Below are 116525 nucleotides of genomic sequence, written 5' to 3'. Positions count from 1 at the left end.
GGTGTATTTTTGTCGTCATTTCTGTATCTTCATTTAGTGTATCTTTGCTTTTGTTGTTGTTTGATGCCATTTTATGTCATTTTGTTGTCAATTTGTGTATTCATGTTCTATATTTGTGTATTTTTCTTCCATTTTGTGTATTTTTGCCAAGATTTTGTGTTTTCAGGGACGTATACTGTTGCTTTGGGGGCCACATGTGTCAGATGTAGACAGAGAACCTGCAAACTCAAAGCTAAACATCCTTATTCCTGACCTTTACACTGTGAGGTAAAAGCACTTTTGCAGTGTGTGAGGAATGAAACAATTAGATGTCTGGCTTTTTTTCAAAAATGACTGTCAATGCTTAAAACGTCAGCTCGTAAAGTCGCCTCCATAACTCTGCGTTACGCTAACTTTTATTGTCTATAACTGACAAAAGCATTGCACCGTCCTCTGGGGAGGGACGCGAGCCGAGGACAAATATTGGCATGGAGGAAAAATGTGTAGTTTTCCCGAATGAAGGGACATAATGATATTCCGAAGGAGACCCCCTGATGGGAGGCAAGACAAACTGTTCCTAAGCAACAAACTGGGTTTTCTCTGAGAGCTCAGAAGGAGATTGTAGACCTGGTTTGGGGTGGGGTGGGGTGGTTGGTGCTGTCTGTGTGTGTGTGTCTTTTTTTTACATGTGACAATGCATTTGTGTACATCACCCGTGTGTGTGTGTGCGAGTGTGTGTGCGTTTGTGTGTGTGTGACATCAATTCATGGATTAAGCATGTGTTAGGGAACAGTGACCAGCATTACTGAGAGTGGATTCAGCCCTGATGCCATACCCCACACTCAGAAATACATGGATTACAGTGGCTGAATGTGTTACATCCCCCACCTAAACGTCTAAAACAAGCAGTCGGCCATTTTATTACGACCAATCCACAACAATCCATAGCCAAGAAGGAGTACTCAGAGTCTTAAGTTGTGCCAATCACTACAGACGACTGGTGTGATTGAAAGTGAGCAGTCTCTGATGTAAATAAATAAGTAAATAAACACCTCTGCAAAGAGTTTTAAACATGTTGAAACATAATTAAGAAAATACATGAACTCGAAAAGGAGCGGGAGGAAGTAAACTTGTAAATTCCCACCCCTGTAATTGTCAAAATTAATATCAGTGGTTGCTTCCTTTCACAAAACAGTTAACAGAACAGATTACCTTCTCACTCATCATCAGGGTTAATATTATTAATAATAACAGAAAAACACAAGTCTGCACCATGGGCAAAGCAAAATGACTTGCACATCTACAAAATGAAAGCAGGTTTCAGCTATGTGTGGAGATAAAAAAAAAATTAAAAAAAATGTAATTTGTAATTATACATAAATAATAGACGCCAGTTAAAATATAATAAAAATCTGATGATGTTTTTGCTAAAGGAAAATATCTTAAAAAGTATTTCTCTCAATAATCGTATGATGTCTTAAAACAAGGCTGACAAATAACAAACGCATTCCCTGTGCTATGACTGACACCTAGTGGTTATTAGTGTTCCTACACACAGAAGGTCAGGCTTTATGCACACATTGTAGCAGATTTTAGTTCATTACACAAATAAACACATGTTTTTCACATGTGAACTAACCATTTCGATAAAATGAAGCTTGTAGTTGATAACCATTTTTATTTTCTATTCAAGAAATGTGAAGTAAACAGAATGGAAAATGCCGTTATGAAAGTTAACTTAATTGCAAAGTTTATTGTAAATTGAACTACTTTTTCTCATGCCTATTGTGTTATTATATCATTAATAACAACAATAGTTTGCTTTAACGACTGTTGTGTTACGAGGCTATAGTTTCTATAGTTTTCCTGGTTTACTTCACATGGTTTTTACTTGGTGGAGATTTTTGAGATTTGGTCTTTTCCTCCGTACAAGAAAAGGACTCCTTTTAACACAGTGGGGCCACAAAAAAGTGATTGTCTGATCCAAGGGCCACGTTATCATCATGACGGCATTTAGATTAATGATCAATCTGGGCATTAAAACAGGAAAGAACAAAAGGTTTGGTTTGTTTGTTTTTGGAGTTATTAATACTTTTTGTTTTGTATGTTTTTTAAATCATTTTCTGTATTTTTCTGTCATTTTGTGTGATTTTTAGACATTTTATGTATTTTTGTTGCATTGTTTATTTTTGTTGTCCTTTGTGATTTTGCTGTCCTTTTGTATGTCTTTATTGTCATTTTGCGTGTTCCTATTGTCCTTTTGTGTGTTTTGGAGGTCAACCTTGTGTTGTCTTGTTGTTGTAGTCATTCTGTGTATTTTTTATTTATTTATTTATTGTCTATTTTTATTGTCCTTCTGTGTTCTTCAGTTATTTTGTGTATTTTTGGAGTCAATATGGGCCTGTACTACAAAGCTGGATAAGTACATCCAGGATATCTCTCCGTTAGCGGGCTTCACCTGACCCAACATTCTCTGTCAAAGATCCCCTGTCCTACAAAGTGGGATATAAACACGTTTAATTAAGACAGGTGATTTCAGCCAGAATAGTACGTGCTCCTGTGACAGACAACCTGTGTCACTGTAGTGCATGTATGAATAAATGAGTTGATCCGTCCGCGCATAAGGAGAGTGCCCGACTCCGGCTTCATCAGCTGACTGTACATCAGTCCATCAGATGTAAATCTATACCTTTCCTAAAATATGTCATTGGTAAATGAAAGATTTGATTTTATTCATTAATATTTATTATTTCCTAAATGCAGCTGTCAGATCTGCACCAACCAGGATCTTCTAACAATGAGCAGGTCATTTTCCAAGAGAACTGATTAGTCAGGAGGCGGGACTTTTGTACTCGCTGAGATCTTATCCAGAACAAAACCTACTCCTGCACCCCCCAATTTTTTAATTTTTAATTTTATTTTTTTTTTATATAACTTAAAAAGGTATAATAAACGTGAAACAAACCCTTTACAATAACTGTGCATTTTTTCTCTTAATTGAATATTTAAAAATCTGTAACCTGCTAATCTATTGTATTTTAATTCTCGTTCTATTCAATATAATTCTATTGTGTTGTTTGCACATTGTTTTCTTTTTTATTTTAAGATTTGTGTTATTGACTATTGAAACCAAAGAGGAAAGCAGAAATGTCCTCGTACTGAAACTTTTATATTTTATTTTTAACTTTTGAATTGCACTGTTTTGCATTGATTTTGGATTTTGCACCATTTTTGTTGTTGTTTCCTTGAGACATTTGCACTGTACCTGAAGGCGTTACATTATATTATAGTGCATTATTCTAAATTTCAAAATAGGTTGTATTTTTATTTATTTTTTTCCAACGCTTTGTTGTGTCGCAGAATTGTATTGTTTTGTCTTGTTATTTAAAATAAATAACAATGTGCGCACACTGTGAATTGACTTGAAAAAAAAAATGTATCTATTTTTATTCATTCATGGGGGGCGGAGCGGCAGGGGGGGGTCAAAGTCCACTATTGCCTAGAGCACTGAAATACCTAAAGCCGGCCCTGGTGTTTAGCCTAAGTTACCATGGTGATTTATCCCGGTACAAGGTTAGCCAGCGTCATAGTACAGGACACACCGAATAGATCCCGGAAGTTAGCGCAAAAAGACGAAATCCACCTTCGTAGTACAGGCCCTTAAAGAGGATGTGACTGTTTATTTTGTTTGCATTTTTTGATCATTGTTTTTGGTTTAATTCTACCACACTCACGTGAGGGGTTTAGCGTTGATGTTATTCCCTTAAGTTGCATGTAGAGGCAATAGACAAACACGAGATGTTTTAACCTGACACTTAAAAGCAGGACTGAGATCAGGTTGTATTTTCCCTCTCTCGTTGTAAATAATATTTTTCCACTGTAAATACTGAGCATCTGCATTTTTCGGGGACAACAAAGAAAAGTCGACTTGCCACCTGGATCATCTTGGTTGTTCTCGTGAACTAAAAGTTGAGCCCCGTCACAATCACTATCGTTTCTGATATTCTGAATGTATCGTATCCGGTTTTTGCAGAGGCTATCGATGCACATCGTGAATTCTGGTCTTTATTTATCCCCGTAAAGCGTGACTTAAACAAGAGAAAGGCAGCATGGCGATGCAGCCGGAGGACATTTGTAGGTGAGGACTGTCTCGTTTGTTCACGGGACTCGCAGATGGTGCATCAAATCATCTTGCAGCAGCTTGCCTCACAATATTTCCCAAACAAACGCAGCTAATTTCCCCATGTGGTGATTAAGTATATACAATGAAATAATCTGGTGTTCTGTTCGCCACCAATTATGTGCACTTTGGAGTCGTGAGCTGTTGCACAGGAGAGAGTAAATTAGCTGCCATTTATAACATTTATCCTTGCTGGTAATCGGAAGCCAAATCAAAGCAATTTCATTTGGAGCGCGTCTACTTTTGAGTTTACAAAGATCATCAAATTAACTTCATAATTAGCTTTTGGCTTCCATCACCCTTTGGAGTGCTTTTTTGGGACACTGTTTAATACTGGGCAACGCAAAGGAGTCAGAAGAAATAAACTAAAAATCAACAGCGGGACCAGAACAGACACTTAGTCAACACGGACTGAGGAACATTAAAGCAAGATGTCACGCTTCCATGACAAGCTTCAATAGAGGCTTTGCTTTAATATCAAGACTGTAGAAGAATTATTATCACTTCTGTGTCATATTTGCTTTATTAACAGTCAGTTAATCAGGTTCGGAACTTAACATCAGTCTGATCTTATAAGCCTTTTTGGTTGGTTTAACTGCACTGTTGAGAAAACTTAGGAGGATACTCGACCAAAATGAACGACATATAGACTAATATAACTTATATACACAAACAAGAGGTGATTTAGAAGCTACTACTACAATAAAAAGCACTTGTGGACTTGTCGACATGTTTGACAAACTGTGACATAGTGATTACTCAAGGAAGTGCTCCAGTCACGTCACTTTTTTTGAGGTTAAACTCATCCAATCTTTGGTCAATGTTAGTGTAGACGTCTCTGTTTTAGGGTGTCTTCCTTGTTCAGCTGGAAAGCACGCATAGATCAGTACTAAGACGGACGATTTTAGCTGTGGTTCCAATACCGTTGGAAATGCGCAAATTCTAGATTGCTCAATAAAAACTGGTAGTGGAAACACCTGAATTTAAAAAAAAAAACACTAAATATCAATAAAAGGTTTTTACGCTTTCACGAGGATGAATTTCAGACGTTTCTATATTGAAATGTGTCGCAAAAGCGCGATGGAAACGCTTTTTCCCCACCTGGTCACACGACCACTTCTGTCGTTAAAAACGTGTAAACAGAAGAGTTGACCAGGAGGACATTTCCTAGCATTATAATTTCAATTATTGCTGCCTAGGGATGTAACGATTAATCGAGGGCGCTACCCAGAAGTGTTGGCGGCGAGCGAAATCTGCTAATACTTTCTTTCTGGCCGCCTTCTACTCTTAACAATATTCATAAATGATTACTTACCCCTTTAGCACCGAAAGAATATCTGTAATATTACGTGAATATCTGTAAAAGTCACGTTTTTCTATTAGCTCTGTCTGCTAGCATAGCATCTCTTCTTCACTGCAAAATATCTGCATGCCAACCGACCACTGGGTTACCAGCGCCCTCTGCTGGTCTAAACAAATATCTGACCTAAATACAGTAAAATTACAGTTTTTTTTTTTGTTTTGTTTTTAAAGTCCAATTGTTAAGGCACAAAATACATATTCAGTTGCACTTTTAAAAAGAAAAATAACTATTATGCAGTTTTGTATTGTTTACTATAGAACCAGAATTTAAATAATAAGCTTCTTCTTTATTTCTATTATTCCTTTATTTATTTCATTCAAGATTTATTTTTAGTTAAATTGCATTGTTTTGAATAGTTTATCAAGGGATTCTTTTGTCAATGAAAAATAGTACAGTATTTTCCCCAAAAAAATAAAGGAATATTTTTCAGTCATTTATATACCGTCCCATTTTGTAAAATAAATCGCGAGAGAATCGTATCGTGAACCCAGTATCGTGAATCGAATCGTATCGGGAGTTGAGTGAATCGTTACATCCCTATTGCTGCCACATTAGACGTGAAACAACAAAGGAATACAGAGTTTTAGGAGGATGTTCTGAGCGTTCGTCTTGCAGGATTAGTTGCGAGGCTCCTGCCCAAAACAACCTTCAATGGAAACATGTTCAAAGCGCAATTATACTTTGTCGACGTTTAGAAATGTCGCTTTTATTTTGCAAAAATATGTAATGGAAACCCGGTCCCAGTTTTTCTTTTCTGCAATGTCAAAATCCATCCGCACTAATGTTCCCGGTCTTCTTTGGAATAATATCGCAAAGTCCAGGGAACTGAATGACATGTAACTAAGCACTTAAACGTCAGATTGAAATGCTATATAAAACTCTATGGAAGTGGAACAGAGAAAATGTTATTATCATCTAAAGTGCATGGATTACATATCGTTTTAAAACAACTGTATTACATAAAAATGGTTTTCAACCTGTTGTTTAACATCAAATTAACAACCTGGACACCTGAGAGAGAGAAACCTAACCTTTTTTTTTTTTTTTTTTTTTTGAGCGTAGTTAATTTCAAGCCTCATTTTCTGTCGGTTCCTAACTGCACCCAAGTCAAATCTGTCACCAATAGTTTGAAATGCCATCATCTGATAAACTAATCAGCAACAGCTTCATACCTCCCCAAGGATGAATAGTCATATATTGATCATCGTCATTTTCTTCCTGTCTGTGCTGATGTGCAAAAATGCCTGCGGATCTCATAAAACATTCAGTTAGAAACTGGGAACTATTAGCATAGCATTGATCCTATGAGGGGCTCCTTTGCAATAATACCTGCAAATATAATATTTCATAATTTCACAGTCGTGTTTGCCAATGATGAGGAGGAGCTAAAAGTAACTTGGGGTATTAGTTAGATTTGAAATGAAGCAGAAAGACAAAGAGTCATTTTAAAGTGAACCCAGAGTGCTCGCACGTTCATGTTACTGCCATAAAAAACCTTCCTCAACTTAGTGAGAAATTTAGCAGCAATCTAAAACATAATCACATAGAACAGTGATTCTCAACTGGTGGGTCGGGACCCAAAAGTGGGTCGTGGACCTGTACCGGGTGGGTCGCGGACAGCTGGTCAAAAATAAATTAATTTCCTAATATCTCTCATGTTGCACTTGTCTTTTATTTTGAAATAAACTTTTCTTTTGACAGTCATGCTGTTAAATGCATGTTACACAGGAAAATATATAGATTTATGTTTTTAAAAAGATTATCTATGTGTGTTTTCAACAGCTATTTCAGAAAAAATGTATTTGGTTGGTTGAATTCTAAAAAAAAAACTGGGTCACGATTTAATGATAGTAGTAGTAAAATGTGGGTCCCAGGGTGAGACCAGTTGAGAACCCCTGACATAGAAGGACTGAACCGAAAGCTCCATTTACAAGCCTGAGACACGCGCTCGTTGTTGTTCAACCTTCGAAGAGTCTTTCTTTGGAACCTTAGGTAATGACAAACCATGCAAACTCAAGCTGGTAATAAAAGAGCATCGTGGAACCGGTTAGTCCATCCAAAAACTGCAGGTTTGCATGCGTGTGTCCAAAGGGTCGAAAAGTGCTTTGTGCAGCAGCGCCCATCTGTTTAAACTGATGGCATGTGAGCTCAAAGCTTTTCAAGTCTGTCATTTAGGAGGTTTGTGGTGTAAAGACTTTGGAACAACATACAGTATGTACAACACTCTGAGAACACATAGCAAACCCACCTAATGACCTACAATCACTTTAAACACCCTCTGGGCCACTTTGAGTGTAATTTAGGGTTTTATGGCTTCAGCTGAGGTTTAGAGTCCTGTGTAAATGCTTTTGAAGGAAAAACATGGCAGCATGTATTAAAACCAAGTTAAACTTCTCTTTTAATCACAACATGTCGGTTTCTAATACAAAGCTCCTTACAAAGACAGGGTCTTGCTCGAAAGTGTCAGTGTGTGGTGCATTTAATGTAGGCTCATTAGTCCAAATGTCTATAGTTCCGTCACTGCCGGACCCGTGTCCTTCTAGCTATAGTTACGTCAGTTTTATTTTAGCCCTATCCCTAACCCTAACCCAGGAAATAATGTTTCTTTTTTTTTTAGTATATGTATTTTTAAAGGTGGAATATGTTAAAATGAAAAAAAAAAACCTAACCCTAACCCAGGAAATACCCTAAAGTGTTTCTTTTTTTTTAGTATATGTATTTTTAAAGGTGGAATATGTTAAAATGAAAAAAAAAACCTAACCCTAACCCAGGAAATACCCTAAAGTGTTTCTTTTTTTTTTAGTATATGTATTTTTAAAGGTGGAATATGTTAAAATGAAGAAAAAAAAACTAACCCTAACCCAGGAAATACCCTAAAGTGTTTCTTTTTTTTTTAGTATATGTATTTTTGAAGGTGGAATATGTTAAAATGAAAAAAAAAAACCTAACCCTAACCCAGGAAATACCCTAAAGTGTTTCTTTTTTTTTTAGTATATGTATTTTTAAAGGTGGAATATGTTAAAATGAAGAAAAAAAACCTAACCCTAACCCAGGAAATACCCTGAAATATTTATTTTAACTTTTTTTTGTACTTGTGTTATTGTAGGTGGAATTTGACGTGTTAAATTTGTTAAAATGAAAAAAATAAATAAATTAGTCAGAAGTGGGATTCGAGTCCACATCAGCGAAAAGGAAAAATCCACAGGTCGCGCGCCTTTGACCACTCGTCCATCCTAACACAGTAGAAACACAGGCACATTGCGCTTATAAAAGGTTCGGCAGTGATGGAATTACGTATGCACACAGGAAGTGCCGGAACTATAGTCAGGTTTGTCTGAGGTCCGGGTCCGGAACTATAGACACTTTGTGTTTTATCTTCTTTTCATGCTGATTAACCCAACCACCCTCTTTTCCAACATTTAAACAAGAAGTTCTCAATTGGTTTTGCTTTGCGAACCACCATCACTCATTAAAGCAGTAGTTATCAAACTTTTTTAGCTCAACTACCCCATTTCTCTTATTTCTAAATCCAAGTACCCCCTTTGTCCGAATACAACATTTTGCTCAGAATACTGTGAGAAAACAAATACAGACCATAGTGATGGAATGACTGAGTGATAACACACACTTCAAATAATATCATGTAAATAAGTGGAATGAAACAGTATTTAGTGGCTGCTGAACAGATTTATTGATATAGTTTTTTATAAATTCGGTCATCTCCCGCCTTGTGTGGGACCAAGACTGACCGTTGTATTTTTAGTTCATGTTCGAATCAAGATCACTTCCATCATCATTATTACGATTATAATTTCTAACAAAATAATAAACATCATGAAACCCTATATTTTCAATGCTTTCATTTGTTAATTTTGCAATCACTCAAGTACCTCCTATAGTGTCATCCCGTATCCTTAGGGGTACACGTACTCCCATTTGAGAAACACTGACTTAAAAGGATCTGGCTTCTTGTTTGGTCTGATTAACAGTGTTTTAGCTCAAATTATTCAGCGTGATCTGGAGAAACTTGTGAATTGACTGAGAAACAGAACTTCCCTGTTTGTCAGGTTACCGTCCGGTGCTGGTCTTTGGATGTACAGGCACTCTATCATCCCGTCAATAAACACCATTTCCAGGGAAGATTTGTAGAGAATAGACCCCCCCGGCCTTCATGCTGAGTTCCGTCATGAGAACAGAAATGGAGATTTACTATTGTACTCATTGCGGACCACTTGGAAGGTGGCATTACATCAACACCAAATATTCATGGATATGTCATCTGCGTTCTTCTTGCACCTCTTGTTGCATTTTTCTTCTTTGAATCACTAGAATACCTATAGATTGGTGTGCATAGATCGATTTACACAGATTTTTGCATCAAAACAAGTCATGTTTATCTGCAGCAGATAACACAGAATTGACAACTTCATGTCACATCGGGCCAAAAATGGCTGCTTCCCATCAGTTCTGTTCTAGTTATTTTTTAATAAATGTGCATGTGGAGCACTCAGATGGACTATCCTTCTATGCTATTCTATTTGCCCTTCTGTCCACTAACCTCAACCAGTCGAAGCAGATGGCTGCCACCTCTGAACCTGGTTCCACTGGAGATTTCTTCATATAAAAAAGAGAGAATGTTTTTTTCCTCCCACTGTCGCTGAATGCTTGTTCATGTGGATCTTGTTGGGTTCTTTTTTTACTATGGATTCTATTATTTGTTAAGCATTTTGAGATGACTTTGTTGTCATTTGTGCTATATAAATAAAGTTGAATTGAATTGAATTGAATAAAAAAGTGGGAGGTTAAGTTGCCTTTTCATGGATGGCCAAATGAGGTTGTGTTTGAAGGTGGGACGTCAGGGACATGTGTAGAGATAACTAACGTGTTTTTATATATTTAAATGAATAAATTGGGAAAAGTAACACACCAGCATGAAGTTACGCCTGGAGAAACACTTTGAGGTGTTCATATTTACATTGGAGCTTGAATTCCTCTTTAATTCAGAAGAAAAGATCAATCCTTTTTAAACTGACCTTGTAAACACTTAATTCCTAATGCAAATTTAATTCTGAATTGAACACACACACAATTTTTTATTATTATTATTATTACTCACCTTAGTTACAAAAGTTGCTCATTGAGAACACCTGCTGGTCAATATTTACCCCAAAAAATGCATCTTAGGAACACAAATTAAGCAACAGTTTTATTTCTTAAACATATTACAAACCAAAAATTCAAATAAGAAGTTCAATTAAACAAAAAGTTACTCAACAATTTACAATTTTTTTGGAAATACAGCCAAACAAATCGGTTAGTAAATTATTGCCACTTGGTGTGAAAGGCTGAATACATGTAAAAGGAAATAAGTCCCATTTTTAATTAAAAAATAAATAGATAAATAAAAAATAGTATTAATGCTTGGGACAAAAACACTTATTTGCCCGCCCCAAAAGTTTAAAACCTATGCTTGAGGTAGAAAGTGGTCTCTTGAGACCTTCCTAATATAAAGCTGGGCACTAACCAGTTCATAGACAGAATAGTATATACCAGCATCATGTGGTGGTAAGGAAACCGTGGTGGTTGCATGTCTTCATTGATCCAGGCCACCTCAGAGTTCTTTTTTAAGGATTATAAAACATGAAACTCATGCACCAAGTGTGTCAGCAGAAGAAATGGTAAACCGCTGTGTAACCTCAGTTTAACATAACTACATTTAAAAAAGCCTGTTACAGTTTGTAAGCCACAATATGGCGACTCTCTCCGTTATGATCAGTGGTGTGATGTTTAATTACAAACAGATTTTTTGGACACTTCTCTGATATTTTAGTTCTAACCTTAGCAAGTGCAACAAAACCAGAACCATTTTGTTTTAAAATAGCGCTCATTTTTTTTATTTATTTTTTTCAAAGCATTCTGCTGAATATAAATGGACATTGTGTATGTATGTTTGCTTTAATTACAGCCAAGGGCAGCGTTTAACTTTTTATCACAATCAGAAATGACATGCAAATAGAAGCAGTTACGTGTATGAATGCATGTATGCGTTTTGAGTTTTTTGCACTTTGGGAAATAAACCCATTTGACCTGGCTGTCAAATGAGTCAACCTGTCAAACCAAGTAAATATGTCTCTTGAACTATTTTTTTAATCCTGGTGTTATTTCTGAAAAGATGTTTTAGGATGATTCAGTGTTGATTGGTTTTTTTTTTTTCTTAAAATGTGCTCAACTGGGGAAATGCTCCTTGTCAGGTAAGGGTTAAAAAAAAAAAAAAAAAAAAAAGCACACAGATGGGTTTCCAGGTTTTATTGCTCAGTAACAGTTAACAGTTCATTCAGTTAGCTTAGCTCTGTGTAGCTCCTCTGAAGGAGTGGAGACAATCAGATAGCACGTCTAGCTCATGCAAAACAGGTGTGATTAATCACATGCACCACACCTGGGATTGATTACCCACTGAGTCCATCCAAGGGGGGTCATCCAATGGTTTTATCTTAGGTGCATTTCCAAACAAAAAGCAGATTCATCTTGATACAAAAGGACTACCAATTCTATTTTTAGCTTCTCTACAATGCTAAACTACGGTGGCTGGGAAGTGTCAGGTGAATGCATTTACAGAAACGAACACAAATGCAAAAAGGTCACAACACGAATGCAAACCGGCCACAACGGAAGTGTTTCCGACGGACCGGTATTACAGTCGGACGGGTATTATGATGTGATGGCCTGATATGAAAAATATAAGAGTATCCTAATCAACTTTCACTTACTTTCATACGCGTTTCGATGTCTTCTTCTTGTTCTTAACTGTTCTGGTGGGTTAAAAACATCCGCCAGAAACGTGTCCGTCTGTAATACCGGTCCGTCAGAAACACTTCCGTTGCGGAAACCCGGTGGCCGGGAAGTGTCAGGTGAATGCATTTAAAGAAATGAACACAAATGCAAAAAGGTCACAACACAAAATGGCCACAACGGAAGTGTTTCCGACGGACCGGTATTACAGACGGACACGTTTCTGGCAGATGTTTACGCGTATGAAAGTAAGTGAAAGTTGATTAGGATACTCTTATATTTTTCATATCAGGCTATCATATCATAATACCCGTCCGACTGTAATACCGGTCCGTCGGAAACACTTCCGTTGTGCCCGGTTTGCATTCGTGTTGTGACCTGTTTGCATTCGTGTTCGTTTCTGTAAATGCATTCACCTGACACTTCCCAGCCACCGTACTAAACAGTGTCAAATCCATTATCATGTAAAAGAAGTGTATTTTGGCCCCCTGTGATCAAGATGTCCATGACCAAAAATTTGTTGTTGGGGGTGGATAGAAAACGCAAAGTTCTAGCATTTTTAATGACATGAAGGTGTCCAAAATATTTATTGTTTTTCTTTCTCAGGTGATTCCTTTCCAACTCCACACAGAGCAACTGAGCCGGTAGCAGAGTCTTTAAAAGTGGACCAACACAGGAACAGTAAACTAACAGGAAGCAGTTTTACAGATTGGAGCTATGAGCACCAACATAGCGTCAACAAAACAAGCACATAGACACTTTGGTGACTGGTACAATTAATACAGTAAATTATTTTATTGATAAATGGAACCTACAGTTGTGGATGTGGGTCAGTGCCATGTTGATGAAGCCGTTAAAGAGTGTCCTATATATACATAACCATAACTATAGATAAAACTGATCATTTCAAAGTGCTTTTGTGTCTCTGGCTGGTTTAGGTGTTACTCTCCTTCTTGTTGATTTGCTGCCTCTTATATTTAAGTTTATCTTTGTATTATTTAGAGGTTTTTGCCAAGCAGCCCCTTTGATCTTTGATCTGCTTTTATTCTGTGCAACTTGGTTTGGAGGCGTCTTCCTCTTTGTGTGGATTTTGTTGTCTTTCAGGCTGTTCGAGACCTTTACAGTATTTACATTGTTCGTCACAGCTTTTGTTTTCTTGTTGGCAGATTTCACTGCAGGGTTTGTCTTCTTTGGTTGTTCTTTAGCTCCTTGCTTTGACATAATCTTCTTCGTTTGGGCATTAGCTTTTTGCCTGGTCAGCAGTTTCTCTTTCGTCCATGGCTTAAGCTTGATTTTATTCCTCGCTCCGCTGTCTGACGTTTTCCATTTGTTCCCTGTGGTTGTCTTCGTGGTCTTAGTAGCAAGATTGGGCTTGACCTGGACGTTCGTCACCTTCGGTTTAGCAGTGACTTTAATTTTTCTCGGTGGTGGTCTCGTTGGCTTTTCATTCATGTCCAACACAGTCACTGAAATGACACGGGTGTCTTTAAGTACGCATTTTTATGAAATCCATTGTTATGACTAAATAAGTTTGATGTAACCTTGGAATCTGCTTGCATGGTGTTATGCAAGATCCAACTTTTATACAATTTGGCATATGTGAAATGTAAAACTAGCTTTCTAAAGAGTGGCACTTTCAGTATATGGCTCATCAGAAAAAACTGCCCTTAATGCCATCGGAACAATAACCCCAAACGTACGATTTCAGTGCCAAGTTAGATAAAATGTCCCTTTCAAACAATGTTTCATTCAGTCTGGTATGTGTAGGCGATAAGAGATTACTTACACTCCTTAGGAACAAATGAAAATGTTTTCCCTTTAACTTTTACAGGGAGCGGCTTCTGCTTGCATTTTCCTGGGGGAGCTCTTCTGCAAAAGGTGAAAATGAATTTTCATTAACTTGGTGATACATGCAAAAAAGCAAACTCGAGCAGCAGTTGCAGTTGTTGAGTTATTTCATTTTCTGTTCTAGAAGAACTTCATCCTCTAGAGTATTTCATAATGCTGATTTTTAAAAAATGTATTAAAACACTTTGAAATCAACACATATCTGTTCATATAAAATGCTAAATGTCCAAAGACTACATATAAGAGTTATCCCGATAAGTGATAACTTCAAATTCTGAAGAAAACAATGGATTTTAGTGTTTTTACTCCAGACATCGTAACTTTTACTTCCAGACTTAGCTTTGCAATCACAGTACGTGCTTTTTCTGCAGGTTTCTGACAGTTCACAAAAATGGGGGCATCATTGAGATAACTCTGCATTCCTAAAGAAACACAGTGGTTACAGACACTTGATGGCTGTCTGGCAATAATGTACCATCATGTAGGAATGTAAGTCAAGATTGCCTTATGGTCCATGATTGGACGTGTGGTGCAGCAGAAATGTTAGAGATTGGCTTCAGGGCCTGAATTGACAGAGAATTGAAGGATTATGAGTCTATTATAATTTACTTGATTTAGGTGCCAGTGTTATACAGTGTTGTGGTGACTATAAAATCATCCTTCTCGTCTGAATGTGGACACCAAAGAATCTAGATTAAACCCATGCAAACTCCCTTGAACCCATGTTTAATGCAACGTAAGGCAGTTGCTCTACCTGTTTTTTATTTTTTATTTTATTCATATCAAGGTTTCCATTATAATTTCAGTTTAATCTACACCTTGCAACATGGCACAGAGAGCCTACCCTATGCTCTGACACTCCCGGTACGCAGACGCTGTCCTTTTGCATTATTCACCTTCGACGAGGACACCTGAACTCGTGTTTTTTTTTTTATCCTCATATTTAACCTTAAAGCTGATTTCCGGAGTTTCTGAAACATCTATGTTTATGTATGATTAATTTGAAATGCGAAAAAATACCTAACTAGTCTTTTACTATGATCTACTGCCGGTGGTCATTTATATACATTAATGTATATATATAAGTCCCTCCTTCGTCCTATAGACCCCTATACAAATGAAAACAATCGCTGAGTGCGCCCAGCCAATAGGCTTCGACTTCCTGTTTTTGAGACTGTCAATCAAAGTGAATGTGGAACTGTGCACGAAAACAAAGACGTGTGTCACAATAGCAAACAGGTAAATATGATTTTGGCTCTTACCTGACCCATAGACCTAAATCAATGCGACTTTGTTATGTTCCGTGATGCGCGTGCAGAAAAGAAGAGGTGTGGCTTCAGGTAGATTGGCAGAGGCAGTGGGAGGAAGTGAAGCGGTTTAGGGCGGGACATCAAGACATTTCTCAGAAACACTGGATAACAGCTTTAACATAATATGTTTTGGTCTAATAGTAATCCTGTAAGTCATGAGTTCCTGAGTATTGTTTTCTTATAACCCATTTAAAGACATGGATGCAATTGGAAAGAGCTGGGTTTTTTCTGCACATTAACAACACGTGTTTGGCTGTGACTCTGCGGTGAGTTGAGGTCGACGGCTGCGCATGGTGAACAGAGATACAGCTCATGTTTTACTGAGAAGTTAAGCTGTCATTTAACGTATTCCCATCCTATTAATATGGAACATGGAATAACTGCATTTCTCAGTGGTTAAATGTTGTTTTGGAGAAAGGTAACTCTAAAACACTATAACATGAACATCTTTTTTTATCTCTGTAACAGTGGGGTTGTTGCAAACACCACCCACCAGCACTCCTATAAATAAAATACATATGAACACCTTGAAGGATCCATGAATTTGAACACGGTGCCATAAGGTGACAGGCTGCTTGGATTCGCTGTGGCAAGAAAATACAGCTCCCCTGCAAAAACAGAAACAGCTTGTCAGTGTATTTGCCCAAAGCAATGCTAAACGCTGAGAGAGATGAGGCTAATATCACCTGCTTCGTCCTCAGCGAAGGAGATGATGAACTTGTGGTAATGGTTGATAAGTCCAGGAAAAGAACAAGTCTTCTTGGTGCCCATGCACACACTCCTCTCTTTCCAGTTCCCAGTTGTCCTGTCTTCCTCTAATGCCATGATTCGACTACAATGTAAAGAGGCGTACAACATAGCGTAACAGTCGATATCGATCTGCATACATACAGGTACGGTACATAGGAATTCTTGTAGTATTAGTCACTCTGCGAAAGGGGACATGAGGTAAGCTTACACAAGGGCGTTTTACCTACTGATGATGTGTAGCTGCAGCAGTAATCATTCAAATATACATATATATAGATATTGCAAAATAAACCAAAAGATGTAGAAGTTTGCATCTACACTGTTGTTACATTATGTTAACTATAGGTGGTCATGAAGCACAAACACAAGACCCCCAAGTACCTTATTTGTGGTGTATGAAGACAGAGTCAATAGTAATCTTGACTAGGGAACTTAATTACCAGAACAAGTATTCAGATTTGTGTTCTAATTCATTAGTAATCAAATAAACCCCAATTTTGTCCATCTTGTTCTCTTATTACAAACAAAAACATTTTCATTTGTATGTGTAGCGCAACTTAGAAATGTTTCTCTAACTAACCTTAAAGTATTTAAGGATCACAACAATCTGATCACTAGAGCGAACATGGGCTTGTCCGTAAACAGTGGAATTTTCTGGTTCAGGAAGAAATTCAAATTCTGATGCAGCTGGTTATGATCCGCATAAACAGGACTGAACCATAACATAACCTAACCACTAGAGCAGACATGGGCTCGTCTGTGAACGGTTGCATTTACACACCTTGGAGACGCTGTTAGCTTAAGTATTGACTAGGCTACTGGGAGTGAGGTCCAAGGCCAAGGCAGGCTGACTTGATAATACTGTATCATGTTTTTCCGCAGTCAGTGCCTTCTCCTCGCCTTTCTCTGTCGTCTCTATTTCAGGTGTTGTGAAGATGATGGCAGTTCCTGATCTGTGGTTCACGGCTCAACTAGTCTGGGACACTCTGATGTTCTATCTCTCTATCCTGTTCTGTTGGTCCTTCTGTCCACTAACCCCAACCAGTCGCCGCAGGTGGCTGCCACCTCTGAACCTGGTTCTGCTGGAGATTTCTTCCTGTTAAAAGGGAGTTGTTTCTTCCCACTGTCGCTAAAGGCTTGTTCATGTGGATCTTGTTGGGTTTACTCTTTCTTATTATGAATTTTATATTTTGATAAGCGCATTGAGATGACTTTGTTGTAAATTGCACTATACAAAAAAGTTTAATTGAATTGAATTGAATTTCCACACAACTGACATTGTTTCTTCCAATCAAACTGCCGAAAACAATCTACTTGAATTTCTTAAAATGACCTCCATAGTAGCAGAGCATGTTTAACGAGTATGAGTGGTGTAGTCGTTTTAGGTTAGTTTGTCTGTCCAATTCTGAAATATCTCCCTTTGTGAACTCTAGCTATGAACAAAAACCTAAACATTTTAAAGGATTCATTTGGTATTTCCAGATGCAACTAATCTAAGTTTTAAATATGTAATAGTTTGATAGATAAATGTTCATTTCTGTCCGTTTTCCCTTGATATATATGTTTTTATTCCTTCTCACAAAGCTGCTGTGCTGTAGTAATTCCAAATAGAGGTCTCGGCCATAAATATAAACCTTTTATTCAGAGTAGATGTAGGAAGCAATACTATAATGTATCAATGTTGCTAAAAGAATTTCCTCCGAACCTTAATTGTAGACTACCCACACTTTTAAAACAGGAGGTTAAAAAAAAGAAGCATAAAATCTAACTAAACCTGTGGAAAACCGTCTGCCTTTGCCCTGCTGCTAAAAACAGCTGAGATTAATTTAAGTTTTATTCGATCCCTGTTGGCTCAATTCAAAACAAGCTTACCCACTCATAAAGTCTCCAAAAATGTAGAGGCCGTTTAGATTGGGAGATTCACATCCTCTGTACACATAACCTCCTGTCACAGACTTCCCAACATGATGGCTGTATGCAAATATAGGAAGGATGTCATCTGTTCATGCAAAGAAAGATTTCTTAAGTTCAAATAAAATCAATTAACAAAAAGCATCAAAAAATTGTATTTAAACAAATCTCCGAATACTGACTCAGGGATGAGTTATGGCACAGCTTCATGTCATAGCACTCGAAGCCTTCTTTGGCCCTCCAACCGTAGTTTCCTCCCTTTTCGATAATGTCTATTTCTTCAAAGCGGTTTTGACCGACGTCCCCACAAAATATCCGCCCCTTGCCGTGGCGGTGCACTGGGTCTCCTCGGTCCACAGAGCACCGCCACATGTTTCGGACGCCATACGCAAACACCTCTGGTCGAGCGTGTGCATCTGTGGTGAAGGGATTATCGGGTGGAATGCTGTATGGTTCTAAACTGGTGTTGCTTCCATCCACATCGATACGGAGTACTTTTCCAAGGAGAGCACTCCTGAAAAACAGCCAAACAGATAAGAACACATACATTAATTCCTTTGACATGAACACAACACGCCTTTAGGTCAGCCCTAAATCTTGGTTTTTAGAGCAATAATAAGTTTCAATGGTGGTAAGGGTTCCAAAAAACCGCAAACACTGACTAAATTACTTGTGGTAAAACTGTTACTTTACCATTTGAATCAACCAAAACTTTTCTCCTGCTCTACTTTGGCCAGCTTGACTAAGAATCCATGGACTCTGCCCTGCATTGGTTGTTTAAATGCTAATTTTAACAAACAGGTAAAGTGCGAGCTGGTCTCTTCAGAGATCCCCTACAGGCTGTAGACTCTTACTTGTTTTGTGCATTGCCATGTTTTCCAAACGGATCTCCGGCTTTTCCACCATCTCCGGTGAAGATGTATAAATAACCATCCAGACCGAACAGCAGTTGGCCTCCGTTGTGGTTTGCAGCAGGTTCCTCAATCTCCAAAATGACTCTGTGTACAAAAAAAAAATCACCTCATCAGAACAAACTACCAAACTACTAAACACACTGGTGGAAAATAAAAACAATTGTACTCCATTCCCTTTTAGGTATAACAGGCTCAGGTGGTTAATTGAAGGGTCATCTACTGAGGTTGGAGGTCTAATCCCAAGGTTATACCTGTCTGTGTGTTGAAATGTTCATCGGCAGGACTCCTAACCCTAAATTGCTCCCAAAAGTTGATTAACGCCTTGCATGATACCTCTATCACCACTAGTGTGTGAATGGGTAAATGTGTCTGATGGGACTCGATGAAACCCCCCGAACAGTCCTCGGACCATTCAGTTTGGAATAGGGAATCAAGGGCAAGGCACGGGCCAACGCACGTCGATCAGGTTTCACCACACCGTGCACATTCTTGATCAAGAGAGTTTGTGACTGTAGGGTGCAAAACAATGTGATCGTCACATCTGGGGGCCATGTCATCAACATTGACGTCAGAATTTTAGAATAAGGACCAATCTGAGCATTAATACAAAAAAGATCCAAGGTTTTTTGTTTGTTTGTTTGTTTTTTGAGAAATTGTGTGTATTATTGTTGTCATTTTGTGTTTTTAGATTCATTTCTGTGTGTCTTTGTTGTGGTTTGGTAATATAAAGCTAGACATTTCAACACAGCTGAAATATATTCACATAAACAATCCAAGCTGTGAACGCTGAACTCCAAAAGTTATGATCAATAGCATAAGACATGATTATCAATGACAGGCAGGGAAGAAAAACACAACTAAAGGGGAAGTGAAACAATTTGTCAAATGGATGTATTTTGATTAAATGGTGATAAAGCATTATTGTTTATTAGTTTTGTCGGATTTTTGTTAATGAGGGCAATGCAAGTTTAATCTTTACGACAAACAAACCAACTGCGTAGCTAAACTAGCAGGGGTGAATAGCTGATCCCTTAACAGCTGATAACCATAAACAAACCGGCCTTTTTTGAGCTGCTAGTCCAGAATGCAGAAAAGGAGAAGTACACACAGCCAGTAAAGTGAAACTGTGAATGGCTCATTAAATCATTCAAGACCAGTGTCTATGCACTGAACGGTGTCTGTCAATCCTGTGATGTCACAAAATTAAACATTAATGCTTTATTGCCATTTATTTAAAAATGTAAATCCATTAGTTAAAATGTTTCACTTCCCCTTTAATTGATTTCCATTCATCCAGATACTTGAAATACGCCCCAGAGGTCGAGTTGCATACACAGATCTGTCCTCAAGCACTATGATGCAGATCTGCATACCTGACCTCAGTCACCTCGTGCCATCTTTCACTGCACACTTTATGGCTTTGTGTTTATTTTTATTGCTGCAAATTGATTCCCGAGAAAAGCCTGTCTGAACTCTTACATGATAAGAACTATTAAAGGAGACATATCATGCTTTTAAATCCTTCCTTTTTACATATAAATCATACAGTTGTGGTCAATATAAAGCGGAACTGCAATGCTTGGGTCTGAATTCCTCATTATTATAGCTCCACAGACCCCTTTTCTCCCCCTTTTCTGATGTGCTTCTGAGAGCAACTCGTTTTGGTGCGGTCTCTTTAAATGCAAATGAGACACTCCATACCCCGCCCCCTCTCCAGGTTGCAGAGGTGACACTCGGTACAACTCCACCCTGTTTGGCCATTTTTGTAGTTTGATAGAAGAGATACGATTATCTAGCGGCGCAGAAAAAGTTTATTCACACGTTATTTACAAAATGTCAACAACAGAAGACTTGTCCATCCAGCATTACATGTTCGAGCCAGAGTCGGACCCGGCGAAGCAAGATGAAAATGTAGATGATGAACCTCCAGAACCCTAATAAGTGAGCTAACACAAGCACCGAGCTAACGCTTGCACCAAGCTAACGTCACGAAATGCATTTTAATACAGTCTTTTCGGAGACAAAAATGGCAAAATGAAATGACTAATGAAAACTTTAGACTTAAATTAAATCACGTAGGCCATATCATCAAGGATCTAAAACGAGCACACAGCGCTAACATATGAAGACGGTGCAACTGCTAATGCTAACAAAACAATGACAGGGACGTCTTATCATCACACTTTTTAGCGTTATTTACAGCTTACCGAAGTGCTCTGTTCGTCGTCTCCAAAGATAGAAGGAATTGAACCCTCAATCAGACAAAGTCTTGCGGCAAATCCTTCTTTATACTGGTGGAGGTTGCAGAAGCAGTCATCCTTGAAGTGCTTCGCGCACACAAAAATGACCTTACCCACAGATGTGGGTACATTTCCATAAAAAATAAAACTCAACCAGGCACTTCGAAAAGGTTCTGATGTTGGTAGACGGTGTAATGAAGCGTGTGGGTTACTACGTCCAACAACCAAACATTTTGACTAATCCTCTCGTAACGTCGGCATCCTTGGGCCCAAATAACACTTTTACGATGTTTAAAGCACAGAAAAGTGAATTTAGCGCAACATGGGCCCTTTAACTAGCTACTCATTACCTTCTATACCTCTCTATTAAGGATACACATCGTTAACTGGTTTCGTTTGGGAACCGGTTCTTAGTCAAACGATTCTTTGGAATCGCTAACAAAAAACCCTTTACGATTCCACTGTCAATTGTTCCCGGGCTGCGCCGCAACTGTAAACAAAAGTGCCCCACTTGCAAATTTGCGGTGATGTCACACACACAAGCCGCTGCAGAGCAGAGGTGAGCTTCTTACTGCATTTCACAAAGAAGGACGACACCTCGGGGATCGTCACCTATAATTCCCGCAGGAGGGATCTGTGCGTCACACAACCAATATGTCCAAACAATTGGCCACACAACACTTAGCAGCACCAGTGCTAGCACTAGCACAGCAGGTAGAATTAAACAACTGGCTAACGTTGTGTGATAATGATTGAAAATTAGGTTAACCTATTATTCTAAACCAATAGCCACTTGACTTGTGGACTCATTTTACTCATTTGAGTAGTGTTTATTCTCAGCGGTGAATAATTAAGATTAATTATCAATAAACTTGATATTCATTTTTAATAAACCAGATTGTATTCTTTTCTGTACTCATGTACTACTTGTTTTTCAGCCTATTTGGGAATTGATAAGAGAATCGACAAAAAAAAAAACAAAAAAAAAACGGATCGATAAGCAGGACTCGATAAAGCATCGGTATCGCTAAATCCTTATCAATATACATCCCTACTCTCTATTCACTCTTCTTTCATCACAGATTGTAGAGCCCACATGTGCTAGTTTTTATAAAAGGGGCGGGGCTAACAGTGCTTCGTTGTGATGCAAGATCGTCCCAAAATGTCACATGATCTTGTTCTCAGCCAATAGCAAAAATCAATTGTAATAGCCTGGTTTCAACCCATAGAGGGCAGTCACTCTGACATTTGACAACAAAATATGCCAAATTGAAATACTTTGACTAAAATGTTGAGAGTTGGACCAGGAACAATCAACAGCATTACTTCATACCCAAATACATTTGTATTCAGCAGAAAAAAAAAGTGGTTTTGGGGTATCATTACATTACAGCTGTAACATTCGCTCTGTTCACCTTTCTGTGTGATGATCAGCCATGTTCATGTCAGACTCAGACACCCTTATCTCACTGATTCTGATTTTCTCCGCTTTATAATTGAACTGAATGGAGTAGTAGATGAAGAAGCGTCCATTGTTCCTGTAGTTTGGGTGGAAGGCCATACCAAGGAAACCCCTCTCGTCGCCCAGCCAGGGAGTGGTCATCACCTCCCCGCTAATATCCAGGAAAGGCTGCTCCAACCGGCTGCCGTCGTGCAGGTAGACCCAAACAAAGCCCACCTGCTCTGCTATGAACATGCGGTGTGTGTCGTCATTGCTGTGCAGCATCAACACAGGGTTCCTGAGATTGTTGGCCACCTCAGTCAGGCACAGCTGGAGACACCCCTTGGGGTCCTCCACCACTTGTCCCAGGTTACCGTTGAGGTCGGTGCTCTTCAAGACGTTGGGATAGCAGTAATCTTGATCGGGAAGGTCGACCGTGGTGCAGAAGGTGGTTGAGTCTCGCTCTGACGCCTGCAGCAGCACTTTGTTCTCCGTCAGGTATTTCAGCACATGGAGACATTTGCTGTGGAACTTGGAGCAGTAGCCAAAGCACAAGCCGGGGAGCTCTCGGACTGGTGTGTAGGGATCCTCAGCATCGTAGAGGTGGGCAGCGTATGGAGAGCACTCCTGGATAGGACATGTGTGAATATTTTCAAGAAGTTTCAAGGAAATGAGACAACAGAAGAAAAGAAATGTACTATTTTTAGCCAAAATTATGATTATAATGGTGACAGGGAACAACTGATCAGCTGTAGTACCTAATAATTTGGGTTTGTACTTTGGAACAACTGCAAGAATTGTCAAAAGAAATAGTTGCATCATCTGCTTTTATAGATTGTTTGGAGCACAGGCTCCAACTGGTTTTCTTTAACATTCCGATGAGCTCATTAATATATATTACCATCACCAGTGAAACCAATGAGTGTACTGCACATGTCTCACGTGTTTGTTTTTTAGCCTCAATGTAAATTTGTAGCCTCCAAAAATAGTGACTTTATGGTCTGGTAGTTATCTATGTTGGGGGTACTTTAGACCAGCGATTCTCAACTAGTGGATCGGGACCTGTAGTGGGTGGGTCGCGGACAGCTGGTCAAAAATACATAAATACCTAATGTCTCTCATGGTGGACTTGTCTCTTATTTTGAATTAAACTTTTCTTTTGACAGTCATGCTGTGAAATGCATGTTGCACAGGAAAATATATAGATTTATGTTTTAAAAAAGATTATAAATGTGTGTTTTCAACAGCTATTTTTGAGACCCCTGCTTTAGACTAGATTGTAACTTAAGAACAAAAATAGACTTACAACAGCTCGAGAGGAAGTCTGTCATTATTTCACACACACTTCACTTTCGCTGACACATCAAATCGCAGCTAAGACTTAAGTTACTAGAGTGGCCCTACTGATGTCTGCTGGGTACATTCTGGCCCTTGGTCAAATGTAATTGATGACCTGCAATGCACGAGGTTGCAACCATTGGAAACAACTAAAGAATGGGCATGACACCTGCAAGATTTGACTATTACCGCCATTTTACCAGGGTCTACCTGCACAAAGCAACTGCCTTCTGTCCATGTAAATTATCAGGACAACAGTTAGATCCGTCATAATAAAGAAGACATTTCTAATATTTAAAATTTGTAAATATGAAACAAAATACAAATAAATATTATAATATCTTAAAATTATATATATATATATATATATATAGAATACAAAAAATAGTAGACATTGTATTTACTAACAAAAACTGAGATGTTAAAGAACAATGTGAGGTAAATCAGCAATTTATGGCTGGCTTATGTGAAATGGAAATGAAATAGATTGATAAACTTAGCATGTATATGTGCAGTAAGTTGTTTTGTATTAAGCAATTACAATTCGGTGCAAAAGTAGGTTAAAACTTTTGAAAATATCTATTGTTTAAATTATGATTTTCAACTGTGTGATTTTTCTTTTTTTTTTTAGATAATAAATAAATAAATAAATAGTTTACTTGGCATAGGATGTCCTTCAGCATATCTTCACAGAGCTCCTGACCCGCAGAATCCAGCTGATCCACGATGTCCCAGAATCTCTCTGCGATCACGTTATCGGTCTCCTGGTCACAGCATCCAAACTCCTCGTACTGCCTGCAGAACTCCAGGTGCCAATGCGGTTTGAAAGGTGGCTCGAAGTCCAGACACTGTGGATGAGCCGCTGCGAAATGGAGCGACAGCAGCGGCATCACTGACGCGAAGAGGATGAGCTTCTTCGGGGCGGCCGTGCGTAAAAGCGCGCAGACGGTTACGCATCGACGGAGCGCACGAGTTTCCAGCCACCTCGTCATTTTTGTCGTCTTTCACAAAAGACCTCCGCGTTTTGCCCTCCTTTAAGTAGCGTGAGTGGTCGTGCACGATGACGCACCTGCACGGTTTCGTGCGTGTACGGTCATGCACGTGTGTCGATGAAAGTAAGATTGAACTTCCACAAAATCCCCATTAGATAAAAACAAAAAATATATATGCTGACTATAGCAATTAAACTACCTACAATTCTAAACAATGAGCCAAGAAGGGAGTACAATAGATCAATTCATAAACCAATACAAAACTCTCATTCCACACATCTTGAAAATAAATGGCACTTTATATATATATATATATATATATATATATTGATGAAGTGCATTTTTTTTTTTTTTTTTGTGAAAATCTAATAGTCAAGGCATTGCAAATAAATGCATATGTATCGTGCATTTTATACACAAGGAAATTAATTGTGCTTTAATATGCAGCCTTTAAAAGTGAAACCCATGTTAAAATGGCCAAATTATTAGGAAAGCAAGGCTGAAATTGTTAAATGTCTTGTTACTGTTGCTTGTAGGCTATAGTACTTCGGAAAACACTTTATTTTCTTTGAGACATTCTCACTTGATGATCCAAATTGCTGGTTGGATAAATGTTAAATTCTATGTACAAATTGTGAAAAACCCAAATCATAAAAAAATTTGATAACTTGTTCATTTACCATCTTTTGAATATTTAGAAAATATCAACATGTTTTGAAATGGATGAATTGTATGAACACTCCTGTTCAGTCATTGGTAGACTTTCCTTTTATCACTGAAGACGTCGCTGTCTCTCCAGCTGCTTAAATAGTGTGTAAAAACAACATATCTCTCCCACGCTCATCTAATTCAAACAAAAGACACAGAGTAGATTTATTGTTGTCAAACTTTGGCAAAGCATGGCGAATGTGGAACTAAAAGTCTGCATTTCCTCAAGCATTATGACATAATGCACTTATTCAGTCATCTTCCACTTCATCCTGACCTGTAGGGTCTGCTGGTGCCTGTATCCCAGCTCACGTCAGTCACAGGGCAGGATACACCCTGGACAACACACCAGGACATCGGCTAACATGTCTTTGGTCTGTGTGAAGGAAGCTGTAGCACCAAGGAACAAGCAGGTCAAAGAGAACATGCATCCTCAATACAGAAAGGTCACTCCAGGAGTCAAACCCTTTCAGAATTGTAGAGCAGCATGCTGGCTCATTATGTAACACTTTGTAATGGTATAACTTACCGTAGCAACACGAGGTCTGTCTGTGAAGTGCTGCAAAAACTGTAATGTAGCTATCAAAAAATAATAATAATAACTTAGCTAATTTAAATATTTAGTCAATCTGACTTTATTTCCACTAAGTGACTGATCTTTAGTTACCACAGTGAATTTCCTCTGTTGTCGACGTGAGAAAGAAACCAAAAGCGGTTTCAGAATGGAGTTTGAATTGACCTAAAGCTTATATCTAACCACTTCAGTTGGCTCTTCTTTACCCAGAGGAGCACAAGCTCTACTCTGACGTTCTCCATATTTAAAGGACTGTACGCGGTCGCCCAGTGGAGAAAATAAACCTTAGCTGCTTGTGCTCCTTATCTCCTTTTGTTGGTCATTACCAAATCGGTTGATTACTAACACTAAGAGGATAACATCCTCTGCAAAGAGCAATATAATGCACTACAAACATTTCAATTATTTTAGGCGGAGAATTTAAATCTACTGCACTCATGTCTTAGCAGTTAAAAAACATCCCAAAATCACAGTGAACCTACCCGGTCTGATATACCATAAGGACAGTAAAGCAAAAACACACCAAACGCACATTCAGGGGGCCGTGTCAAGGCACGCAAACATAAAGGCAACTGCAAAACAAACTGTAATTGTAACTGTAAAAAGTGTCTGCAAGCAACGTCCTGTTTGTGCAACATCCTACTTTTCCCAGAACATCGGCTCTCCTTTCATTGTATAGTCAGAAGCTTCTGCCAACATGTTGTGTTGGTGCAAGCACAGAAAGCAATAACTGATGGAGGTTTTTTATGGTCATGGCATACAAAACGTGTAATTAAATCCAAATGTAGCTCAGCAGCTGGTCGCACTTTATTGTTTTGAACTAATTCTAAGGTTCATGTTCCATAACAATAAATACTTTACATATTATCTGCTTTATTTTGCAATAGAAATAAAAGCCTTTTCTAATAATTATCCAACTTTTTCCTTTGAGCATAGCTTGGTAATGGGATGTTTTTACATTTTTGCCTCATAGGACAGAAATCATGGAGTTAATCTATGCACTGTGGTTAACTCTAACAGTCTTCTCATTACTCACAGAGGCTAACAGGAAGACTGCCATCTGTTTGAAGAATTTGTCGTCATTTTTGCTCAAGGGATTCTAATCATTGCTAATATAGTTGGAACTCAAACCACTCTACCATGTAATCCATTATCACTTCTTATAAGGTAAACTGTATGTGTACTCGTCAGGTTTGTCGATGAACATAAGACTGCACGTTCATTTAAAAACACCTTAAAAGTACTTTTCTGAACAATTTTCCTCCTTAAATACAACAAATGGAGCATCCCTGTTTGACGTGACATTGCAGTTATTTCTGTAGCAGTGGTTTACATTATTTATTACTATAGACAAAACAAGGATGTGTGTTGGAGCGACTTTTTGTCAGGGTCTGTTTGATTTGGTTCTGTTAAGCCCTTATGGTCCTCCTTTAGTTGTCCTCCTTGGTTCATGTTTTGTTAACGCTCTCTCTCTCTCTCTGTGCTCCCAGGTATTACTATATATATTTATATTTATCATTATTATTATTATTTTTGCTGGGTTGTTTCTTTGTTCTTTGTTTTCTTTTTTTTTTTGACTACCAAGTCAAATTCCTTGTACTGTCCTAAAAAACTGTACTGAATTAAAACATTTCTGATTCTGTGTCTCCACCTCCCAGTGACGTCAGTGTATTTGGGTTGTGAGTGATTATGCTGCATTCAATTGCACTCGGAACCCGGGAAGATCCGGGTCATCAATTTCAACCTCCGCGTTAAATGTGTTTTTCGGAAAACATGGCTGTCACAGCAAGCTGATGTTTGTTTTTATTTTTTCCAGGAGCAAAAATGCCTGCTGGGAAAATATATTAGCTCCTTGGGTAAGAGAGAGAGTGTGAAAGAAACGACATACAGTTTAAGTAGTCATAGTCAATTAATTACACCGTCATACACTCACACTACTGTGGGAACAGAATTGTTCACTCCCTTCCCCGCTTACGCCCGCCTTTTCCCCAGCCTCCCAGCCAATCAACACTCAGAACACATGTAAACAAAGAGAAAGCTGCACGTAACCATGATGCCTTCTAGGCCATGGAAAATCTCAGCATCAGTTAACCACTGAATACACACAAGTGGAACATAACCAGAACATAGAACCCAGTCTGTTACAGCATTGCAGACCAGACCGGGCGGCCCGTGCGTGGAGCGCAGACCCGACTGAAGCCCGCAATCATATCCCTGCGCTCCAGCAGCAACACAACGCCATCAGTATCCCGTCCCACTACGAGCAGAAATCACTTTAGAAATGATACCACAACAAAAGTGTTTTTGTGTTTATCAAAAAATAATGTAATAGAGATTTTTTTTTTTTTTTTTTAAAAAAAAAAGGGAAAAATGAAGCCCAAGCCCGGCCCGGCCCAACAGCTGAGCAGGAAAACTCGGGTCAGGCCAAGAATCTAAACTCTAATCACAATAGCTGCTTAAACAGTCATGTGTTTTACTGTAATGTGCAATTGTGGGGCTGAAAAAAATAACAAGGGTGTGGATAGCAAAAGAAAATCGCTAGTGATCAGCTGTTAAGTGAAGTTAGTGTCTATAGACACGCCTACTCATGAATATGCATAAGTAGGCCCCAAAACAGCCCATTTTTAGAACTGCTCAGAAAGTCACTTTTCAGATTCTAAAACTCTGGAAAACTGGTGAGTTTGGGAAAATAAACCTCAAATACTATGTTGTTGGGGTTCTTAGAACAAATGGAGATGGTGAAAAACAGCATGATACTGGACCTTTAAAGTAACAAAAAAAAAACTCATAAAGGGAGCATGAAACAACATGTCACAGCACACAAGGAGGGTAACAGTCACAATGAACCAGCAGTCATTCTATGTCCGAGCAGTCAGCTAAATAATGAGGGAGGAGTGATTGGGAATGGACCACACCTGGGGGCCAAACATGAGGCAGCTAATCACTCACAACCCAAACACATGTGACATCACTGGGAGGAGGAGACATGAGCAGGAAGACCTGGGAACACAAAGACAAAAGTTAAAACATGAAACTAGAATTGAAAACAGAATAAACAAAGACAAAAAGAGGACCACAAGGGCTAAAGACAATTAAAATCAAACAAAACCTGACTGACTCTGGTATTATAAGTCTTTTGATCAAGCTTGTAATTAAAGTTGTCTTTACCGATGTATTTTTTTTTTTCTTTTTAAACTTTTTTTACTTTTTTGTTGCAATTTTTTGAATACCAAAACATTTTTTTTGTTGATTTCTTTTTATTTACTGTAATTAATTAGTAATTCTATATTTAAAACTACTAAGGTGTTTCTTGTAAATTACATTTTTAATTTTTTCTGGGATAAATAAAGCAACCTAGTTTATAAATTATCTTCAGAACCTTCATGGCCCACGGGGGCTGCAACCCACACTTTGGGAATCACTGATTAAAGAGATTTTGTTGAGCGATATGATCTTATCCAAGTAATAAGATCTAGTTGTTGCCTTACTGTTACAATTGTTCCTTATTTACCGTAGTTCTGCTATAATTGAACTTCCAAAATAAGAGCATGCTCTAATTCATACCACACTAAATGCTTGAATGTGTCTCTATCAAGCAACACAAGGTCCAGGCACCGTCTGTTAGACATTTTTGAAAAGTATTTATTTGGACTTTGTTCTTTTCAGATATTTACTTCAAACAGCTCTTGTCGGCTGGTTTTCAATGCTCTTACAAGATCGCTGCAATTTTCCATGTTTGTTTTTGCAGTGTAAGGATGTATTTTATGAATAAAAGATGTTTGTTTTTTTTGTTGTTTTTTTTTACAATTTATTTGTGCTGTTGGTGATCTCCTGAATCTTCCCTCCTTGTCATAATTTCCTTGTTCATAATCAATATGTTGCCATGAGCTTTCAAGTGTTTTTGTTTCTTCCTCTTTGTTCTTTTCTGTTAGGTTTCCTTGTCATATGTCTGTGAGTCACCTCTAATAATTGACCATTTCAACCCCTAGTGCAACTACTTGGAAATTACAGCTTTCAGGATTGTTTTAGACCAATAATAACAATGAAAGCAATACTGTAGTTTTTATTTGCATGTTTTAAATATACATTATTATGACAGATGTATACTCACACGTACACTTTTTACATTAAATACATAAATAATGTATTTTAAACCATTTCTTACTACATTTACCCATCAGTATGTAACTCTTACAGTCAACAGGTGGCAGCAAACAAAGATTCGCTACAAGGAAGCAGAATTACGTCATTTCTTTTTTTTTTTTTCTTCTTTTTTTGCATTTGTTTTGGTGGAACGAGACAATAACAAGTCAGCAAATATATTAGCAGCAGCACTTCCGTTTAGACTCTTCAAAATAAAAAGGGAACAAATGTAATGTGTTCATAAAGTAAGGGAGGGAGGGAGGGAAAGTTTAATGAAACAACTTAGTAAACATAATAAAGTGTGTGGAGAAAATATATTTCATTTTATATTACATTGCTGACAAAACTACATAGACAAATGTATGCATCCGGGGACCACCGTGTGCAAAGGAGTGCAGTGATTTAATATAACGTGAATTTAAAAAATAAAGAAAACAATCTTGGTAGATAAAAACCAGAATCGTGGTTTAAGATCACTTGTCCAAATTGTGTGAATGTTTAAAACGCAAAGATGATTACAATGTATTATTCTTTTAATTGTAATAATGCATTTTTATTTCTTTAAGAGCTATGGATGTATTTTCCCTGGTGGAATCTAAAAGGTTAAATTATGTTTAAAAAGAGGAAAATCTTAATGATATTGCAAAATTTGTGCAATGATTACGTAGTAGTTTAAAATATTGTTTTACCTTGAAGTCCAGTCGGTTTATTTCCGGTCAGGACTCGTTGTTTTCCGTTCAATTGACCGGTGGTGTGACGGCGCTCACTAAACCTGGCAACCTGCAGAAATGTTTTGTCCACCGTAATCGATGCGGCTGAAGCTCCGAGCCACGGCACCGTAAGGGCCGGGGCAAGACTCGGATTCCTGCATGGAAGGAAAACGAATCGGGTCTACTTTACAGCCGGACGGCTCGGTGGAGGCCGGTAAACCCACAATGAGCTCGTCGCAGCAAAGCGACAGCGAGGACGCAGACGAGTCCCGGGACAGGCCCCGGGATGACATCGCCCCGGTGGATCCACCAGCGTCCCCGAAACGAGCGGTGTCTCCGGGAAAGCCGAGCCCACAGCAGGCCCCGACGACGAGCGGCAGCGTGTTTTCCTGGCTACGGAGCAGGACTACCGGACGAGGGTTGTTTGTAGACCCGGCTCGGGATAACTACCGGACAATGACCAGTCTGTACCGCTCCATGAACCCGGTGGTGGAGTCGGTAAACCTGAGCACTCAGACTCACGGAGCCGTGTTCAACCTGGAGTACTCACCGGACGGGTAAGAATGTTACACACAAGCTTTATTTTATATTTCTAAATGTCTATTCAAACATTCAGCATTTATTATTATTAGTTGTTGCTTTGTTTATGTTTTTTGGGTCTCATTTTAAACTTCAATGAATGAAAATGGGATGAATTTCCATTGTACAGAAGTTTTCCAGAAGTGTTATTTAGCGGGAAAACTACTATTAAACAATAATTGTGCAAAAAATGTCATATTAAGGAGAATGTTTTGAAAGTAGAGCTATTTTTTTTATATCTTGTGTTTAAACAATGTAAATGAAACTAAAGCAATGTTCAGATAGATTGTTTTCAACAGCCCCGCTAAAAAAAAATACTAATGGGATTAATTGATATTTTTTAGTTTGTTGCAGAAATGAAATAACTTAACCTAATTAAAGCCAGTTCTTCAGTAAAGCATGGTGGTGGAACCATCATGCTCTGAAGGACTGTTCGTAAAGCTGCTATACAGAGTTTCTGAGAGTAAGTTTCGATGTCCCAGCTCTACTTCCTCCCCTGCCTCTGCCAATCTATCAGAAGCTACGTCTCTACGTTTGTGCACACGTATTGCAAAACATAACAAAGTTGCACAACTACAAAAATTACATACATGCTAACAACTATTGTTGGTGTGCCATAACTTTTGACTAAGCATGTTTATTACCTGTCCTTGAGAAATGTTGCCAAATCCTGGTCCGTTCGAAATCCTTTTAAAAGCAACAAGTCCCTCCACTTTTGAAAAGCAGCTCCGAGATAAATTATGTTGCGGTCACGAAGACCTTCATCCACAAGCTTTGTACCCGGACTTTTCTTTTTAGTAGAAGCTTTATATGTTGGCAGTTGTGGAATGGGGAACTGGAGTATCGGAGCACTCCTCCATGACGCTATGCTGCTCAGTGATACCTGTTTGCTATTGTGACGGTGCACGCGCATTCACTTTGATTGACAGTGGCCCGCTCCAGGAAGTCGAAGCCTATTGGCTAGGAGAAGTCGGCGCTTTCTTGCATTTGTATAGGCGTCTATAGGACGAAGGCACTCTGCACCACTAATAAACCATATTTTTTCCCAAATATCGTGTCCTTTCCTCCAGACCAAGTTCTTCCATGTATGCCTTTGCATCCTTATATTGCATTTTGAGGAGCTTTTCTGCGTTTTAGCCATTGCAGAGTACACCTCTGTGAGCCTCCAACATGTAGTGTCAACATCTGCTTACCTCCATCGTGGCCGCGCATCTGGGTTACTGCCCAGAAAGTGATGTCAATGAAAACCCTCTATATGAGTAACCACCGGCTGTAGACCATATTAAAAGACTAGTTAGGTATTTTTTCGCATTTCAAAAGAATGATACATAAACATAGATTTCCCAGAAACTCCGGAAATCAGCCTTAAATGACGACAACAGGGTGATGTGATCACATGGAGTGGAGAGTTTACCTATTGGGTGTAGAAGATCAACTAGTAATCATTATACATGGTGGTGCATCCTGGTATGAGGCTCTAATGTTGTCACTCAGTGTTGACATGAACTGCTTATTTCATCACAATACAATGAAAACACAGAGGGCAGCTATGCATTTTATATATATATATAATTTAATCTGTGGTGCAGTCAGAAACCAGTCACCAAAAAGGAAGTTCACTAATCCAACCATAACACAACTTCCCCCAACCTTTTAATACAATCGGAATTAATTAATTATTTCTGTCAGAATGAGGAAGAATGACGTATAGATGATAATTGTGTTTATATTCATATAAACAGAAGTAGGTTGCAGTTGTTCAATGTCCATGCTCATCTGTGCAGAACTGTGTTGAGGAGATTCAAATTGTGCCAAAAAGCAAGAGTTCAAATCACCAAGTGTCAGTCATTAAAGGCTAAATGTTTAGCCTTTGGTTTAACAGAGCAACAACAATAATATCCTAATAATGTCTTCTCCCTGGTTAGAAGGATTTTTCCTGGTCGTGTTTGTTTTACACAACAAAACATGGTTATTTCTAATATTTATAATGAAAATACATGTGGAAATCTCAGGCCTTGAATTTTGAAGGATCTCAACACAGCGTTCATGCCACAGAGGTTTTTACAGCCTCAGTAACCAGACAACATGGGAAGAAGTAAATCCTGCAGATAAACCAGGTCAAGCTGTGCCCAGTCTGGCTTGGGTCTCATGTGACAGGATATTAGCAAACCAGCTGCACGCTGAGGGAAATGCTGATCGATCAGTCCACACTGCACTCAAATCATATTTTTAAATTATTTTGCAAATCTCAATATTGTCATATTACCAGATGTTCTCACACCTGGACTCTAAACTGTCTTTAAACCCAAACTGTGCGTGGATCATTTCAGCAAATGTATCACCTATGTTTCAATAAAGTGAAGAAGAATACCATGATCACATTAATTAGAGTTAATGTTGTTCAACTTTTAAGCTAATCCATGTGATGAAGGCAGTTTATTTCTTTTCATTTCCTACTTCCTGTGTAGTTTCAGTTAGGAAGAGTCTAATCAATAATAGTGATTGTTAGTACAAAGAAACTTAACTGAGGATTACTCATGTCTAAATGTGTTTCCAACACAGTTAAAGACGGTTTAGCTAAACCTTAAACCCAATGCAATGACTATTTCTTTTTCAAATACTGTCTGTTTATCGCACAGGAAGTTGCATCCATAACCAGGAAGTACCGGTAGCTGCATAAGCCATAATTAAATGTTTTTAGAATCAAATATAATGCTTTTATTGTTTTAAAAATCTCTGAATTTTTCTAATCTAAGGCAGCGCCATTTTTTTTTTTTAACAGGCAATTAATGAGTTTACAATGAAGAGCATAAATTACTTGTGTGCAATTATCCACAGACGACTAATAAAAAATACCTATTTATGATTTCATTTTTTCAGTTTTATAGGTATGTGAAAAGTATTCCATGGTTGCTCACTTCCTAAGCATTGGTGTTGCACAATGTGTCCACTGGGGGGCAGTTCATAATCTGCAAGTTTGTGGCGATAAGGAACCAAAATAAACCTTTACCTCTTCCTGTGTCTGATTGGCTAATGCTTTCAGGTCTGTGCTGACGGTGGCCTGTGAGCAGACAGAAGTGCTGCTGTTCGACCCCATCTCATCCCGCCACATTAAAACACTAACGGAAGCTCACGAGGACTGTGTCAACAACATCAGGTCAGTTTAAAAGTGCGATAAAGTCCGAGCAGTAACTTCTTGTCCAACATATCCACATTTCTCCCTTTCTGCAGGTTCCTGGACAACCGTTTGTTTGCCACCTGCTCCGACGACACCACCATTGCATTGTGGGATCTCCGTAAGCTGAACTCCAAGGTGTGCTCGCTGCACGGCCACGCCAGCTGGGTGAAGAACATCGAATACGACACTAACACTCGTCTCCTCGTCACGTCCGGCTTCGATGGAAACGTCATCACGTGGGACACCAACCGGTTCGTCTACAGCACTTGTGTCAAACTCATGGCCTGGGGTGCCAAATCCGGCCCTTTGAATAATCCAATTTGGCCCGCAGAAGAAAGTAAAAACGACAGAGAAAAAATGAATCAATGTATAAATGAAACTCAACAATGTTTACTGGGGCTCACAGTTTTCCCAGTGCTTATATCACACAATTAGTCATTTTTATTTTTATGTTAAACTGTTTTAAAAAAAAAAAAAAACTAAATTCTTACGAAATCCTTCATTTTTCCTTAAATCGTTACATAATGTTTTCCTTAATTAAATAGAAATTTAAATTAAAGATTGTATTGGAACTGATATCTGTCACTTATTGCTTGGATAGTGTCGATTCCTACACATTTAGTATTTTATGTATACAAGGGCACAATAATAATAATAATAAAATTACTAATTTTCTTGCATAAAATCTGTGGCCCACTTGAGATGAAACTGCTCCTTAATTAAAACCCCTGAACTAAAATGAGTTTGACGCCCCTGGTCTACAGCCTGATTTACAGCCATGAATCCTGCTCAATGCTTACCTCCTAAACTGTTTCTGCAGCTTCACAGAAGACGGCTGCCCGCACAAAAAGTTCTTCCACACTCGATACCTGATGCGCATGCGTCTGACGCCCGACTGTTCAAAGATGCTCATCTCCACGTCCTCGGGTTACCTGCTCATCCTCCATGACCTGGACCTCACACAGTCCCTGGAGGTGGGCAGCTACCGCATGCTGCGAGCACGACGGACCCCCCTCACCTCAGGTAGGATCACATACAGACTACATCTCCTAAATTTAGGAGAGAATCGATTATCTCCCCATTAATTGACTAAAAGTAATTTATACATGTTGATTTACATATTTAAAATGAAAAAGAAAACATGAATTCCTTAAGATTGTGATATACTGTATGTTTATTGATCTTAAACTCAAAATTCCAAAATAAAGTTCAAGTAAGAATATAAAAGTACAAAGTAATACATTCAGAGTCAGAGGTAGCATTCAATAAAAAATAAAAAGGCAGTGGGAGCCGGCAGCCTGTCATAGTGTCCTTTCTGAACCAAAATAATTTAAAATTCATGTTGAAATCACATAAGCCTAGCTTACTGAAGAAAGTGCATCGTTTAATTCTTCATTCACGTGAAAATAACTTAAAGTAATAAACATTTTTCTTAAACTCAAAATTCCAAATGCTAATACAGAAAGTGCTTTTCTATCCAAAAAAAAAATGTTCCTTTCGCCTTAAGAATTGTTTGTGTGTGTGGGCGCACACGGGGCTGCTGCTGCTGATGTCACGGCGGGTGCTTTCTCTTTGTTGCGTCGACGCGCTGCTGTCCGGTCACACCCGGGATAAAGGACGAGGGTTACAGGGAACAGCTACCTTTGATGAACGAGTGCGTGCTGCTTTCACTGCCTTGCACTTTTGAAACTCGGAGGAGCCACTCGCGTTAGTTATTCTCCGGCGGCGCCATCGTTGTTTTGGTCGAACGTAGCATCAACGCGCATATTTTGCGTGAACGTATTTTTTGCATCGACATCATTGATTATGTCCCGGCCCTAATGCAAATAGCTTTTGCTTGTTAATTTAATATTATGTGTCCAACCACAGATGGAGGCCTGTCAGCATCCAGGTCAGCCAGCGCTGCCCGTCAGGGAAACGACTCCAGTAAGATCCATCCTCACAGAGAAGGTGAGGGAAACCCCGCTCTGAGAATTCATCAGAAATACACATACACACACACACACACAAACACACTCTTTGCTATTCTTCCCAGGCCTTTCTCCCAGAAACAGCCTGGAGGTTTTAACTCCAGAGATTCCAGGAGAAAGAGACCGTGGGAACTGCATCACATCACTCCAGCTCCACCCGAAAGGTTGGGCCACGCTCATCCGCTGCTCCAGCAACATGGACGACCAGGAGGTAGGCCGTGATCCTTTGTTAAGTTCATCAAATCTAAAAGCGGCATAATTTTTGAATTCTTTTGGTAAAACGTTATTAAATCTAAAATATGGTTTAAAAAATTCCCATTGTCATTTACATAGTCTTTTAAAACTATCAATTTTTCTTTTTTTTTTTATTTATAGTATTACTGGGGGTCTATTGCAAATCATTATTACCATTTAGTGTTTTAATGCTATTGGATTATTTCTTTTACACCCCAATGAAAAATGACATCAAACAAGTGATCCATTCATCCTCTCTATTGTAAAATGGCTTTCAATTGACACCAGATCGTCCACGTTTTTATTACGATGCATTGCATGAAAATTCATATTTGGCAGAATTGTTGTTTTGTGCCACAAAATGACATTTAGAAAAAACAGCCACTAAAAGCATTTTGCCAACACTGCCGTCCACATCACCAAAATAATAATATTAATAATATATTGAATTTTTTTTAAAGGTGCCTTTCAAGGTACTCAAGGTCACCGTACAGAAAAAACAGGTGAAAAACAGCAAGGAACAACAAAAAATACAAAGAAATTAAGGTAGACAATAATGGAAGAGCTGTCGATCAGAGGGAGAAGGCAAGTTTAAAGAAATGGGCTTTGAGTTGGGATTTTTCAGAGGTCAGGAGGGAGTGAATTTCAGAAATAATAATATATTTATTCTTAGAGCAATTTTCTCACACACTTAACAAGGTTTACGCACAGACAAATGGGAGCTATTGTGCAATCAGATGCAGAAACATTGACAAACGCATCTTAAAATGAAACAAATTTGATGGTTTCCTCCCATCAAAGAAAGAAGAACTCAGGAGTTTTGTCAACATGCATATTGACCAGTCACAAAGCTTGGAGGAAAAACAGGCAAATGGCTTGATTGTAGCGATGGCCCTGAAAATATTAAGTTAAGGCTACTGACCATGTCAGTATGGGCAGAAAATAAAGGAAGCAGAAATGTTTCGTGGTCTCTCATTGGTTCCCCTCTCTGTGTGCAGTGGACGTGTGTGTATGAGTTCCAGGAGGGAGCACCCACCCGGCCACTGGTGTCGCCCCGCTGCTCCCTCCGTCTCACCCACTTCATCGAGGAGGCCAACGTGGGGCGGGGCTACATCAAGGAGCTGTGCTTCAGCCCAGACGGACGGCTCATCTGCTCCCCGTACGGCTACGGCGTTCGCCTGCTGGCCTTCGACGAGCGCTGCGGCGAGCTGACCGACTGCCTGCCCGTGCAGACCAGCTGCCTGAGGGAGGTCCGCTCCATCTACTCACACAGCGACGTCGTACTCACCACCAAGTTCTCACCCACGCACTGCCAGCTGGCCTCGGGCTGCCTCAGTGGACGAGTGGCTCTGTACCAGCCCAAGTTCTAACAGCAGTGATAGCACACCACAGACCTGGGTTAACAAGTACAAGAAATAATGCAAATCACCATTAATTCATGCTAATATTCTTATATTTTTTTTAGCATTCCAGAGGTTTGTCATCTAAATATGAACATACTGAGGCATGTGGCCTCATAATATGAGGTTTGCGCCAAAAAAAAGCTACTAAATGTAAATTATCCTCAGACTAAACATGCGAGGCTGTGTTTTAAAGCTGGTTTGATAATGTAGAGCCTAAAAATAAATAACAAACTGTAGAAAAATGTTTTGAAAAATAAATGACAACGAAATTTGTTTTAAATTGGAGTTCTCCAGCCAACACAAGTAAACATTGAAGATTAATGTATGAATAATTTAGATTGGTGTTGAAAGTTTAAAAAAAAAAAAAATAGGTGGGATTTTCTTCATGCTAAATATTTCCAATAAACTGAATTTATCCTATTAAACACTCGAAAGTTTTGATAGTTCAGGTGTGAAATGTGACTTTGTTGATCCAGGTCTGTAACAGTGATGCTGGCTGTGAATGTTACAGTGTGGATGAGATCATAATGTGACTGAAGGCCCACAAATGGCTGCAGTGACTGATGCAGAATAACAGCCTTTCTAACCCTGAACATTAAAGAACTCTGACACATGGGTGGGTGGGTTCAGCTTTAGAAAGCTAACTCCTCCCCAGCCTGAGGAGAAGCCCTGGAACTCAAATCTCTGGAGATGCAATGCCGTCGGAAACAGTTCCTGCGAGTTCTTTAGTGACTCAAGTTGGAATTTGCTTCTTGTTGCCGTAGAAAGCTTCTTCTCCGGGTTGTTGGTGCACAGACTGATGATGGGAAACTGTCGCTCTGCTCATGCCTTTCTTCACAGGTGCTGCTTCGCTGCTCATACAATCTGTAACTCTTAACATCTTTTTACTTTCCTTCACCACAGACGGCTGTTTTCTACCTGCGTTATCGTTTTTAGGTGATTTTATTGTTTTGTCGACATTATGCGTTGCACGGTGATGATTCATTGAACACATAAAGACAAAGGTATTGCAAAAACCTGTCATACTTTCTCACGGTTTGTGTGTTTTACCTCCCTCTTCTAAGGCAACAGTAAATCAAAGTTATTGACGATACATGTGTACATTTCCTAAGCCGTTTCTTCTCTTCACATGCTGGTGGATGCAGGGAAGCCTGGTGATGCTGTGTATTTTTCCTCAATTCACGTTGGTTATTCCAGCATCTGTAAAATAATAACAAGCGATGGTGTCGGCATGTGAAGGTTCCATTCGAGTTTGACAATCTAAACACAAAGGTGTGTCGTTAAACACTGGGTTATACATATTTGAAAGTTGTAAACCATCACCAGGCTTGCTTAGGAGGCCTCAATGTTTGAACTTATTAAGCCTACATGATGAAAATGTTGCCAAAAAACCCTCTTTTGTGTGTGTTTTCTGCCTCTTTATTACTTTCTTTGCACACTTTGTTCATGTCTTGCTCATACTATGAGTAAATACCTGATAGTTAGTTACCCCTTCATGTACACAGACTCCAGTATGGACTGACTGCATTGTTGAAGACGAGTTGCTGTTAAATAAATACAAGATAAACATATTTACGACTATGCATACCAGCTTATGAGAATATTTTTCGTTTCTTCCTTTTATGCAAGGTTTAGAGTTGAGTTGCCAAAAGGTTTTTCTGTAATGGAGTTTTAATTGTCCAGAATAGGCGAGACATATTTGGAAAAGGTGTATTTCACCTTTACAAACGGAGCGTTGAACAAACCACTCCTGTCTTCATGGAGTTGAGTTTCTAATGATGAAACTCTTTACAGTTTTGTAAACCAACAAACTAGTTTTCATCATCATAGGGGATAGGCATTAAATTAAGTATTTGTAATAAAAAATAAATGAAATTAATTTTTGCGTTTTAGGAAGAAAGTGTGTCAGAATAAAGATTTTTGGAAACAACTTAGGGGTGTTATTTTGATTTTTTTCTATTCCATAGTAGACAATTTGTTCTTCAAGGTTTGGTATCACTGTGAGTTATTTTAATGAAGTTTTTTTTTTTTTTTTTTTTTAACTACTACTTAAGTGTCTGTTGCCATTTTGTAGCAAATTCACTCCTACATCAATGTATAACAGGGAAAATGTGAAAAAGTGTTATGTACAACATTTGATAGAGCTTAGGTACTAGCCTGTTGTCTACATACACTAGTCAATACATAAAAGTATGGATTGGTGCAAAAATTGGTCACTAGATGGCAGTCAAGCAGTTAAAACACAACGTTTTGTTTATTTTTCCATTTTAAAGCAGCAGGAACAATACAAGTCAACCTGGGGCGTTTTTTAATTATTATTTTGAATGCAAGTCTTCTCATAACTATCCAAGTAACCTAAAAAAGATTTTAAATATGATTTTGTTTGTAGAAATACATGTTATTGACATTGATTTTAGGAAGAAAACACACCTAAATACATAAATGTATATTTGAGTGATATAGATATCACTGAAAACATCTCACTCAAGGTACTTCATTTTTAACCGGTGCAATCAAACTGGAGCAAAAGGATCAAAGTCAAACACATAATATGAAGAGTATTATTATCTATATGGATAATGTGAAGTCAACATTCTTCCAAATTCCTTTAATTTTCCTCAAATTAAGACATATTTCCCTTGATTAAATAGAAATGAACACAAAATCTAGGAAATTTAAAGTAAAGATCCTGTTGGGACTGATATATATTATTATTTCTTGGATATGATTGGTTTGTTACATATTTTATGTATATGTAGAGGTGCAAACAATGGCACAATAATGTTGAAATTACTCATTTTCCAGCATAAAATCTAAGGTCCACTTGAGATCAAACTGCTCCATATTTGGCCCCTGTACTAAAATCAGTCTGACACCCCTGGAGTAGAGCATTCATGAGGTCAGGTACTATATGGGATGAGAAGGAGCTCAAACCATGAAAAGCAGTTGTGTCCAAATACTTTTGTCCATATTGTGTATGTATATCATGCATGCCTCACAACTCAATCAAATCTCTCCTTTGTTTCACAAAAACACGTTTCAGAATCGGTAGACATCAAAAGATGGTGAAAATATTTATTAAGTGTGAACTTTTGTGGGACTTCAGTAAAAGAAAGAAAAGAAAAAAACAGCATTAGGTACATTTTCAACATCAGACCAGCTGACTCTAAAATCCTCATCAGCTCATACAGAAACATGTTCAAATGATTAAAACAATCATCACACAAACACACACACACACACAGAGGACAGGTCCAGCTCCTCCTCAGAAGCTGAGGTGGTATCAATGAATGGAAAAGTAAAGCCCCACAAACCACCTGCTCAGATTGGTATAAACATACAGCAAGTGATTAAAGGTTGCATTAGTTTTCTAATTTATAAATCCGTTGTCCATATCCTCTCCGAGTCTTTTTTTAGCCTCTTGTCCACCTTCCCTCATATCCTCCCAGCTGTGACGGCCCGAGCCCTCCTCTTCTGCAGCCTCTGACCCTCCCGTCGGCGGTTGATGGCCTTGGTGCTGGCGCGTAGTTTACGGAGCCTCATGGCACGAATACGCAACTGAAGGTCCTGTGGGATCTTTCCACCTTTGGCCTGAATGTCCTTCAGCCGCTGGACGGGCGTTTTCATGAGGATGAAGTCACAGAGGGTAGGATTGGGCTGCATGCCGACGTGGCACAGACGCATGGATGGAAGGTAACCTAAGGCCCACACCATCACCTTGTACTCACCAGGATTTAGGAGACGCCAGTAGTCACCATCAGCAGCTACAGGAGAAACAAAGAAAGAAAAAAGGACCAAATAATGCAAGAATTTGTTGTATTTTAATTATTTAAATCTCTCTGGTTGGTAACACTTTACTTGAAGTTTTATACATAAAGGCTGACATTATGCTGTCATTATTATGACATGATACCTGTCATTAGGATGAATACGGTGTCATGAATGATGTCGTTAAGTGTCGTTCATTACCCTAAACCTTCGTTACCCTAACCTCTAACCCTTCGTTACCCTAACCCCTAACTCTTTGTTACCCTAACACCTAACCCTTTGTTACCCTAACCCTAGCCCTTCATTACCCTAACCCTTCGTTACCCTAACACCTAACCCTTTGTTACCCTAACACCTAACCCTTTGTTACCCTAACCCTAGCCCTTCATTACCCTAACCCTTCGTTACCCTAACACCTAACCCTTCGTTACCCTAACCCCTAACCCTTTGTTACCCTAACCCTAGCCCTTCGTTACCCTAACCCTTCGTTACCCTAACCCCTAACCCTTTGTTACCCTAACATCTGACCCTTTGTTACCCTAACCCCTAACCTTTCTTTACCCTAACCCCTAACCCTTTGTTATCCTAACCCCTAACCCCTTGTTGCCCTAACCCTTTGTTACCCTAACACCTAACCCTTTGTTACCCTAACCCTAGCCCTTCATTACCCTAACTCTTCGTTACCCTAACCCCTAACCCTTTGTTACCCTAAAGTCTAATATATGGTTAGGTATAAAATTTAGATGCACATAGCGCTCTATGTAGGCGTAGACCCCCTACCCGTAACCTGACGTGCTCCTCCCAAAAATCCTGACTACACATCGAGGCGATGTGAAACATAAGGGCTGTGATTGGTCCACTCCAAACCTCCGGTCACTGCCTTTTCCAGTCAATGCCACCATGTTTCAACTTTTTGCGGAAAACTTCTAGTAAAGTGTTACCAATTTGAGAGTACTTACAACAATTTGAAGCTAAATATGACATCATCATGTGATATATGCAGGAGAAAACTGCATCCTGGAAAAAATGTGCAGTTTCATTGAATATGTGTATGCGTGCTGTAGCTCCAAGGGTGTCATAATTTAGTGAAAGGTGTCCTAATTTAGCAAACAACACTTAATGACAGCCTTAATGACACCTTATTCATGTTTATGACAGATAATGACAGGGTAATGTCAGTAAAGTGTTACCGTATAGTTTTTACAATTACTTGCTGTTTGACACCATGTTCTACGACTATATCTTGTTGTGGGAAGGCATCAATATCATGAATTGAACAATCATCATGAAATAATTTGATAATTCACTCTGCTGTCGTAAACTGACCTGATCTGATGTCGTGATCGTGGCCGTCCACCTTTATCACAGCATCGGGGATTCCTTGTTTCGTCATTTTATCCCGGATCACTCCTTTAATCCCTCTGTGCACCTGAGAATAGGACATGCTTACCTGTGAGATTCTGCTGTTCTGTCTGTTCCACTTACCTAGGCTACACACTGACCTGCTCCATGTAAACCAACAGCGACTCCTTGTTGTTCTCCCACTCCATGGGCAATTCGATCATGTGAGGGAATTTGTCACAGGAAAGCTCTACCGTCACCTCAAAGCAGTTTGTGTGCAGGTAACTGAAGTCATTCATACCTGCGTAAAACATACACCTTCAAACTCAGACCCTGGAGAATCAGCTCCCAATGTGACCCACAATGTTAATCTCAAAAAACAATTACAAGGCAATAATTCAGACTTTTTACCAGAAGTATCACAGCTAATGGTACTGTTGATTTTTCTTGTTCTTTGTCCTTTCTGAAATATTTTTACAGATTTTTCAGCTTGGTTTGTACAAGTAATAGACTTGTTGTTTTTGATCATTCTTATTAGGCCTCCTCCGTCTACTTCTTCTAGTATTTTTTATTATAAAAGCACCAACAACTTCATCTTCAGTCACTCTTCTTGGGGTGACCGTTGCTCAGCGGTAGAGTGGGTTGTCCATTAACCAAAGGGTTGGGGGTTTTAATCCTTCCTTAGCCAAGTCAGTGTTGTTGTGTCCTTGTGCAAGGCATTTTACCCGCATTACATCGTATGAATGAATATGAATTGTGCATGAATGTTGGTGGTGGTGGTCAGAGGGGCTGTAGGCGCGAAATGGCAGCCACGCTTCTGTACCACCACTGGTATGACTGATGTGAGTGACCGGTGTTAATGAATAATGGTTTCTGTAACTTCTGTAATGCACTTTGAGTCTCCTTGAAAAAAGCACTATATAAATCCAAATCATTATTATGATTATTCTTGACTGATTTCATTACACTTTCTGCTTTTAGCTTCTACTTTACAAAATCTGGATTTCCTGATCTGGCCCACATGAAATCAGACTGAGTCCTACCCAAAACAAGTTTGACACCACTGTTCAAAATTCTTGTTTACTTTAAGGTAACTCACTTCCGGGGACGGTGTGCCAGGCCCCTCCATTGATGATGTTGTTGTGTCGTTGGAAGTCCTCGTAGTGGCAGATGCGACGGTCAGGGTTGGCCATCACCAAGTTAGTGGAGGCATAGACAGAGGCCAGCCAGCGAAAGAAACCATCATCAGCTGTAGGGGTATTTTCCTGTGGAGCCCAGTCACGGGTGCAGTCGAAGGGATACGTGACAACCAGCTCTCCACCATGAAGGTTTGCACTGAGCACGAAGGGAATGTCCTGCATCCAGCTGATGACAGCACGGGTCTCTGGTGCAACCTGGACAACCATGGATAGGGTAAAAAAGTAAACCAAGGTCAAATAATCAAATGCCAAACCATGCCTGGTGCTGATAGTTGATAGATAATTATGTAAGATGGCTAAAGGGAAATATGTGCTAGAACTTTGAATTTTTCACATCAAAGGGTTATCACTATCACAAAAACGTAGATCACTTGAGGCTGAAGCCTATCCCAGCAGACATAGGGTGTAGGGCAGTGTAAACCCCCCCAGATAAGATGCCAGTCTAGCGTAGGGCTTGACAGAGACAATTTGGGGACCACCAGCGGGACTTCAACCCATGATCCCTGCACTGAGAGGCACCAGTGCGCCACAGGGTGACACACTTAATTCTACTGTCATTGACCCTTTCCAATAATAGGACAACTCTGAATGGGATCAAATATTTCCATATTTTGATCGACAATAAGGTTTAGATTAGAAGATAGGTAAGATATGGCAAGAGAAGTTTGGGCTTGGCTAGGCTAGGCTAGATTAGGTTAGACCAGGCTAGGCTAGACAAGGCATGGTAAGGCTAGGCTAGACAAGGCTAGGTTAGGCTAGATAGGGCAAGGCTAGGGAAGGCTCGGCTAGGCTAGATGAGGCTCAACAAGGCAAGGCTAGACAAGGCATTATTGATCCCAAAGGAAAGTAAATTATCTGCATACATTCAATCAACAATCACTAAGTTATGCAAAAACCAGATTTTGAAAGGTCGGCATAAAGAAAACCAAAAAAAAACAAAGGCATATTTACATAAATGTTCAAAAATAAATGTCAGTTATTAACTCTCTGAATAGTAATCCCATTGTGTAAATATAATTATTATTCATAACTACATAGATTTGTTTGATGCTTACTGAAAATATGAACTCAATATGCTTGGACTTTGATGGGTTGTTAGACAATGGCATAATAGTGACAAACTGCCTGCTCTTACCATGGCATCCTCTTTAGTGTAGTACTCTGGAATGGGAATGTAATGATTGGGGACTTTGGATGGATCTGCTGCATACTCTTGGGCATCCCACATGATGTTGTTTAGGTCTGGAAAGTTATGATTCAGGTCGATTCCTTCAAAGCTGTACCGTCCGTCTGCCCAGCCAGCCAGCTCTGATCCCTGAAGGAACGGAAAGACAAAGAGGAATGTGCATTCATTATCAAACCATGAGTATTCCCTCATAGTTCAGAATTTGGGATTTCAATTTTTTACCCATAACCCCATCAATGTTTTTATATACTAGGGGGTACACAAACCCCTAGTCGGTAAACATTGGATTAGAATGAAGGTGTGGCTATGGGCTTTATCATCACCTTCTTGTAGGCTTCTTCATATCCGTCAGGATTCATGGAGGGCAGAAGATGGATCCGCGTTTCTGTAACAAGCCGAACAATCCTCTGGTTGCCCTTTTTGTATTCCCGGCACATGTACTGCATGAGGTTCAGCACAAGCTCTCGACCAAGAGCCTCGTTCCCATGCATCCCAGCCACATATCGGAACTCAGGTTCCCCTGCCAAGAAGAATATTTTGAGACACTGAAGATTGCCAAGTTCTAGTCACACTTACGAGAAACCTCTTGAAGTTTTTGTTTGTGTTTTTTTTTTTCTTGTGCTACATCTACATCAGGAACATATTAAATTCCCTAGTCAAGCTTCCTGTGTTGGATAACAGCTCAGAGCTGGTTCATAATAATACAGGACACTTCACAACAGTGAAGAGTTTTATGCTTACAGACAAATCCAATCCTGTGCAAATCAGCTGTTCTCTTTGTACTGAAGTTAGTTTGTTAAACCAATAAATGTATCATTAAACATGATTCATTATAGAAAGATATAAACTTCCTCTATGTATCATTTGGCAGCTGTAAAGAAACTTAGTCTGCTTCTTTAGACAATATCACAAAGCGACCAAGCCCCTAACAGTTTGTTTACACAGGAGAGGCCTCCCCTCTGCCTCCCTGAGTGAGTTTTCTGAATAACCCTGGCTGTATAAACACTCAGATGCTAGGCTGGGCCCCCAAGCAGCTAGATTTTTGGGTAATTTGAGAAACAAGATGAACTCTAGTCTAGAAACGTCAAAATTTTGGTTTTCGTCCAAGCATGGGTTTGCAGACACTCTTACCAAGTTCATGTTTGCCAGGGTTATCTGAGATTTCCATCACGTAGAGTTTGAGGCCCGTGTAGCTTCTCCCAATGGTGTAGACGTGGGTGATGTCCGGGCACTCCTCCGTTACAGACTTCATGAGCTTTGGTGTTAAAAAGACAAATTGTACCGAAATCCTTCAAAGGGTTAAACTTGAGGTCGGAGGAAATCTGCAAACTGTTAAAGCGGGTGAGTAAAAACCCTGGAATTAGCTTTACTGGAAGCAAAGTTACTCATCATCTGCTACGTCCAAACCTTTCTCATCTCTTTGTAGTTGTGATGTCTGAAGTCCAGGTCATCTTTTGATCCCTGGTTTTGCTCAGAGGAGTAAATGTTATGAGGATCTACGAGAAGATAACATGAAATTTTGCTGATGTAAACAAATTGAAGCACCTTTTTCCTCAAAGCAAACCCTTTAAATGAATCACTATACTGTTGAGGTTTGGATTACCGTTGACTCGGCAGCCGAGAATCTCAGCTCTGAGGCAGATGGTCCCATTGGAGTACCAGCTCTGAGGGTTGATGCGGATATAACGGGCCACAGTGGGAACAGGAAGGAGCCCGAGAACTGGGGGTTCTGGGTGGTGTTTGTTTCCTTGAAATATCTGCACGATCCACAACAACAGCAGTGAAATTTTGTCACCACTTAATGGAGAACACTCTAAAGGTAAAAAGTAGAGCAATTATTTAGCCAAGTTTTGGAAATTGGAATTTCTACAGGCATTTTGTTGATTTACATCATGTATCTGAAAAACGAGTGAGTTCTAAAGTTGTACATGTTTTGATTTGATAATCAACCACAGCCCATCACTGTCTCAGCAGAACTAATGTGGTCTGTTTAGTACTTGAGTCACATTCACATCTCTCTGTTTTCTAACAATTTACCCCTTTTTCATCAGCCTCCTTGTCCAATTCAAGAAGAAACAAGGATTAATGATTTCTCTCATTTATGCAAGGAGGATGCAACCCATACATGTCAAAGGAAAAATTAAATATCTCCTCGTGAAGTAGTCACTGTCATAAAAAGAAAAAGTGGACAAAGCCACTTCTAACCCTCTATTTGAATACATGACTGTGTTGGGAAGGGTTTTACCCTACAGTTCCTTGGAAAGAGATCACATTTTCCATGCTGACATACAGCTTATAAAAAGGAAGGCATTGAGGTTGACTGGCAGGTCGAATTTGGCATCACTTTTCTTTTTGTATACATTTAGAAATATGGAATTAAGTAATTACTGGATTTTTAGTATTTCCAACCACAAAGTTGGGTTACTTTATACTTTAGATGCAGTTTGACCTGACTTCTTTCAAGACGCCTTGACTTGACTTTCAAAGTTTTCTGCATTGCGTACAGTAACAAACATTTAAGACAAGCTTTCCGAATCTGTTTTCCATCTGCATCAGTCTACGAGTCTCCTGAATGACTCCCCAGAGCAGTAAACAACACATGGTTCCTTACCGCCTCTTCTGTCCCATTCATGCAGATTTGCCACTTCACAGAGTCATTACTCAGCTGAATCTTGTAGGTTTCAACCCAGTCCCAACTGCAAGAGAAGCCGAGAAGGGAAATAAATCAGTTTTCCATCGCATAAATGTCAGCCAGCTACACAAAGGTGAGCTCACTTTGCACTAAATTTAGACCCACAATGCCTAATGTGTAAAACTCACTAACCCTCCTTAGCTAGCTGACTGTCGAAGTGTTAGCACAAGTAATAGATTCACTCTCATTTTTTATGTTTTTTTTATTTTTACAATATAATATTGTATTATTAAAACAACACCTGTGTCATTTTCTTTTACAGCCCAACATCAATCAGTCTTAACAACTTAAATCAGAATACTTGGTGTTTGTGGGTTCATTATTATGTCATTCCTTTCTGGTCTGCCAGTGTCATATTCCTGTTGGTTTATCTTTCTTTTCACTTGGTTAGTTTTTTTTTTTTTGCATTTCAATCTATACTTTTACTCTTCTTGGTTTTGTGCTTTGTTGGTTTTTTGTTAAGATTTACTCCTGACAACCTAGCTGCACTCTTTATCTCTGCAATTGGGTCCTAACCAATACATATATAATATGATATGATAATGTTTTGTGCTTTTCCCCTGAAAAACATCCTGTTCAACATGTTTAGGTATTCACTTATTGCTGATCTAGCCACTACCTGACCTCCAGATGGAGTTTCGGCCCTGCAGGATGACTCCAGTGAAAAGGGTGAGATGAATGGCATCCACCTCAAACCACTGGTGCTTATCTTTATATTCGGCACACCAGGCTCCGTCATACAGGTCTCCGTCTTCAATGCCCGACTGCAAAAAGAGAAAAACCTAAATGTAACGCAGGATTTTGTGTCATCTGCAGAAACCATTAATCTAATTCCCGAACCGGTGGTTTGGCCTCCACTTGAAAAAATGCTAAGAGTTGAGTGTTGGACCTGGTTGTACAGTAATTACTTTCAGACTGGAGACCATGAGAAGTGGGTGACTGAGGTAACAAAGACTCCATCAGGGTGCATTTATGGAAAATACCTCGAGGAACAAATTACTGCATAACCTAGAAAGTGCAATTATCGTTGCGTTGAAAAAATTTTTTGTGGTTCTGATACAGAAGAAAAAACTAAAAAGAAAATGAGACGTGTCAAATTACATGTAATAAATGGTTGCCAATGATCTAAAATACAAAAATCCCTTTCTAACTTTGTGTTTTGAAAAAACATTATTTCTATCTGATTTGGTTCTTGTTTTTTGTCAGCTCTTGTATTAATAATCTGTTTGGTTTATTCCCTGTGTCTGTCTGCGGGTCAAGGGTGTGTGTGTGTGTGTGTGCGCGTGCATGTGTGTGTGTGTGTGTGTGTGTGTGTGAGAGAGAGCAAGTTAGCATCCTGTGCGTGTTCCCCATATCTTTATTGCCTTTCAACACTACTTAAAGGAGTGCTTGGATGCAGTGTTTGTCAGGGCATTGCTGTTTGACTGTCTTCAGTCATTCAGTTAGTAAGTCTGCAAATGAGTTACTGTTAGTTAATTAGGTATGAGAGTTGTTTTTTTGTATTTTTTTGTACTTTTATTCATTCATCACTACAGAAAATCCTATTATGATTAAGAACTGTGATTGCGCTGTGATTGAGACGTGCACCGCAGATCCCTGGGACCTTGAACAGGAAAGATGGATCAGAAGATGAATGAATGAATTGATTAGGAGCTTCTTTTTCGAGGGAAACCTATAACCAAGATAGGCAGCAACAACAACGAGAGAACATGTAGAACTATTATTATTAGTTTATAGCACTAATATATTGAAGTAATCTTAAAAAAAAATCTTAAAAACTAGAAAACAAGTTTCAGATGAGCAAGTATTAGTTAATCTACTGACCTGGATGTTAAGCCTCCCTCTGTGCGGACCCAAACCAGTCCGTTGGTAGGAAGACGCCTGAATCTGATTGTCTTCAACCCGCAGAGACTCCAGGCCGAGAGGAGGACAATCTGAAAGCAGAATAAAAAAGCAATGAGGAGTGGAAGTGATCTTCCCGTATGTAGATATTGATGCATTGCAGGAGCAGCAGTAGGACAAAACCAGTGAAGGGGTTAAAATCATTCCCCTGGTTTCTTTGAGTGAGCTAACATTGTGTAGTTAAAGATCAGAACACATACTCGTTGTGGTTAGTATGTCGAATATTTACAATCACCCCAGGGTCAGCTCAGAGGATATTTAGAGGCCCTTCACCTCCTTCCTCGCACACACACACACACACACACACACACACATAGTGCACATCTGGGGGAGCAAAAGAGGCTCCAGACAACTGAATGTAATCTGAGACACGTTGGGAGGAGAAAGACAGCTGCAAAGTACTTTATGTCTTCGGGAACAATTTTAAAAACACTGCCATCAATCACATGTCCTGCCCATTCAGGCGTTTGAAGTCTTTGTTCGCTTGCTTTTTGGTCAAGAGCCACTTCAAGGATAACAAGAGGGGGAAGGAAAGACAGGCAGAGAAAAACTCTAGGGATTCATCAGTGTTTTAAACCACAAATGCTGTTTTTAAAAAATAAAATAAAAATGTTCCCACTTATCTGGGATATTTGAACTTCCCTGTACATTACAGTGATAGTGGTAAATTGACTTAATTTATATAGCACTTTTATCCTTACACTGATGTGGTCTCAAAGCGCTTTACAATATCAGCTCATTCACCCATTCACACACCAATGGGACTGAGCTGCCATGCAAAGGACTGGTCAACCACTGGGAGCAACTTAGGGTTCAGTGTCTTGCCCATGGACACCTCAACAGGTATAGACTGCAATCGAACCCCCAACCTCTTGATTAGATGACGACCCCCACTACCACCTGAGCTGAAAGCATGATAGGCTGTTGATTTTTTGTACTCATTCATAGTTTTCACTAGAATCTATTCAGTTTGCCATGTTCACATATTTTCCGTTCAGCTACATGTGTGTTACACAAGACTGATTTTTTTTTTTTTTTAATTTGTTAAGCAAAAACACATTCGGTCTACTGACATAAACTTGGTCGCAACCTTAGATTTGACATCAGATGGAGCCTTTGTCATAACTGAATATTTTTGAAAATAATAACTTAGTAATCATGTTAATGATAATATTGTAAGATATATATATACTGTATATATATGTATATTTGCAAGCCAATATATTTTTATACATTAAAACTACTCAAGCTTTTCAACTCCAACACTGGAAAAAGAAAATAGTATAAATATATATTTATAATATAATGTTCTCATTGCCAAGCAGTGTATCTGAATATGCCTGTCATATCAAGGTTTAATATTTTATTTAATTTCCATTTTCCTACTGTTATTAATTCTTGTGTTTAATACCAATGTGCAGCACTTTGTTTCAGCTGTGACTATTTTTAAATAAATAAAGCTGAGTTGACTGAAGTTGTGATAATTGTATTTTTTTGGTTTCTCCTACCCAGCTTTGGTCTGTTATTATCTCCAGTCTTGGATTGGTCCTCTTCTCTGTTCTTCCCAATGTCTTTGCCGGTGGTGTTCTTCAAAGTGTTTGCCTCTGTGCTGGTGGACACACTGGTCTTTCCCGTGCCTGGAGTTTCTCCATCTCCCCTCTGGTTCTGCTCAGTGACAGCCTCAGTCCACCTCACGGTCGGTGTGGTGGCTGTAGAGTTTTGAACTTGGTTCCTCTCGGTGGCTGAGGTGATCATCAGGAAAACACCCAGGAGAAGAACAGCAGATGACCTTTCCATGTTGCTCTTTGTTTGCAGCGAGAGCGAGTGAAGTGAAAGCCTCCAGGGTGAGTTTATGAGCAGATGACTGAGCCAGACCTCCATCCACACTCCTCCTCCTCCTCCTTCACCTCCCAGTCCTCAGGCCCACCTCCTCGTCTTCATCCTCCCTCTCTCTCTAAAGTCCTCTCTGTTTCACACAAACCCTGCATCCAAAAGGTTTTTAATATATAAAACAAGTGTGCTCTATTTATTTTAATCATCAATCCTATGGGCCAAAACTTTATATTGGACAGTCCATCCCAGCCTATTAGAGCTATAGTCCTGGGGTCCTGGGACTTCTGTTTCCTGATTATGGGCACAACTTCCTGTGTTGATGGTATATACAATTTAAATAAAGAAACTGGCTTTTTCACAACAATATACAGAACATCAAGGTCCTGATTATAAGCTATACTTCTGTTATTGACTGATTTAAGAGTGTTTTGGCACCTACCCCCTATGATATCATACAACAGCTCAAACTATGTTTAGAAACATAACAATTTGGTACTAACTAAATAAATTGATGACATCATTTTTTCACCCCTTGCCAACAGCAATGCCTCCTATCACAGAGGAAGTTGTACTTATTGTCATAATTATAGTTCTATTATAGGCAAGGTAAGGCAAGGCAAATGTATTTGTATTGCGCATTTGCTACACAAGGCAACTCAATGTGCTTTACGTGATCAAAAAGTGCAACAGAAAACATTCAACAGCTTAAAATCTATAAGAACATCATTTAAAGTCATCACTAAAATCATTTAAAATCATCAACAAACACATCAACAACATGACCAAAAAATCTCCCTTTCAATCCTACGCAGTAAAGGCAAAGAGTGCGTTTTATATAGCGTATTACGGAAGAGGATTAGGGCCAATTTTGATGGAGTAAATCATTTTAATAAAGTCGAAATTTTGAGATTAAAGTTTAAATTTTGAGAATAATGTTGAATTATAATGTTGAGATTAATGTCGAAATTTCAAAATTAAAGTTGAAATTAATGTAGCTTTCAATTCTTATTTTTCATATTCTTAGCGCTATATAGATAAAGTTGAATTAAATTTGAGTCTTACCTTTGTATATCATGATCTTAAAATCCTTCTTTTTATTTATTAAATTTAAAAAAAAATCAATAAAAAAAAAAAAAAAAAAAACAGGTCACATCATGCACTGGCTGTCAAACCTTATGTTGAAGACCTTGGATCCCTGTCACCATATGTTGGATTACATAGTGCAGCGATGTAAAGCGTGCCTTTGTAAACTGTATATGAAACATACAGCCAGGGTTGTTCACTTCTAAGTTTGGAGGTTTTGTGCTGAGCTATCTGTGCTGTGTGTCTCACTAAAAGCACTTTATTGCATCTACCTGCAGAACACAAATCAATTCAACGTGTGCTGTAAAGTTTACACTAGAAGAGAAATGTGTCAGCGGTTCATGTGGTGTACTGTACTGTATATACAGGGTGTGGCAGTCATATTACAAGGTACATAATGTGCCTGAAAGATCACAGCACAGTACAGTGAATATATAACCAGGTCAGAGCAAATCATACAGAGTTTGAAGTTTTGACATATTGCTCATCCTTTCCCTGAAAAGATGTACTATACTGAAAATTTAGAGCTAAATGTAATTCATTTATTTTACTCACTCTGGGAATAAAGTGTTTGTTTTCAGTTTGCTGTACAGCAATGAGGTAATCTGAAACAAACAGATGAGTGATGGCATGTAAATGATCTGGATCTCGAATATTTTTTTTTGCATTTGAACACGTTTTTTCTTTGATTGAAAATAATTATTTTTGACTGAAGTAAACTTTTTTTTTTTTAAATAATAAAGACACATCTACCTCCATACACATCAACATAAATGAGAATACAGTAACTAATAATAATAATAATAATAATAATAATAATAATAATAATAATAATAATAATAATAATAATAATAATAATAATTGTGAAGTTTTAAGAAACAACAAACTTATAGTGATAATATTTCCATATTTTTCGTCGTATTTTCAAAATGGCTTGTGGGTAACTTTAGTATATTTTGTTTTCAACAATATCCAAGTATACATAACTCTTATACATGAAACTTACTTACCTATTATCACCTAAATAATAAAAATTGCTTCGGTTTAACAACTTTTATTTTGAAAATTAAAAGACCTCAACCTGATTGGCGCAAATAGTTATGACGTAGCTGACGGAAGAGGCCACGCATATTATTGGGAATCACAACATCGTATCAAAAGTGTTCAAATTATTTAATGTTAGTTGATTAAGTCTAACTTTTCACAACTGCGGTTACTTGTATACATCACTGAGGATCAGAGATTATCAGGAAATATGCGGTGTTTATTTTTCGCTCTTTAAAAGCATGTCGTTCGTGGTCGTGAGGGCTAAGCAGCTGCAGCAGAAGCTAGCGTTAGCTGGTAAATGGCTGTGAAGTCTGTGCGAAGTAAGTCAGCCACGAACACACTGAGCTCACATTTTGTGATTATAAAGACTTTAAACACATGTACCTGGTGTTTAAAGGAGGCGTAAAGTGTATAATGTGTGTGCTTTGCAGATGACAAGACGAAAAACTGAGGAATCTGCAGGGAGCTGCACTGTAGAACGGTCAGTTTGCAGCAGCATTGTGGTGCACTTAATATTCAGCTTGTTTTGTTTTTGTGTTCAATTTACACATGACAAATATATGAACAGTTAAATACAATTAAACGTTTAAGGAGGGGCCAGGAAGCCTCAAGCTTAAACATGTAGTCTATTCATACGCAGCGCCCCCCCCTCATTGGCCAGTTTAGGTGACGTGATGGGTACACCACGTGATTTAAATTTCCGTCAGTTTTATTTTAGCTCATATTTATTTTTAGCTACCCCGCTAACCCTTTGATTTTTGCCCTGATCCTATCCTTAACCCTAACTCTAACCCAGGAAAATGTTTATTTATTTATTTTTTTTGTATGTGTATTTTTAAAGGTGAAATTTGCCGTGTTCAATATGTTAAAATGAATAAATATATGTGACAAAAGTTGGATTTGAACCCACGTTAGCAGAAGGAAGAATTTTTGAGTGCGGCACCTTAGACCTTATACGTTTCCGTATCAATAGACAGTACATTTTAACATGTATGTGCATCACCAACAATATAATGTAATGGAAATACACTGTAAATGCATTCTGTCACTATACCCGCTAATGGAACTAAATGTAGAACAATAGGGGAAACTTTACATAGAACATCAGTTTACAAGCTTCCTATTTTAAATGTGTTGGTGATATTTCTCTTGTATTTTTATTTTTAATTTTTCCATTGAATTGATATTTTAAGGTTACCTGTAGTGAGCTTTAGATTGCAAACTATGTACCGTTCTTCATAACTTTAGTGCACATATCTCTGGTGGAATTTCCCACCTGGGAATCACTAGAATATACAGTGATTCCTGTTGAGCAGAGAGATCTGCAGTAGTTCCATATTTTAACACTGTAATATCTGAGTGAATATTGGCCATGTTTGGATTATACACCTGTCTTGTGTTATATTAAAGACAAAAAATGCTGTTATTAGAATAAAGCTGGTGTAAGATTACAGAAGCATGAAATGTGAAGTCAAATGTTTTAATTTGAGCACACATTTGATTAACATTGTAATTTATGCCTGAAATTGGAACTTTTGTTGCCGCAACAATGACATTGTTTAACAATAGAGTAGAGAGTATTTATTCATCCCGCAGTGAGGAAATTTACTGTTATAACAGTTGTATACAAAAAGTGCAATAAGGAAAAGACAACACAAAAGACACCCGAAAATTAGTGCACTGAGCTTTATATACTGTAAATAGAAATAGTAAAAAGAATAAAGGATACAGATATATTCATATTTACAGGCGGGGGAAAGGAGGGATATTTACATATTTATCTACAGCTCTGATAACCTTTAAGTGTTTTATTAAATACATCCTTAAAAATCCTTTTGTGGGAATGGCAGCATGACCAAGATAATTGTTAGTGAAGTGTGGCGGGAAATTATAAATGCTTGTGAATACCAACACTGAATACATTTTGCTGCCAAAGTAAATGTAGAAATGTAAAAATAATATTATTTTTAAACAGTAATAATATCCTCAATTTACTCTAGGGTCTTATTTCCTTACATTCATACAATTTTCAGGTGAATGAAAAAAAATCTGATATTTGACCAGGATTTCTACTGGAATTGCTGTAATAAAAAAAATAAATAAATAAAAAAATCCCCACTTTTTTTTTTCTCCCTCTCTCTTTTACAAACCATACATTTAAGGTGTCAGTGAAGATGCCTCAGCTGGAGGAGCTGGCCAACATCGCCCTCAGGGTGCCCAGCATCCTGCTGCTGGACCTGCTGTACAAATGTGACATTGAAGGTGTGACGGAGCATCTGCAAGCCAAAAACGAAGACATGCTCTTCAAATACAAGTATGTCATCTGGAACATGTATTACCTTGGTAAGTTTGTACACAGTTATCGCTAACTTCACCACAAAATGTGCTTTATAAGCAGATGTGCACATGAGTAGTGTGTGTATTTGAAACGAAAGTTTAATGGATTTTTCTTTTTTTTTTTGGGGGGGGGGGGGAATGTGGGCTGTCCTGGGTGCACAGGTCAAAAGTCTGGCAGCAGCATTTTGTACAATCTGAAATCTTTTTAGAGTCCACTTGTTGAAACGAGTGAAAACAGAATTACAATAATCAATGCGAGATGAGACGAATGCATGAATGATCAATTCGAGATCCGATTAAGACAACAAAGTCCCCACTTTAGAGATATTTCTCAGGTGATAAAAACAGTTTTTGGTCAGTTGACGACTGTGTCCCTCCATTGACATTGACTGATCAAACACAACCCCAAGGTTTCTGAGCACCAAGGGAGTTCTTGATCAGGAGGATCTTTTTATCGGGAGCGATGATCAGAGTTCCAGTTTTATCAGAATTTATCTGAAGATAATTCAATGACAACCAGTTTTTGATTCTAGATACATACAAGTGGAGTCGGTTCCTGATTGGGAGATGATTTGTTTTATGTTTTTAGCCACGCGTCATTGGTTAATATGTGTAGCTCTGTTTGTTTCTACTGAGCAGGTGAGAGGGGGAGGGGCTACAGACACATACTACAGTAGCTGCACACCGAACAGAAGGGAGGTAGAAACAAGAGTGAAAAGAATGAAATATCCAGGGACTGCGCAATGGAAGTGCGTAAAAGAAAACAAAGTAAAGTTTGGTCACATTTTACAGTAGACATTGACATCTAAACATTTCATATCACACAGTCCATCTATCAGTGACACTAACTGGACCTTATGTATTTTATAGTTTATTATTTAAAAAACACTTGATATATTTTGGTGTTTTTTTTAGCAGAAATGTTAGAAATAATAAGCAGCAGATAAAACTTCCTGCTTCGGGAGGTTATCCATAGTTTGTCTATTTTTCATAATCACAGAAAATGGAAGACCCTCCATCTGAAAATGTTAACTTAAGTATGGCTGATCAGTGTGTGTAAATATTTGTATTCAACATTACATTCAATTCATGTATTTATTTATTTATTTAAAGTTGTAAAAATTAAAAAAAAAATCTACTGACAAGTAGTAGTTTTGGTTTGATGTGGTCTGCTTTTCGTTGGCTGAATGTGAACTGTACATAATACACACATCAACACCTGAACAACCACCTCCATGTTTGTCTTCCAGGTCATTTGGTCAATGTGGTTGTGTTGGTTTTGCCACTGAGACACATTGTGACGCTGTATCTCCACATCCTCGCTGTCCTCCTACTCTACATGGGCCATCAGATTTCTAAGTGAGTTTTTTTAAAAAATATAGATTAGACAGTAAACAACAACGCAGCTGAATTTATTCAACCAGGATCTGGTTTCAATGCTGGCAAAGCCGAGCGGTATTCACATTCGTGCTGCTTCCTCTTGGTATTTCACAACAGTGCAGGTTCAGGATTCAGGATTTCCTTTTCTTCAGCTACAAAAGCCAAAAAGAAGAGGCAGAATAAGTGAAAGAGTTTGTTTTTGTATTGTTTTAGATTCCAACTAAATAAAATGCTTTCACGTCCTAAAACTTGTCCATCACACATTCCCATGTAGCGTCTTAAAATGTGCCTACGCAAACACAATGTTCATGTTTTTTTTATTTAATTTCTTTCATCTTTCTTCTTTGCCTTTGTAGGGATTACGTACAAGAGGAACTGCAGTACGGTTATGAAGGAGCAGTTTACTTTGATTCTTTGACAATTAACAGATTTGTCTCCGCAATGACGAGTAAGTACGACATCCATGTAGGTCAGAGCGTAATGAGCACCGACATGTGAAGAGGGAAACAATGTTTTTTTTTACTGTAACATCAGTTTTTGTGGGCTAATAATGCTATTTACCAGTAATCACAGTTTACCTGTACAAATGTAGAAAGGTCAGGTTTATCCTTTCAATGTATTAATTGTGCCAATAGGTCTGAAATGGATTCCCTTTATTACTTGTTTTATAGAAACACTTTATTTTTCTATTGGTTATCGGCATTTGAGGTTAAAGCTACTAGTTATCAGATCAGTTGAAAAAAATAGTTTTTGAAATAAGCTTTTGTACATTTTAGGACATCCTCAGGTCTCAGGGTGAGGTATATCAGGAAAACATCTGTCATTTATCAGACCAAACAGACTCATGTCTCAGCAAAAACACAATCAAATGACTTGGCCTCAGGCTTCAAAATAAAAGGTGTTAGACACAACGGCTTCAGTCCGTAAAACACGACTTGGCATTTTATTTTGAAGGAACCGGAAGTATACCGTATATGAAGAGGTAAGTTGAAAAGCCGTTCTTTCCTTTAATTTTTTATGTGTATTTGTTCTTGGATTTGTTCATGTGTATTTCCAGTTTCTTTCAAAATACGTCATGTCGTGTTTTACATCTTTAAGCTGTTGAGTCTGGGGACTTTTATTTTGAAGCCCGAGGCCGTGTCATTTGACCGTGTTTCATTCGACGGAGGTTTTGCTGAGAAAAGAGTCCATTTGTTCTGATAAATGACAGAGGTTGTGTCCTAAAATGTACACTGTACTTTTGTGTTGTTGGTCAGGTCAGATCATCCTCAGCACGCTGTGTGCCTTCCTGATGAGGACTAGGAAGGTGTGGCTCTTCTCTGCTCACATGCTCCCCCTGTTGGCCCGACTCTGCGCGGTGCCACACTCCACACTGCTTACAGTCAACACTCTCTCTACGGTTCTAACGGGCGCAGGGGTCGCTGTGTTCCTGCTTTCCAACCTCTTTGTGCCATATCGCTTGGCGAGGGCCGCCTACAGCGAGCTGCTTAACCCTGAGGTGACGATCCTCTCAAATGTTTGTTTTTCTGTCTCTCATTTACGAGAAGCCACATTGAGAAGTATAGAATTATAATATATTCATGTAAGTCACGTGTTAAATTTGGATCATCCGATTTGGCCCGCAGGAGAAAGCAAAAATAAAAACATTAATCATTGTGTCAATGAAACTCAACACTCCTGGTGCTTATATTTTATGATTGCAGTCATTTTTACTGTTTAACTGTTGAAAAAAACTCAAAATTCTTACAAAATCTTTCAGTTTTTCTCAAATTATTACATAGTATTTCCCTTAATTAAATAGAAATTGGTCACACAATATTGGAAATTTAAAGTAAATATGTTGGGACTGATATCTGTCACTTATTGCTTACAATTTTGTATTTTATGTATATGTAGAAGTGTAAACTAGGGCACAATAATCTTACTCATTTTCCTGCATAAAATTTGTGGCCCACTTGAGAACAAACTGCTCCATATTTTGCCCCTGAAATAAAATGAGTCTGACACCCTGGATGTACTGTACATGATGGCCTCTGAAAGGTAATTTTGATTATTTCTGACACAGAAGTTTGCTTTCAGTCTGTGTTTTGCATTTTTGGGGCACAATTAGCTTTTTTTTTTTTTTTTTTTTTTTTTTTTTTTTTTTTTTAGCTCTTTGGTTAGTTTGAGAAAAGAAAATTAAAAATCCAAAAACCAATTCTCATTTGCAGTGACTTATTAGCCAAGATATGTAACACATGAAATCGTAGAATACATTAACTAAGGGCAAATAAATTAAAGTGTGAAGACAAGTATTCTCATAAAAGACAGAAAATAATGTATGTTCTAGAGTAAAAATATACGCAAGGACATCAAAAACAAGCACACTGTGTAGTTAGAAGTGCACTCACTCACTGGCTGAAAATACACAATTTTTTGTCTTGTCCATCAGATGATCGAGCTGTACCGGCTGCTTGTTGTGGGAATCTCCCTGTGGAACCAGTTTGCCGTCCCAGTGCTGTTTAGCGTCTTCTGGTTTGTCCTGTTCATCGTAAAGCTAGGTTCGGACATCGCATCTGCTGGAGCCTCTGCAGCTCAACAGGGAATCATGTTCTTCTTGCTTACGAGGTGTGACCTTACTGCCTGACGGGCATGTGCGTGTGTCGCTAACCACCACCTGTTGGGCTTTTTGGTCCTCATTTGTTGTTTTCTCTCCCCAGCGTCTCTGAGTGCTGTGCCACGCCGTACTCCCTGCTGGGTCTGACCTTTGTGGTGTCCTACCTGGCTCTGGGGCTCCTCAACCTATGCAAGTTCTACCTGGGAGGCTACGCAGCCATTCAGAATGAGAATGTCATGCACAGGTAAGACCTTGTGCTCCAGTCACAGCTGTGTGCGTTATGAAAGAGTTTCTATGTGGGTCAATGCAGCAGGAGGATGATACCAGGTAATAAATATAACTGTAGGTTATATTTGTTATTTAATATGACTTCTATTTGAATTTGCTAAAGGTGTAAATCAGAGGTGAGCAACCTTTACTACAGCAGGGCCACAAAAATGTGATTTTCTGAGGCGAGGGCCACATTATCAACATTCATATCAATGTTAAGAATAATGACTGATCTGAGCATTTATATGGGGAAGAACAATGAGTTTGTTTGTTTTTGGTCATTAGTTTCGTTTTTTGTGGTCTGTTTTTTGTAGTTTTCTCTCATTTTTGTGCTTTCTGTTGTTTTCTTGTGTGTTTTTGCTATCGCTTTGTGTATTTTTGTTGTCATTTTGTGATTTTGGAAACATTTTTTGTCTTCAATTATCTGTGATTTTGTTGTTGTTTTGTCAATTTGGAATTTTTGTCTAATTTTGTGTTGTTTTTGGAGTCATTTTGTGGATTTACTTTAGGAGCCGCTCAAAATTAGGGCCGCATGTGGCCCCTGGGCCGCCAGTTGCCTATGTTTGGTGTAAATCTTAGTAAAGGTATAGTCGACTGAAATTAACTGAAGCTAAAATGACTTCTGATTTCTATGTTGAGTGTAAAAGTAGATTATTTTCAGGGCTTTTTGATTTAATTTATTTCAAACATGTAGTTGAAAACATACAAAATGATGATGCATATACTAAATGAAAGAACAATAAAACAGTCAGTTATACAGAAAAGAAGAGCGAGAGAGAGAAAAAAAAGTGTATGTGTTTAAAGCAGTGGGAAGGAGTAAATACTTATTTAATCCCACCATGAAACAAGTTTGTCTTCATCCCTTTCCCTGGTTGTGCTCTCTGGACCAATGCCATCAATAATAGTTAATAAGTTGCAAGCTAAACCATGATAAAGTACAGTTCCATAAGATTTTATTGTTGGAGAACTTTTGAAAAGTTTGTGTTAAAGTAGGGCTAGAAGATATATCAAGATTTCTATCTTATACAATATAACAGTAGAAAAAGACAATCTTGTGGCTCAGGTGGTAGTGGGTCATCTTCTGATCGAGAGGTTGGGGGTTCGATCCCAGTACCTGACTATGTGTCGAAGTGTCCTTGGGCAAGACACTGAATACTAAGTTGCTCCCAGTGGTCGACTAGCGCCTTGCATGGCAGTCCTGTCCCACTGGTGTGTGAATGTGAGAGTGATTGGGTGAATGAGCTGATATGTAAAGCGCTTTGAGACTACTTCAGTGTGGTGATAAAGCGCTATTTAAAATCAAGTCCATTTACCATCAATTATAGGTTTATTTTAAAGCCTATTTTTTTAAAGCTTAAATATAGTTTTGAGAGTTGCTGCTTTCACTACTTCTCTGACGAAAGTTTTTCTTTTTTTCTTAATTTTTTATAAAAAAATTAAATACTTGATTAATCCCTGAAGGGACATTACATTACACTCTGTTATTTTAGGGACATGTTTCTCACACATAGGCCCGACCTGCGGACGTGCATTAATGGAGGGATGTCGGAGTGGGGCTGCTTTTACATTGAATGGGGTTTGGTGCCTTGCTCATGGACCCTCCAGTTCCAAACCCATGTCATTACGGACAGTTTGTCATGTTATACACGTCTCATTAAAATGTAAAATCTGTGGAAGTTGCATGGTGTTTACTCAGCTTAATACAGATTAAAGTTGTTAAATGTCATGTTTTTTTAGTCGGTCGAACAGCTTTGTAACTGTGTCTTTATTTCGTCGTCAGAGGTGTGACCGAGGGCATCACTCTGCTGCTGCTTGCCCTACAGACCGGTTTATTAGACATGCAGGCCCTGCAGCGCACCTTCCTCCTCAGCATCATCCTCTTCATCGTGGTGACTTCCACCCTGCAGTCGATGATTGAGATCACAGATCCTGTCATTTTAGCCCTCGGTGCTTCACGGAACAGGTAACAGTAGATTATCTAGATCAGGGGTGGGAAACTCCAGTCCTCGAGGGCCTGATTCCTGAGACTTTTAGATGTGTCCCTGCTCTAGCACACCAGAATCAAAGGAATGGCTCGTTACCGTGGTTCTGCAGAGTTTGATGACCACACATTGGTTTTAACCAGGTGTGGTGGAGCAAGGACACATCTAAAATTGTCAAGAATCAGGCCCTTGAGGACTAGCGTTCTCCACTCCTGATCTAGATTGCATGACTAAAACCAGTGTAAAAAAAATGGAAACATTTGTTTGCGATTGCTAACATTGATTTCCATTTTGCTTCCAGGAGTGTGTGGAAACACTTCCGTGGTCTCAGCATGTGTCTGCTCCTGCTCATCTTCCCCGTGTTCATGGCTTATAAAATCTCCCAGTTCTTCCACATGGACTTTTGGCTTCTCATACTGGTGTCGAGCTGCATGCTGACGTCTCTTCAGGTAAAGTTGAAGATCTTAACCAGCTGAATAACAGATCATGTCTAGAATCAGTGTAATTATTCAACTGCTTAAACTCGTTAATAAATGGAGCCGTTTAACCCCGAGATAATACAGATTTTATAGTATAAAATGTAGGTGTGTTATAATTAGGGATGGGAATTGATAAGAATTTAGCGATTCCAATTTCATTAACAATTTCCTAAATTATAAAACAGCCTAAATAAAAACCTAAATGGGTATATGAAGCACATGTTTATTTAATATACTTACAGTTTATATACAAGTCAACACATTTAATATTTACTGTTCATTTCACATTGCTTGACATTTACATTTTATTTTCATTATATATTTTCTTTTTAAGTTCTCATGCTCACTCATGTGGTTCTCTGGTATTCACTAATGACTTATTAGACACATTTGTTGCAGACTTTACATTCTTAAACACTTTTTGAAAGAAGTGTAAATTTTTTTCATATTTGTGGCGCTTGTGATTGGCTGATTTTTCATACTGACTTACGTGTTCCTTCCACTGTGGTAGACGTTAAAATCTCAGTTATTAATCTAACAGAACGTGTAACTGTGTCCCATCCTGCTGCTCTTTTGGAAGGTAAACTCTCTGTCACATTTCACAACGTATTTACACCAGTTCTTTGGTTTTTTTCGCTGGAACGTCTTCATTCATTATCTCTTTTCTGAGTTGTTTCCGGGTTTGTTGCCGCTGTCGGCACTAATCTCGCGAGAACTACGAGGCTAGTGATGACGTTCAGTTTAGTAAGGCATCTTTTAATTATTATTACATTAAAATATGGGATATTTGCGGGAAAATACTAATGCGGGAAAGAGGGGTAAAATACGGGAGTTTCCCGGCCAAAACGGGATACTTGACAGGTATGGTCCCGACACACAGCGATGACCTGTTTAGCCCTGTTAGTTGATGGTTTTATCTCACCATCGCAACATTAGCAATAATCTACTCATGTCCATACATGTTCTGTGTTAGTATGTGGAGCTGTGAGCTACTGGATACGTCACGATATAACTTTGTATCGCCATAATCTCACTTGTTCCTGCTTCTTCCTCCTTTGCTGGGTAGCATCAGTGGCTAATCTCTCATCTAAAGGTGCACTGCTGCCATCTTCAGGGCACAGTTGGCCACTACATCACCCCACAGCTTAGATATTGATTAGGGACATCCGCCAGGGTGTTTTCTAGTAATCCCCGTGAAAAAATGCAAATGACGAGTTGTCTCGTCAATGGCACTGAGCGTTTGGATTTGAAATGACGAGTTATCTTGTCAGTGGCACTGAGTGAGTTAAGAACGTAAGATGGGCAGCACAAAAAAAAATACAGAAAATGTATTTTAATTGATTACCAATATGTATATATTTTAAAAAAAACATGCACATATCTTTTTTATTGTGCATAGTCAGCATTTCACTGCATAAATAAGTTCCTTTCAAAATAAAAGCACAATATATTTTTATCATTCTGGGCCAAGGCAAAAGCATGTGATCCAGGCATGAATAGGTATAAATAGACTTTGGCTCCCTCTAGTGGTCACATTGAAAAAGGCAGACAAAGATATTACAGTTGTTAATGGTTACAAACGACTGTAATATTATTGATTCATTATTATATTACAAAAACGTGTCATTCACACATTTAGAAAAAGCAAAAGCCTGTGACACAATTTTCGCAGCTGTTTTATTTCATATTCTGTGTTTTCCAGGTGACGGGGACCATGTTGATCTACTCGCTCTTCATGGTGGAGCTCTTCCGCAGCGACCCCATCGAGAGCCTGGATGAGGTCATCTACTGGGTGAATGCCGTCAGCCGGGTGCTGGAGTTTGTGGTGGCGCTGTGCGTGGTGGCCTACGGCACCTGGGAGTCGCTGTTCGGCGAGTGGAGCTGGATGGGCGCCTCCGTCATCATCATCCACTCGTACTTCAACGTTTGGCTCCGCGCTCAGTCTGGCTGGAAGAGCTTTCTGCTTAGACGGGAAGCGGCCAAAAAGATCAACTCACTGCCCAGAGCGACGCCGCAACAGCTGCAGCAGCTCAACGACGTCTGCTCCATCTGCTTCCAGGTTAGTCGTCCCAGCTTCATCTCAATCATACATGACTTAAAGCAAGGTTTATCAAATGGGGGTACGCAACGGCACTTCAGGGGGTACTTGAGAGAAAGAGTGTAGAAATTTTCAAATGAAAGCATTAAAAATAAGGGTTTTTATAATGTGGTTTTTTTTGGGTTAAAAATGATAATCATACTAAAAAATTACCAGCAACACACAAAACAACAACAAAGACGCCCTAAATGAGAGAAAATTACACAAGATCAATACAAAATACACAAAAATAACAGAGAAACATACAAAACGACATAACAAACAGCCACACGACAACAAAAACAGACACACTGAGAAAGAATAATTTGATTAATACCAAGAACTCGTAAAAACGACAACAAAAACACAAACAAATAAGAGAAAAATATACTGAATAATAAAAAGAACAGACATAAAACACAAAATACAAATAAAACAACAAAAAGACACAAAATGATGAAAGAAATTATCTTGATTACGAGTCACTAAATACTGTTTTTTTCCCACTTATTTACAAAATTAGATTCTTTAAAATGTGTGTTGTCACTCATTCATTCCATCATTATGCTCTATAGTCTATATAGCAAATGTGAAGTTGGACAAAGGGGGTACTTGAATTGAAAAGTTAGAGAAAGGGGGTACTTAACCCAAAAAACTTTAAGAAACACTGACTTAAAACATCCTGAAGCTGCTGCTTGACAAAAAGAGCATGTTTTTTTTCTTTCTTTTTTTATATGTTAAAAATAAGGAAAGCTGAGCCAAATTGTGTGTGCTTAACATTTGAGTGAGACTAAGATGGAGTTAAAAAAAAAAACTTGTAACACTTGATCTCTTGCTATGTTGCCTTGGCTTCATTACATGTTACATAACCTACGACCTACTGTGTATATTATCGCTCATTGTGCATGTAGCTTTAAAGCACGTTGGTCCAGTTTTTCCAGTTTGGACAATTTGTTGGTCAGAGTGACGAAGCAGTGTAACCATTTGTTTATTCATCAGCGTAGTTTGTCTCAAAATAATCCTCAGAAATTCTCCTAATTTCACCAGAGAGCAGTTGGTATAGATGAGTTTGAAGTATAAATTAAGGTGTGGTAAAGTTCACAGATATAAAAGGCTGATGCAGGTTGAGCTGGCTGTGTCGGAAGGAAATGAGGAAACGTGTCATGATATGTTTCTGTAAATATCCTCAAATGTACACATTTGATTGGTTTATAAGTCAGTGGTTTCCCAACCTTTTTTTGGATCGTGACCCCATTTTAAGATTTTTGCTGTTTTTACGTATATCGACATCGGCCGATGCGGGCTGCTGCATTCGCCAATCCTTTTTATTTACAGTGGCCTCCACAGGCTTAATATTTTTTTTTCTTGTTCTACATCACCTGTTTTTGATATTTGTTAAATATGTTTTACTTGTTGTTCTACCTCACTTTTGTTCATTTCAATTAATGTTCTTTTTTAAAAATTGAGACTCATCCATCCATCCATTTTCTTCCGCTTTATCCGGGGCCGGGTCGCGGAGGCAGCAGTCTCAGCAGAGATGCCCAGACCTCTCGATCCACGCACACCTCCTCCAGCTGTTCTGGGGGAACCCCGAGGCGACACCAAGCCAGCTCAGAGACATAGTCCCTCCTGTCCTGGGCTTTCCATGAGGCCTCTTCCCAATAGGACATGCCTGAAACACCTCCCGAGGGAGGCGACCAGGAGGCATCCGAAACAGATAGCCGAGCCACCTCAGCTGGCTCCTTTCCGAGTTCCTCCCGGGTGACAGAGCTTCTCACCCTATCTTGAAGGGTGTGCCCAGCCACCCTGCGAAGGAAACTCATTTCGGCCGCCTGTATCCGCGATCTTGTCCTTTCGGTCATTACCCAAATCTCATGACCATAGGTGAGGGTAGGAGCGTAGATCAATCGGTAAATTCAGAGCTTTTCCCCCCTCCCCGACTCAGCTCCCTCTTCACCACAACAGTTCGATACAGCGACCACATCACTGCTGACGCCACACCGATCCGTCTATCGATCTCACTCTCCATTCGACCCTCACTCGTGAACAAGACCCCGAGATACTTGAACTCCTCCACTTGAGGCAAGGACTCTCCACCGATCCAGAAGGTGGTGGAAGGAGTACTTTGAGGGTCTCCTCAATCCCAATTGAGACTCATCCCATTTGTTATCACCATTGTGTAATTTTATGATGTAAATTGAGGGAGCAAAAGTAGTATCAGCTCCAAATATCTGCTCAAGACAACTGGCAGTCCGTATCGGTCATCGGCTAAGGCTGATGGGAAAAAAATCGGTATCGGCCTTAAAAAATCCATATCAGTTAATCACTGGTTGAAAATGCTAAAATCCACCAATTTATGGAACACCCTCTACATTCCAGTGTATGTAGGCTTGGGCGGTAATACGGTATTAGCTTTTATCGCTGTGTCATGAAATAGCAATGGTATCAGTGACTTATTTTTTTGTTTTTACTGTTAACAAAAACTTAGTAAGATCTTTTTATCTTTTTTTAGTCTCCATAAGATGGATGATTATCGAATTGATGTTTTAATTTTATTTTTAAAGCACATACTGATCCATGTCCTGTAATGTTTGAGTCCTGACTGAAAGGCCAATTTTAGATAAATGGCTTGTGATTTCAATAAAACGCCATTGTTACACTTTTATGGATTCTTTTTTTCATAGTGTTCCATTGGAATTCCGAGGCTATACTGTGTGTGTATGTGGCGGAATTCAAACGGAAATATACTGTGTGGGTATGTGACAGATTTCCAATTTCCCGTGGAATTCTGGCTTTTACCCGGACCCCTGTCACTCAGCTCCGACAGACAGACAGACACACACATACTCTCGCACTCTGTGTGAGCCTTACATCATATCTTTTAATTAGTCTCAATACTACCATATACCATGGTAAAATATGGAGGCGGTTTAACGCTATCAAAATGTGGATACCGCCCAAACCTACCATCTACTTATAAAGGGCACATACCGTGTTTTCCAGATTATGAAGCACTAACTTTACATATAAAATTGAGGGCGCGACTTTTCCACTGGGGCAACATAGTCGGCAGCACTGACGGTTTGTATGTAGATAAACCTTATATGGACTTGCTTTGCTGGTAACCAAGTAGAAGCCTGTTTACATTAGATTTGCAAAAATAATATCCAGAAAAAATACAAACGTCCATATTAAGTTTTCTCATGTCTGCTTTCTCTCTGGGATGGAACGAAGAAGAAGAGTCTGGTTTCAATCTGGTAAAGTAGAGCTAATGGACAGTTAGCCTAGCAGGCTAGCAGCAGCCAGATGACTGTAGAAAGCTGTAGATGGACTGATATGCAGACATGGAGCAGTGAAGAGGTGCAGGTGTTTGTAGGAATGCAGTGAAGCTCCGCTGATCACAGGGATACAATAAGGAATCAGAACCCGCTAAAGCAGTGTTTTCCATCCTAGGGGTTGCCTGAAATATCTAGTAATTGATTAAAAATACATTATTATATATATATAATTAAATTATTCTTATTAAATCTATATTATTCATCTATTAAATTATTTGAGCGCTACAAGATGACTACTGTTGTAATTAGTGCTATATAAATAAAGTTGAATCATTATTAAAATCATTTTTAGAATTAAAACACAACACACCATTTTAAACCACTGTATTCTATACTTTCACTTTCATATATAAATCTAGTTCAAATAATAAAATGCAGTATAAAAATATCTGAGATGGCTCAGTTTGTCTCTAATCTTGGCTACTCTGTACCTTTAACACACTATAACAAGTGTGATCAAAAGCTAATTCTGGGGGGGAAAAGTCTTTGGGGGTCACCAGAAATTTGTGATATCGAAATGGGGTCACGATCCAAAAAAAAAAAAAGGTTGAGAACCACCATAAGGGAATGACCTGATTGGCTAAGTCGTGCGATGGCACATTTTTCAGCCAATAATCGCCAAAAATACCTTGAAGATGATGATATTTATTTGTTCTTGGCTGTCTTCAAACATACACAAAACAATACATTCATTTAAACAACCAACATGCAATGGGCTAAAGCAGTAACTGCTTATCGGAGCCCATCTCCAAACAGCATTATATATTAAAAAACACAATAGAAAAAATGTAAACCTCTCTTAAATTATATTTCTCTCTTTTTGTTTAAAAAGTGATAAAATACCCAAAGGAAGGCTTTTATTTCTTACTCAGAATAAAATTTCTTAACACTTTTAACTTAACTAAATCCAGAAGTTTTATTGTTTTCAAATTTTTAAACAGTTTATTAGTAGAAGAGACACATTATTAGCTGCAGATGGTGCAAATCAGCCTTTAATGCAAACTGATCTATGATTGTTGATGATTGTCGTTTTGGTAAATCAATAGTTCAATGTTCAAACATTTGACTTAAACCACAACTGTTTTTCTTCACAGGAAATGAGCTCCGCTGTCATCACCTACTGTGGACATTTCTTCCACGCCAACTGCCTCCGCAAATGGCTGTACGTCCAGGAAACTTGTCCCATGTGTCACCAAACCGTCCAACATGCTGAGCCCACTCAGAGCCAAGCCGGCGCTACAGGTGAGAGTCCAGCAGCTCCACCTCAGAACGACCCGAGTTCAGATACAGAGGCACCGGAAGCAGAACGAAGCGTAAACGAGGCATCAACTCAGGAGACGCAGGACGTCGGTGCAACTCCTGATCACGACAAAAAGCTACAGAGTGACTGGGAAGGAGCAGAGGCTGGAGATGGTGCAAACCAACCTGAAGGTGGCGCCATCCAGGGTCTTCGTTTCACGTCCAATGGAGACTTTGTAGGATTTGTCGACACTGTGCCGTCAGGAGACTTTTCAGGAAGCTCGGGTGAAACATGTACCCTTAACTTCCCTGGTGAGCAAAACAGTGCAGACTCGCCTTCGTTATCGACGCATGGAGCTGTAAATGACCACAAATCCCATTCTGAATCAGCAAATTCTGTAACGCTGCTACAATATCCTGATGAGACGCAAAAGTCTGAATCATCTGAGGTTAAGGGTGCAAAGCTAAACATAGAGGTACAAACATTTTCCAAATCATGTCAACAAAACTCTGCTCAGAGAGAAGATGAAGACTCTCCTGAATGTTTTCCTCCCACTGACGCCACAAACTCACACTTAGACGTGTTCAGGGAGGCTGGGGATTCTCCTGGGAACTTCCACACACAGACTAAAACAGCAGTGACTGACTGCGCAGCATCAGTGCCTTGATGTGTGTGTGTGTGTGTGTGTGTGTGAAAGGTGTTTTGTCTTCTGTTGGTAAGAAAACTTTAGTTTTACCAAATTGGATTATGGGATAAAGTCCAGGGTTCTTCACACATCAGGAGTAAGACCAAATATCAACTGAATAAACTCAAACCAAAGGCAAACGTGTGCCAAATGGAAGAAAAAATTAGTTTTTTGGTTTTTTTCAATGTCTGGTTTTGAAATGAACAGGTGGAGTAAATCTTAGCCAAGTTACCAGTTTTGTTCATCAACAAAAAACTGAGCGATGGTTCGGCGACTTTGTGGGACAATGTGAGACTCCAATGGTAATGTAGCAGTCTGCAGGTCTGCCACATGATGGCATCATTTTTAAGTCTCTTCAAAGCTCAGACAATCCTTCAATCCTTTTCTTTAGTCAAAGTGCAGCTGGATTAATTAGGGATGTTCAAGCATTTTTCTTTTTGTTTTATTTTTCCAAGTTGAAAATAAATTTGTCTCATGAAATTTATAGGATGTGTATGTGAACAAAGAGCAGGCAACATGTGCACATTGGCTCTGAAGTGTTTGAATAGGTAAATTAAAACCCAAGCAAAGAAGATGCTGTTTCTCTCCACTTGTTTTGGTTCATTTGAATAGAGAGCTAGGAAGGAGGCTATTCTTGATCTGGTCCTTTAAGGCTTCTAGTCTCCAAATCATCACCAAGGTAGTGATTCAAATGAACTGACAAATATAAACACACCTTGTGTAAACCAGATTATCAGGTAGATCCTGCAGGTTGACAGCGCTTCCTTTCCTCTGCTTTGAAAGGATATGTCTCAAAGACTGTCCTCCATTTACAAATACGGTGTAATTTATCCTTTTCATTATTGTCAAGATTGACATGATCTGATTATACGTGAGACGAGTTATTAAATCTGTGTATTGGTGAAACCTCCGATGTTGGTCTTGTGATATCAATGTCACCTTTTCTAAAGCAGAATTCATAATATCTTTAACCAGACAGTGTGATGAACGAATGTGCCACAGGCAAGTTAATACTGAATGTAAGAATGAATCATTTCAAAATTATGTCAAAGGTTTCTTTTATTTCTGTTTATTGATCTGAGGGCTTCTCTTTAAATGTTTTCCTCGCATCAAAAAAATAAAATATTTTTAAAAACACTGTTTCACTTCATAATTTACTTTATAAGTAAAAATACTAAATCAAGGTAAACTGCTTTGTTACAGCATTAGTTATTTACATTAAAAATATATTGTATATATATTTGGAGTATAATGCTCCCTATGTATTTATTATTTGTGATAATCAACATGGTAACTCAACAAAATCCTGTACTTGCATCAAAAGAAGGATTTGTGGCACTCAAGAAATCAAGTGGGTTACAGCTTTTTTCATGAAATAAAATGTAAACATAAAATTGATTATATATGTATATATATTTTTAAATTACAGTTAAAAATTTTAAAGTTTATAAGATTTTTTTCGAGTATTCACAATCTCAAAAATGTTTTTCGGTAAACAGTTTTAGACTTGATCTACATCCATTTAAAACCCAAATAGTAATGTTTGCCTGGATTGGCCACATATGGTAGCACTTTTGCATTTCTTTTGAAAACATATTTATATTTTCAAACTTAATCATAGTTTTTAAACTTCTTCTTTAAAAAAAAAATTGAAATGAACATTTTTGCTTCAATGTCTTTAAAATTATTTATTGAAATGGGTATGTCTGGACTTTTCATCCTATAAAAATGAAAAACAAGCATAAAAACAAAATTATGTTACGAAACTAAAAACAAACACACAAAAGAAGTCATTCATTATTTTGTTGGTCTAGAAACTGTCTTTAGTTTTAGCACAACTACATATGTGAATGTGCCAATAAGCAAGTAGAGCAAATATGTTCTATAATACATGTTCTCGAAATTATTTCGGGGGAAAAAAAGGTCTTGTCGGGACAGGTTTAGCCTCCTTCACTGCCGTTTAGATAGAAAGAGTTACGACATCTCCATCACGTCAATGGAAACAGCAATGGCGGTTCACGGAGCCTCACAATAGTTCCCGGAAGTGAGAAGTTGAGCACTTTATGCACTTTTGAACGGTAAGACGTTTAAATAATCATATTGGATATTATTATTATCAGCGTATCTAGACCCATTAACGTGTGCATTAAAGCATGTTACTGGATTATTAACATATATTGTATATACACATACATATGACGGTGTACTATATAAATATTGTAAATCAATGCAGTTATTGACAACAAATTACTGAAAATCCCAATTTTGTCACTCGGAATTGATGGATTTGAATTGCTTGCCAATAACTTCCGGGAACTATTTGAGTCTCCGTGAATCATGTGACTGTCAAGAATTTCATACTTCCTTGTCGTAAATCTCTCTAAGAAAGAACCAGCCTTAAAAAAAAGCACTCTGGCCTCCCTGTTGTCACGTCACTTCCGTCCGTCACTTCACTGCCAGCTGCACCGCCTCACGTCATAAAGGCTCTTTTCCACGCAGACAACAGCGAGTTAGTCCATACACCGACAGACATCCAGTTGAACCGTGTAACCGAGGACCAGGTCACCTCACCCGACTCTTACCCACCAGTTAAGCGCAAACAAGGAGGTTAACAGACACCAACACAGGACGTTGAACCTGCCGAGAGAAAAGAGCACCGTCGAGGGACCGTCTGTCGTTAGCTTTAACCGGCTAGCTGCTCAAGAAAAAAAGGCCGTCGAGTTGTTATCTAATATCTAAAGGATAGCGGATCATTCTGGCACACCACGTCTGGCCTGTGTAGCAGTTTGGATTGTAGACCCATCAGGATGGCTTGTAAACGGATTCAAAAGGTAAGACGTCGGCGTTCACCGATGCTAGCCGTGTTAGCTAACCTCCTTAGCCTCCCAAACAGCAGGGATAGGCTGAAGTTTGCTTCTCGTTCGACAGTTTTTAGCCTTATCATTCTCTATTTTTTTTTTTTTTTGTATAAACTATTACAATAATGGAACATATCCACTGTTATTTAACAGTTTAGTCGCCCGAATAATGTGTTGTATATTAAAATGTACAAGGAGTAGAAAACTTAAATTAGTACATGGATTGAATTTCACCTCGTTACATGTTTTATAATTTGGTGTTTAGGTGCCTGGTATCTATATTTGAGCAGTGGGGTTGAAGTCGGACTTTAGGAAAGCTCCAATAGAAATCTGAGGCTAACTTTAGTCTTGTAACTATATCCTGTAAAGCATGATTACAACATGTCCCCTTAGATTTATTGTATACTAAATACTTTTAACTAAAAATGAATCATTTATTCCTAAAGCCTTGTACAGGCTATCTTATAGAAGAGTTGAAGGAATCTATTAGCACAATGTTGTTTTAGGCCTTGTTCATTTCTCAACACTTATGTTCAGAATTTACGGTTGTTCTGTTATAAACTGGGATGTTATGAAAAGTTTCGGGTCTATTGGTAGAAAGTAACTGAAAGATAATGTTTGTTTCCTTATAAAATGACCATTTCCTAATTCTCAAATAAACTGACCAGTTCCTTAACAAAATTGAACTACTTTTATTATTCTTTTATTCATTGTAGTGTCTGACTTTTGAATTTAGCACGGTATTATTACACATTAAATTGTAAATAAAAACCTTTAGAATAGTTAATTCAGTTGTCATGTCTTGTCAACACTCATTACCTAACGTCTGCCAACGTACTAGATGTTACCAGAACCCATGACTCAGTACATTTCATAGTTTTATGTTAGTAGTTCTTAGTTCATAGTTCATGATGCACCGTTGTGGTATGTAAACGTATTTGTTGACTGTGTTTTTGTGTGAGCTCTGCCAGTTGAATTGGCGTCAGATCTATGAGTCATAAACAACTTGGTTTCATTTCGTCACTCTGTTGCTGCTGACCTGAACTTTCTTTCAAGGAAATCCATAAACGTTTCTGTTAAATGGTTTGTGTATTATGGCCGTCCAGGGCGGGGCTGTGGCTTCCACCTCTCTCCAAAATAGCTGTTGACCCAAAAATAACAAGCATTAGCACACACTGTATGCTTTAACCAGGGACAGGCCTCACAGAAATTCCAAAAGTTTAAAAAACACCTTTTAAAAGAATAGTCTCATATTGTCCAACTTCAGTTGGATTTCTGACTGGTTTTCAAAGGAGTTTTTAGTGATGCGCTTGTTTTTAATAAATAGGTTTTAAATGTGTATAAAGGGAAGAAGGACTGCTTTGGTTATTTATTTATTTTTGCTTATTATATCTTGTTTTAGTTATTAGATAAGCATATCAAGGCAATATTTTTTTTAACCCTTTTTAGGTAAATACGCTTATAGTTGCAACGTACTTTAAACAGTAATGCATAACTGCTTTTAAAATTTCTATCTCTATTTTATCATAAATTCCCTTGATATAAAAGGACATTTTTGGTAAAATGTGGGAAAGGTTGATTAGAAATATATTTTAATAATTAACTACATATGTGTAGAACTGTAACATGGTTCCCCAGTTTTGTGTTAAATTGTAAGTGACAAATTCTATACAATTACTATTACAAAGATGATTATCTAAACTCAATTACAATATAATTATGATTTTGACAGCAACAGATTTTAAAATTACAATTAAAAATACGCCATAATTGTAATTAATTATCAGTTACGCAATTACAATTATAATATCCCCCAACCCTGCAGGGCATTGTTTCACAAAAGGGGCTTTTAAAAATGACTGAAGTGAGTCTAATATCCTTAAAAAAAAAAAACCCATAAATGTTGACCAGAAGATGTCCTCAGTGAGCAACTTTTGTAACTAAGGTGATAATAATAAATTGTGTGTAATTCAGAATTAAATTGCATTAAGAATTGAGTGTTTACTTTATTACTTTGCTGTAAAATTGTGGCTCAGAGTTGACTGTGTTGTTTTTCTTTTTACAGGAGCTTAATGACTTGGCTCGTGACCCTCCTGCTCAGTGCTCAGCTGGCCCAGTGGGCGATGACAGTAAGTGTTCGGGAAATGCCAAATTTCGTAGTGTTGTATTGTGTTAATGTTCTGGAACAATAGACTCAGAGCAGTCCTGTAATAGTTTGTCATTAAATGTTGTGAAAACTATCAATTTGCCTCACTACGTTTACTGCTTTCAGAAGGTACAAAATTATTACATAATGTTTTAGGGGAAAAAAATCCTTCATTTATTTTTGTTTTTCAATGTGTGTTTCGTAAGGTGAAAGACAACTACAATATGTTCTTCTTTGATACTTAAAGGAATGTCTGTAATTATAAAATTAAGTAAAATGAAAAATTTGTCCCAAATTGTTTCTTTTAAATCCAAAATTAAAATCACATGCTCAGGTTTTTAACCGAAGCGTCAAATCGATGTAAATGTTAGCGACAACCAATCAGCTAAAGGGAATCTTGAGGGATTTTCTTTTCTCCTACGTGTAGTTCCTGTCAGTTCACATACCTTCAACCTTTTACCTGCTTTTCAACATGTACTTTCTCTTCTTTGCAGTGTTTCACTGGCAAGCCACAATCATGGGACCTGTGAGTATATTTATTTTATTCCATAAGCCAGCAGCTCTGTTTGAAGATGATGGAGCTGATAATGTATTGGTGAGATGACCGAATGTTTTTACTGTTGGATGTTTTCAGAGTGACAGTCCGTATCAAGGAGGAGTTTTTTTCTTGACTATTCACTTTCCAACAGATTACCCATTCAAACCACCCAAGGTAAGTCAGTGCCAAGTGTCATGTCTCAAACCATTTCCCAGTTTCCTGCTTTTATAAACTCAGGTGAACTAAAGTAACCTGTCATTATCTGTTAAACCGCCCACTGGATTTGTCACTTGAGTTTTACTGTCATTGTTTTTAGTCTAATGTGAAAAACAATGCTATAACTCTTCCCTGTGTCGTGTTTAAAACTTAAAAACCTTCTTGGTAAATGAAGGGAAACCATGGTAGCGAAACATAGTTCACAGATTTTCTTTTCTTTGCTGTGATTTCTGTCACTTTTCCAGGTGAAAGTTCTAATTGTCAGACGTCACTGTTGGTCTAAAAGGAACTCTACTTGCGCAACGTCTAAAGTGTTGACTGACTGGATCTTATCTAACTCGTCCTCTTTGTGTTTGTTCCTCTTCCCCAATCCACCTTCCCTGCAGGTTGCTTTCACAACAAGAATTTACCACCCAAATATTAACAGTAATGGCAGCATCTGTCTGGATATTCTCAGATCGCAGTGGTCTCCAGCACTAACTATTTCTAAAGGTATGAGTAACAGCATGTTTTTTTTCAGCTTCACCATTACATTTTCTCTTTCTAGTGGCTCATTGAAAAGAATACAATAAAACAATGTTTTAAGTTCACATATTATTGAGTATAACATGATGACCCTTGTGGTTATAGTTTGTTTGCGTATGATTGAGTGATTTTTGGTCATGTTGTTGATGTAATGTGTTTGTTGATGATTTTAATTGATTTTACTGATGATTTTAATTGATTTTACTGATGATTTTAATTGATTTTACTGATGATTTTAATTGATTTTACTGATGATTTTAATTGATTTTACTGATGATTTTAATTGATTTTACTGATGTTTTTAAATGTTCTTATTGATTTTAAACATTTGAATGTTTTATCATGTAAAGCACATTGAGTTGCCTTGTGTATGAAATGCGCTATACAAATAAATTTGCCTTGCCTCGGTATCTTAAACAACGAACAAACATTTTTGGGCACAATGCTGATGGTAACAATGGGAAATTAAAAGATTAGAATATGCCTTTTTTAAACAACTTAAAGTAGCTGTTAACCTGAAAGCAGATTATACCAGAATGCTTTGAGATTAAGTGGAGAGTTTAAGCTTAGCTCTATTTGGAAATTTTGCATTTCTAGTGGTGAACACATGCTACAGAGGTTAACTTTTCTTGACACGGAATGGAAACTGTGTTCTCTGAAACAGGTGGCCTTTCTGGCCTTGTTCAGCGGGACAATGCAACCTGGTTCAAATTAAACTAGTTCAGTGGTCGGTTTAAGGTAGACAATGACTGTTTTTTTTATTTTTTCGTGGCCTGGCAGCTAGATCTCAGTCAAAGTAGTGTTGTAGTCAAGACCGGTCTCGGACTCGGAAGCTTTTTTTACTCGGTCTTGTCTCGGACTCGGGCTGCCCGGACTCGGGATTTTCCCTCAAGACCATTCGAGACCAGCACTAATTCCTGCTATTTTTAAACTTTTTAATAATGTGATAATAACAAGGAGAAGAACGGGATAAAACAATCCTTTATTCATTCTTTAATCCACTCTGTATAATGACCGCAACCTTCCTTAATGTGACTGAGTGACGTCTGTGACACACACAAGCAGGAGAGAGAGGCGGGAGCTAAACATTTTTGCTAACTTGTTGGTTGTGAAATTTGGTTTCACGAACCACAAATAATACATTTGTAAAAGCACAGTAAAGAGGAAACACTCTGTGGTGTGTAGGTGACCTGCCATGTAAATACTTTAAACACATTCAGCTGACATAAAAATCTGGTTTTCAAATATGTAGAATAATTGTGAATTTATCAGTAGTGGTAGTAGTTTTAATATTTTAGTTAATTTTTTGCAGGCACCTTTTTTTCTGTCAAATGGATTTAAGAGAAACTAAAACTAAAGAGAGAATGTTATTTAACTGTCGAACCTTGTCATAATTTTATTTATATATTTTTTTTAAATTAAAAAAAAACATTTTTATGATCTTGGCCTTGGTCTCGGCTTGTCTTGGTCTTGACTCGGTCTCGGCTCCCAGAAGTCTTGGTCTTGTCTTGGTCTCGTGCAAATCTTGGTCTCGGATAGTGTGGTCTTTAGCACAACACTAAGTCAAAGTGAGAGATGTGATCCATTTAGGACATACCTGTATAATTGCCAGGTCTTTTATGGGTCTACAGTGTTATTGCTCGTAAGCAATTTCAGCAGTCAAATTGTTTTTTTAGCAAACATTTCAAGCTGTGACAACAATTGGAAAACATTGTATTCTGAAAGACTGTTATTTAACCTTATTCACTTATGTATTCTAACCATATTAACTCCTTTCTTTTAGTTCTTCTCTCCATTTGCTCACTGCTATGTGACCCAAACCCAGACGACCCCTTAGTGCCAGAGATCGCACGAATCTACAAAACAGATAGTCAGAGGTAAGTATATGTGACAACCTGCCTTACAGTCTGAACAAGGCCCGTTCTCCTCAGTGAATGTGACCTTGAGCCCCCTCAGGCTGCCTGTGCTGTTGTATAACACAGTTTCACTTTGTCAGGTACAATAAACTAGCTCAGGAGTGGACAACCAAGTATGCCATGCTCTAGGGTAAGGCCTGGAGCCTGTGCTGCATCTTGGTGCTGTAAAAGGATGTGAGCTGATGCTGTGGTCACAGTGACATTATGTGAGGCCTGAGTCGCTGCCATTAAAGTTTAGTTTGTTAAATGTACATCTTTTTTTTTTCTATTCATGCTGCGACTTAATTGGTTATGCACTGTTTAGGTAATCTAACTTAATTGGGGGGGAAAAGGGCTCCCATGCTGCATCTAAAACATGCAGTATTGGAGCTCTCCAGAAGTGGAGTTAAGTAAACTTGCTTTAAAGCTGGCAATAAGGGAAAGTGTTTAGTCAGAATCTGGTTTTAGGAGTTCAGCTCTAAATATGACTAAAGTAATGTCTAAAAACAGGCTAGTATGGATGAGGAGTAATACTAAGATTTTGACAAACCTAAGGTTAATATATCTCAAATTGTAGGAACATTAGCATAAGCTAAATCAAGATTTAAGGTTTTTCTTGGTTAAACCAATCTGATGTACAATATTTACTTGACACATTAATGTTACTGAAACAACCCAATTTATTGTAGTTCCTGCAACTTGACTGTGTGTAAGGTCAGTTTTTGTTTTCATCCTGCCTGTGTTAACGTCCACCATGATGATTTCATGAAACAATGTTAAGTCACTGAAGCTCTCCAAACTAATGAGCTGTATTTTGCTTGTAAATTTTGCCACTAATTCAGCATGTAGCAGCTTTTAAGAAGCAGTTGTTTTTTTTACTGTACAAATAATGCCTGAGTTGTGGTGCTGATGAGGTTTGTGTTCATATGGTGATGGCCCTTTGGTTTGACAGCTACCGGCTTTCACTGAATATCTCAAAATTGCTGAAGTGCATGTGTGAAGTCTCCCTCTTTTTTTGCAGATACTCCAAAACAGCAAAAGAATGGACACAAAAGTACGCAATGTGATGTCATCGCCTGGAGAAAACCTGGTGGAAAACGTTGCTGGTTCAAACTACAAAAATTCCCAAGATGCTTTTTCTTCTTTTCCACTTTATTTTTAATATTTCTTGGAAAGGCAATAGGAGTCAGTCAGAGCTTTCACACATTTCCCCCCCCCCCCCTCCCCTTATAAGAAGATAGTGTTTTCTAAGAGCAAATTTGAGCATTTCTTTTCCTGTTAGTGATTCAGGTATTTGAAATTGGCATAAATTCTGCTACATTTGTTTTAGATCTTGAATAAATAAAGGATGATTCTGTAAAAGAGCTGAGAAACTGGTATGTGGCTCCGGTCTGTTCATGAGCTGATGTTTTATTTTTCTGATCATTACTAAATGAATCCCAGGGAAGAGATGTATCTTATTCCACTATCAAAGTGTGTACAGAGAAGCACAGCAATATATATCAATGTTAAGGAAACAAAATATAAGAAATTCAATGTTGTATTTTATGCATGTGAATAAAGTTAGGATATTATATCTGTTTCTGCAAAAAATAAATTGATTGTTAGACTGAACATTTGGAGAAAAAAAAAAATGTTTCCCCTCAAAGGCTCTCACATTTTTGTTTTCCTTTTGTCATTTAGAAGCCAGTAGCTGAGCAGTTGGTTTTTTTATGCCCATTCAAACACTGTCTTCTTGTAGCCCTGAAAACACTGATGCAAAGCTAATGGTTGATAATCAACTTGTGGCTCTGTCTTGTTTTAGTTCTCCCTTAATAATAAAGTTACTCAAACCATAAATGCCTGGTTCTGTGATATTTGTTTTTAAAAACAGAATTGAAAACCACTGTTGGCATGTGAATCTTTTCGAAAAGATTGGCAGGTAGAGATCTGGTTTTAAAAAAAAAAAACGAACAAAGTGGTGACGGGAGAGTCAGATGGCGTCATAGATTTCATGTGAGAGGGAAGCTTAAGGCACTCTTTAAAAACATTCATCCAGTTTAATAACTTGTCTACTCTGGAGCACAGTGAGGATGATTTTGACAGCCTTAGGGAGTTAATAGATGAGTGTTAAGACAGAATCGCAAAGCGTCCACGAGATGTAGAAATGAGAACTCACTTGGTACGGTTTCTTCTTCTGGAAAAGACTCAACGAAGTTTGAAGCCCTACGGGAGTCTCTAGAGTTCAGTCTTTGGCGGAGGAAAACGCTTCAGTAAGAGAAAGACTTAAATCTCTCATGGACTGAATGACCTGGCTCTCTGTATTAAAAAAACAAAACATGTTTTGTCGCGTAGCATGAGGGATACATTGGTGTTTGCGGGGATCCCAGTGCAGGACGAAGAGGATCCAGAATCAATCGTGAAGAACTTCATCGGAGGCGGTGAAGAAGATCTGACCCGACGCCTGCAGACCGTGGCCGATCGTCGCAAAGTCTGTCAACTTCAAACAAAGAGAGCAGATGAAGTCCCAGGACCGAGAGCTGAGAGGGAACAACTTCAGCGTAAACGACCATTTTCCCAAGGAAATCCTGGACCTGCGACCAGTTCTGTTTCCATCTGCCACAAGTTCATCGAAGAAGACTGCAGTACGGATAAGTTACTGTATTTGTTAATAGACAGATGTACTGGGACAAGAATAACACCCCCTGGCTAATCAGGTGTTATATGTTTTTTGTTTTTTTTAAATCAATCTTAATAATAGAAACTGACTAAAATAAAAGGACAATAATGCATACAGCGAACATTAATGCTAATTTAAAGTAAGATAAAGTCATTCATTACTGCCCGTCTACCATGCATCTCCTCATGTCTGAAGTTATTTGTTTTGTGTTCTATTTGTTTTTCTTTTTTCTTTGTCACATTCTTCACATGCAACACACACACACACACACACACACAAACATCTCAAATGTCATGCATGTCAACTCAACATTTCAACATGGAACATTACAGGAAATGGCTCACAGACAAAAAAAAGTTTCACCATCTTAAGCAACTACAACAAGACATGCCTATCTCAATTTTTTTTTTTTTTTTTTTTTTTTTGCATTTGAACAGTTTTTTTTCTTTAATTTTCTTTTTACAAAATGTGGAGAGAGGGAACATAACTTTTTCAACTTTGGCCCTCTGAATGAGGCTAAAGGATGTATATCACTTTAACAAAACCATTGTAAAGAGATTTTTTCATAATACTGCCCCTTTAAAGTTATTTATATTGAAAATGTTTTTCTGGATTGAAGTGATTTTTTTTTAATGACTGAAAATTATTATTATTATTATTATTATTAGTAATCTTTATTGTATTTGGGTAGTACATTTGAAAAAAAAAAAAACATTTTCAATCAAAGAAAAAAAAGGATTGAAATGTATAGAAATTGTTTGGGTCTCATATGTTTTTGCATTTTTTTCTTTGATTGAAAATATTTATTTCTGATTGAAGTAAACTTTATTTTTAAATTGAAGTGATTTTTGATTTTTTTTTTTTTAATTACCGGTATTATTATTGAATAATAACGACACAAATCTGCCTCTAGAATCCACCTTCATCTTACAGTATAAAAGAACATTAAAATAGATTTCAAATTACGTTAAAGAAATACAAAATACATAACATATTATTTGTGCTAAAAGTTTTTTTATTTTATTTTATTTTTTAAATAATTAAACTAAAAGTAGGCTGTTTTCCCGCCCTTCATCTATAGGTCAGCTGATCTTTAATAGTGGCTGCGTCACATGACTGACCTACACAAACAATCACTACTGTCTTCACTCGGTTTAGTTCATGTTTGGTCACTTGAAAAACCAAACACCATGACGAAGGCTGTAAATACGTCTCTTTTAGCGTTTTCTTGCTTGTTTTTCGTCGTGTTATCGCTGTTTCTCTCCGTCGCTGAGCCGCAGCGGCAGAGTTTAAACGGTAAATGGAGGCTGTCGAACACGAGTGGATCTGTGTGTTTGCCTGCGGAGGTTCCCGGATGTGTCCATTCAGCACTGCAACTACAGGGATTCATCCAGGTAACACCACCCAGCACAATGCGTAAAAGATCATTTATCTGTTGAAATGTAAATATAAATTATCCCTATTTATTATTTTTGTTACTGTTGTTATTATTATTATTTTTTTTAAACAGCGAAAATAAACAATACTCGACACCAAACTGAAATAATGCTTTTGGAAACGTGACAAAAGACTCAAAAAGAACCATATTGCTTAGGGCTAAAACACATAACTACTACAAAAAGTCATAAATACATCAGTACAAAACAGTAAACTATAATATATATTGTTATGAGGGAAAAATTAACAAAATATACACACTAATAACAAATAACATGCCCTTGATATAATCCGTATACGTGTAAATAAAGGAAAATTATAAATTAAAATGATAAATAGGTGTGTATATACTTATGTATGTGTATGTTCTGACAGATGAATGTATAGTGTACTACATAAATTGTATAATTATAAAGTTGTATATTAATGTTATAGTATAAATAAATAATAATAGGTGTATATTATAAGAAAATTAATGTATAGTAGTAGATATTACTAGGAGTAGGATTATATAAGTTTATACTTCCTCCTACTCCTTCTCAAACATGTACAGGCTTTACGTGCAGGATTTTGTAACCATGTATTCTCTTTTTTTTCTTTGTTTGATTTTTAATTTTTTTTTTTTTTTTTTTTAAATTAATATTATTTTGTCATTGTCATTTTAAGCAGTAATCTCTTTCAGGATCCTTATTTTAGGTTCAACGATGCCGTCTATCGATGGATCGCTCTGGAGAACTGGACGTACACGACAACATTCACTGTATCTGCTGTTCTAAGGTCAGTTAGATAATGACCATCAACCATCGATGCTGTACACTGGCCTTGTGTGCTGTTAAGAACTCACCATGAACCAGTTTAAAAAGCTTTTTCAGTCATATATCGTTAGTAAGTTCAAGAAAGAAGAGCAACAGTTTTTCCTAGGAAAGCAATAATATATATGTACATAAATGTGTCTCAATATGGAGATATACGATATAAATCTTGATTATTTTAATTCAAATTAAGACTGACCAGAAAGACAGTTCAGGGTTAAAATTGCTGACGCAAAATTCCACACAGACACATTTATTAAGAAACAGTTGCACAATATGTGCCACTTTTGGCTTTTTCTCCTATAAAGGACAGCACATGTGAGTGAGTCCTGTAGTGTGGCTTGTTTAGAAATCCATCATACTCTGCTTTTCATGCTTTCTGAGAAGTCGCGAAAGCAGCGACTTCTGAAACAAGTATTTTAAAACAAAATAAGCTATTTATATATATATATATATCGTTATAGGCGATATTCAAGTTTTCTATATCGCCAAAAGAGAAAACCAGTATAAAATATATTAATACTTAATAAACATAATAAAAGGTATGTATTTGGGATAAAGAATATTATTAATGTGAATATTGCCACACTATTTTGTATTTAAAATGTAATTGAAATTAGCGTCATAGATATTAATAGTATATTATGTACATTTCATGTACATGTATGTTTGTGTATGTATGTATATGTTTGATGTGCATGTATAAACTGTATACATAAAACTTTGTGTAGAATATTGAATGTGTATTGTAAAACTAGTAATGTTAGTTGTTTTTTTGTGATATTATCTAGAGCAGTGATTCTCAACTGGTGGGTCGAGACCCAAAAGTGGGTCGCGGACCTGTACTGGGTGGGTCGCGGACAGCTGGTCAAAATAAATAAATATTTAAAGTCTCTCAGGTTGGGTTGGACTTGTCTTTTATTTTGAAATAAACTTTTCTTTTGACAGGCCTGTTGTGAAATATATAGATTTATGTTTTAAAAAAAAAAGATTGTATGGATTAATAAGATTAAATTTGATTGGTTGAATTGTTTAAAAAAAACAAAACAAAAGTAGGTCACGATTTAAGGACGCTGGCAAAATTGGGTCACAGGGTGAGACCAGTTGAGAACCACTGATCTAGAGAGCCGTGTTCATTTTTTTTGTGATGCGGTAGGTGTGTATAAGCTTTTGCTTCAGCCTTTTAGCTGAAGAATTACAAAATTGAGTGTTGTTTGTTCTGTTTTTTTGTGTTTCTGAAGAATGCCGAAATTCATTCAAAAAATTTTAATTTAAATCCCTCTGCAATAACAGGGCCAAACAGAAGGTCCTCCTCATTTTTGAAGGCGTGGACACCGTTGCATTCATTTCACTTAATGGCATAACCATCGGAGAGACTGACAACATGTTCTGTGAATACGTGAGTGTAAACCGGGAAAGGGCACAACACACTGTGTGTGTGTGTGTGTGTGTGTGTTCTCCTTATGAAAGCTTCTCTGTGGCGTGCAGGACTTCTCGGTGAGAGACCAGCTGAAGGTCGGCGATAACGAGCTGAGGGTTGATTTTCGGTCTCCTGTTTATTATGCAGCTGAGAGGAGGAAAGCTCATCCTTACAGAGTTCCTCCTGACTGTCCTCCAGATGTCCAGAGGGGTGAATGTCACGTCAACTTTATCAGAAAAGTATGAGTTTTAGTTGGAATCGCACAGATGAGCTTTAAATATCAATCAAATGAAATGTATTCTTCCATGTAATCCTGTTCACAATATTAGCATTATAATTGGCAGTCAGTACTTTTCACATGTCAGAAATAGGAGCATGTTGAAGACCGAGTCTTATTATACATATTCCTTTATGTTAAACTAAAGAATGTCCAAGTAGATGGTCGCCGATCAATTCTGCAAGATATATTATTTATTTACTTTTTACATTATAACAGGTACAAAGTTATGAAATTAATTGTTTGTTACAAAAAAAAAATTCTTCCTTTGTTACATATGTTTAATTTACAGATGTCTGTAGTTTTCAGTTAACAACTTTTTATACATACATTTAATTTGAACAATAGTAGGACATGTTTTTAAGTTATCATCCAATGAGTTCCACAACCTGATCCCAGTGACAACTAGGAATGTGACGATATCTCGATACAGCGATATATCGTGATATTTTTCTGCACGATCGATTATCGATATGCTCCCACTAAGTACCGATTTTATTTTTTTTAAAAAGAATTTTTTTCAAATCTTTTTCTGCTTTTTCACTAAAATGTGCAGGTACGTGCAGGTACGTCTTCACAGAAATGTTAATTGAAGGAACCAATATATTGTTTACTGGAATATTTCACTATAATGGTGTCACTGGTAAGAAAGACCCTATTTTTTGTTTACAGAAAGCACTATTGGAGATACTTATTGGTTTACATTGGTATGTTGACACTTACAGAAATGTTGCACTAAAATAGTGTCACTGTTCATAGGACACTTTTTCAATTTATTGTCTTTCAGAGATATGAAATAAAAATTGTATTTTTTTCACTTAATCTTTTCTTGCTATGTCACAGATTATCGTAGATTGATTTCTGACCAATATATTTATAATTGCAGCATCGTCGTATCGTGAGATAATCGTTATCGTGAGCTTTGTATCGCGTATCTATCGTGAGGTACCCAGAGGTTCCCACCCCTAGTAACAACAAAACCTCTGTTTGAGTGAAGTGCAAGCAAATGGTACGCAAACGTTTAATTTCCTCCTGCTGTTTTCATCTGTGATTATTATAAATGTGCTCTGGAACTAATTTATTTTTGATTTTCTACATGGTCAAGACAATTTTTAACTGGATAAAAACTACGAATGTCAAAATATTGCCTTTAATGGAAAGTTAATTCGTGTGGTCTCTTGGACCTTTGTGATTTATGATTTTTATGGCTTTCTTTTGGAGAAATATAAGGCTGGTGAACGTACTTTAGTGGCTGAATGGTTTATTTGGATGAGACTTTGCTATAATATCTACTGTATGATCTACTGTATTATGCTGCACCTGAGGTAGCACTTTATTATCAATCTGTTTGTTTCATGAGTCATGCAATCTTTTAGTTCCCTTTCAGTTTACACAACTGCAACTTCCTCAAAATTTTGTAAAGAAATAAACCAGACTTCAAGCACAAAATAAATTCTTACTGACATACAATGGAGTTTTCAATCAAAATAGTCATAATCATAGAAAATGGCCCTTATTTACCCTTACCGTATTTCATACATTGCAATCAGACAACACACCGCAGCATATAAAGCTTTATATAAATGATCATCTTTCTTTTCCATACTTGTACACTGAGTGTGTATATCCATAAATACTTCTGGATATCTTACTGTTGTTAATCACGGTAATACTAGAAACTACAGGATATCTATGATTATTCATTTTATTTATTATAATAGGAACGTTTGCATCAAAGTACATAAATAAAATCAGCAAGTTTAACATTGGACATCAGTCGTCAGAATAAACAAGAGAAAGTAGAAATAAATATTTAGATAAAAATTCTTAACAGTTATATATGGAATTACAAGTTAAATGAGCGCAGTAATAGGCTATTTACACAGGTACCCTATGCTTAGAGGGACATAATAAAAGAACATATGTACTAAACAAGATAGAAATAAAAGCTTTCAGGTACAAGGAGTATTATACCCTCAGAGCAAGCGTATCGTTGTTTTATGTAATGTTACGTTCATGCTTGTAGTACTTTGTCCAATGTTTAAAGTAGATAATATAAACATACAAGCAAGTATGGAACTTTATTGCACAAATAATATAACTTTTATTATTAAAAAAATAACCTGAAAGTAGGTATTATCCTGATTTGTTAATTACGTGTAAGAGACCATAACACTGCAACTTTCTGGAGATGGAGGCAATAAATAGTAAATAGTCCCGATACGACATTTTCATTTCCGATACGTTTACCGATATTGCAGCTTTGAGTATTGGCCGATACCGATATCAACCTGATACGATATCAGCACAAATCATACATACTTTTATTAATTATTTTGTTGTGTGGAATGTTAGAAAATACTTGATTATTAAATAAACAGACCCATTTATTATAAACCAATGGATTAAATATAATTAACCTTTTAGAAAAAACATATTCTATGATTGAATAAAAGAAATTAAAAAATAAAATGGAAGATATAGAAAAAAGAAATCCAAAAAACCATTAATTATTATATCGGAGATTTTAGATGCAGTCCGATAAAATCCGATATTGGTTTTTCCGGCTGATATCGGACCAATATCAATATCGGATTGGGACACCCTAAGTGACACACTATCCTATTTGGAACGGTTAACTTTACTCAAATATCAGGTTTTTTTTTTTGGTATAATTTCTATAATTGTTTTAATTTATATTTTGGTGAGTTATTGTCACTGTGTTTCCTCCTTGATGACAGTATGAGTGAAACTAAGTGAGGTATTCCTGGTGCCTCTTCAGGAGCAGAGTTCTTTCAGCTGGGATTGGGGACCCTCTTTTCCAACCACGGGACTTTGGAGGGGGGTCCGTCTGGAGGCGTTCGACCTCCTGCATGTGGTCCAGGTCTCCCCTGTTCCCCTCTACAGTGAGTCAGCATCAATATTTGGATCAATGATTTCTAGCCAGTTTATTAACTGATTATTTTGAAATTCCATAGCTGATAAGTGATACATCCAATTATAGAGGTAACAGTGGTTCTAGGAGCTACTACGTCTTGATAGTTGACATATGTCCCTTCTTTCAGGACAATGGCTTGTTGGTGCTCTGGATGGGAACTTCAGGTCACTGTAGCTGAGTTCAAAATCGCATTTTAACATACTACACATACTAAGTCTGACGTCAAAAAAAGTATATTGCGTTCAATTTAGATAGTATGGAAAGATTGAGTTTGTGAGAAATACCTGGATGTATTCTATATCATGACATTTTTGAAGTATGCATGGTGGGCACATTAGTCATACTCAACCGCCCCATGATGCATTGCGAGCGGAACGTACAATTGTCCTGGATCGGCTTCAAGCTAAAAAAAAATCAAACGTCCCCTTTTCAAAACAAAAGCATCTCTTCTTGTCTTCAATTGTTTTTTTTTTTTAAAGCTTTTGTCAATAGGGCTCTTGTTTTCAAGTTAACCAGTAGCACAATGGCCGGTCTCTGAAAATCTCCAAAATTTGAGCATGAAATGTGTTTACGCAAGTTTAATGGATCAAATGACCACATGTTGATATTCTACTTGGTGCTTTCAGATCTTTCAAAGGTGGCAAATTAATGGAGATATTTAGCCTCAATGTGCTTCAGGTTTTTGTCGTTGTAGGTTCGAAATGCATCTTGGGAAACTTGGAAGTATACTTCAGTTGGAACGGTCATCATCCTGATCCTCTTAACCATACTTATAGTATATCGTAGACAGTATATACTCATGGAGTTTGTAGTGCATAGTATAAAGTATGATATTTTAAACACAGCCTGTGACAATGAAGTTGGCATACATTTCTTTACATCTTCATGACTTCCTGAGCATTCAGTCCGTGTGTCCTCTGCCACTTTAAGCCAAAGTGTAGTAACTATATCCCATAATGTACTGCAGATACCCCACTTAGCCTTTGAATGTAGTAAAAACCAAAAATATTCTCTACTGACAGGAGTTGTGGACAGTGTTTACGCACAGATATCGGTAACAATTCTTTCTTCCATTTGAATTAACATCCATACTGATTCTGATTAGTATCTTTTTTTTTTGCTCCTCGTTGCAGATCTCAGCAGCTCAGCGTGGAGCGTGCAGGTCGATCTTCTGGTTGATGCAGTTCAGGCGACACGCAGCCACGTCACTCTCTCCGTACCCGAGCTGGAGTCGGAGCAAAGCTTCCCGTTGGAGCTTCTTTCTGGAAAAACCAAGAACAGCTTTGTTCTGCACATCAACGCGGTACATGTAACACTCTGTGTCACAACTGTGTCATCAACCATCACCCCAAAACAAGAAAAAGTTTTAGCTCCATCATTAGTAACAAGTTAACAATTTGAACCTGAGGGAATGCATCAGCACATAGTGGAATAAAAAAGGTTAAGGATATACCAAAGTTAACAGCAAGTATTAATACTAAAAATGGAAATGCATGTAATTAGATTTTTTGAATCAAAGTTAGTTAATTGCTTCTTTTGGACAAAGGTTAATGCAACATATTTATTAAAGAATTTGGTCATCAGTGCTGTTATTTGTGGGTAAATACTAAAAAATGAAGCTTTGTGGCCAATTTATGGAGAGGTTTGTTCATCATTTCATGATTGCATTCATTTTTAATTGCAATGTTCTCAGTTTTTCTGAAATTCCTGCAATTTATTGCATAAAACTACACAAAATTTTTACAATTACAATGCCATTTTTGAGAAGATTTGGGGATTTAAGGTCCTAGAAGTGTTCCATGATTTTGTATTATTTTATTACTAATGGTGTTTGTTGGTTCCTACAGAGCAGACAGGTGAAGCTGTGGTGGCCCCGAGGATACGGGGACCAATCAGCTTACAGCCTCCTCATCAGAGCACATCAGGATGGTGTTGTTTTCCTCAACACAGAATCCAGGGTCTCTGCTTGTTAACACCTGCAAATTCATATTTTAATAAGGTTTAGGTCCAGTTTATGGACTTCTGACCTTGGATGAACATTTTGCTGTGACACAAACTGCTCTCCTCTGCAGGTGTATTTTCGTACCGTGGAGCTCGTCCAGGAAGCCATTGTCGGATCTCCAGGCTTGAGCTTTTATTTCCGCATCAATGGGAAGCCAATATTCCTGAAAGGCTCCAACTGGATCCCAGCCCATGCTTTCCAGGACCAGATCAGCTCTGCTGTGTGAGACATGTTAAAACATTGCCTCAGGTCACAAGTTTTTTGTTCGCGATTGTATTTCACGTGTTTATTTTCGTCCTACAGCCTAAAGAACTTGCTCCAGTCAGCGGTGGATGCTAACATGAACGCCCTCAGAGTTTGGGGGGGAGGAGTCTACGAGCAGGATCTCTTCTACGAGATCTGTGACCAGTTGGGTATCATGGTACACTTTCTTCTTTTGTACTGGTTTCATCCTGAGTCTGACCCACCCAGCTCACATTAGCTCAGGGAGAGAGTTTTAACAATTTAGACAATACTACGGGCAGTGTAAACTTGAGTTTTTAGGGAAAAACTAAATAAGCTTAGAGAAAGACTGCACACAGGATCCAGGTCTTGATACAACAACCTTTTAGCTCCAAGTAAAGTTTTTACTGTTTTTTTGCAGTATTTTGATTGTAAATCTATTCATCTTTTTAAAGGTTTTTTGCCCTTTTTTAAATTGCATTATTTATTTATTATTAGGTTTTTTTAATAGTTTTTATATTTTAATTGAATTATTTTGATATCATTGCTCATATATTTAATTATTTATATCTTATCATAATTATCTATGATAATATCTGAAAACATTGTATTGTGTTATTTATTTACTTAATATTTACTACTAATTTAATTAGTTTTTTTAACTTTCCTTTTTTTTTTCTTTTTTTTTTTAAACTGCTTGTATTAATTTAGTGCTATTCATTTATAAACTTATTGGGCAATCTTATATATTTTTCTAGAATTGTTCCAATTATTGTGTGATATTGTTTATTTTGTATTTAATAATGCATCAAGAGTGATTTATGAAATGGCTGCATCACAGTTTCAGTGCTGTCGGCTATATTTTAGTGTTATTTTGATGGTGTGACGTCCTCAGAAACATGTTGGAAAGCAGATGGCAGCTCAACTTGTTTGTGCCTCTTCAGGTTTGGCAGGACTTGATGTTTGCCTGTGCCATGTATCCCACTGAGGACCAGTTCATCCACACGGTCAGGGAGGAAGTTCTCCAACAGGTGAGATAAGGGTTTTATTGTTTATGTAAAACAAATATTATATTATGCAAATTAAAATTGTGTTTTGGAAGCAGACATTGTAACATGTCAATGATTTTACAGTATTTTATTTTATTTATCCTGTTAACTGTGGTAAAGTGGAGGGAAATCGTTATGTAAACACCACTTTCTGCTGACTCACAGCTGCCCTACGTACCACCATGCATTCATCGAGATGCATTTTACATTTTTGGCTGATGGCTGAAAACAATATGCCACTCTTGTATGAAGGTGCTTTTTAAATTTAAAAAGTTGTGAGTTTTATTTAGAAAAATAAGCTATTTAGAACATGGGTTAAAGAGTATTTTTTTTGTGATTTAGCTTTTTGTTAGCCACTTATGCTTTCTGAAATGCATCTTTTGACTCCAGCATCATTACCTATAAGAGATATTAGTTTTGTTATTAATGTAGACTCAGTTTATCATAATGTGAATTATCTAAAGTTCAAACTGCAACATTTTCTCATGAACTACCGTCTCAGTTTGAACATTTGCCTTCATTTTGAGTTGGTTTACTAAGAATGTATGTGTTTACTTTAAGAATTTAAGAACCTAACAGAACTTAACAGCAGAAGTTACACTTTTTGGAAAAATGTAATTTGACAGTTTGAATAACATCCCACTTGTTTTTGATATTTGTACTTGAATTACACTTAGTTACCATTTACTTGTTCTCAAGTTTTTAAAAGATGAAATAAATTGTATTTCTAGATATTTTGTATAGGGGAATTTGTAATTATTGATATCACAATATATCGTGGTGTATATCATATTGTTTAGTATCAGGATATATTGTATCGTGACATGCAAATCCTGAATCGTATTGTCAGATTCAAAGCAACACACCCCCCTAATTATGACTGTGATAGAAAATATTGAGGTATATTTTCTGTATTAAACCTCTTTATGCTAGGTTCGTCGGCTAAAGTCTCACCCCTCTGTTATAATTTGGAGCGGGAACAATGAAAACGAAGCCGCTCTGGCGACAGACTGGTTCAACATCCCGGCTTCCCAGAAGCCCATGTACGTGAAGGACTACGTGACCCTTTATGTGGACAACATTAAGAAGCTTGTTGAAGAGGTAAGAGTTGAAACAATTTACTGGTACCTGGTGCCTTTTCAGCAAGTGAAGTTAAGGATCAAATAAGGTGTTTGTCCTCTCCAGGAGGACCAGAGTCGTCCGTTCCTCGTCTCCAGCCCAACGAACGGGGCCGAGTCGGAGCAGGAAGGATGGGTTGCAGCGAATCCGTACGACCCTCACTACGGCGACGTTCATTTTTACTCCTACAGCCTCGACTGCTGGGACTGGAAGACTTTCCCTCGCGCACGTTTTGCCTCTGAATACGGCTTCCAGTCCTGGCCTTCCTTCTCCACTCTGCAGCCGGTAACTAAATGTTAGCCTCTTATAAATCCTATGCATTTAATCATAGGTAACCCTTTAGATAAATAATGTCATTTATGCAGATCTATCAACATTTCAAAAGGTTGCAGCTTCAAAGTGGTTTAAAGCTGATATCCTGAGTTTCTGAGAAATCTATAATTCTTTTGAAATTCGAAAAAATACAGCAGCAAACAGGTAAATATGATTTTGGCTCTTACCTGACCTATAGACCTATATCAATACGACCCGATGCGACCTTGTTATGTTCTGCGATGCACATGCAGAAAAGTAGAGGCGTGGCTTCTGGTAGATTGGCAGTGCAGGGGAAGAAGTGGAGCTGTTTAGGGCGGGACACCGAGGCGTTTCTCAGAAACTCCGGATATCAGCTTTAAGATACATTTATAGTATAATTGAGAAAAACATTAATTTGGACCCATAGTTTTTCCTCACAGTAAATTTCCTCATTCTATATGTATAATGTGGCATCACTACATTGATTGGGAATAAGAAATTGAGTTTTCCATTTGTGTAGTCCTGTTTTTTAAGATAATGGATGACCATCATCCATTGGTTTCTCCTCCCAGTCGGAATGAGACGATTACTGACGGTGTGTGCTGCCTCGCTCTTTCGGTTATTTTTTTCCTATTTATTCTGCAAATTTGTAGCCGATACAAGCAGAATTCCAAGCTGAAGGTGTTTACTGTTATTCGGTAACAAAAAGTGCTGCAAGATTGGTCATCATTTAATAAATTATGGACTTTTTCGCCATTAGTCTATGAAGCTTGTTAGACTAATTTCTTGTTACTTGTAATACATTAGTTTTTGCACATTCATCAGTTTTATTGATTTTTGAGAGTAAAACGTCACAACTGTTAAGGAAATGGCAACGTTTTAGCATTTACTGTTTAACATCTGTGTATATTGAGCTTGTTTACGTGTCAAAGTCAATAGACACATTAAGTATTAAGGCTTTGGAGGCTATGATATAATAAACGCTATTTTTCTACAAGTGCTGATAAAGCTGATAGGTTGGAGGATGAAGATCTACACCCTGGTTGGAGTCATCAGTCAGTCATGAGAAAACGCATACAAGAAAAATAATAGAACGTGAAAATTCCATGCAAACAATATTCTACATGCTATGATCTGTTCTCGCTCAGCAGGTGTAAAAATTAAAAGTCATTGTTTGAACATGTATCTTTTTAATTGTTTTGTAATTTGTTATTTATGGGTTTTTGACGCCACTGCAGGTTTCCCGTCGAGACGACTGGAGCTACGACAGCTCCTTCTCCGCCCACCGTCAGCACCATGAGGATGGGAACCAACAGATGCTTCGCCAGGCTGCGATACACTTCAATCTGCCCAACTCAACCGATCCTTTTAAACTCTTCACTGACACGCTGTACATCACACAGGTAAGCCCCGCCCCTCAGCCCGGGCACATTAACACTTATAGTTAAAAAAAAAAATGTGCAGAATGTTTACAGTCTGGTTAAAAAAAAAAAAAAAAAAAAAAGGTGTGAGAGCAAGAGTTGAAAAGCAGCTGTTCAGAACTTTATTAACACTGTGTGGTGCATATAGAAAGCAGTGTCTTCATTTGAAACTCACGGGATTATGAACATGATTAGCATGAGAACAGAGGCCGTGGAGTTGTACAGAAATAACACTGACTCAACATTGCTGTCTGTGTTTTGCTTGTTTTACTGTTTTTACTGACTAAACGTCATATCAACACTACATTTTTTATGTCAGTTTGGACCTTTGAAAAGATCAGACCGAATGCCTTTCGTTCACTCAAATCTGTTTTTTTTTGTTTTGTTTTTTAACATTTTTATTTATTAGCCTTTTTCAGTCATTGTCATTATACTTTGCAATTTACACAAGTATATATATTTTTGTTGCTGTATTACACACACCTCCCCCCACCCTCAATTGTCCAATACATTTTTTTTTGTTGTTATTTTCCTTCTTTTGCTTTGAGATAATTACAAAAGTAATTATCGCTGCAGAAAAAGCAAATAAACATTGCAGAGGTTTTTTTTGTTGGAAAATTGCTTGGACATTGTATATATTTATCTATAAAGCAAAATACTAATAAACAAACAAAATAATTAAAAATAATGATCATAATAATCTATCTGTTATGTAATTACATGTTCACACATAATTATATGCTATACGATTCAAATCTGTTTTAATCGACTACAATTACCGCTGTTGTTACTAATTAAAAGGTATTGTCCCACTAAGACAGGGTTTTTCAACCTTTGGGTTGTGACCCCATATGGAGTCACCTGGAATTAAAATTGGGTCTCCAGAAATCTCTAGTAATAATAAAAAAATTCTAATTCTTCTTTTTTAAATTAAAACGCCACATACAGCTGTATATTATACTTTCACTTTCTCAAATCTGAATCTAGTTGAATTCAAATGCATAAACTGTACATAGTGTCACTTTGTGCACTAATCTCGGCTGCTCTGTATTTGTAGCAGTATAACAAAAAATGTCTCTGGTCACCAAAAATCTGTGATATAAAAATGGGGTATCACCCGAAATAGGTTGGGGATCCACTGCACTAAGAGATCACTTCAGATTGGTTTATTTAATGTCATGCCCCGCCCCTTCATGCTAATTTGCCTGTCAAAATTAGCCACTGATTGGATTTGATTAGTTCTAATTATTTATAGCTTTAGAGCGTTTTTGCATTAATGTAGATTTAAGAGAATAAATGACTTATCGGGTTATATATGTGCATTCATGTGCACCTGGACCTGAAAATGGTGAATCTTGTTTATTTTAATGACACTTGGACATTTCATACAGGTCATGCAGGCTCAGTGCGTGAAGACTCAGACTGAGTTTTATCGGAGGAGTCGGAGTGAAATCGTGGAGGGCAAAGGTCACACCATGGGAGCCCTCTACTGGCAGCTCAACGACATCTGGCAGGCTCCTTCCTGGTCCTCCATCGGTGAGTTAAGAAACACTGAGACAACAATCGGCTTCAATGGCGTTTAAAAGTTCAGTTCAATGCATTTTTCATATGATCCCAGGTTGAATCTAATTTCCCATTTCATATTGTTTAATCTCATCTGGTCTCATCTATTTTCATCTGCTGTATTGCAGAACTTTAATTAACCAACGGACTTTAAAATATGGAGGATTTACCTCAGACTCTGAAATGTTTTAGTATTTCTCTGTTGCTTTGTATACTGTATGTAAATTGGTGAGGTGTCTTTATAAGACCCTGGGGTCTTCTTAACCTCTACCAGCACAGTTATGGTATAAATGCTTTGATGGACTTTAAAAAAAAAAACTTTGCATGTGCAAACAAATAAATAAAATAAATTATCCTCCTCTATAACATCTTTAAAAATAAAAACTTCAACCTCCCGTGCACTTACCTTTGCTTGTCTTTGCATGTATTCCTCTTTTCATACGTAAATCATCTTGTGGAAGTTATGTTGAGTTATACTGTTATGTGGTCATATCTCATTTTATATCCCCTTCAACTTTTCTTTCCTGTATCATATCATAATTGTGTTCTTAATTTACATACATAATTTTCTCACCATTTTCTACATTATTATATTATTATTCTATTTCATATAATTATCTGAACCTATTTCATCTCATCTCAGATAATCATATACTCTCTAATGTCACATTTAATTGTTTATAATATGATATTGTGCCGTTTAATACAATTTGGTTTTTTTTTCTGTGCGTCCAGAGTTTGGCGGGAAGTGGAAGTTGTTGCACTATTTTGCACAGAGCTTCTTCGCCGCTGTTCTTCCCGTCGGGTTCGAGGACGACGACACAATGTTGATCTACGTGGTGTCGGATGTGCTTGAAGACCTGAAGCTCAGGGCTGTGGTAGGTTTTACACGTGTGGACACAGTGGTGTGTTCTTAAAGTAGAGCCTCTGGTTAGGGTGCCCCCTGGTGGTCTTTGTATGAAGAACTGGGCTGTGACCAGGGTTGGGGTCAATTATGGTACAATTGTAATTTCGTAATTGATAGTTAATTACAATTATTGTGTAACTGTAAAAATGTGTCCCTGTTGTAATCATAATTGAATTTTAATTGCGTTCAGAAAATTGACTTTGTAATTGTCATTAAAATTCGATAAAAACTGTCAATTACAATTAAATTAAAAGTTTCATATCATGTTTACCTGTCAGTTCTCATCACTCATTTTACCATTAAAAAAAATAAAAAAATGAAATCTACGGTTATACTGACAGAAAAATGCTCAGACGCCCACACCAAAAATATTAATACCAATATTTTCATTGATAATGAAGTGTAACATGGTAACTAAAAGATGAGAAACAAATTAGATGATAGATAATATATTTTTTAATGTATTAAAGGCTCAGTAATTGTGATTAATTGTGTTTGAACTTTAGTAATTGAGAATGTAATTGTAATTGACTTTCAGGGGAAAAATAATAAGTGTAATTTTATTTGTAATTATTAATAATAATAATAATGGCTTGGATTTATAAAGTGCTTTTTTCGAGGAGTCTCAAAGCGCGTACAGAACCATTATTCATTCACACCAGTACTATCAATAATACTAGTGGTGGTAAGCTACAGTGTAGCCACAGTTGCCCTGGGGAATACTGACAGAGGCATGGCTGCCATTTCGCACCTACAGCCCCTCTGACGACCACCAACATTCCTGCACAATTCATACCCATTCATACGAGGCAATGTGCCTTGCCCAAGAGCACAATGACTTGAATAGAGCGGGATTCAAACCCCTAACCCATCGGTTATTGGACGACCAACTCTACCACTGACAAATGTAATTGTGATCGTAATTGAACATGGATAATTGAAGATGTAATTGTAATTGAAAAATGTAATTGACCCCAACCCTAAATGTGACCCAAAGGATGTGTAGATGATTTGAACTTGGCTTTAGGAGTTATTTTACTACAGAGTTAAATGTGAACCTGTGTTATTAAAGGTTTTGTGTTCTGACCCACCAGGTCACCGTGTACTCCTGGTCTGACCTCAACCCCGTCTGCACCCTGAGGTCCAACCTGCACCCGGTGTCGGGAGGCAGCGCCGTTCCTGTTTTTAAGCAGCTTGTCGCCGCCCTGCTGGCAGGTTGTGGACGCTGCACCCGCCTCACCTGCCTGCTGATGTTTCACCTGGAGGACGAGGGTGGAATCCAGCACGGACCAACCAACCACCACTACATGTGTTCACCTAAAGACGCCCGAGGGCTGCAGAAAGCCAACATCACAGTGAGTGTCACATAGCAACCACTACTGGGCCTCGACTGGTTTCAAACTTTATCATCTGGTGTAACTTTTCTATACTTTAATTTATAAAATGCCACTTTTATATAACTGTGTATCATTACACATCTCTATTTCCATATATTTATGTCTTTCAATATACCTGTCTATTTTTATCTAACTTCATCCATCTCTACATCTCAATTCTATCTCCATATACAGTATCTATCCTCTAATTCAGTGTTTTTCAACCTTGGGTTCGGGATCCCACTTGAGTTTACCTGGAGTTTAAATGGAGTCGCCTGAAATGTCAATGAAAATGACTGATTAAAAATGTATTTTTGAACTTTTTAAATCATTATTCTTTTACAAATTATAACACACAATCTTAAACAGTTGTATTCTATACTTCCACTTTGTCAAATATAAATCCAGTAATAATAATAATAAAAATATCTGAGCTGGCACAACTTGTTACTAATACTGGCAACTCTGTATTTGTAATATAGTATAACAAACGTGATCAAAAACTCATTCTAGAAAAAAATATATATTTTGGATCGGGCGACCGTGGCTCAGGTGGTAGAGGGTCGTCTTCTGATCGCGAGGTTGGGGGTTCGATCCCAGTACCTTACTATGTGTCGAATTGTCCTTGGGCAAGACACTGGACCCTAAGTTGCTCCCAGTGGTTGACTAGCGCCTTGCATGGCAGTCCTGTCCCACTGGTGTGTGAATGTGAGAGTGATTGGGTGAATGAGCTGATATGTAAAGCGTTTTGGTACTGCTTCAGTGTGGTGATAAAGCGCTATATAAATCAAGTCCATTTATCGGCAGAAATGTTTGATACCCAAATGGGGTCACGATCCAAAAAAGATTGGGAACCACTGCTCTAACTCCTAACTCTTCATATTTCTCTATATTCTTCTTTCTTTATATCTATTTCTCATTTCTGAGTTCTCTGTATCAACTTTATATCTCACTCAAACTCTAGATTTGTATATCTATCTTTTTATTCTCTCTATATCTGTCTCTTTACCTATTAAAATCTCATAAACTCTAGATATTTTTCTTCATACCTCTCTATATTACTCTATTTTTATATTTCTCTATATGTCTCTTTGTTTGTCTATCTAATGTGTGTATGTATATATATATATTCATTCCTTTCTATCCCTCTATTTAAAATATATCTAGATCACTCTCCGGTGACTCCTCATCTTTTGTCTCCACAACATATTTAAATGGTGTATTTTATTGTTCTCTCACGTGGTTTCCAGTATAAAGTCCTGTGTTTTCTTCAGGTGTTTGACAGTAGCTGATTTTCCTCTCACAGGCGATGGTGCAGGAGGACGACAGCGGTTTCTCCGTCACCCTCCGTTCATCGTCTGTGGCTCCGTTTGTGTGGCTCGATGTGGGAAACATTCCTGGTCGTTTCACCTCCAACGGTTTCCTGATGGTGTCCGCTAACAGGACGGTTGGTTTCCATGCATGGCGTCCCACCAGTGCTGCAGAGCTCTCTAACGCCCTAACAGTCACCTCTTTAATGGATGTGTACGGAGCAGGTTAGCGTTAATCAAGCAGAAAGGTTGGATTCTAGGATGATCTTTGAATGTGTAAAGGAGATAATTTGTGCCTAATTTGAATCAATGCTCCACTTTTTTATATATACTGTATATATATGTATATATATATATATATATATATCAACACTGAAGATTTTAAGAAATGTCCAAACAGCGACACATTGATGTATATTTACAGATCAGACCACAAACCCTCACAGTAACTGAGTGAGTCAGTGTCTTCTCTGCAGAAATTGTGTATTTCCATAACTTTGTATGAAAAAGGTATAAAAATATAAATGGTTGAACTGTTTATGAGTTAGTTTTTGTTTTAGTTTTAGTTTTTTTTTTGCTGTTTAAGCTCCTTTTTATCTTGTCGTTGCTCTTCTGACCACATCTCCTGCAGAAGTTTTAATTTGTCACTTTTGAGACTGTCCAGTGTGAAAGCACAATATGTTTTCACATATTTCCTATTGGGGTTTGTTTGGTTGTTTTTAAGATATTAAAGATTATATTTTCTACTTTGTGTTGTCCTGTATTCTGTAAGTCACTGTATAGATGGTTGTGAGGGTGCAAATTGTCCAAACCCACCTTTTTTTTTTTTTAGATATTGAATTCTGTCAAATTTGTATTTTTCTGATTGTCCTGAATTATTAGATTTTTATCATTTTGTTATGATCATGGGGCCTGCTGTGTTTTTATTGCACTGGACGTTTTTTTTTCTTTTTTTCTTTTTTAATGTGGTTATTTAATCATTTATCTTATTTTGATATCAAAAAGTGCTGTTTTTCTTATTGCATATTACTTGTTTTAAGGTTATGCAAAATTGTCTTATCTATTTATTTTCATGTCTTTACACATATAATGCTTTTTTTTTCAGACTCTTTGGTGCTTATTTGTGCTATATTTGATATATTTTAACTATTTTAAATTCTTGTTTTTGTGTGATTTTAGCCTCTCTTCTGAGTGTCCTGAATTATTGGATTTTATTACATTTTTTAATAATTTTATCATGATCTTGGTTAGACCCAATATAACCTTTTTTTTTTTTTTTTTTTTCTTCATTTTTGATACCGATATTACAGCCTTGTGTATCGGCCGATACTGATATTGATCTGATATCATCATGAATCATATGTACATTTATTACTTTTTTTTCTTTCTTTAATAAAATAATAATAATTAATCATTTATTATTAACCAATTGGTTACATACATTTTAACCTTCAACATAATATCTACAGTATTCTACAATTAATAAAGTAAAAAATAAATCATTGGGGGGCGAATCAGAAATTTGAGTCCGATATCCGTTTACAGGCTGGTATTGGATCAGGACACCCCTAATTTTGGGGTCTGCTATATTTTATAGCACTTGATGTTTGTTTTTTTAAATTCAAATAAGTTATATTTTCTCATTTGTGGTCATTTAATCATTTACACTATTTTGCTATCAAAAAGTGCTGTTTTTCCTATTGCATATTACTTATTTTAAAGGTTATGCAAAATAGTCTTTTAATCAGTTTGATGTCATTTGACGTATTTGTGCTATATTTTATGTATTTTAACGAGAACTTTGTTTTAAATTGTTTGTGTTGTGTTTGTTTTGTTTTTTTTTGTTTTTTTTGCAAAAGTTGTTTTTCTGTGTGTGTGTGTGTGTTTGATGATCCACCACTAGGGGGCGACCCTGGACCCCTGAAGCGCCACAGCTCGATCTGTGTTGAGTTTTTAACCTCCAGCTGTTTTAATAGTGAACAAACAGCTGCACACACTGATACACCTCCTCCTACATGCTGGTTTCCTCTCATACACACACACACACGTTTGGCCCCCAGTGTGTGTGTGTTACAATAGACACAGCAGAGAGACACAGCCAGTCCTGATAGCGATCCCACGCGGTCTTTCACCTCCATGTTCCTGATCTTTGGACCGGATTCAGCTTCGGGATCCCAGACCTCATCACGGTTCAGTCGGACTTAACTGAGCCCCTGAAACTTTACAAGGAGGAAAGAAAAAAAAATAAAAGTCTGATTTCTGAAGTTTTCCTGCCAACATGGATCAGATCCCGAACAGAAGCTCCTGAACTTTTTTCTCTGAAGTAGATTTTGGATGAAAGTCTTTTTTTTTTTTTCTTCAGAAGTCGCTGCTCTGCTTTGATAGAGAGATGTTCTCCACAGGATGCTTCATCATCACAGGCCTTTTTTTAGGCTTCGTCGCACAGTCCCGGTGTGTGACCGGCATCGACCGGGGCGGAAAGGGGTTTTTGGAGAACATTTTGCACTTTTATGGAGAAAACTCGTCCATCAGCACAGACCATCTGCAGGATCTGCTGCTGCTCATTTCACACAGAAGATCTCAGTCTGTGACTGAAGGAAATCCACTGGAAAACCAAGAGGTGGGCACTTTATTAGGAATTCATACATGAAATATTGATCAATTATGTAATTATTCCCAGATTAAAAAGTATTGTCTGAAATATACTGTTTTTTTAAATCACAGTTTTATCATATTTTTTAGACTTTTTTTTAAAGTTCTGATGGTAACAAAACACATATATATCTATATCTGGGCCTGTGAATTAGTTATTGTGCAAGTCAATTGTGATCAATGATATAAATTGACCATAAAATTACAAAAAAAATATCTGATTATTATGTTAATGATCATTTGTGTTGGTTTTAAAAGCAACCACACACCCACATTATAGGTTTTTATATCTACAACTTTTCACGTATTTGTGCAATAAATTATCCATAGAAACAATTACAGCTTAATATTTCAGACTTTGAATGAAAAAAACCTAACTTATTCATCACTATTGATTAGATTTATTGATTACTATATACATATGTGTATATAATGTTGACCAAGTCATGTAAGCAATCATTATAAACTCTATTGTTTGTTTTGTCTTCTTTATAGACGAATAGTATTTCAAAACAAAATGTGTTTTATGTGTATAACAGATGAAACATGTATAATATATATGTTGCATCTATTGTTTATATATAAATATATCAGATTCTAATATAAACACTGTGTGAGCTTTATTGTGATGTTTGCAATTTGACAATAAATGAAAGTCTAAGTGTATTTTACATGCATATTTTTGTGTATCGATGAATACATACATAGACATAAAAAACAATGTATATAACAACAAATATGCGTCTTTAGCTGTAACAATATTAACAAACTAAATCAGGGGTTCTCGACTGGTCTCACCCTGGGACCCACTTTTTGCCACGATCTTTAAATCACGACCCACTTTTTTTTTTTTTTTAAAGAATTCAACCAACCAAATTTAGTTTTTCACAAATAGCTGTTAAAAACACACATATATCGTCTTTTAAAAAAATCTATATATTTTATGTGCAACATGCATTTCACAGCAGTTTCTTTCAAAATAAAAGACAAGTCCAACGTGAGAGACATTAAGTATTTATTTATTTATTTATTTTTGACCCACCCAGTACAGGTTCGCGACCCACTTTTGGGTCCTGACCCACCAGTTGAGAATCGCTGATCTAAATTATTTTGGAGTATGTGTTTTAAGGAATGGTTAAATATGTGCATCTGTGTATTTTGTAAGTTATTTTAAAAATAATTACTCTTTATTTTCACCTCCTAGCTTCTGGTATTTAATGGCACTTCAGACATTATTTTTATTTTTGGAGAAAAGACAATAATATGTATTTTTTTGTACATGTTTATATGCATAGTTATGGTTGTATTAAACTATTTATTTTATCTGAGGAGGATTTTGACTCTTTTTGACTTTCCTCTGAACAAATATATTTTTCTCTAAGGCCTTTATTGTAGTTTCATCACATTTGCATATGTGTTTTTTTTTTTGTTTTTTTGCAGGAGCAATGAAAGACGTTCTGTTTGTACAAGGAGACAAAATAGTGGATTCTCCTTTGATTCGTTATTGAGACTTTTATTGTGTCATTTTTCATGAGAAAAGGATGTCGGACTGCTATCGTTTGTGAGAAAAGAATCCAAAAAAAACAAAAAACAAAACATTCCTGCTGTGTGTGTAACGTTGTGTCCTGTCCCTCCAGTGTCCCTCAGCCGAGCAGATCCTGGACCAGTTTGGGTTCAGCAATGTCAGTCAGCTGACTGTGGGCCATCTGGGGACTATCTGCCCCGCTGTGTTGACCCAGGTGCTGCTGCCCTCCTGCCCCTACACCCGCCCCAAAACCCTGCCGCCCGTCCACTACTCTGGTGAGTTGCTTCACGCTGACGCCTGCTTATTTGTCCAATGACTCCCAGTAACAGAGCGAGGGTGGTTTGCTTTGAAACACTCTGGGACACCAACACTGAGGAACCTAGAAACCCATCAAAGGCTTTAAAAACAGATTGGATGAAAGTTGACTTTATTGTCACTTAGCAACAACCATTTCTGTCTTTATTCTTATGGTTATTTACATAAAAAGTACTGATATACCCTACTCAAGTAGAAGTATGTAAGTAAGTAAGTCATACACAGTGTTGGATAAAATTACTCCAAACTTGTAATATATTTATATTATTAGTTACTGGGATAAAAATGTAATATATTTTAATTAGTATATTAAACTACTTTAAACTAAACTATATTAATCATCTTTTTTTCCTCAAATAATTGCAAACAGTGAGAAAACAAAGCAAATAAGCACTTAAATTAAATATGCATGTAATATATTACCACTTTACACTTTTGTAATGAGTTACACTACTGAGAGTTACTTCAAAAAGTAATATATTACTATATAGGGCTGGGCAAAAAAATTGATTTCATCGAATTTGTAGATAAAAACAATTTTTATTTTGCAAATTTGAGTTTTAAAAAAAAAAATTTAAAAAATTTTCATCCACCACAGTTTTTTCAGACTTTTTTTTTTACATGTGTTTATCCTTTGAATAGGCCACATGTGTGCCACAGGCATGTTTAATTTTTTAATCTCACTATGCTGAGATGCTAAGGGAAGAGTTTATTATTTTTTTTAATTGTATTGTTATATGTTGTAAAATATGTAGTTATCTGATTTCTTAATCTGAAAATTTCAGCTACTGTGAAGTTGCTGTTGCACTTTTGCTTAAACCTGGGTTAAAAGCTTGAAATAGTTGAATGACAGAGCCTCGTTTACTTCATATTTTGGGATTGTTCTATGCATTTTAACTCTCGAGGACAATCACAGCAATAAAGTTGCACTTTTGACAATAAATCTGATGTCTGCAGTCATTTTTAAGTGCATTGAGAAAAAAAATTGAATCGAAACTCAAATTTTTCTTTAAAAAATCTGAGATATATTACAAAAATAACTAGTTTCTCCCAACACTGGTCATACAAAATAGTAATACTCAAGTAAAAAAAAGTAGCTCTATTAAATAGTACTCAAAGTAAAAGTTACTAGTTACTTTCACACACCACGGTCATTTTTTTGGTAATAAATCTTGCCACGGTTCCCTTGCATACGGTAAACATCTCATGTATGAACTTCAAAAAGAAGAGACCAAATCTTTTTTTCCATCTGTATAAAATGAAATGTTTGTCAAAACCTACTATTCTCTTAAAAAATAAAAATAAATAAAAATAACACAAATGAATTAAATTCAACATAAAATTTTTTTTTATATTAGGCTGTAAGTATAGCTAAATTTATTATCTCTAAAGCAAAGAAAATAACCTTCATTCAATGCTGTTTTGGCGCCGTGCATTACGTTTAATCTGATTGGTCGTTTATGATGCGATGCATTTGATTGTTGTCTGGTCATTTCAGTTTTTTGTAGTTTCACAATGAAAAAAGTACAATTTACTCAGTGACAGCTGGGTGTAGAAATGTAACAAAAATTTCTTTACGTCTTTTAAAACGTACTTAAGTGCAAGTAAAATTGCTGATTTAGAAATATGCTAAAAAAAAAAACAACTCAGTTACAGTAATGTTAGTACTTGTAATTCGTTACTTTCACCTCTGGTTATTTATAGTGTAGTTGTGAACATACTTTAACGTTTACATACATGAACAAGAAATACTGTCAGTGCTTACATATCATGACTGGTTGTGTATATATTCTAATGAATGTGTGTATGTTTTAATCTCATATGTGCGTTCATAAATATTCATGTGAGTGTAGTATATATTCGTGCTTGTCACCATGTTTCTTTTATCTGAGAGCCTTCAACCGTCAACTTTTATCTACCTTATTTCTGGGCCTGCTACTTTCAGATTGTGGGTGCAACCTCCTGCGTGATAAATAGATGATATCGTGAAGGGCTTTTCAGGTTGACCATGACTCTTTCATGGCTACTTTGTTACAAAAAATCTAAGACGAAAAAAAAAAAAAAATACATGATTGTCCAAGCAACTGCTAATAAATCTCTCTCCTTTGATGTATTTGTGCTATTAAAACATTTAATGAACATGTTAAGTCTTTACGTTTTTATCGTAGCACCTCCTATGGGGTGCCAAATGTAAAAACTTGGTCACTTTTTCATAGCCGACAAATTTTGAACATTTAGCTCACTTTCCTCACATTTTTTTTCTATCATTTGAGACAGAAATTCATGTAAAACAGCATGTTCTATATCATTGTTAAAAATGTTCACACATGAAAAATAAATCCAAATGTAAATCTTACACTTGGCGACCGATTTAGCATTTATATTTAGATATAATATTTAGATATAAAATTTTAATTTAGATTTAACATTTAGATTTAGATTTAGATTTAACATTTAGATTTAGATTTAATATTTCGATTTCGATTTAACACTTATTTTTACATATAACATTTCGATTTCGATTGAACATTTATTTATTTATTTATTTGTTTTTTACATTTATATTTAACATTTACATTTATATTTATTTTTTGTGTTTCCACATTTTTTAGCAATGATATAGAACATGCTGTTTTTCATGAATTTGTTTCAAACGGAGAAAAAAATTAGCTGAATGTGAGCCAAGTGAGCTTGATGTTTAAAGTTTTTCATAGCTGACATATTTTGAACATTTAGCTCACTTTCCTCACACTCGTATAAAACAGCATGTTCTACAGTTCTTTATCAATGTTAAAAATGTGTACACACGAAAAATCATTTTAAATGTAAATCTTACACTTTGCGACTGATTTAAGATTTAGATTTAACGTCTATTTTTAGATTTAACATTTACATTTAGATTTGTTTTTCATGTTTACCCATTTTTACCACTGTTACGTGTTTTTTCGTCTCTCTCTCACAGTTTGGGGTTACGGGTTTCTTGCTGTCACTGTGATCAACTTTGCCTCGCTGCTCGGCCTCTTTCTCATCCCATTCACGAAGAAGCCTTATTTCCCCAAAATCCTGACCTACTTCATCGCCCTTGCCATTGGGACGCTCTTCTCCAACGCTGTGCTGCAGCTCATACCCGAGGTGTGTGTATGCATGAGGCCTCTGATAGAGAGGAAAACACACGGAGCTGGAGCTAATGCAGCACTTTTCACCTGCAGGCTTTGGGTTTTGACCCTAAAGCAGATAACTACGTGGCCAATGCAGTGGGCATCTTCGGAGGGTTCTACCTGCTTTTCTTCATGGAGAAGATCCTGAAATTGGCTCTAAAGCTGGAGCCTGAGGTAAAACTCGACCTGTTTTTTATGAGTCCATCCCAACTAGGGGTGTTAAGAAAAAAAAGATTTCATACTATATTGTGATTTTTTTTGGGTGCAGAGTTTAAATCGATTTTTTAAATTTAAAACATTGATTTTTTTTTTTTTGTTTGTTTATATTTAATCAATACTTTTGTGTATTTGTGCAATATTTCAGTGGTGGTTACAATGCTTTCAATGTGTTGCAATGGCTACTTAATGCCTGCAATATTTATGTAGGCATTTTATTTTCATATCATCTGTTCAGATCAGTGTTTAAACTGACACAATAGGATAAATTAATTTTTCTAAATTTAGTGCATTGTCAGCATCTCAGAGTGATTTATCCTGAATGTTCTCACTTACAGTTGTTACAATGCCATCATTATGTTGTCATGGTGACTTTGAGACTTTTACACAGTAGTTTCAGTGAAAATCAACTCGTTGCACTTTATTTTATGAATGCAGTGTGTACCACCGTATTTCCTTTTTTGAAGCAAATAGTTTTGACTCAAATTGTCCCCCGAATGATCAATATCTTCTGATGAACATATCCAGCAACTTTTTTCACGTCTGCGTTTAATTTTGATATTAATTGGGTAGAATATTGCAATATTTCACCATAATAATTTCACCAAGTATCGCATTGCAACATCCTTGCCAATACACACCACTAATCCCATCAATGTTTTATTGCTGTGTTCATGCCAGCAATTCATTACCTTTGATTTATGGTCCAAAATTGGCCCCTAATGACACTTTGTAGTATTTGAATTTGAAATGTGATGCGATAATAAGCCAGTAAAGATAATATTGACGCTATAAAATCAAATCTACATTAGTTAAGAACTAGAACAAGGAGGTCAAACAGGGCAGTGCGTTAGATATTTAGGGTCAAACAAGTTGACGACTGAAGTTTATACGTCAGCGAGTTGGAAAGCTTCTAAGAACTGAAATATTGAATCAAATCAGCGTTTTTGCACATTTATATCAGTTTTTTTTTTTTTTTTTGTTTTTTTTTTGGAGTGTAGGGTTCAACTCCAAAAATGGCATCTCATTTGACAATATTCATGACATACAGTAGAACACAATCACAATGAAAAGCTCAGTTTAATTTAAAAAAAAAAAAAATCAAGCTGTCACTTAAACTTTGAAAACCTTAAATATAATGGCAACAATTAGAAACGTTATATTTTGTCACGTTAAGTTAGCTCAGGTAAGAAAACCAATGCTAATGCTAGCTTTTAGCTCAATTAACCAGCTCTTTAATTGTGTATTTTAGAAGTGTCAAACAGTTAATACAATCAAATACACATGAGTGAGGTTAAATCTTCTATTTTCTCATCTATTTTAGTGAAAATTATGCATTTTTCAGTCATTTTCACAACATGTGTCATTTTGAGTCACTACAGTACATGGACTGTTGCCTTCAAGATCTGTCGGAATTTTCTAAATAGTCATAAAAGGTGTTTGTTCCTTTAGCCTTTGTTGATATTCATGCATTATGTTTGGCCACTGGTTGAACATGTGTACAATGATTGTTTATTTATTTAACCGAGTTAAGAAATGTAAATAGTAAAGATGTTCGAAATGACTTCCAGCAACTTTCTTTTTGTCTTCTTTTTGAATATAAATTTAACTTTTAATTCATTGGCACAACTGTTTTTCAGAAACTTCACTTTGATCTACTGACACGTTTCGACTGTCAACTGCCAGCCTTCTTCAGAGGCGTCTGCTGTTTGCTTTGATGTTTCCATGACTTCCTGTGACTGAATTGCATGAAAAACAATGCAGCGGAACAAATGCAACCATAACATATTAGAATAAGAATTGCTGGATTTATTACGCGGAAGTCATGGAAACATCAAAGTGATGATCAGCAGACGCCTCTGAAGAAGACTGGCAGTTGACAGTCGAAACATGTCCGGAGGTTAAAGTGAATTTCCTGAAAAACCATTGTCTGAATAAATGAAACCTGAACATGTTATGTTCAAAATTAGCTCCTTGCCTATACCCGACACTTGATTTTTGATATTAACCGATACCGATATATTTTAGGTCACGTTATATATATTTATCATCATTGAATTAACTCATTAAACTTATCATTTTAATGTAATGTCCTACTGGATGTAATTCACATAAAGCATCATCTGTACAAAATGGGAAATGAATCAACTTCAGCTATGGGAAAATTTGGTGGTGGGGGTTTAGTTTTGTGTTTTTTTGCAAGAAAAAACATGCGTATTTGTCAATAAATTGATTATTCTCCCGTTGGTGTGTGAATGGGTGAATGAGCTGATATTGTGAAGCGCTTTGAGACTACTTCAGTTGGGATAAAGCGCCATATATACGTAAATAAGGTCCATTTACCATTTTTATTTCAATGTCAAAAGTTTAGGCAGAAAAACAATACAAATGTCAGCCAATCTTACATTTTCTGGACAACAGTAGACGATATTGTTCTGCTGATAATATCGCCCACCTCTAATATCGTAAAAACAATGTCTCTGGAGGTTTTATCCACTATTTTTTTCCCACACAGTGTTTCTAATGTTGTGTTTCAGCATGGCCACAGTCACTTCACTCCTACCGATCATGAAAACTCTCTCCAAAACGGAGATGTACCCTCGAAAAAGGACTCGGTCATGTTGACCAGCATCTCCAGCATCTCCACCATCTCCACCAACCAGAGCAGCCCTGAAGCTCCGCAGAGGAACGGGACACCGACGCAGGTAGACGGTTGCTCTGTACCATTAAAAAGGTCATAATATCAGCCTTTGATTCATGACGGCATCATGAACCTGCAAAGAAGTCCACCTCGGTGCTTTATCTAAAGAGTGCCTCAGCTGTTTCATCTTATCTGCTGTCCCTGTGTGCGCCTGATAGAAATGTGCAGTTAGTCACTTTGCACAATCAGACACACCCAGTGGGAGTCCATCAGAAGGTCTGGGAGGGTCACGGGTTCATACCTGATGTGCAAAAAAAATCGTCAAGTATTAGACAGTGTATGGAAACTGATGGTGTTCCTGTTTTTATTTTTGGGCTTTGACGTAATTTATGAAGCCGTTATCAGACGCACAGAGCAATCAGTGCAGCTGTTAATGTTTAACGGTGACGTGTTTTTTTGGCTGCGAAAGGATCAACGTCCTGAACAGACTTTCAGATCACAGACGAACAACGAGCGGCCAAGCAGAGCGGATCCCTCCGCCTCCTCACAAACGCACAATTGTCCCACTCGTGCACAAAGAGCCTTTGTTTGTCCGTGAGGGACAAAAAAAAAGGATGTTTTGTCTTTGCCAAATGTTTAAGCCGAATTCCAAAGGTCCTGTTCAGGTTCACCTGAACTCAGATGTGACCTAGATATTTTTCACGTGTATCTTCAACTCCTGAACATCACCTTTGTGCCCCCGCATGTAAATCAGGGTTCCCGCGGATCCTTAAAAGGTCTTAAAAGGCATTAAATTCATGAATCAATGTTTCAAAAGTCTTCAATTTTAACACATAATAAGTAGGATTTTATGATTGTAATTAGTCTCACATTTCAAAATAAATGGTAATATTAGGTTTTAAAAAAATGTATAAACAACATGGAAAAATGTAAATTTAATGAAAATTGCCTGTCTAACAAAGATTTTTCTTAATCGCTTTTATTTTTTGTCTTTTTGCTGTTTTATAGATTTCTGGCTTTTTTCTATAAATATAGTCATCTTGTGTGTTTTGAGTGATTTTGATTATTTTTGTGTATTTTACTGTCATTTTGTGTATTTTTGTGTGTTTACTTTGGGGGCCGCCTGTTGCACGTCTGCACTAGACACTGGAAAAAATTGACCCTAACCCTATGTAGCGGTTTTTTTTTCTTTCCTCAATTGTGTTTACTGTGAAGTTGGTCTTAAATTTAATTTCAAATGGCCATGAAAAGTCTAAAAAAGTCTTGAATTTAATTTGACTAAAGCTGGAGGAACCCTGTAAATATGTATATATCTATATTTTTATAGGATAAGAATATATATCTATATTCTATACTTTTTATATAATTTTTTCTATTTATATAGAGCCTCTATTATTGTATTGTCGTATTTTATGTCCTTCATTACACTGTTTTTTTTTGGGTGTCTTTTGGGTTTTCTGTGTGTTCCCTTCTATTGTCTGTTTTTTTTTTTTTTTTTTTGCACTTTATATGAGCTGTAATGTAATGTAATGTACATTTTCCCACTGCGGGATCAATAAAGTTACTACTTTTAAAAATAAAATGTAAAAAAACACCATGATGAGGTCTCTCAAATGCTGAAAGCTCCAAGTTCTCTTCCCTACTGATTCCACATGTGGTTTCCTGTCTGTCTCTGTGTGTCCGTCCGTGTCCCATCAGGATGTCCAGGCGTCACCTGTGATGTGCCACTGGCTGCGTGGGCGCCACATGGGCAGCATTAAGACAGTGGCGTGGATGATAACGCTGAGCGACGCGCTGCACAACTTCATAGACGGCCTGGCCATCGGGGCTTCATTCACCGTGTCCATACTGACAGGTTTCAGCACGTCCACCGCCATCGTGTGCGAGGAGTTCCCACACGAGCTGGGTGAGCTTAAGACAAACATCTCTATCCGATTATTTTGTGAATGCAAAGCAGAGATTTGTAAGATGCTAACACTAAAATATCATCCACATTCTACTCTACACATCTACAGTATGTTCTTTGCAGAAGTTTCATTCTGACATCATGCATTTATATTAATTTTTAATGTAACCCTGTTTGCTGCATGCAAATCTTAACCGTTTTACACCATGTAAAATTCAAAAGCTTCTGCTGCTTAGTGACAATGATAATATCTAACTTGTGAAATGCTCACTCTCTTGCTTTTAATGTCATTTCAGCTGCTTTTGCAAGCCTTAGAGTGCTTGATTAGATCTGCTCGATTGTGGCAGCTGCTGCTCATGAACTGTAAAGAAAAAAACTGCTGTTAAAGCTTAAATCCTGCAGCTGCAGCTATAATTTGTGGCTTAAAATGTTGCTACAGTCTTCCTCTTTCTTAAAAATGTACATATCGTGGGCATGCTTAGCATCCACCCCTTACTTTGCTTCCACGTGCACGACTTTTATCCTGAGACCTCTATGGGCAGCTTTAGCTCAGTGTGATCAGAGCCTGTTTCTACCAATCCTCAATGTCTGTAATCTTGACTCTGACTAAATATTTGTTGATTCCTCAGTGACTGCGTAATAAGTCAACATAATGCTGTTTAGTACTGTCTACAAGTATCTAGGCTTTTGGTGTTGTGTACAAACTTCTATTTGTTGACAATAACCAAACATAACAAACATAACAACCCTGGATCAATCTGACACTGAGAATGTTCATGTACATACCTTTAATTTAAAATGTTCTCCTGCACTACTTATCAATGCTCTACTGCACTATTTTCCTTTTATTATTATTATATTTTATTCTTATCTTTCTTTTCTATTATTTTCCTTCTTTTTATCTTTTTTTATTTTTTATTTTTTTTTTATTTATTTATTTTTTTATACTATTATTATTATTATTATTATTATTATTATTATTATTATTATTATCATCTTGTTATTTTATCGAGTTTGCACATTCTAGTCTAACTACTGTTTATATTTATACTTATGTTTATACTTATTATCATCTTTTCTAGTTGATTGTTTATTATTGAATGTTTTCACTATTGGAGAGAGCACAGTTGACCGAGTCAAATTCCTCGTGTGTACAACATACACTTGGCGAATAAAGATGATTCTGATTCTGATTCTGATAAACAACAACAGCCAAAGGAGTTGGCAATTATTTTTCGCATTCCCACTTGCATTGTCGAGGCAATGCAATTTTTTTCTAGTTTGTATACATTTCTAAAAGAGACCAAAAATCAAATCATTAAATGAGAGCTGTGATGTACCATGAGAACAGTTTATTTTCTCATTTTCAGGATTCCGATAAAAATGTAAAGGATTTTGGGTGGAGCTTCCTGTGTGAATACAAACAAAGTTATGGGTGTTTTTAGGTTAAACTGACATCCCCACTCCTCTATTTTTGTTGTGCACACAGTGAAGTTCCGCACCCACTGAACAGCGATGTGACTGTCATAAACAGATGCATTAAAACGTATGATTACACCCGTGGGTTAAGACGCTGCGCTTTGGTCTGACCGTGTGCTGCAGGTGACTTTGTGATCCTGCTGAATTCAGGGATGAGCATCCCTCAGGCCATCTTCTTCAACCTGCTCTCTGCCATGTCCTGCTACGTTGGCCTCGTGTTCGGCATCCTGCTGGGAAGCACCTTCGCACCAAACGCCATCTTTGCCATCGCCGGAGGAATGTTTCTGTACATCGCTCTGGCAGACATGGTGAGTGCAATAGATTTTTAATGCACTTTTGGTCAATCTATTCATTTCCTTTCTTTTATTTATTTATTTTACTTTTACAATCAAATGTTTTGTATGTAGTTTTGTGTGTTTTCTATTGTAATTTTGTGGGTTTTGTTGTTGTTTTGTTTTTTGTTAATGTTTTGTGTATTTTTGACGATTTTAAATTGTGTGTTTTTGTTGACTTTTTTTTTTATTTGTGGTGTTTTATCGAGGAGTGTAATTATTTTTTGTGTGTTTTTGTTGACATGTGTATTTGTGGTGTTTTCTGTGAAGTTTTACATTTGTTTTGTGGGTGTTTGTGTGTGTGATTGTGGTTGTTTTGCATATTTTTATGGCCTTTACATTGTTTTGTGTGTGTTTGTGTTGTTTTGTGATGATTTTTTTGTGTATTTTTGTTGGGGTTTTATGTTAAATTCCATTGCTGTTTTGCGTGAGTTTTTTTTTTTTTGCGTGTATGGTTTTTGTCAATATCAGAAGTTGTTGTTGATGTTTTGTGTGTTTGGCTGTAGTGTGTAGTTTGTTGACTTCCATTTATTTCTGGTGTTTCATAGTGAAATTTCTTTATTTTGTGTTTTTTTTTTTTTACGTTTGTGTATTTGTGGTGTTTATTGTGAAATATTGTTTTTGTTTTGTGGGTTTTTGTATGTGTGTGTGTGTGATTGTGGTTGTTTGGCGTATTTTTACGGCTTTTACATTGTTTCGTGTTTGTTTTGTGTGTTTGTGATCTTTTTTAGTGAATATTATTGTAGTATTGCGTGTTTCGTTATGTGTGTATCTGTATTTCATTGCTGTTTTGTGTGCGTATGGAGTTGTTTTTGTCAGTATCAAAGGTTTCCTATCATGACAACTCTATAATAAATGACTAAAGGTTAACCGTGGCCTCTAACTTCCCTTCTCATGGACACCAGAGGTGTGAAAGCAGCATTGATATCTATTTCGTGTTTTCAGTTTCCAGAGATGGACAACATCGCACGGGAACAGCGGCAGACTTCCACTAAGATCGTCTTCTTCCTGATCCAGAATGCCGGTCTGCTAACGGGCTTCGCCGTCATCCTGCTGATCACCATCTTTGCTGGAGACATCAACCTGGGCTAAACAGCACCAGAGTGCAGAGAGAAACCAAACAGCTGCTCCTGTTTCTGCTCAGGCCACTGAGCAGGAAAGTCTTTGTAAAGTGAATGTTTTGTACAAACAAAGTCAAACTTGAAGAGGGAAAGAGAAAAGCTTTTATACTTTTTACCATGAATGTAGTTTGCTCTGTCTGAACGTAAAATGCCCTTTCAATCATCACGTATGAAGTCAAGTCAGATTTATTGTGAGGAGGCAATAAATTATTTTTCTGTCGTCATTTATATTTATTAAGTCAGTTTGTGAACGTTTCAATTGTAAAGTCCTTTTAAGTGGTGCCTTATGGTTAAACAATGTGTGTTTGTGGTTCTTGCACAGAGTAAACTGTGATTGGCACCACGATCATACTTCCTATTTCAAAATAAAAGCCTGTACAGAGACTCTAACCAGAGAAACATTATTGTGGTACGACACCCACTGCCCAATGGCCCAATAACGGCTGCAAACTCTTCACCAGAGGTTCTCAACTCATGGATAAGGACCTAAAAGTGGGCCAAGCATTTGCTTTGGCAAATGAAATAAAAAAAAAAAAAAAGTTAAAATATTGTAGTTAATTTGTTTGAATAATGTTGATTTTTTAGTGTTTACCTGCTGATCAACAAGTCAGACAAAAGGTTGATGATAGTTTCATCATTTTTGTTCAACCCATTGTGTACTGTTGCACTCGTGCCATCGCTGGTTGAAACTGCAACCACTTATTATTACACATATTTCAATAGCAATAGAGCCAAACCATGCATGTCAGAGCAGATCTAGTTCATCCTTCTGGTCAATTTTGCATCAAGTTGAAATGACACCAAAAAGAGAAAAAGATGATATTTGCTTCATCTTACAACATATTAAGCTGTTTATACAGTTATTTTTGCATGAGCATTAGGTGGTGTGGAGCCTGACTAGTTTTTGTCAGCAGGGGGCAGTAGATAGCTTACAATGAGGTAATACAAATGAGGAAAATTGAGAAAGTCTAGACTAGGCTTTGGGAATTGAAGGTCGTCCTATCACGTTACACGTTACTACTAGAGGTCAGTAAGTGGTGGTCATATAACCTAAAGACAAAGTTTTAATATATATCGACTGATTAAAGTACTTTTCATAAAGGCCAATTATTGAACAATAAAAAAGGGCCTAAACTACAGATTTTTGCTCCTGAAATAGTCCAATTACAAATGTGTTATTGAATGCAAAAACATTGCACATTTTCTA

At 37.4% G+C, this 116525-nt stretch overlaps 7 protein-coding genes across 14 annotated transcripts; 5 read left to right on the top strand and 2 right to left on the bottom strand.

Moving 5' to 3' along the window:
• Nucleotides 1-15963: 15963 nt before the first annotated feature.
• On the bottom strand, nt 15964-24843 carry hhipl2 (HHIP-like 2). Its single transcript, XM_028438693.1, has 7 exons — nt 24723-24843; nt 22700-23352; nt 18985-19128; nt 18313-18644; nt 18092-18218; nt 16156-16301; nt 15964-16077 (listed from the first exon to the last, which is right to left on the bottom strand). The coding sequence occupies exons 1-7, from the start codon at nt 24744-24746 to the stop codon at nt 15971-15973; spliced, it is 1533 nt and encodes a 510-aa protein (XP_028294494.1). The 5' UTR covers nt 24747-24843; the 3' UTR covers nt 15964-15970.
• A 6363-nt stretch (nt 24844-31206) lies between these two features.
• Nucleotides 31207-40135, top strand: wdr32 (WD repeat domain 32). Its single transcript, XM_028438694.1, has 7 exons — nt 31207-31747; nt 34813-34926; nt 35001-35198; nt 35768-35970; nt 36817-36897; nt 36983-37128; nt 38150-40135. The coding sequence occupies exons 1-7, from the start codon at nt 31350-31352 to the stop codon at nt 38519-38521; spliced, it is 1512 nt and encodes a 503-aa protein (XP_028294495.1). The 5' UTR covers nt 31207-31349; the 3' UTR covers nt 38522-40135.
• A 1468-nt stretch (nt 40136-41603) lies between these two features.
• cpxm1a (carboxypeptidase X (M14 family), member 1a) lies at nt 41604-52485 on the bottom strand. The gene is made up of 13 exons (XM_028438644.1): nt 52151-52485; nt 50565-50674; nt 49365-49504; nt 48660-48744; nt 47652-47805; nt 47456-47544; nt 47180-47303; nt 46372-46568; nt 45998-46177; nt 44763-45057; nt 43825-43964; nt 43649-43751; nt 41604-42318 (listed from the first exon to the last, which is right to left on the bottom strand). Exons 1-13 carry the CDS (start codon nt 52437-52439, stop codon nt 41990-41992), a joined length of 2235 nt encoding a protein of 744 aa, XP_028294445.1. The 5' UTR covers nt 52440-52485; the 3' UTR covers nt 41604-41989.
• A 2183-nt stretch (nt 52486-54668) lies between these two features.
• LOC114456836 (RING finger protein 145) lies at nt 54669-72124 on the top strand. 6 transcript variants are annotated; one of them, XM_028438852.1, is made up of 12 exons: nt 54669-54925; nt 55037-55086; nt 56768-56948; nt 58193-58301; nt 58679-58770; nt 59579-59820; nt 60754-60929; nt 61022-61162; nt 62969-63151; nt 63472-63619; nt 65352-65708; nt 70159-72124. In XM_028438852.1, exons 3-12 carry the CDS (start codon nt 56780-56782, stop codon nt 70969-70971), a joined length of 2430 nt encoding a protein of 809 aa, XP_028294653.1. In that variant the 5' UTR covers nt 54669-54925; nt 55037-55086; nt 56768-56779; the 3' UTR covers nt 70972-72124. The 6 variants fall into 6 exon arrangements, with proteins under 6 accessions (XP_028294653.1, XP_028294658.1, XP_028294656.1 ...); XM_028438855.1 differs by lacking the exons at nt 54669-54925; nt 55037-55086 and adding an exon at nt 57582-57710 and having other exon boundaries at nt 56800-56919; XM_028438854.1 differs by lacking the exons at nt 54669-54925; nt 55037-55086 and adding an exon at nt 57582-57710 and having other exon boundaries at nt 56824-56948.
• Nucleotides 72125-73412: 1288 nt separating this feature from the next.
• Nucleotides 73413-81006, top strand: LOC114456106 (ubiquitin-conjugating enzyme E2 D2-like). 3 transcript variants are annotated; one of them, XR_003672791.1, is made up of 8 exons: nt 73413-73820; nt 75913-75976; nt 76488-76519; nt 76628-76705; nt 77134-77239; nt 79056-79149; nt 79269-79394; nt 80189-81006. XR_003672791.1 is itself a non-coding variant. In XM_028437655.1 (8 exons), exons 1-7 carry the CDS (start codon nt 73797-73799, stop codon nt 79315-79317), a joined length of 447 nt encoding a protein of 148 aa, XP_028293456.1. In that variant the 5' UTR covers nt 73414-73796; the 3' UTR covers nt 79318; nt 80189-81006. The 3 variants fall into 3 exon arrangements, 2 of the variants coding, with proteins under 2 accessions (XP_028293457.1, XP_028293456.1); XM_028437655.1 differs by having other exon boundaries at nt 73414-73820; nt 79269-79318; XM_028437656.1 differs by lacking the exon at nt 79269-79394.
• A 1917-nt stretch (nt 81007-82923) lies between these two features.
• Nucleotides 82924-100719, top strand: manba (mannosidase, beta A, lysosomal). Its single transcript, XM_028439010.1, has 17 exons — nt 82924-83220; nt 83946-84040; nt 85369-85474; nt 85564-85734; nt 88555-88678; nt 89844-90013; nt 90558-90668; nt 90783-90934; nt 91016-91133; nt 91879-91965; nt 92917-93084; nt 93169-93387; nt 94635-94799; nt 96209-96353; nt 97116-97258; nt 98382-98642; nt 99970-100719. The coding sequence occupies exons 1-17, from the start codon at nt 82939-82941 to the stop codon at nt 100201-100203; spliced, it is 2751 nt and encodes a 916-aa protein (XP_028294811.1). The 5' UTR covers nt 82924-82938; the 3' UTR covers nt 100204-100719.
• Nucleotides 100720-101954: 1235 nt separating this feature from the next.
• On the top strand, nt 101955-115542 carry slc39a8 (solute carrier family 39 member 8). Its single transcript, XM_028437938.1, has 8 exons — nt 101955-102593; nt 104263-104425; nt 107428-107597; nt 107675-107797; nt 110377-110544; nt 112179-112386; nt 113989-114173; nt 115143-115542. Exons 1-8 carry the CDS (start codon nt 102363-102365, stop codon nt 115287-115289), a joined length of 1395 nt encoding a protein of 464 aa, XP_028293739.1. The 5' UTR covers nt 101955-102362; the 3' UTR covers nt 115290-115542.
• The last annotated feature ends 983 nt before the right edge of the window (nt 115543-116525 follow it).

This window comes from Gouania willdenowi, chromosome 22 (genome assembly GCF_900634775.1).
Source record: "Gouania willdenowi chromosome 22, fGouWil2.1, whole genome shotgun sequence".
NCBI classification, from domain to species: Eukaryota; Metazoa; Chordata; class Actinopteri; order Blenniiformes; family Gobiesocidae; genus Gouania; species Gouania willdenowi.
Note: the sequence above shows the minus strand (reverse complement) of the source record. Positions and strands in the feature narration are given on the sequence as shown.

Bases quoted from the DNA above. Each gene is read 5' to 3' on its own strand.
- cpxm1a (XM_028438644.1), bottom strand. From the start codon at position 52,439: ATGGAAAGGTCATCTGCTGTTCTTCTCCTGGGTGTTTTCCTGATGATC. The intron at 48,745-49,364 runs GTCAGGTAGTGG...CTTCTCTTGCAG, and splicing joins GGCCGAAACTCCATCTGGAG to TTGGGACTGGGTTGAAACCT. The intron at 47,545-47,651 runs GTAATCCAAACC...ATCTTCTCGTAG, and splicing joins TCTCGGCTGCCGAGTCAACG to ATCCTCATAACATTTACTCC.
- LOC114456836 (XM_028438852.1), top strand. From the start codon at position 56,780: ATGCCTCAGCTGGAGGAGCTGGCCAACATCGCCCTCAGGGTGCCCAGC. The intron at 58,771-59,578 runs GTAAGTACGACA...GTTGTTGGTCAG, and splicing joins ATTTGTCTCCGCAATGACGA to GTCAGATCATCCTCAGCACG. The intron at 60,930-61,021 runs GTGTGACCTTAC...TTCTCTCCCCAG, and splicing joins ATGTTCTTCTTGCTTACGAG to CGTCTCTGAGTGCTGTGCCA.
- manba (XM_028439010.1), top strand. From the start codon at position 82,939: ATGACTGACCTACACAAACAATCACTACTGTCTTCACTCGGTTTAGTT. The intron at 90,014-90,557 runs GTACATGTAACA...TGGTTCCTACAG, and splicing joins TTGTTCTGCACATCAACGCG to AGCAGACAGGTGAAGCTGTG. The intron at 91,966-92,916 runs GTGAGATAAGGG...TCTTTATGCTAG, and splicing joins GGGAGGAAGTTCTCCAACAG to GTTCGTCGGCTAAAGTCTCA.
- slc39a8 (XM_028437938.1), top strand. From the start codon at position 102,363: ATGTTCTCCACAGGATGCTTCATCATCACAGGCCTTTTTTTAGGCTTC. The intron at 107,798-110,376 runs GTAAAACTCGAC...GTTGTGTTTCAG, and splicing joins CTCTAAAGCTGGAGCCTGAG to CATGGCCACAGTCACTTCAC. The intron at 112,387-113,988 runs GTGAGCTTAAGA...CGTGTGCTGCAG, and splicing joins GGAGTTCCCACACGAGCTGG to GTGACTTTGTGATCCTGCTG.
- wdr32 (XM_028438694.1), top strand. From the start codon at position 31,350: ATGGAAGGAAAACGAATCGGGTCTACTTTACAGCCGGACGGCTCGGTG. The intron at 35,971-36,816 runs GTAGGATCACAT...GTCCAACCACAG, and splicing joins ACGGACCCCCCTCACCTCAG to ATGGAGGCCTGTCAGCATCC. The intron at 37,129-38,149 runs GTAGGCCGTGAT...CTCTGTGTGCAG, and splicing joins GCAACATGGACGACCAGGAG to TGGACGTGTGTGTATGAGTT.
- LOC114456106 (XM_028437655.1), top strand. From the start codon at position 73,797: ATGGCTTGTAAACGGATTCAAAAG. The intron at 75,977-76,487 runs GTAAGTGTTCGG...TCTTCTTTGCAG, and splicing joins TGGCCCAGTGGGCGATGACA to TGTTTCACTGGCAAGCCACA. The intron at 79,150-79,268 runs GTAAGTATATGT...TCACTTTGTCAG, and splicing joins TACAAAACAGATAGTCAGAG to GTACAATAAACTAGCTCAGG.
- hhipl2 (XM_028438693.1), bottom strand. From the start codon at position 24,746: ATGCTGAAGGACATCCTATGCCAA. The intron at 23,353-24,722 runs GTAAACTATTTA...TGTCCTATCCAG, and splicing joins TGAAGGACATCCTATGCCAA to GAGTGCTCTCCATACGCTGC. The intron at 18,645-18,984 runs GTAAGAGTCTAC...GCTGTTTTTCAG, and splicing joins CATGGCAATGCACAAAACAA to GAGTGCTCTCCTTGGAAAAG.